Below are 144179 nucleotides of genomic sequence, written 5' to 3' on the forward strand. Positions count from 1 at the left end.
TATGTTAGCAACAACCATAACCTTATGGCCTCCTAGCCACGCTGGAGTAAATAGATAATTGCTCATGCATAAACATAAGGGTTTAGGTCTCAGTAAATAAAGGATTAAATTTTGAGAACATCCACAAACAATAGGACAAAATAAAAAGATGATAGACACCTCTTTGGAAGCAAGTATGTATAACCATGCTCTGACCTTCTACACTTACAGCCCAGTTCTGTGAAGCCTCTATGGTTGAAAGCTGAAGATCCACCTGGCTTTCTCTCTCAGTCGGAATTTAAAACACGGGGAAAGTAATTGGTAAAATAGAAACGTCCAAACTAATAATCTCTTCTTGAGGCTCATGTGTGCAGCAAAACCTGTGTGACCAGGGCTGCTGCATGGGAGATGCTTCTTCAATTAAAAATAAACACTTGCCATTTATGGACTCCGCTAAACCCCTTCTGTATGAAATTTCTGTGAATCTTTGCTTTTAAAATCTTTTAGGCATGGATGGATTTCCCTGCCTTCAGAACCTGTTAATGTAAAAGAGAATCCAATCAAAGTGAGGTCTGCTGGGTGCCATTAACAATGTCTTCAGGAACAGAAGTAAGGTTTTGCCACTGTAGTTTTTCTTGTAACTTCTTTTGAAATATCCAGTATGGCCTAGACAGATGGAGTCTAAAAAAACCCACACTTTTATCCTCTTGGTACTCCAAATTATGGAATTACCTCCAAAAGCTGGACTCTAAACCCTGAGATAGGGTCTGGATCAGTTAATCCAATTCTGAATCAAACATATTTATTAGAACAAGATTGTTTGGGAGTTTGCCATAATCCAGGGCTGTGGTGCAAATATACAGCACAGTTGCCTTGTGTTTGATGGTGGGAAACACTGAGATCTGAAAGAAATGGCCAGGATGGCAGCCAGAGAAACCATATGATTGTTCTTATATGCACATACATGACTCTTAAAGTAAATGCTTTCAAACCTATGTCTAACTTCAGCCTTATTTTTCAATCCAAACATTAACCATTTCAATTATTGTGTACTTTCTGCAGATCTCAATAAACTTAATTTCTCACACATTCTGAGTACAAAACCCAAACGAGTTTCTAATCTGCTGGACTGGAATTGATTCAAATTACAGTGTAACAAATGCAACGAGGCTCGAATTCCTGCAGGACCTGGGGACAGACATCCTTTTACATTGGCTCTCAGCAAATACCCAAGCATTCCTTTTTTTAGCAGAAATACTTACAAGAAATTAGTTTCAAGGTCTCATGGGTGCATACTTGGGGCTCCAAAGACTATATCTGTACACACACAAGTATGTTATTCATGCCAGAACTGCTCATCCAATCAAGGAACGGAAACGCTATTATTGTTTGTGGTTCATTTACCCAAATGCTCCCGAATACCACAACGGAAATTTAGAATAGCTGGGACCACTACGACAGAGAAAATATTCAAAAAATGCATGATAAAAATTCTAACATTACACTAAAAAAGCCTGTGCTGCCCTATAAAAAAACCCTATATTAAATGGGTTCCAAAACACCTGGAACTGTTACTGTGAAAAAAACAACCAAACCAAACCAAAACCAACGAAAATCCCCCAACCAAGCAAACAAGAAACCAAACCCAAACCCAAACCCAACCAAACCAAAGAAACCAAAACTGAAAACAACAACAACAAACAGTATTTGGATGAGAAATACATCCAAATGTGTAAAAAAAAGAAATAGAATATTGTCAATTCATTATTGAAAATATTATTTAAGTCTTGTATTAAATGACACTTCAACCAGTGAGAAAAAATTGCTACAACAGGGAGTAAAAAGCAACATTTTGTTTAAAGTTTCTCTTTTATTTATCATTAGGAAAACATAAGGAGGCTGGAAAAAAGAAACCATGAATCATGAGCTCACCCTAGTGTTTTAAAGCAAGATTGCAGTGAGGAACTAAAAAATCCTTCAAGTTACACTTCGCATTTTCATACATTTTCCTTATCTGCCTTTTCCATATTAAAGCAAAAAACTACTTGCCTAAGCTCTGATTTCATTTGTTAGTATTTAACGAAGACTTACTCATCCGAATCTCCAAAAACAAACTGAATGTACTCAAATATTCTGATGTGCATTTTGAAGCCAATTAACCAATTAAGGTCGAAGTAGTAAGTTACTGTTTCTTTTGCAGACTATAAGCATTGCATTATTTATCAGGGAGAATCTCTAGGAACTTATTAGTTAAGAATTTACTCTATAGTTTCAGCATAAGACAAAAGACAGAAAAAAAAAGGGATAAAAAGCACGCACAAGCAAAAAATCCGAAGTATTTCACATGGGATTTATAAGAAGTTCCCAATTCATTCATGACCTGGTTTTCAGGAACTAGTCCATTTACATAAATAAAGGCTGCATGCAGCTACATGCTGTCTTTCTAATTTTTTCTCATCTTCCTGCCTTTTTAAATTTTCATTCCCAATAAAATAATGCATTTCAAGCATACAGTTTGACGCCACTAATGATGATGCACTTCAAGGAGGGATACAAAACCTTCTGCAGTTTGCTCAGGGCTGAAAAAAGCAAAGACAAACAAAAAAACCCAACAAACCAGCAAGAGCATGTTGCCCACAGCAGGTGAATTCCTTAATAGTTAGAAACTGGTTGCACATTTTAAGGGAAGAAAAGAGTGTTTTGCAGCATGCAGAGCACTATTCTCAAATAGCCACCTTGCAGAGATGGGGGGGGGCAACACTGATTTCCCTGAGACAGAACTGTGCTCCAAAGACATGCAGTTATTCATTATTTATACATTTTCCCTTAGGAAAAGCGATAATAGGATGACACGAAGAAGAAAAACTGCTTGACTGTGCCGATGTGACAGTGTCACTGTGTATAAAAGAAGCAGAACAGCAATGATTTGGTATGAGATGATGGTGATTAATTCATACCTGAAGTTAAAAACCACTGCAAACACACAGCAGGAGGAGAAGCTTGAGATGGAGTGAGAAATTCGAGGGCAAAACTAAAGGAAGTAGAGTACTCCTGTTTGCTGTTAACAGTTTTAAAGATGTCTGAAAAGATGCTACGGTGTCCTTCTGGTTGCTCCATCTTCTTAAACCGTTCCTCAAATCCTATCCTAAAGGAAAACAAAACAAAACAAAACAACAACAACAGCAAAAGGAAGGGAATCTCAATCCCAACTCAAAATCCCTTATTTCAATCTCAATCACAGCAACTGGGTTCTGTAAGTAGTGACCACTTGAAGGCAAAGGTTTCAGAGAGGAGATATAAGTAAGACCAAGGTTGGTCTGGAGGGCAAGCCCTACAGATTCCATAAAAGCAAAAAAAAGCGTGATAGGGTCAAGGCAATTATTTATTTTGCTGACAACAATATGCACAGAAAAATGAATCATCTCCTGTATTCTTTTGATTCATGTGCTTGCATTAAACACATGTTGTATCTGAAGGGGAAAAAATCTTTGAAATTTATGTTTGAAAACTGACTTGACAGTCAGAGCATGTATTTTGTTGCTGTAATTTTATTCTGCATTTTGTTTATTTCTCAGCCTATGTGCCAAAGCATGCTATTGTTTACTACTGGTCTTGAGTTAATTATTTTCCAGACAATAGCGCCAATTCCTGTTTAAATAACAAAATATACTCATGATTCCCCACACAGTCATATTGCTGTCACTAGACATAATTCAGAAGCAGTGAAATATTCCCACAAAGCTTATCAGTTTCTCCGAATCTTTGAAAGGCAGAACTTTGTAGAAAAAGAAATAAAATATGTGCGGCACCAAATTTACAGTGCTTCTGTTAAGGTCTGCAAGTTGACAATTGAGTGCTGGCTTGAGGTTTAGTTAACTGAATAGACCATGAAAAAGTACTGGACATCAATTAGAAACTTCTGAATGTAACAGAGTGAAAAGCTGAAGAAACTTATAGATAGTGCTGTGAAGGATGGCTGAATGGAGGGGGTTGGAGGGGAAGGTTTGTGAGAGATGGCCAAACTCCACAGGTAATCAGAGGGGCCATTTGGGGACCAGGATCTTACAAGGCAAACAGCACCCAGGTAATGTCACACCACTCTACTGGGCACTGGGGAGGTCAACCCTTGAATCCTGGGGTCAGTTTTGGGCCCCCCATGGCAAGAAAGCCCTTGAGGTGCTGGAGCCATTTCAGAGAAGGGAATGGAGCTAGGGAAGGGTCTTGAGGGTAGAGAGAGCACAGAGAGGTTTGCAAAGGGGTTGGAAATATGAATTTACTGAGAATGCAGCAGCAACCTACATGAATATCCCCTCCTATGGACAAGAGGAATTGCTGTCTTTATATGTGTTGTTTCCATGGCCAAGAAAAATGGGCAATGTTTTAACATAATGCACTTCTTAATGGGCACTTGCAAACACCATGCAAGAGCTTCATACTTTCAAGATCCTAAGCAAGCCATCTAGGTTACTTCAGTATCAAACCAATGGAGCTTGTTTCCATGGTAGTATGGGCTCAGGAGTGCTTTTATGCCCACACAAGTGCTCCAGCAAACAAAGAATGCACATCACAAAAAAGAAAAGAGTTTAGTCAAAGTACAGTCATCTAAAATAGTGCAGTGAAGAGAGGTTGGTTGATGAAACGCAACCTGTGGCCTCTGTCTTCTCTCTCTTCTCCTGGTTTATAAGTTGTACAACAACAAGGTTCTGTACGAATCTCAGCAGACATCAGGACAGTTATCCAGCAAAACAAGATGAAATGAAAAGGGGAGAATACAAAAAAAATTGGCTATCAGTCACCACATAAACGTCGCACAAAGAATGAGCAACAAAGCCTACTGTTATCAAATGCTGCATGAATGTTCCAAGTACAGTCCCACTGTTAAGTTGTATTGCTTCCACATTTCCAACAGGATAATGACAAACATTCGTTTATAACTATTTTTCAAGAATTAAGGTAAGACTACTGTCTCTGACTCCTGCTGCTTAACATTTTGCATTAGTAAACAGTCCCAAAGCCTTTGACTAAATTCATTTTTAACTATTTAAAATGCAATATTCGCAGGAGTATGACAACCTGATATTAGGAAACTAATAGCAGAATTGTACCCAAAAGATACGCATGTCATTACACACACACATATAGTTAACAGTGAAGTATGCTTCAGGATTTCCAGCAGTCTCTTAACAACAGGGCTGGTGAAGAACATGGCATCCATCACACTCCTACATGAAATATTACAACACTAAAAATTACACAGCTGCTTACTCTAAAGGCCTCAGATGCAATTATAAAACTCAGTGGTAGAAAAGTACATATTGTTTGCTGTCATTAGTGTGCTTCTAAGAAATTTAATTCTTGCCTGTGTAGTTCATGCCTTTTCCATAACAGAAAGCTGAGGTTCCCATTAAACCAGTATTCCTTTTTCAGAGAAGTAAGACAAAAAGATGGATGAAGTTCCAAATTGAAACAATGCCATAACTCACACTTCATGAGTTATACAAAGGATTACATGACAGTATTTCAAACTGTGTCTGGCATCTCTGTGATTACTTGCTCTATGTTTGTAACTCTGAAATACACAGAAATGTACAAACCTTTACAGAAACAGCAAAGCTACCATGCAGTACAGAAATTAAGGCTTTTTGAAGCCCTACCCTTTGTTCCAGTTCCTCCTTAAACCGATGGGGAGTGAAGAATGATGAAAAAAAAAACCATGGTCCCATTCTTTTCCTTTTATAAAATGAAACAGCTTTTCAATCCCACAACAAAAAAGTTCTTAAGAAAATATTAGCAAAACCACAATGGAGGAATCCAAACCATCTCCAACAAGACAGTTATTAAATCTTTGATTTTATATGATTATTAAACAGTACATAACAAGATAAACTTGTGGACCAAGCAGATTCCGCTGGTTTCATTCAACAAAACAGCAGAAAGCTACCTTGGTGCTGAAGTATTCAGAGAGTGGTAATTTTGTGTGTTGTTTTTTTTTCCTAAGAGTGTATTCTTCATCCATAATTTTTGACAGGCTAATTTCTGCAACACTGATTTACAGCAGCAGTCCTGAGCAGAAAAGCAGCATAACAGCTTTTGAGCATCAGAGTTTAGCATCTCGCCCTTGAAAAGCTTTTCAAAATTTCTTGTACTTATTGTTTTTCAGTCATTTCTACTTTTGATTTCTAACAGATAAACGTTCTGATAAACACCGGCAACAAGAAGATATTTGTTTCAAGTCTCTAAATGACAGATACTCAGGTGTCTAGAGGGAGATGACACTAACAGTCTCCCACCAGACTTGTTACTTACCCACAAACACAAAGGTGTACAAACAGGGACTAACTGATCAGCATAGTAAGAGGACCAGAGGTGCAGCCCAAGAAGGTAAATCAGTGCAATGGTGATGTTCTGTGTGAATGGAAGAGGTCTTGAATTAGACAGGAGCCCATGAAGAAAGATGTGGCTGCATGGAGTGCTGGGTCCCCCTTCCCGAGTCCAGGGCTGGGACTGCAGCATCCTCGATAAGGTAGATGTGCTCTGGTCAAATTATTGAATCTGGAGACCTGGTTGGGGGTCAAAAGAAATGCTTGACCTCTAATGACTACCCTAATAGCAAGAGACATCCCAAAGACCCAGTGAAAACAGGGTCTTTCCACAATAGGAGTAAGTTATCAATTTTGCAAGAGTATCAGAGCCACATGTATGGTGGATGTCTTCCAATATATTTTTTAAGAATGTATATGTTTTTAGTGTAACAGCATTGTCACGGAGGCACCCTGAGGTTAGTTTAAGGGACAAGAGGGTTCAAAACAACTTTTATTAAATCGGTGAGAAACAGGGTTTTAGCACTCCAAAAGTGACTTAAATACAGGTTCAGATATCAGCTGAGGAAATTAAGGGGCAGCAACTAATACAACAGGTGGTCCACAGAGTGCATGCACATGGCTTCACCCAAAACAATGCTGGGGCCGTCCCTGAGTCCCAGAGAAGTACACACTTGCCTGAACACGGTGTGGGATTATTTTAAAGGGATACACATACTCGTAGTGAGTACAGAAAGTGTGCACTCACAATTCTGTGAGGGTAAATTTATAATACACTCGCAATCCTGCGAGGCTTAATTTACTTACATGTGCAAATGTGCATGGAATATTACACGTGCTCATGTGGAAGCACGGGAGGAAAATACACTCGCGATTGTGCGAGGAAATAATTTATACACGTGCTCGTATTGAGCACGGAAATTTATGTGTGCAAATGTGCACGGAAAGTTACACGTGCTTATGTGGAAGCACGGAAGGAAAATACACCTGCGATTATGCGAGGATTAATTTTACACGTGCTCATATTGAGCACGGAAAGTTACACGTGCAAATGTGCACGGAAAGTATAAATACACTCGCAATCCTGCGAGAAGTTTTACTCACACCGTGGCGGCACGGCAAGCGGAGTCTCCATCCCGGGGGGGCTCTCGGCGGCAGCGTCTCCCTCGTGCTCCGAGAGACCCACAACAATGGGCGGAGTCTCGATGAGAATCCCGTTTTTATCTTGGCTGATCAGATCTGACTGTAGGCATTCCAGAAGCTTCTCTGCACCCCCACAGTGGCTGTGGGTGCCCCTGAAGCCTCCAAACATCCCCCACAGTGGCCGCAGGTGCCCAGCGGCTCAGTGGCGCCTCGGCACTCCTTTCTCCTAACGGCCCTGGCCAGGGGGCTCTGGGGCCAAACAAAAGAAGCTGTCAGCCTCAAACAGCAGAGAGAGAGGGAGATGTGCCTACTCCTTCCATACTGAAGGAGGGAGGGGGAGAGAGGGGGGTTTGCATCCTGCCACAAGCATGAAGATGTTACAGGAAAAGAGAAGCATGGAGGAATCCTTGAGGTTAGGAATCCAATAAGCTAATTCCAGTTTAGCACTGGAACTGGATACTACTGAACCCCATCAGGGAAATGACGGTGATCATGAAATGCTGAGCACACAAAAGGTACATTTTGGACCGGTAGCAATAGGACAAGTTAAATTACCGGCACACAGAATCGGTCGGTGATCCATCAGGAGATGCAGGAAGAAAACTCCTTGAAGAACCTGTATAAGAATCCACAGGAGAGACGCTATTTTGGGTTTAGGCTCAAGTGGTGCTTGGGAACCAGTTCAAGTGGAATCACTGAAAGAGCTGCTCTTTAGTGGTGATCACAACACAATTAGGTTACTACAGATAAGAGCAGGTGAGAGAAGAAAACACTAGATAAAATATAGGAAGAAATGGAACAAGGCTTTTAGTCAAGAAAAAGATGAAAATAACATCCCCAAAAGCAAGAAAAATTAAATCTACAAGCAATACAGAAGCTATACAGAATACTGCGTTAGAAGCCCAGATAAAATATGGATGAAAAGGGCAAAAAAGGAAAAAACAAAATGAAATTACTTCTTGCTTGGCTCCACAGGGAGTTAAGAAGGTTGTCAGAAGGAAAAGGTCAGAATTTAAAGAAATGGAAAGCTTGACCACATTCAGAGAACAGAAAAGCCATACAGCATGGCAGGTTGAATGTAAACAAGAAATTAAGAGGATGGAAATTAATTCAACCAGCACCTTACAATGGATACTCAACTTCATAGTAAAAAGTTCTTTAAAAACATAGTAACTTCTCATTAATAAGCTACGTTGCCTCAGGGTTGGAAAGAAGATAATCAGGACTTGCCAACGAGCATGTTTTCTACTATGCATTTCAATACTTTTCCAGATATCAGCAGTTATTTCCTATATTCCTTTTCACAGCCCCTCTAGAATAGAATACAGTCAACACAAGCTACTTTACATTTTTAAATAAAATGTACAGTTGTAGATATGAAATGAAATTATTTCTAACAAATATCTGCACTAATGAGGCAAGTTCAAGCTAAATGCATCGTTTTGCTCAAACCCAAATTCTATAAATTGAAGTGGGTGTCGCAGCATTCAAGAGCTTAAGTGCTGCTTTGAAAGAATCTGTCAATTATTTAATAGAAATTCCTTCCTAGTACAATGTGGCTGATATATGTCTCACATCCAAGGTTAATTTAATGCTTTAAAAGTAGCATTTCAAGTACTGTTGCATGAAACAATTTGTCGTGGAAAAAATGTAGAGAACAAGGAAAGACAATTATTCATGTGAATAAAAGAACATGAATCACAAAAGAGAGAAAATTATACCTATATAATGCAGACATGCAAAGATCAATCCATTATGTTAGGTGACACAAAGAAAGGAGATTTAAATTGTAGGGTAAAATCGTAGTTACGTACAGCGCTTTTTTTTCTTTAAGTAGAAAGGAACCTGGTTTACCACTGGCAGGTGAAGGTAGGGATCAGGGTCATTTGGGAAAGATTAGATATGTGAAAATAGAAAGGTAAGGAGTTAGAAAGGTCTGGATGCGTGTTTGCTGGTCAGTACCTTTATCTTTCTGCACTTCTCCAGCACAGTTTGTCTTGTCTCCTCATTAAACTTTATTTCTAATTAAAGTCCTGGGTAAGTGTCTCTCTTATCTGCAGCTATGTGTGTACACAGACTTCTGAGTCATCTGTTTCCTTCTCATGCTTTTAACTCATTTTTCCCCACACCTCTGGTTCAATTAAAGGCTGGGAAAAAAGAAAAAGACAACAGAAAATGAAACAACAGTGGAGCTAAAAATGCTTCGGCAACAAGGAGCTCAACCAGCTTTCTTGTTTAGCACCCCAAAAACCAGTCAGGTCCTTTCCTGTACAAAATAATCACTCTGCAAAAACCTTATTTAAAAGATGCCTTTTGTTCACAAAAAGTTTATGCATTTCACACTCAGAAAATCTTTATGCATCTGACTTTCTCCTTTAATAGACAACAAAAGGTTTTACATTTTTACAAAAGAAACACAGGAGCATGAACTAGACAAATAAAGATCATTTTGAACAGCATATAAGACATCAGGCTTAAGTGCAGTTATGTTCTCCACAGCGCAGAGCAGAGAACAAAGGGAGTCAACAAACTGCAGCACATACATAATTGTGTGCAATTGTACAAGTAATACATGACCTGTTCTAATCACTTTGTGCTGATATCAGACTCTTATTATATTCCAAATTCTGTACCAAAAAGATATCAACTAACTCCAGGTGCCTTTTAAAAGCCAGATCTCATTGTGCATTACTCAGTTTGGACAATAATGGTATTTTTCAGACACCACGATGCTCAAAGAATATTTTAAGAACCCTTTCCAGACCTCACGTTTGATGGATTGCTGAACCTGTCACTCACATTACTGTCAGTATTTCCCTTAGCCCCCAACCAGAAAAATGTTTCTAGACCGCATACAATCAGTAGCTACTGGTGCTGAACCAGCCAAATTAAACTACACACCAGGCTACCCCAGCTGCTGTGTGAACAGTCGGTGAGCTCAACGTCCCTACTATGACTGTCACCAACTGGGATCCTGAAGCCGGGATAGTGATATTTGTGAGTCTGATGACTAATTAAAACCAGAAACCTGTAAGGCAGCCCCAGTTACTGTTGATTAACAGACGCGTACAGACAGGAGCATCATTTCCCCGGAGTGTGACCGCTCAGCAGCCCTTTGTTCAGACAGAGATGAAGGATATGTGGGAAATTTGCAGTTAACAGCCTCAGGAACCCCTCTGCAGCAGCTGTGGAGATGCTGGGAAACTGGAGCAGGTGGGATGCATCTGATGGCTTAGGAAAAAAGTAGTTAAGTGCACAGGAGGAAAGGTCAGAACTCAGTTAAACCATTGGGAGCTCTTGCCCCATCTGTAGGTTACACAACTCCCTGCTGCCAAATCGGATTTGCTGCATTAGGAGGGGCTGCAGGTGATACTGATAATCATGTTTATGTGACTATGCAGATGAGGTGACCAGGCACCCCTGTGCCTCAACAGCATCCCACCCTGGCAGACAGTGTCACACAATGCAACCAAAAATCATTCTGAACTCCTTTTGGGAAAAGAAATCTGCCACTATTATTGTCTACAGCTACCTGAAAGGAGCTTGGAGCATGGAGGGGGTTGGTCTCTTCTCCCAAGTAACAAGTGGCAGGACAAGGGGAAATGGCCTCAAGTTGCACCAGGGGAGGTTTAGATTGGATATTAAGAAAAATTCTTCACGAAAGGTTAGTCAGTTATTGGTTGGAACAGGCTGCCCTGGGCAGTGGTTGAGTCACCATCCCTGGTGGTATTTAAAAGACATATAGATGTGGCACAGAGGTACATGGTTTAGTGGTGGACTTGGCAGTGTAGGGTTTATGATTGGACTTGATGATCTTAAATGTCTTTTTGAAACTAATTGATTCTGTTTTAGGATAATCTCTACAACCTACTCCTCAGTATGTAATTAACATTAGGAGGGATGGAGTTTGCAGTGTTGTAGGCTGTAAGAAGGAACAGGCCACAATAGTGACCTCTGAGAAAGGACATCACAAACCACTGTGTCTCAGGAAAAATTACTCCCAGGCTGCCCTAAAACAAATCAAACAACAGTGGAAAAATCCATTGTGTGCTCAAACTTAATCAAATTAGGGAAGTACTTGAGCATAAAGATATTTAACAGAACATCTGGAAGTCTTTAGGGAACTCTCAAGAGGAAAGAATACACCATGGCAGGTCAGATATGCTACTGAGAGAGCTCCAGCCTGTGGCTGGCACCATGGTGGAGCAAGAACCACTATACTTATTGCCTCAAACTTCCATATGGTCCATATTCATCACAGAAATTTTGATGGACTGAATGCATCATTTGGCAAAAATAAGGTAATATGAGACTGGAAAATAGGAAGAAAAAAGTGTTTCTTTAATTGTTTTCTCTTCTCCTCACCCCGCGTCCCCAAATTGTGGTCAAAGAGTGGTGAACAACAAACGAGCTAAAGTAAAACATCCCAATTGATATCCACACCACGACCCATGTGTATGTAATGATTGTGTAACCCATGTGTATGTAAGCCATGTGTATGTAACAATTACCTTGCCAATATAATAGGCCCAGGCAGGATAACTCAGCAAAGCATATTTATTAACAATTTTGCAAAACCGGGTGTTCTGCCTGAAGATAGACACACAGAAGCAGGCAAAAAGCCCCTACTTATCACCCCAAATCCCAGCTGCAAATTCCTTCCCCTGTTCCCCATGGGTTGGTACTGCAGGTTTACAGACTGCCCGACCCCTGCCTCAGTTTACTTGTCTCATTCATCTAATTCTAAGAACCGTCTCCCCTCATCAAATTATTTACAGTACGGATTCCTGTCTCTTTCACTACCCTTCCCCCAGTTTAACTTTTTAAATGCAGTAATCAGTTTGCATTCTGGGATTAGTTCAAAGAGACTTTTACATTAAGGATTCATAGTCTTATGTCTCTCAGTCCTTTCCCCACAACGGGGTCAGGTACCAAGTCTCCAGTTTTGTAAAAATAACATCCCTCCTTCGATGGCTCCTTACAGGTGGAGAACGCTGTGCTGGAGCAGGGAAAGGTGTGAAGGGTGAGGAGCAGCAGAGAAGCTGCTATGGACTGACTGCAACCCCCATTCCCCATCCGCACTGTGCCACTAGATGAAGAGGACTTATAAAGGGGTCAGGAGTGAAGGAGCTGAGTCTGGGAAGAAGGAGGGGCAGGGGAAACATTTCTATTTCTCACCATCGTGCTCTATTTTTTAAATTGAAAATAAATTACATTAAATTTCCCCAAGTTGAATGCGTTTTGTCCGTGACAGTAGTTGGTGTGTGATCTCTCTGTCTTTAATCTAGACCTACCCACCTTTACTTCTCAATTGTTGTTAGCAAAACCATGTTCCACTTTCACTTTGCACTATAGTCTCCTGGAACGAAGGAGGAGACAGAGGCATGTATACCATAACAAGCATTCTTTCACAGGCCCCATCATGTTCTAGGAACACATAAAATGCCACTGAGTTAATGTGTGGCAGTCAACAAATACTGACAACAGTAAGGAACAGTCAGACGCTTTGCATGTCCAATTTTTTGAATGGATGGCAAATTACCTCCCTTGATATCCTGAAGGCACATGATAGTTAAAAACCACCACAAGGTTACTTTCTTTTCACCAGATATCCCCAAAAGACTTGGAGAAACTAACCAAAACTTCTTCAAAATAACATTTCCTCAAGCACTCCAAGAGTCCGTCACAGCTCAAAACCTTCTGACCAGGTTCTTTGAGATACTCCACACGCGGAGGGTATAATGTTTAATACCAAATGTACTTATTTGAATATATTTGGTGTTACATGAGATTTCTGATTTAGCAGAATGATATACTAACACCACGTTACAAACGTAAGCAATTGCAATATGCAGTTCAATCACAATACCAGTATGATCCCCATTACAGGTCTGTATATGTTCATAGTTATGTACTGGGCATCCCCTGTAACTGAGAAAAAATAAGGGTGTTGAAGCCAGGTCAAGCCCGTTGCTCTCTTCAAAATCCTTTTGCTAAGTCGTTTAGTTTTTATAGTCCCTGTTGGGCTGATCCATGTATACATTCCCCTCCATGCTGGTCTGGGTAACTCAGGGAGACATTCACACTCTTTTCATGAACTCAGGGAGGAACACTCACACCACCAGTTGATCCACTCAGCTGTTGATAGCTCTTTATCTAAAACAAAGACCACCCGCCCGGTCCCCTTTGTGTTGAGATAAAGGCCACATCTGCCTTACCCATCTCCACCCACCATTCTTCCATTGTAGAGGTTCATTCAGTGAGTCACATTCCACCCTTTGTCAGTCACAGAGCTGACATGCACGTGTGGCAGATTTAAACCTGAGATTTCAGCTGATGCCCTACCAAATAAAATTATACAAAAACCTGCTAGTTGTTCTTGCAGTTATTATACTATATGTTACCTCTGGACATGAAGCTAACCCATAAGCAAGCAAAACACATGGTCTGGAAGTAGCTAAAAAGAGCTTACCTGAATGGATGGATACAGGTTTTCAAGCAAAGAGACACAGGGAAGAGGGGGAACTGTGCTGGATGCAAAGCAGGGGCCTGAATACACACAGACCTACTATGCAAAAAACCGATGAGCTTATGGGTCACGACCAAAAGGAAGGTCAACAAAAGAGCCATTGCTATGGGGATCTGCCATGGTCTGCCCCATAGAGGAGGAATGACAACTTCTTCAGGGAACTGGAAGAAGCACCACCATCACCAGGTTCTGCTTCTTATGGAGGAATTTAAGCACCTCAGCATCTCACAGAATAGAAATATGGCCTGGCACAAGCAAACAAAGAGAATTCTGGAGTGCGTTGACAATAATGTGTTGAAGTCGTGTAGGCAAATCTGTGCATAGGGTTGCTCTGTTTGATCTGCATAAGGAAAAAACAATGGGTGACGTGAAGGTCAAATGCAAAGTTTTGCAATAAGAATGAAATAAACCTCCACAATAGCACAGCCTAAGTGTGTTGGTTCTGAGGCAGCTCTGCAGGAAAGGATTGTGGAGAGCAGGTAGACAAGCTGAAAACGAGTCAGTAGGATGCACTTGCAGCAAAGGCATCTAGCCACATACTGGGCTGCACTAGTAAAAGCACAAAACCAGCACATCAAAAGAAGGGTTTATGCCCCTCTGTGAAGTACTCCGGAGGCTACATACAGAAAAAAAAAGTGTTTTATTTTGCTTCCCCTACTACTCAGTTCAAGAGAGAGATTAATAAAGTGGACCAAGTACAGCAAGGCACCAGTGAGGCAATTAAGGGGTTGAAGCACATGAGACAAGGGGAAACTGAGAGGGTAATGTATGATCAGATTTAAGATGAAAGGACCAGGTGAGGGTCTAGATGCTACACATACAATTATTGAAGGGGGTTTAAAGAAAAGATAGAACCAGACTCGTCTCAGAAGGCACATTAAAGTGGTAAGAGTAAACAATCAGGAGCTGTAGCAGGGGAAGTTTTAACTAGTTAAGAAAAATAGGTAACCCACCTAAAAGTGGTCAGACAATGGAAAAGGTTACCCAAGTTGTGGAATGTCCATCCTTGGACAATATTCGGCTTTGAGCAGGGTGCTCTGCTACATGACCTCTCCAACCTAAATCAGATCCCCAAACCCGAAGTGTCACCACAATCCCTCCCGTTAGCATATTGTGTAACTGGCTAATGTAGGTGCAATCTGAAAGGGAAGATTCAGTTGATGAATACTTCCACTCCAGACGCTGCTAGTGTGAGAGATCACGCTTAATTTAGCAGCTTAATTTGTTGTTTGTTTGTCTTATAAAAGAGTGCAATTTTACTAAAGAAACATATAGGGTTAAAAGCTGCATGATATCACAGGAGTAATAGGTTGCAAATGTAAAGGGCCATTGAAGGAGGAATGTTGTTTTTACAAAACTGGAGACCTGGCACCTGACCCCAGAGTCAGGGGGGGAAGGGCCGAGAGACATCAGACTGAGAATCCTTAATGTAAAACAAAGTCTCTTTGAACTAATCCTGGAATGCTAACTGATTATTTAAAACATTAAGCTATGGGGAAGGGTGATGAAAGTGTCAGGAATCCATACTTTAAATAAATCAATGAGGGGAGGTAGTTGTTAGTATTAGATGAATGAGACAGGTAAACTGAGGCACGCCTCGGGTAGTTTTTAAACCCTGCCGTACCAACCCATGGGGAACAGGGGAGGGAATTTGCGGCTGGGATTTGGGGGGATATAAGCAGGGGCTCTTTGCCCTGTTTCGTGGGTAGAACACCCGGTTTTGCAAAATTGTTAATAAAATATGCTTTACAGAGAGATTCTGGCTGGGCCTATTGTATTGGGAAGGTAACTGTTTCCTACAACGTGACCTCTCCAACCTAAATCAGATCCCCAAGCCCAAAGTGTTACCACAATCCTTCCCATTAGCATGTTGTGTAACTGGCTAATGTAGGTGCAATCTGAAAGGGAAGGTGCAGTTGATGGATGCTCCCACCCTAGATACTGCCAGTGTCAGAGATTAAGCCTAATTTAGCAGCTGCATTTTTTGTTTGTTTTATACAAGAGTGTAGTTTTAGTAAAGAAACATCTAGTTTTAAAAGCTGCGTTATACTACAGGTGTAACAGGTTGCAAATGCAAGAAGCCATTGAAGGAGGAATGATGTTTTTACAGAACTGGGGACCTGGCACCTGACCCCAGAGTGGGGTGGAAGGACCAAGAGACATCAGACTGAGAATCCTCAATGTGAAACAAAGTCTGTTCGAACTAACCCCGGAATGCTAACTGATTATTTAAAACCTTAAGCTAAGGGGAAGGGCGATGAAAGAGTCAGGAATCCATATTTAAAAAAAATCAGTGAGGGGAGGGGGTGGTTAGTATTAGATGAATGAGACAGGTAAACTGAGGCAGGTTCGGTTGTCTGTAAACCTGCAGTGCCAACCCATAGGGAACAGGGGAAGGAATTTGTGGCCGTGATTTGGGAGGATATAAGCAGGGGCTGTTTGCCCTATTCCATGTGTCTACTTTCAGGTAGAACACCTGGTCTTGCAAAATTGTTAATAAATATGCTTTGCTGAGAGATCCTGCCTGAGCCTATTATATTGGAAAGATGATTGTCTTGTACAAAGTAAAAGTTGCATTATACCACAGGAGTAATAGCTTGTGAATAACTACGCTTCTTGAAAAAAAAATATAAGAAAATTGTCCCCTGTCTCAGATTTGGACATTGCTTTCTCAAAAATGTTCTCATTTTAAAGCAACTCCCGACTTGCTTGCGGCAGCGTTGCACCATGAGCTTCCTTCCCAGGGGGAGGAGTTCTCTCCGTTTCCGATGACATGGTCTCCACAGCAACATTCCTCCCGCAACTGGACTGCACACAACCGCTCCGCCACCGTCCAGCTGCCGCCGCTTCAGGCCCGTGGTGCTCCAAAGCCGCCCCGAAGAGCTGAAATGTCTGATTTGAATGATTTATTAGGTGAAGCAGAGAATAACACCCCTAAGCACGCTTTGGGCTAAAAAAAAAATGGACAACTCCTTTGTGGAAGAAGTGGCTGCATCACTGGTGAGGGAATTTCTCAGTAGAAAGGTAATTTGTCTTGATTTTCTCCAGCTAGTGCAAATGAGAATGACACGTGAAAAATGTAAAGCGCTGTAATGTTGAGGAATGCTGGGAGGGGGGGACTTATTCCAGCTTTAAAGCAGCGAGAATTGAAGTGTGACGAGCCTGGTGGGTAAGTGTCTGCACTACATTTCCCACAATGCTTTTTTATTGCTGAATATAAACCCAGCTTCCTCCTCCTGTGAGAAATCCTGATTCTTACCCACACACCCCTGCAAAAACCAAGATTAAATGCAGTTTCTTTTTTTTTAATCTCATTAGCTACATGTCTTACTATTATCCTTGTTTTTACAAGAGGCACGCACAACTTCCCAGGAAAAACACCTAAAACAATTTCTTTTTAAATTGTTTTTTTTTCTGGTTTTCTGTAACAGCAGATTTATCTGGGGGGAAGAATTCAAGGAGAAGGGGAAGAAAGAGGTTATTGTACTTTTCACAAGCTTAATGCTGTAAAGGAAACTTTGTCCCATGCGTAGGTGTGGGGAGCGTGAGATTGAACAGTAGAAAAGGCACTTTCATGTTTCCAGGTGAAAGTACCTACCACTTTGTATTTACATTCAGTCCTAAGGAAATATTGCTGATGTCCAGCCCAGTCAGTCCCCAAGTGTCAGGAATGAGCTTGTATCAGAAATTACACAGCCACTATCTTACGAAGTGCTACACAAACCTCAATTGTATTCATCTGTTTTGCATCCAGTCTCCAAATGCACATTTTCAATGTTTGTGAACAAAGCTGAAACATTTGCCAACAGAATTTCAGATGCAGAATTTATTATTTGCCGTTTACTGCCAGAAGTATGAGAGGCTCAAGTCTGTCAGTTCAACTGACTGCAAAGATTTTTCAAATTGAAGACATTTACATTTCTGGTTTAGGTATCTATAAAGGTAAAACTGAATAAAAGCATAGAAAGAAAGGAAATGCCCTGCTGGGAAAACAGACCATACAGCTCATAATAGTAACTTATACTTGAATTGCCACATCTGTTTCATACTCTATACTCAGGAGTTGAAACAAGGGGCACTGATAGTCCCTCATGCTTCTGTCCAAGTGTCCCCTGCTTCCCCCAAATCTTTAATACACATCAGAGCCAACTGTGATAAAGACCTATTATTTACTATGACTTGTCTCTAGTTCCCTAAATCTGAGCCAGACAATCCACCTGCAGACGTGACAATAACTCTTCATAGCAGGAAATGGGACTTTCTCCAAATGGTGGTTTGGTGTTGTACCACTTAAATTAGTTGTGGGAAACTGCAGCGGGTCTGTGGAATCCTTGACAGAAAGTATGGGAATAGAGATCAGCCTTGAAGATATTAAGGTTTACCCTTGAGAAGGATGGGAGTAAAGGAGTATTCGGAGATATCAAGTTGTACCCGTGAGAGAGAAGGGATGTACCCGTGAGAGAGAAGAGAGTAGAAGAATAACATGGATTATAGCAAAATTAGCCAATGAGATGTTAGTGCTGTAACTTCTAACTAATAGTGAAAAGACACATGAACTGGTAGAATTGTATAAAAATGCACTTGTAGCAATAAATGGCATCTACTACTTTCATCCTGGAAGAATTTGGTCCATGTCGTTTGCCCGTCTCAACCGCGACAATTAGTTTGGGATCTGATTCTGACATTTCACAATGAATCAGTCTCTCCCTCCAAAAAGTGAGATGCTCACACATTTTGTCTCTGAAGTGCTAGAGTTAGGTTTTAGTTTAGTCAGTGCTAGAGTTAGGTTTTAGTGCTAGAGTTAAGCTATGGTTTAATGCTAGAGTTAGGTTATGTTACAGTTCGACTCGATGATCCTGAGGGTATCTTCCAGCCAAAACAATTCTATGATTCTGTGAATTACCCATGTATGCTGACTACAGATACCAAGTAGTTGAGAAAGTCTGAAGACCCCAAACCAGCTGATGCCATGGAGATCTGACTGATTTCCAACCGGAGATTGTTGACAATAACTTCGGCCCATGATAAGGGTTCTGAAATCTGCTCTGAACCCTCTGAGAGCTAGAATACATCTGACAATCAGCCTTTGCAATCACCCAAGTCAGAATCACATTTATGAAAAGTTGTATCACATCTTAATGGAATAAGCAAACAGTGTTTCTGGAACTGTTTGAACCAGAAGCCTCAGTATTACCATGGCCCTTCATACAGACCAGTCAGTCTTATGAGGCTGTTTAGCAGCTGAAGTCACCTGCATGAATGTCTTTTTTTTTTTTAAAGTTCAATAATTTCAACCTCACAGGCAACATTGCCACCTTAATTACTTCCACATCTGTGGGCTTTAGTAATGCAAGGTTACACCATTAAAGTACAGGTTCTGAGAGTTAGCTTGTCATGAATTATGGTCATTTGAACATATCCAGACATTTCATATTACATTCAAGAAGTCAAAAATAAAAGCTTTGGTAAGTTGTACTGTCTCAGGTATTCTGAATTCTGACACTTTTCCTTCTCAGGGTTTGAAGAAAACCATCACTACCATGGACCGAGAGCACCCACGTTCTGCACATAGCATCAATAACAGGAATGAACTTCGAAATGTCCTACATCTGCACTCCTTGTACAAACAGAATAAGGTAAGGAAATGGATTGTGCTTCCCAAAATGTGCTATCAGATCCTATGAAACCAGATCAAGACTGTGGTACATGTAAAAGGGCAGAGAACTCTGCCCTTTGTCTGGTTCTGCATTGCTGTGGACACCTTGACACTTCTCTGAGGAACAGAGAGCTTGAAATTTAGGTGGCATTGCAGCTCATGGGACAAAGCTGAGAACCTGGCAGTTCATCTTGTTACAAACCGCAACCTCCTCCAATAAACCAGGAGCAGTTATTCACTTTAACACCTTTTCCATCATTATGGCTAGATTATTCCATTTTGGGAGTGCTCCTGCATCCCTTTTTCTACTTGCAACTTTATATGAGACTTGGTAGATAAAATTACACTTTTAGCATTTATTCTTTGAAACACAATATAGACCACAATATTTAATGTCAGGGAGATCAATGGATAATTTTGATTTAGTCCTTAGACCCCGTCTTGTCCACTCATGACTTAAGACACTGCAAATTTTTTGGTAAGCAGCATAAGACTGTCCAGTAATAAGTAACTTGTAAAACATGTCCCAGTGCAGTTACATCACAATAGCGGACATTGTAGAATTTTCTTCTTAAGCTCTAAACTTTTATGGTGTTTGGTTTGATTTGGTGTGTGGGGTTCTGCTTGTTTGTTTGTTCGGTTTTGTTTTGTTTTGTTTTGGTTTGTTTTTTTTTTTTTTTCCAATTGAATGCTTATATACACAGGACACATTTTCCACCATACTGTTGAAAAACAGAAAAACAAGTGGTATGGAGTATTGCCCTATAAAGAGCTGTCTCATGCACATGACTAGAGTTCCAGACTCAATGCTTTTCACCAAGTTTTGATAAAACACAAGTACTGAAGTCACGTACTAAAAATACTTGCAGTTCAGTCTACATTCTTCAGAAGTGACCAGGTTAACAGTAGAAAAGGTGTATTCTAGCACAGTTATGATACTTTGCAATGCTTATCTGAAACAAGAATAAGGAATGAGCAAAACAGGTTGTTTCTTCTGTATCAATGGCTACTTCATTTAACACACCTTTGAGCTCTTGACGCTCCTTAGCTGACATCTTTGACCTTCCTATATTGTTTATGCAGTCACACTTAGGGTAAACCCTCAAGCTGCTACCTCTAGAAAGCAATTATCCTGTTCAGCTACTCCACAGAGTAAAATGAATATCCTATTTTAGGCTGCAGCAAGACTAACAAAGAGTTTCAATAGTCACCAAGAATGTTTTATTTTTGGATAGGCAAAGGAGAACCCACTGAAAACACTCCTTGAAATTATTACTAATTACTTCCTTGAGCACCGTGGGACTTCCAGAAGCATCAGTTCAAGTTCTTCTCTGTCAGCTCCTCAAAGTAAGAGCTCAACATCTCACCCACCCGACTTGGATGAAGATCATGTCCGTGGGAGTTCCATTGTGCCTAACGAGAGCGAAACTCAAGTTTACAGGTACAGTCCTATTTCCTTCTCTTTGCCCTGTCTAGTCACTACTTTTTAATTATAAAATAAGGGTACTAGTGTTAAAGTTTTATCATTTATGCCATCATGTACACCACCTTTTATTAGTTACCCTAGTAACACAAAGCTTACATCTCCAGATTATTAAAACAAACTATGCAAGCTACCAAAAATGCTTTTATGCTCCCTGCCAATTACAAAGTTTGATAATCTCAGTTGTCTCTTTCAGTCACTGAAGCACATAGAAATCTGAGTTTTATGCCTTGTAAATTGGAAAATAGTCAAATGGAAGTGTGTTCTGATGAGAAACTAACACCTGCACTCAAACTACAAGGATATTCATGCTTTACATAGCCAAAAGCAAGGCCTACTATCTTAAATTCACTATTGTTACAAACACTATAGGTTCAATTATTTCCATGCTGCAAAATGTCTGAAAGCAGCATGTAGCCAAGACTTTCAATTGCATTTATTAGTGCCTCAAGGTGGAGTAACAGCCCTGTGCTTCAACAGAAAGCCTTTAAAATGAACACAGAAGAGTAATTCACCTTCCCAGCTTTGACTCTTGGGGAATTAATCAATTTTTATTCCTCATCCTAAACACAGCATGCTTACAGTAGCTAAGTCTGAGAATCAGTGCTTGCAGCCCCAGAAACTCCTTCTTAATAGGAGAAGAAAACCAAGATTTTTGATGCTACCAACTGAGAAGCAACACTTGAAAAGGAGGCAGCGCAAAAGAAGAGTTATTTGCTTCTCTTTTTCAGATACAGGATTTTTTAGCATGTTGTCAGTGATCTCTCCCCCTGACACTATCCCACCTGACGCTGCTGCCTCAGACCTGCCTCATTTTCTCTGTCTGCCCTACAAGACACTGCAAGTTGTCCCATTCCACCTTACAAACCCTTCTGGTGCCTGCAGACCTTTCTCACTACAGCAAAAAGCATTTTCCCAACAGAGGAATCCACTAACACCCCCCTCTGACACCGAATACTGTTGTCCCAAAAGGTGGGATCATTACCCAATGTGCAGATACCAATTCATACACAGGGTTGAGGCATTTGCTTTATTTGCACTTCTACACAGGAAAAGGTGCTAGGCAATCTTTCACAAAGCTAGAGGCAAACTGAGTTACATATTCATACATTTTAACTCTTATCCACTCCTAACATCTTAGACACATTTATGCCTACTCAAAGTTTGTTGGTCTAAACGTTTTTCGCCTTGGCTTAAAAAATACAGTAAACATAAAATATTCTACACACGCTCACTGAGTAAGGGCCTTCTCCTGAAAGCAGGTAGCCTTTGATGTGTAGGTGTGTTTTTGTATTAAAATGAGTGCATAATGACCATAGTTCACTAAGTTCACAATATACCACTAGTCCTTGCCAAATTTCATGGTTTGTTACTCTGCATATTCTTTTGCTTTGTCTCTGGGTTTGTCCTTCAAGTTCCTCTCATAAGTAACAAATTCCTATTCTGTTTGAATCATATTATTTGTTTTATGGCCTGCTTTGACCTTCTGCAAAATTCCATTAAACTTAATAGAACCATCAATACCATCACCCAGCAATGTTAACCCGCCTTCGCACTCCCCCTGCTGACCTCCAACAAAATGGAGGCCCTGCTCACCTCCTGCAGTTCACAACAACCCCATGAGTGCTACAGGCTCGGGGGAAGAGCGGCTGGAAAGCTGCCTGGGGTAAAAAGACCTGGGGGTGTTGATTGACAGCGGCTGAACATGAGCCAGTGTGTGCCCAGCTGGTCAAGATGGCCACCAGCATCCTGGCTGGTACCAGCACTGGTGTGGCCGGTAGGACCAGGGCAGTGACCGTCCCCTGGACTGGGCACTGGTGAGGATGCAACTTGAATCCTGGGTTCAGTTTTCGGCCTCTCACTACCGGAAAGACCTTGAGGTACTGGAGCGAGTTGAGAGAAGGGAACGGAGCTGGTGAGGGGCTGGAGCACAAGTGTGATGGGAGCGGCTGAGGGACCTGGGGGTACAGCTGGAGAACAGGAGCTGAGGAGAGACCTTCTGATCTCTGAGCTGCCTGAAAGGAGCTTGGACCATGGAGGGGGTTGATCCCTTCTCCTGAGTAGCAATAGGGTGAGAGGAAACGGCCTTAAATTGCACCAGGGGAGGTTTAGATTGGATATTAGGAAAAATTTCTTCATGGAAAGGGTTGTCAGGCATTGGAACAGGCTGCCCAGGGCAGTGGTAGAGTCACCATCCCTGGAGAGGTTTAAAAGATGCATAGACTAGGTTCTCAGGAACATGGCTGTCAAGGGTTAAGATTGTGAGGTGACAATAAAACCCTGGCAGATGTATTGTTAACCTCCTCTCCTCCCCACTTCCCCCTTTTGCCCCTCCCTCTCCTCTTGTCCCACTAAGGACAGGTGATTGGGAGGGAAAGAAGGACAGGGAGAAGAGAGTTGGAAAAATTAAAAATGTTTTACTAATGCTACTAATAAGAATATAGAAAATAATACAAAATATACAAAACCAATCTTGAAAGTCTCAGCAACTGCAGAGCTGGCACCCGGAGTCCTGGATTAGACTCTGCAGCCAACCGGAGCTGGATTCAGTCTGTCACTGGCCTCAGTTCACAGGGACGACTAGCAAGATCCTCTCCTAATGTTGGCCATAAGCAGAAGGGGAAAGGGACGAGATCCTCATGATCTCCCACTTTTATATGAAGTATTCACGTGAATAGAATATTATACAGAGTTGGTCAGTTTCTTGGTCACTTGTTTCTCGTCGCCCCTCTCGCGAGATGTCCATCCATGCTTATCAATAAGTTTGCATTCCATTGCTAGGTTTACCAAAACATGTGTCTGGTTCTCCAGAAAAATGCAGCTAATATGAAGCTTTAGCTGACAGGCAAAATCACTAAAAGATAAACTTGTTTTTAACAAAACCAGGACAATGGCTTAGTGCTAGTGTTGAGTTAATGGTTGGACTAGATCTTGAGGGTCTTTTCCAAACAAAATGATTCTATGATTTTACACCTGCATACATACACACCCTCATTATATACACATGCATGTACACACATGAGGCAAAATAAAGCCCCACACATGGAAACAACACGTATCGGTGACGGGAGAGGGTGGGTGCTGGTGTGGTGCTGTGAGGAAGAGCCCCTCACCAACATGGTGCAGGCACTGTCCCTAAGGGGGTGAAGTTTTCCCCTTTGCTGCCCCAGCCAGTGGGGCAAGAGGGAGCCGAAAATGGCAGATTAAAGGAAAATCAGAAAACAAAACCCAGAAGTGCCCAAATTTTTGTGTATATGAGCTTGGAGATGTTACTCAGCCACACACTGAAAGCTGCCAGCTCTGGAGAGGGTAAAGTCCTGTACTGCCTTGCAGGTTTCCATTTAAATCCTGTGTGATTTTGTAGTAATTTTCATGCCTTTATATGCATCAAACTCACTGCTTACATACTACTTCAAAAACAATTTTTACCTAGTTAAATAAGGGAATGTTTTTATGATTCAAGATGCTTCAAGTCACAGAATTGCTTCACTATGAAATAGGTTGGAGAAAAACAAGTTCAAGGACAGTTATCCTAAAGAAGGCCGGCATTTGCAGGTTACACAGGATATAGATTTATCAACTGACACAAGAGGTATCAGTGAAGTGCGAACTACTCAATAAAACTTCAATTTAACAGTGATCTAATATTGTGCAGAGAGTGAAGCAGATCCTGATGAAGAAAATTGGACTTGTCATGATTTCTTATTGGCACAAATTGTGACTTTTTTTAAGAAAAAAATGCACATTGTGGTGTACAAATGGAGTCACAGATCCAGGTGAATCTCACTTCCATTTCAGAAAAGCTTGTTTATAGCATTATATATGTGTAGAAAACAGATGCAATTAACTACACCTTGTGTTGCTACCCGGAGGACCACGCTCAAGAGGTCCAATGACAGCAATGTAGAAATGTATTATCAATGAAAAGCCCAAATACAAAAGTACCTTCCATTTTGAACTAAAATAAGTGTCCTACATTTGAAGAAAGAGTGAAAGGGGTCAGTAGAGTCGATCTAAGTTACACAATAACAGAGGATGTTGGCTAAAATGTTAACAAATTTTCAAACTGCTAACCAAGCAGATGGAGAAGGAATGGGAACTGCTGGTGGTAGCTTAGGATCTGTCTGGTATGATACATGTAGTACATATCAAAATAAGTAAGCATAAGATTAAAGTGTAACACATTATATAACCCATTGTGATACATAATAATAATATTGAAATAATGTCCTGAAGACCTGCACATAGATGTTTAAATGAATAGTGATTATATTTTATTGCCATAATTGACAGCAGTGCTTTAATTAGTCAAGCAGATGTTTTCATTAATTTGATTGTGCATTACTTTGCTGTTTGAACTTTTACCTCTTTCTTTCTTGTAGATATGATGTTGAGAATCCACCAGATAAAATCCTTCCATCCAGAAAACATCAGCACAAAAGTGAAAAAGGCCACACAGGGACGATACACAACAGTCACGTACCCTCTGATGGGGATAAGAAGTTAAAAGATAGTCGAGAAGATTTAAAAACAGCAATGACTTCTGAGGAGCTGAAATCCACAGTGAAGGAGAAGACCAAGCCCAGGTCTGGTCTTGTTGTCAGAGGAATGATGGCTGGACCAGTAGCAAGTTCACCAGAGGTGATTTCCAACACTTACAAAATATTTGGCTTGGCTGTGGATTTTATATCTAACCTTCTGCAATAAAGTCATTTGCAAATAATATTTAAATGACTCCTGCATGCTAACCCATTAAATCTGCAGTCTGAAAAGATGTGGTAAGTTAGGGAAGTCGTTCTGGTTAATTCAGAAATTCACATTTTTTCAGTTATAACCACTAGGTGAAATTTCCACTGCATGTCTGTTATCGCAGAATTTCTTTATAAATCTTGTCCATTCTTCATATCTCTTGACAGATGAGATTTTCCATTTTCCTAGGAAAATTGTTTTTTATTTTAGCACTATCTACAGCTTTCAAAGTTTCCTTAACCATGGGTATATATTTTACTCAGGTTTTCCCAAAACCTCATATTTAATCATGAGTAGTTTGGAACTGAAAATCACTTTCAGTTAAAAATATGTTTCTCAGTTGATCTAATCAGACTATATTCCATGAGTAAATGTTTTCAAAATGCAGTTCTGGAATTATTTCCTCTTTTTTTTTCTTTTCCCTTCATGCTGCTTTTATGTAGTCAGGAATTTTCCCTGTGTAAAATTAAGCTTGTAATAATGAGATATTAAAATATTTTATATGTATAATTTAGATAATACTAAAGAGAATATGGAAGTTAAATGAATTAGCTGGATTTTTCTAAATATCTCTTATTTGGAAATAAAGACCAAATACGTGTAGTAGGCCGCAGTCTTTCCAGTAGAAGGTCTTATATGTTTTGGTTTCCTGAGTTGGGTACAACCCAAAATGAAGCTTTTAGGAGATATTTTGTTGATGTTCTTGAAAGCAAGCAAGCAGTTTTTAACCATATAGAGCATCTTTAATACTGTTCAAATTATAAGGAAATGTATATGTCTGTGTTATTTATTATCAATTAAAAAAAAAACCCCTGATTTACTATATAACGTGATTACTAATAATGAACAAATTGCTTAGCTCGGAAACCAGTGACAGAGCTGTCCTTTGCTTTTCATGTTTATTTAAAGATGCTCAAATTTTAATCTATGGTTTTAATGGCCCTTATTTCTAGGATCTTCAAAAAAGGAGGCTTTCAAAACGATCCACTAGCACATGCAGCACTGCACAGTTCAGGGGTGAAGAACATGAAGAAAATGACCTAAGTGTCCCTAGTGCTGATATTCAAGAAAACAAAGAATCTTCAACACAAGTAAATACGGAATTTGCACCAAAGACTATGCCCAGCTCACGCACAAGTTCGGCCTCTGAAAAACTAAGAAACATGCCCAAGGATACAGGTGACTCTTTTGCCAAACTGCTGTCTGAAAGAGAGAGGACCAGGACAGAAGAAAGAAAATCAGTTCCAAGCTTTGGTACAGACAGCAATGAAAAAAGCCTTAAAGTCAGCACCTCCCACAGGCACTCAGGGGCTGGAAGAGAGAAGAGAGAAAGATCTCTCAGGAAAAATGAGAGCCGGTTGTCAGGTCACAGGTAAGAATATTTTAAAGAATATTATGCTAAACATTGAGAAAGTCTCATGCAGGACTAGGGGTGACTGAGATAACGCCTTCTGATTTTGTTGAGGGCAGATAGCTGGAAGAGATGAAGATACAGAGAGAAGTTTTAAGCTTTAACTTGCTAACTTTTAACATCCCAATCTTCTCTAGACTCCTTTCTTGGTCATTAGAGAGACCCTACAGGTGTTGGTTTCTCTTTGCTGCTTCAAAAGTTACTATTAATAGTTCAGATTTAGACCACTTAGACATCTAAGCAGCACAAGTGACTCCTACTTGTGGAGGTTATCTGCAGTGTTCCATGGAGACATTGCTTGCTCCTTCAGAAATATTCTCTCAATATTGCAGTAGTACATCCAGAAAACCTCACAGAATAACAATTAAAGAACACCAGCTGCATGCATACATATCTCCATGTGGTTCAGTGTAGTGCTGGGTCGAGATATCCAAGTCATATCCAAACAGGCTGGTTTAGTTACCAGCACAGGGCTGTGCCATGTGGAAATGCTGTGGTGTGTCTTTGAGGCAGGATGACCCCTCTCATTGCAGTATTTAGACTAAGTGTAATTAGTGTTCTGTGCACCATGATGCTTCAGCCACACAGCTCTTGTATATCAAAGTATTTCACTCAAATTTAGCTCAGATTTATTTTTTTTTTTTTTTTAAGTTGTGCTCCATTGCTTCACATCAATATAAAACAATAGAAGAGCCTCCTTCTGTGAACTCCAAATATGAATTTTTGGCTTTTCTCTGACTTATCCTCTTAATTGATTATTTTTTGTTGTTGTTTTTTCTGTGCAGAATTTGATACGAGTAGAAGGCAGGGAATTTTGTTTATTTGGGGGGTTGGAATTCTGAACCACTAAAAATGCCCTAGGTTTGAGCAGTGCAGTACAACTGTGCGCCCCATTTTAAGGATAAGGAATAGCTGGAGGGAGTCCAGCAGCAGGCTACAAAAATGATGAGGGGTCTGGAGCATCTTTCTTATGAGGAGATACTGAGAGAGCTGGGGCTGTTCAGCCTGGAGAAGAGAAGCTGAGAGGGGATCTCGTCAGTGTTTATAAATATCTCCAGGGTGGGTGTCAGAGGATGGACCAGACTCTGTTCAGTGGTGCCCAATGACAGGATGAGGGGCAACGGGCACAGACTGAAACACAGGAGGTTCCATCTGAATATGAGGAGAAACTTCTTTCCTTTGAGGTGCCAGAGCCTGGACCAGGCTTCCCAGAGAGTTTGTGGAGTCTCCTTCTCTGGAGACATTCAAACCCACCTGGACACCTTCCTGTGTGATCTGCTCTGGTGATCCTGCGTGAGCAGGTGGGTTGGACTGGATGATCTCCAGAGGTCCTTTCCAGCCCCTACCAGTCTGTGATTCTTTGATTCTGTGGTTCTGTCCATTCATATACAAAATCTGCATAATAAAAACTACTGCCTCATTATCTAGCACTTCTCATCAGCGGCTCTCGAACGACTTTAAGCAAGGGGTGAGTATCACTCTGCCCATGCCCCAGATTGGAAAACTGAAGCGGGTAGAGAGAAACCTGCATGCTACAGGTCACACAGCATGTTAATCATAAAGTCATGCGCAAGGCTCAGCACCCTGAGTGTTGGTCTTGTGGTGCACCCCCCAGTGCCAGAGGTGAGCATGTGTCATAATTGGTGGAAACATTTTCAAGTTTGTATCACCTGCTAGTCCATAAACTAAGGTACATGCCCTTATCCCTTTCTGTGGGCCATGTGGTATTTTTGTTTTACTAAATTTAACAGCAGCCAGGTTTGTACTTCTTTTAAATTGCGGAAAAACCTCATTAATATGCTCAAACTGTAACCACAGATTTTTCTTTTGATTATTATTATTTTGTTTTCCTGTTTAATTTCTTCTAAATCTTGAGCCACAGTGTGTTGCAGCCCCATTGATATCATGAGGAAGCAATGTTATATTAGGTCTCTCCGCACTGATTTTAGGGCCGTGGCAGTTAACAAACTGGGCATTTACTGGAGTTGCAGGTGGGCCAAGAGTGGCACTTGATTCCTGTCTGGAACCAGAAAGCAGCTGAAAATAGCCATCAGCATTATGCAGTTATTTACCTGTGTTTTCTAACTTCATTTGTAGATTATTGAGTAACAGGGCAAAGTGCTGCAGTCTTAAATCTTAAAATCCACAAGAAATCAGTTCTCCGTTACATATTGTACTGGAAAGCTGAGCTATGTCAGATAATGGGTGAACCCAGGTAATGCAGGTTCAGTTGTTGCTGAACTGGTGCCTTCAGGGCCACCTTTGATATTCTGCTTCCAGAAGGATTTATTAAGTCTTGCGTGACTCTGTGAATGCAGACCCAGCTCATAAGTCATTTTGGAAGAAGAAGCAACTTCATAAAACTCCTTTTCCTATATCTCGACAGAGCGTGTAAGACAGTGCTAACCCAGCACTTCATCCTTTCCAGTTTCAGGATTGAGTTAGAAAATACAGCTTCAGTGGGCTTTTGACAGCTCCCCAAATAAGCTGAGAAGAGTAAGTGTATTCCTGGTGTTTGATAATCAGTGAATATACATCATTTATGAGTGTCAAAGGCATATTGGACTGGATAAAATTCTTTGGGAAGACTGTTTGACCAAGACATCTCTTGTACCTACTTCACTCAGCTGGACGTGGTGACACTTCACAACCTTATGCAGTAATCGTGGAGTAAGAAGAAAAGGAGATGCTGGATTGAAAGGGGGCTGTCCCAGACCACCATTTAACACAATGTACTGTGCTCCAGTGCTGTAGCAGGTGGTTTGAAATAGTTTCCTTCCTTCAGAGGTCTGGTTTTATTCTAGCAAGAACAGAAGAGGGAGCTATTTCCTAAGCTTAGTCCATGTAATCTGTTTCCAAAGCAAAACGGGGACATTCCTGCCAGATGATTTGAGTTAAAGCCAGTAGAGCATTCGAATTCACGCTGAGCTTTGAGCTCCTGAAAACTCTCACTGAAATCAGCAGGACTGGTGATACTCCTGAAGTTAAGTGGAAGTAACAGACAGTGTGAGACTCCAAATAAACATCCACCATTCCAATATAAGGCCTGGCTCTTGCGAGACTGTTCTATCCCTTTGGCCAAACCCTGTGGCGTTTCAGAGTCTTTCAGCATTTGGCCAGAGTGCTCGAGCATTTTGAGGCATGAAAAATTACAAAGTAGGAGCAGAGATTTGTCTGGATCCTCTTCCATTCTCTGTTATTGCTACCTAACGGCTCTAAGTATTTAGATGAGTATCTGAAAAGCTGTTTAACCACAGCTAATTCATCCACAGGCATCTGCAATTCTGCTTTTGTTTCCCATGGAAAACTAAAGACATAAAAATCTTATTTTCCCTTCCCTTTGCTGTACTTTTTCATTCTTTTTTCTCATATTAGAAAAATGCTGTTGTTGAATACCAGCTTCAGGCATCCATTGTCTACATACGAGAAAAAAATATGAAACAAAACCACTGCCACGCTTCAAAAGGCGAGCTGAATGTTATCGAATAAATGCTTACAAACTGAGTGGGCAGAAATACCTAGATATAAAAATATCCTGGGGAAATATAGATCAGCAGCATTTTGACTCACACATTTTAAGAAAGAAAGTGTCATGCTTTTTTTTTCATCAATTAATTCTTAGCTACTGCATGCAGTGTGTGCAGCAGGAAAACTCTGTTGAGAGGCCAGGTTTGTGACTTGCTATTTCAATCTTACAGTATCAACATGAAGTTAGATCTCCAAGTCCCATATTTCCCCATAAAAGTTTGTCCTCATTAGGAATTGACAGTTCTGTCTTTGCTTAAATAGGTACCATTTTGCTATCTTGACAGTGAGGAAGCATTTGGATTTCTGTGCTGATCCAAATTAAATGTTTACCTGCAAAAAGGGCTTTGTAATTCCAAAGGGAGCACTAAGTTTTCCAAAATGATAGACCAATGCACCCACCACAGATAGGAGAAAAAAAAATGCAAATTCATTTATTTGCTATGCTATTGCTGCAATTCCTTGTTTGTTTTTAGAAAAATTGAATCAAGTTAGCTAATCAATCAGTTGGAGACTAATGATGCAGATGTAGTCTTTGCTTGTTTATGGAACTGCTAGTGCTGAAGTAACTAGCAATGGTTTAAAAGGCCAGTGCTTAACTGCAGTTATCACTTAATTGCTCATAACTGTAATAAAATACTGACTTTTAATAGAAAACCACTTTTTTTTTTCTGCATCCTCCAGGGTTAATATTTATCCCCTTACAGGCATAATGAGTGCACCACATTCCTTTAATCACAGAAAGGTAGAGGTGAAGAACAATTTGTTCACCTGCATCTTCATATATCTGCACAGTCCCTGGCATTATGATGTCTGAATTCTGCCACAGAAAAGGGAGAATAATGATCACAAAGAATTAGAACAAAAGGATTGTCTTCTTCCTTGTATTACAGGGAGAATAGGAATTTTTGTTCTGTTGGGTCAATGACAGCTCCCTGTGTCATGATTGTATTCTGCTCCATGTCACTAGGAGTTATTCCATAAAGAAAGTATATGTTGCACACTTTGCATACCTACTCGAATGTAATTGTGACTGCAATCTATATGCCTTTTTTTTAATTCCTGTATTTTTAGTCGATCAAAAAAAAATCAAAACAAAACAATATGTAGGTGGCAGCAAATCTTCATTTATCCTCAGCTGTAAACAAACAGCAGCTAACTAAATTTCTTGATTAATCTTGGTTCTTTTATTGTACAGTATATATTCTGTTAGTAATGATAACCGTGCTGGTTGCTGGAAGCCCTAGGTACAGGAGGTTACTATCAGGACAGTATTTCAATCTGAGGTTTAAATTTAATTTTCTCAGGAGTTTGACATCTGACTTTCATATTCCATGGCTTTAGGGTGTAACAGTTTAGATATAATTCTTCAGTGGCCACAGTACATTTCTTCTTTTCTACTTAAGCTATAGAATAGTAGTTCAGTCATTGATATATCAAGTAAATAAGGAAAAGTAAAGGTTTACTTAGAAAGAGAAGTCATGCAGCAGAAGTAATTAAGAGTGAATCTGTTTGTGGTACTCTCCTATGTGACTTTACCATGCAAAGATTGTTGATGAATTTTCTTATTGTATAAACTCATACAATGTAGACAGCACTCCTATTATTTTACTATAGAACTTTCCATTTTAAGGAAATGAAAAATATTTATCCAAGAACATATGGAGACAAGTACATAATCCAGTATTTGTATATTGATACCAAACTACTCACACACGTGTATACAGCATTATGTCAGTAATTCCTCCTTGCCCCTTCATAGCAAATGTATTTAACTGAACAAATTCAAGAAGACACTTATGTCTCAGTGCCACTTGGAGAATTTGAAACCCCATCTGTCCTTTCAGGTCATTTTGTTGCTGCTGTTTATAGCTCATTTTCAAAGGTGTATTTCTCACTATTCTCCTTGTTGAGTCCTTGTTCCTCTCAGCAGTGTTGGTTGAGTGCAAGGCACAAGCAAAATGTGGATGACTCACTACTTTCTTTTTTTTTTTTTGAATTTTGAGATTTACAATGGAATCTGAAATTATGTTTAAAAATACACAACCCAAGATTACAACTAAAAGGTTGGTGTATCTGTAATTATGATTTTGTTAAAATGCTTCAAGTTCCACTGGAACTTGGGAGAGACTATGTTGAAGGAACATACTCAGATCAAAGGTAGTAAAATGTTGATGACTTTCCTAAGACTTTTAGCCTGGTCAGAGCCTTGAATGGTGCTGATGAAAGGTTCTCTTCCACCTTTAATACCTTGGGGTAAGGCCAACCATCCCTTGAGCAGGGGGGTTGGACCAGAGGACCTTCAGAGGTCCCTTCCAACCTCAGCCATTCTGTGATTCTGTGATTGTCCTTTATGCTGAATCTTGTACAAGAAGGAAGTATTTATCACCAAACTGAACACACAGGATAAAGAATGAGGGTCTATAGTGGAATGGAATTCATGATCTTTAGGAACTGTAAAAAATAAATAGCTGTTGAAGTTGATGCCTGACCTTGATTACAATCTTTCTATTGCTTTTCCAGAAAAAACTTCGCAAATAATGAGTTATTTGGGAAGGTGTATTTGACAGTAGAAGGTCAAGATTTCACGATATTTCATGGTTTGAGCAAACAAAATTGGGGAAAGGCAAGCAAAACCACTTCACAGCAGTTGAGAAACAGTTCATCTCGCCTGCAGAGACGTACTAAAGTGGTTGCTTATGCAGCTTCTGAAGTTGAAGTGCTCTCCTAGTTTTCCATGCCCCTTAATTCTATCAGTGTAAGGTGTGGTACTGATGTGGAAACCCTTCAGTTCTCAGCTGAATAGTTTCTAAATGAGTAAATTTGAGCTGGCCACCTGGTTCTAACTGGGTGGTTCTGAAGTGTAGTGGAACCACCTTCTGCTGAGTGAGATGGGCAGATGTTGTCTACAGACCTCAGTTTCACTTCTGGTAGTTAAGAAAAAAAACATATTAAGATTTTTGAACTTGTCGTTTACTAGTATAAAACCAACCATGCTGTCCACGCCCCAAAAAAATAAATCCAAGAAAAATAGCATAGAAACTAAAATCAGAGAAGCAAAAGAAGAAAAAAGTGCAAAACTGGAATCAAAGACCCAAGGGAACAAAAGGATTTGGCATGCAGAACCTGAAGTTAAGGATATTATATCTTTCCTATTTCATAGAAACTGAAAGGGAATGACTATCAGGCAAAAAGAAATGGTAATATCATTACATCAGAACAAAAATTTCTTCCTGCCATTAGTGAGCACAAGGATACAGCAGTGGATCCCATTGTCCAAAGGCAGAGATCTATATTACAGTTCCAGGAGCAAGGAAGATAATTGATTCTCCACTCGTTCTTTCATGGTGAACAATCACCCTAATTATCCCGTTCTTCTAATTGTGTCTGCCGTACCCTCCCTTGCCTTGCCATCAGTCTTGGCTTCAAACTGAATGTGAGCTAGTGGTTTCCTCTCAGAAGTCTGCCAGTACAGATGGATATTTCAGACAGCAAGGACTGTTTTATGAGTGTGTACCTTGGCTTCAGATGCCTTTTCCAACCAAACCCTCAGTATCTCTGCTGCACTTCATCTCCACCACCAGGAAAGCAAGTGCCAGTGAGTTTGGAGCCAGAATTTCTCTTCCTGCAATAGCCTCTCTGCTGAGTTTGCCTTAGCTGGGCACTCTTTAGTGGTTTCCCAAAATATCACTCATTATTTGGTAATAAGCCTTTCTCTAGCAGTGCTCTGCATTCTAACACAAACAGGGTAGGGTTAGTGAATTGCCATAGATACCAAGTTCCTTAGTGGAACATTACTCATATTTCATAGAATCTTAGAAATTACACATGGAAAAGACTTTTTAAGGTCACTTGCTTCTATGGAAGATTATTTGTTACTATATATACATATTTGCTGCAACACTTTTTCCAGGGTTTTGTCTAGTCCAGTCTTAAATGACTCAACCAACACCTCTCCCCTGAGAATATATTCCAGTGTCTAACAGTCCTCACTCTTAGGAATTTTTGCCTTATGTTCTCCTTACATTTGCCTTTTTTCTGCCTTTTTATCCATAGCTGAAGTTTGTTTTGCTGATCTTTCTGTTCCTTGCTACATATTCGCCTCTATTAAAATACTTCTAAATATTTCTTGTGCTCCTTTAGGCATTTTTTCATCTAAAGCTTGTATTGTCTGCTCGTGTTTTTATCTTTCTCGCTCTGAAATTTTGCTGTTGTTTTTCTGTTAGGTTTCATTGATTTGTTTTATATTCCTTCCATGTGTCTAAGGACTGCTCTAACTTTGTCGCACTGAGACTCTTACTAATACAGGGTAAGAACAGTCACCTGCTGCTCATGGCATGATTCTCAGCATTATAAAATCACATTAGCCCATTTGTCACTGCAGTGCATCACTGGCATATGGCTTAGTTTCAGTTTCAAGCACATAGAACGTAGAATATTTCCTCAGTGGTTTAGTGTGTTTTCCTCCAAAATGATCTTTATAATATAATTATAAGCTCAGTCTAATCTTCTCTGGTAAGGCAATATGTGTCCCTATGTACTGATAGAAAAAATGCCTCCTTTTAGCTCCCTGCATTTCTGTGTAAGACTGACAAAGAGTGAATGGCTTTCCTTTGCTTTCTGAGCCACCCATGGTGTTCTTCATCATGAACAGAGACCAATACAGGTGAATCTATTGTGTTACTGAAAATTCCTGCCTTTTCCCTTTCACGTGTTCCAATAAAAGACCCCTGAAAATGCACTTTTAAGGAGCTAGGGCATCCTTAGATGAAAACAAAATACTAATCTTATTCAATAAATCCTTTAATTCCTGCAAAAATATATGTAGGGCTTTTTATATTCCTTTAGATATCTGAGACTTTCAAAATAATAAGAAAGTGCAGTGGTCCTTAAAGGATTAGTACTCATGCTTTCTGTTATTAACAGGAATAAACCATCTTATTACCTATATGAGGACCAAGCCCACACCTGTCAGTTATATGTGACTGAATGCTTAAAACTGCCAAGAACCTCTCAACACATTTTTCCTCTGCATCATTCCTGGCTACAAGCTGTGCTGATTTACATTAGAACTTTGGCAGAGAACGTTGGCCACGAGTTTCTGAGCAAGTTCAGAGTGGGATTTGACATTCCCCAAATCAGTATAAATAATAGAGGAAAAGGAGAAGGAGAAGGAGAAGGAGAAGGAGAAGGAGGAGAAGGAGAAGGAGAAGGAGAAGGAGAAGGAGAAGGAGGAGAAGGAGAAGGAGAAGGAGAAGGAGAAGGAGAAGGAGAAGGAGAAGGAGAAGGAGAAGGAGAAGGAGAAGGAGAAGGAGAAGGAGAAGGAGAAGGAGAAGGAGAAGGAGAAGGAGAAGGAGAAGGAGAAGGAGGAGAGAAGAGGCAGGGCAACTCCCCTATTTAAATATGGGCTGTCACTGAAATAGGATAATACAGTGCCTAATGAAGGTTAATAGATGACTGTCAGATTTCATAAAGAATGCTTATCAACATTATAGTTTTAATTCTATTTTTTAAATAAAATTGAATTTCCAACTCAAATGAAAAATAGTTCCAGCAAAGTTATTTAACATACCTAATTTACCCAACAGTTATGATTGGCTTCAGTCTTCTCTGCTGTGCATTTTGGTGTAAAAATTGGTTTTCTAGGAGTATTTTTAAGTCTGTACTGCTTGCCCAGTGGGCTATAATACTTCACTGTTATATACAAATTTGGCGTGTCAGATGAAATTGCTTTCTCTAAAATAATATCTGGCATTCTGGTAAGTAATAAAGTTTTGCTCCTATGAGATGTTGAGCAGTTCCTAAAAGTACTCATCACCTATTCTGTGTAATGAGGTCTGAGCTCAGATGGCCATGTTGTTATAAAGTAGAGCCTGTGTAAAATCAGTCAGAAAATCCCAACTGATTTCCGTATATGCAGCATACTCAGTGACAAGCAGCGTGAATGAGCAACGTCTGAAGAATTCATTAAATTTTTCCCACTATGAGAGGAAGAGGATGCATTGGGCAATAGTGCCATTTTTAGGAAATAGGAGTTAGTCAGAGTGCAACATTTCAGATAATGGGAAGGAATGCAGAGTTGGAGCAGCCTTATGGTAAATTGCCTTTGCATGTTTCCTCCCATCTTTGTGATCTGTGCGTAGCATCAGGCGTTGTCCTTAAAAGCCACACGAAGATACACATGGCGTCATCTCAAGTTTTCGTCAAAGCTTCGCTGTGTCTTTGTAGACAGGAAGAACAGTAAGAATAGTGCAGTCGGTACCATCCCTGAGAGACCAACCAAACCTTCCTGGAGTGTGTTCGGCAGCCAGCCAGGGAATAACTCTTTATTTGACTCTTGCAATTGGCAATCAGAAGAATGGCTGTCAAAAAAAATGGGGCCATCTTTGGGGAATATGAATTTAGCTAGCCCATATACAAAAAAGAGAGATTGTAGATGCCAAATCACTCAGCAGTGAAAAACTTCAAGTATCTAGGGTTGCATAACACCTTTTCTAACATAATGGTTGGACCGGAAAAAAGAACCTAAAATAAAAGTAACTGTTGAGACTTTTGTTTTGTGCCAATGGATTTATGGCATCAGAGCCTTCGACATAACATCTGTGTGTGCTGCCATTTGCCCTTTTAGTATTTTACCAGCACTCCATAGGAAGAAGCACTTTGCAATTACTGGAAATGGCAAATGGCATCTGTATCATCTCTTTATTTTTGGAAAGGACGCAAAACTGGAAATGTCCAGCTCATTGCGTAAAACACATTCAGTCAACTGAGACTTTGCCTTGTTCATGCGAACATAGAGGGACTCCAGATCTTCTCAAATGTCAAACAAGAACAGACAGCATACATCCTATTTTGCTGGTAGAGTTTCCCACCATTTCCTTACACCGTGTCTACATATGAATATCCGGGGGAGGATAAGAAACAGCATAAGAAATTACCTGGTCCTTAAAACCAATCCATTGTTTGCAGGTGGCACAAGGAATTTCTGTCCCCCTGTGTGTTACTCTCTCTATGATTACTTTAGCAGGAGTGGTAAATCTGTACCTGTGCTCACCAATAGGCTGTTATCTGTATTCTTCTTTTTTTTTTTTTAATAATAAAATAAGAGAACTACTCACTCCTCAGTGTAAGCTTTTGTCTTCTTCCAGTTTAACACTTGATATTAGCTTTCAGGAAGATAATCTATTTTGCTGAAATCTGTCAGGTAACAGTGATTTGGACTGTTGAAAATCTGAGCTTTCTGACAGGAAATGTAAGGCTGTGAATATTCCACATCCTTAAAAATAAATGGCCTGAACATTGAAGGCCAAAACCAGACAGAGTGGGTACTTTACGTATGAAAAACAGAAAGGAGGGTTGTATTCACTGATGTGAATTGATGGAATGTTGACATCTGGGAACCCTTCTCAGTGCTTTATGTAGTGTCTTTTAGCTGGTGTCGTGTAAGCATCTTTATTTAATGGAATATTAGCTCCCTGTTTTATTTTACTGACATTTGTTTTGCTGGCAACTGTTTTGAGTTGCTGAATGTAATGGTCAGTTCACACAAGAGATACTGTGCTCCTCGAAAATGCCAGCATGGGGGTGTTGCACCAAAAAACCTTTGATAGAGTACAATATGACTAAAGGGGCTACAGTTTTGTTATAGTAGGTTTGGTTTTATAGCCGGAGATAACCATTTATTACTTATGAGGCAGCATTCTGTTCAGATGAGCCCAACTCATCATGCAGTTCAAACCATCTTGTAGCTCAACCTGTGATAAACATATATTTTTCATATACAAACCTTCCCAACAAAGATGTAGTTTTCTCCTGAATTGTCACTACAGTTATTATAAATCAGCAGGGCAAAAGCAGATTGATCTGTGAGCTTATTAGAAATAACCATTTCAATGGCAATTTATTTTATATATATATATATATCGGTCAATGAGCCATATGTTTATGAATTAGTTTTTCATACTGCTAATGTGCCAATCAAATCCAATGCAGTGCTTAACTAAAAAGGAAGTTTGGAGAAAGTAAGTGCATGAGCTCTGTTACCTTTATCAACCAGGCTTGCAAACATGGCAGAATTTATATTAAATCTTCTTGACAAGGTCTTTTTCCCATATAAATATATTGCCTGGTATTGATTATGATAATTTCCTTCACATCTTTACAACAGCTTTTAATAATTCTGTTTTTTTAATTTTGCCCCAAAACAGTGGCAAACGGCATCACATACACCGGCCTTGTTTACTCTTTTGCAAATAGTAACTTTCCTACTCACCAGTTCTTACTCACTATACCAAGAATATCATATATATCACTATATGGCATAACAGCACAATTGCATTTTGGCTTCTAGGCATCCTTCTGACACTAAGTTGTTATACAGAAAAGATATATGTCCAGTAGAAAAGTTATTGCAGTCAGGCAGTGAAAATAAGTTTTACCAACGCAGTCACCTTAAAGCCACTGGTGATCAGTGTTTATTTTTTCATCCCCTTTGTTTATTTGACCTGTTGTATATGGTAGTATAAATAGGAAACAGTGGAATGTACATGCGTTGTTGTGCTGAGAAATGCTTTCTCTGCGAGTTCAGCTATTCTGCGTAAATTCAGTTTTCTGCAATGCATGAAGAGCAGATAGGAATATTCAAATATTTAGAGAAAGTACTGTATAGTATGTTTATAATGAAAAATATTTTCTTCCTGTCCTGTTTTTCTGCCATGATGGATGCCTTCCCCCTTCCTAAGTGTTCTTACCGTATGGTTTTACATGTACAATAAATTTTCCTGGAACAGTAACCATCTGCTGAAATGGAAATTGCAATAAATGTCCTGACAGTGTTTTGAGAAACACAAATTCCCCTTAAGGAGGGAACTGACACCTGCGAAAATACCCCACTTAATGAGAAAACACCTACATCAATCTTTGATGTCAGCACTTTCCTCAGCTTGATGGGAATTTCCTTGTGCATTGAGAATTCAAAGCACTTTGCATCCCAGGCTTCGTTTTTCCTGGAGTGGGTGTAGAACCAAGATCTTTTAGACTTTCCAGGAAGCAATAATGTTACAAAAACTGGCTCCAGGTGAGCTATGTATGAATTGCACCATAGTTAACTTTATTTTCATGTGTAGATCTTTCAGATGAAACACTACTAAGGAGACTATGTGTTTGGGACAATAATGAGTCAAGGGTACTAATTTGATGTAGGGAGAAATCTGCATGCCTATACAGGGGCATATAGTGCTATTTGAGAGTCTAAGATATCCAAGACATCTCATAAAGCTGGGAGATATGATATGGTACGTATAGGAGATCCAAGCCTTCCTGAAGCAGCAACTAAGGGTGATGTTGTAACCCATGGTGCTGCATTCATAACAGCTCTGTTTTTGCAAAACTAGATCAAAATGAGTTGACCTAGGAAGAAACACATTATCCTCTAGGAAACAAGAGACAATAGGGTGCAATCTCAGGCAAAACAAAAATGTGGATTGGGATTAAGTCTAAATGCAGTTAAGTGACATGAGTACTTGGCTGGAAAACATTTTATTGGGAAATTCAATATCATTGAGACCCTTTCCCTGAGCAAGAGGGATGAAAAATACTAGAAATCAGCTAGCTGAAAGAAATCTCAGCAGAAATTCAGTATCAGCAAAAAGCAAGGGGAGATCTGTTTGTATTTTAAAATATACCACAGTCAACTATATTAAACTCTCTATCACAATAAAAGTACTGTTATATTGGGAGCTCAGTACTACTTATGTCACTATACAAATTTGATCTTGCTTCTCTTATTTATATTGACCTGCTGGGCATATGACTTATTTTTACATCAAGTTCCTAGTAACGTGGGTGATTCATTTCCATTCTGTTTTTTCTGAATTGTGGCCATCCACATTTCATTGCATAAATCCTTTAAATTGTTTATAGAGAAAAAGGGAAGCATTTCTTTTCTCATAATATCAAATACGGTCGGTGAGAAAGACACCAAAATGCTTTTAAACTGTAAGTCTTGAGCATGATATGTCTGTGTTCTGTTTTTATTCAACTTTCACACACTGAAAAAGGAAATTAAGTTAATGGAAAGTATGTGATATGACAGTAGTTGTTGCTATAATAATATCGTGCATACAAAGAGTGTTGCTGAGGAAATTATTCCCTACTATTTTTGAAAGGACTGTCAGTGCAATCCTTTTTTTCCTGCCCAATTCTGCAGTATTACTCTTTTGAAAAAAAAAAAAAAAAGAAAAAAAAAGAAAAAAAAAGAAAAAATATCATATTTTTACAGTAGTTATTTGAAACTTTTCCTTGGTTCTGAATTTATTTTGGTGTGAATTCAACAGGAAGAATAAACTCATCTCTGAAAATCTAACATTCTATTTAAGTTCTGAGTCAATTGCAGTGCATTGCTCTGTGCTGGCTGCTTTTCCTGGTGAATTCCTGAAGTTCAGCTTTCTTCCACTGAAATGTTTTTGCTCTAACATCAATTATTTCTTTATACAAAGATGTTAGTGAGACTGAGTTTCTGAGTACAGAACATTTTAAAAGCTAAAGGTGAAAGCCATTGAATATGGTTTTTATCTATTTGCACCTTTTATTGTCTGTCTCTTACACACTCATTCCCTCCCGTATACATATATGTACAATTATATATATACATACATAAAAAAATATATGTTTGTGGCCATATACCATATTTCTTCTTGTTTATTCAAAAAAACTTTTCTCATTAAAAGTGAACATTTGGTCATTCATTTTTTGATTAATGTTTAATGCAGGAAGTCTCCAACATCCACTTGCTGTAAAGAAGACCAGATGAAAGATGCCCTAGAATTACGTAAGTTATTTCAAGCTTCAGTTTGTTTTTTGCCATCATGGTCTTCAGAGCAGCTGTAACCAAATACGAGTTGCTTCTTTTGTAGCTCTTAGTTGATTTAGACCAATTGCATTTGCTATTAGCTTTTTGGGTAACACTGTCTAAAGCAGTCATTAAGAAGCAATCAAACAATGGGTGACTTGTGTATTATCTGTCATTTCTGGCCAAAACTACATTTTCTTTTTTATAAAGATGGATGATAAGTGTTAATTGTCATACTTATGACCCCCTGGCACTGAGCCTGGGGGAAGCAATTTTTTACATCCAACACATTATATGGTTTTCTTTTGTCCTTCAGTTGATATTGAGGATGAAGAAACAACTGGAGAAGTTAGAAGAAACCCAGATCTTTCAACACTGTGTATGCTTCAAGTCGAATCAAAAGCAATTGATTTTTCTCTTGCAAAAGTAAGACTGACTGTGATGCTAAATACCAATAGATGTGTGAGAATGTTATTTCAGATAAGTTACCCAAAGCTGCAATGGATTGCTCTGTGTTGCGTGTGGTTTAAAATGTGCCAAATTCATTTCTGAGTATATTCCCTATTAGGTAATCAGGTGAAAAAGTAATGTAGGGATGCCTGTCCAAAATTGCAAAAAATACCAGAAGAGTATGTTAGAATGCATCAGACCATTTAAAGCATTAATAATGTTTTTCATTTACGAAGCTTGTGTTGTTTTAATAATGCTTCTAGTCAGTTATCCATGTGCTTATTCTCCATTGCTTTAAACTGACCATGGTTCAGAACAAGTTTATTATTCCGCTATCACTGTTTCTAGACCAAAGAAGTCCAAGTAACTATACAAACACTGAGCAATCTGTTCTTATTTGCTCAGCTTTACTTTAGCATGAATGCGATTTCTTTACTTTAGCTATTCCTGAATAGTAGTGGTCTGCAGTTGTTCAAGGTCAAAATCTGAATTTGGCATATGCTGATATTCCATCCGACACACAGCAGTGAAACATTTGAGTAACATTCGTCTCATAGCAGCAACTTTGATAGGCAAATCAGGCTGCCTTTTCTCCATATGGTGACCAGCAAAGTCCTTTTCTCCCTAATGTAACCATTAGTAGGCATTCCTCTTCTAGTTGTTAAATTTACGGCAATATTCTGTAATGATTTCGTGGGAAAGTGTGCCCCAGACAATCTGCATAAAGAGTTTCCTACGCTGAGGAGGACACAGCATTATGAGTTCAAGGAATATTGCAGGAAAAGGAAAAAATTGCTCCTTTTCATTTGAGTGTTGCTATTTACAGTATGTATAAAACAGAAAAGGGTAGTTACAGTGAGTTAGTCATTACTCTTCCACACTCCTCCTTTCCTTTCTACAAATTACTGCAAGAAAACATACCCATGTTTTGGTTTTGTTGTTAAAATGAGAACGTCTTTCTTTCTTTCTCTTTTTTTTTTTTAATAGGAATTAAAGAACCTTTTGTTTGGCTCTAGTCTATGTTGCTTCAGTGAAGAATGGAAAATACAGAGTTTTACATTTAATAGCATACCACAGTTAAAATATGGCATTGTGCAAAAAAAGGTACTGTAAATGACTTCCTTAAAGTGATCTTTGCTTTTTACTGGGTTTACAGAGACTGTGTATTTCAGTAGAAAAAAAAAGAGAAAAGTCTTCTAAAGACTCTTCTCTTTAACTTCTCTGGTTACCACTAAGTGATGTCACCTTGTCAAGTCTTCTAACAAGACTTGAGATGGACGGATTATTTCTGAGGGAAAATTAAAGTAGCTACAGAAAGTGTGCATAATGTGTGTGTGATGGGGAGTTACAGGGAGGAACACAAGCCACTTCAGCCAAAAGCTAGTCATGGTAAAAGAATCAAAGGACATAAATCAAGGGTGGAGTTTAAGAGGAAAAGAATATGTGAGGACAATGTTTAACAAGTTTAAGATGGAGCTTGATCTGTCTCAAAATGGGGGTAAATAGCAAGAATTGCCTGTAGTACCAGGGAAATCACAAGGAGACTTTTGCCTTTTAAAGATACAGAGGTCGGAGGGTGGGGCTCCTTCCTAAATTAAAAGGGATCACATGCACCTGCATTGTTTCTTAGATGGCTGATGCATAGACTCAGACCAAGGACAACATGCAAGGCACAGGATATGTAGCTTTCTGCAAAATCAAACAGATCAACTATAAAAATGCACCCTCCTCAGATGCACCTTAATGCTTTTGTCCCTGACCTGTGACGTGCTTCTGGGATATCCATGCATCCGTCTCTTCTAAAAGCACAGATCTGAAGACACCCTCACAATATCTTTCTCTTTAAATTGGAGAGATATGGATTTGATGGATGGACTGTTCAATGGATGAGGGATTGGCTTGATGGTTATGTCCAGAGTGGATGGACACCGATGACAAGTGATATCCCTCAGCAGTCCATAGTGGGACCAGTACAGTTTAGTATCTTCATCAATGACGTAGTGGGATTGAGTGTGCCCTCGGCAAGTTTGCAGATGACACCAAGCTGAGTGGTGCAGTTGACATGCCTGAGGGACAGGATGCCATCCAGAGGGACCTGGGCAAGCTCAAGAAGTGGGCCCATGTGAACCTCATGGGGTTCAACAAGTCCAGGTGCCAGGTCCTGCACCTGGGTGAGGGCAACCCCCTGTATCAGTCCAGGCTGGGGATGAAGGGATGGAGAACAGCCCTCTGAAGAAGAAATTAGGGGTACCGGTGGATGAAAGACTGGACATGAGCCAGCAATGTGCACTTGCAGCCCAGAAGCCAATGGTGTCTTGGGCCGCATCACAAGGACCAAGACCAGCAGGTCAAAGGAGGTGATTTTGCCCCTCTGCTCCACTCTGGTGAGACGCCTTTGCAATGCTGGTCCAGCTCTTGTTCCTCAGCACAGGACACACATGGACCTGCTGGAGAGGGGCCAGAGGAGCCACAGGAATTATCTGAGGCTGGAACAGCTCTGCTGGGAGGACAGGCTGAGAGAGCTGGGGTGTTCAGCTGGAGAAGGCTCCAGGGAGACCTTATTGCAGCCTTTCTGTACTTAAAAGGGGCCGATGAGAAAGATGGGGACAGACTTTTTAGCAAATCCTGTTGCAATAGGATAAGGGGTGATTGTTTTAAACTAAAAGAGGGAAGATTCGTGTAGATGTGGGGAAGAAATTCTTCACCATGAGGATGATGAGGCCCTGGCCCAGGTTGGCCAGAGAGGTGGTGGATGCCCCATCCCTGGAGACATCCCAGGCCAGGCTGGACGGGGCTCTGAGCAACCTGAGCTGGTGAAGATGTCCCTGCTCATGGCAGGGGGGTTGGACTGGATGACCTTGAAGGTCTCTTCTAAGCCAAATTATGCTATGATTCTATGACTTCAGTAAAGAGTAGGGAGGAGTAAATTCCTCTTAACAGAACACTCATCAAGCTCATCAAGCTTCTGCACTGATGCAGAAAATCTTTATATTGCCCAAGAGAAGCAGACCATTATGTACTATACAGAAATGAGAGGAAGAGAGACTTTGGGGCAAGGACAATGGCTAATAAACATATCATCAAGATGTTTAATCAACTTACCTTGTCTTGTTAAATATTTTGTCTAATGATCTCAGAAGAAAGCCGCTTATGGTTAAATAAAACTTAGCAGAAAAAAAGATAATTAATTTTAAAAGTTAATTTAAACTTCAAAGGGAACCATGGCAGTAATGTTCACTGGTCCACAGTAAATGTTACTTTGGTGTTTCCAGACCCTGCTGCTAGAAAGAGAGTGTCTGATCACTTCTAGCAACTCACTGGCCATTAAATTCCCTATCATAAATTACACAACAGAAATAGTAAACCAGAATGTTTTGTTTAGATGTGTTTATTTCAGATAGTTAATATATTCCTCCTCACTCCCAAAATTAATTTGATCTGAACAATTGTTTGGTTCTTTCCTATGTTAAATTTCTCTGCTGCTATAAGAAGATAGTTAGAATGATTCCTATAACTTTTTTTTGTCTGGGAGGCTTTCCCTGGTGGACCGAAATAAACCTGTTTTTTTTCTTAGTACATTTCAGGCTATTCACTCATTAGTTATGTAAGTAATTATAGAGAGGTAGTATGTGTGTAATATAAATGAGAAGATGGAAGGTATCAATATCTGTTTTCTGACTACAGGACCTTTATTTTCAAGGCTGCATCCTCTGCACACTTCGTGTGCCTGCAGGTCCCATTCCTTTAGGTGTGATGCTGCACTTAGGACAAATTGAGAATTGAACTGATCACATTGCTATTTGAAAATAGCAATGCTGGCTGCACTTTTCATTCTCCTCTAGGGTTTTGACAGGTCCTGAACTGGTTCACCACAGCCTGGTTGTGATTTACAGAGGAAATCAGGGGTGCAACTGTAGCAGGTGACAGCAGTGTTATTCTGGGTTAATCTCATTCTGTGGAGAGTAAGAACAGCGTATATTTGGCATGGGTTAAAATCAGGACACACGCTCTCCAGAAAACCAGCTGAGTGGTCCATATTTTCTTACCCTCAGTGTTTTCTTACTTTACCTGGGTAGAAAAAGCTAGCACTCATACATCAACCTCTATTGGATGCTGTTTTAGGTATGACCTATGTTAAAGTAATGGATTTCCCAATGTTAAGAATGAACCCGTTTCTGAGAATGGCAGCAGGAGCTGACAGACACATGGGACAGCATCTGTGGGATTTAATATGCTGAATCCTCTGTTTAGTTGCAGTAATTCCCAGTACTACCGATGTGACGTGTTGTATCTGTAATGTTAGTCCTGTGTTCTGCATAGCCTGCTGCATTCATGCATAAATATTCCAAAGAAATGAAAGCTTTTCTCTGTCTCTTCAGCAAGCTACTTGAGTAAATAATATAATATGAGCCACCTGGGGGAGAATCGAGTGATAAGGGTAGGAGACTTATGCTGGATTAAGTTTTCTTAACAAGAAGAGGGTGTATGTTTTGCTTCTCAGGACAACTTGTGCAGCTATCTCTGCCATATAATTAACCCATAGCAACAGGTTTTGGTCATGCAATGGGGTCAGGGGGCTAGCTGGCTGGGAATAAGCAAGGAGAAGCAAGTACACTGCTACCCCATCCCATGGTCTTTCAAAACAGCTGTAAATCTATTTTCCATGAAATTTAAAGTTAGCAAGGTATTTGTTGGTATTGCAATTTTTTTTCCAACATTAACATAATGTGAGACAGCTGCCTAGTACAGAGGGCTATACATAAAACTGAAATCTTTGTTTAGTGATGGGAGTGGGAACATCAGGGGACACATAGTGCTCAGAGGAGGTAAAAGAGGACAGCTTATTTTCACCCTTTGGAAAACAGTCAGATTTGACTTCTCTCTGGAAGTTGAGGTAGACTATGGGTTGGTAGGGATCAGGAGATATTTCATTTGTTTGCATGATCACAGAACAGAACAGAACTTTCCTTGGATGTTATAGATGTCTAGGCATTTTCAGGAAAAAATGGGTGGGAAGCACAATAGCAGTTGGTTTTCATTGGCTTACAAAAAAAATAGCAACACAGAGCACTACAAAGTCATGGATGGAAAGAAAGAGATGAAAGAATGGATTAAGCCTGAATGGAAACACATGACTTGCGAAAGTTTTCACCAGCATCAAACAGTGCAAATTGTATTGCTCATGGAGTGTCTCATTGTTCCCCTCAGGGTGGCCCATGTGGAGTTCTGGCTGCAGTTCAAGCTTGTGTTCTACAGCAGCTTATCTTTGCAGACAGTAACAGGAATAAAGACGCTCGGTAAGTCAGCAATTGACATCAGAAATCAATTCCATACAGAAGTAAAAATTTGTTTTCTCTGATGCAGCCACTCAGGAGCCTTTTGAGTTTAAAGTTATGGAACTTCTCTTTGTCTCTGAGAGAGAAAAAAAGTAGCATTTGATTTACTTGTATTTACTTCCCTTTCAACTGTAGGAATTTAGAGTTTGGTGTTTTATTTGTATAGTTACTTGCTTGTGAATAATCCAAGAACTTCTAAAAAAATACAACAGCTGAATTGAAGCCAATGAAAATTACTTAACCTTGAGATCCCATGGAGATACGATTTAAAAGAAAATGCAATCAAGGTTTGAAAGACCATGAAATTCATGCAGGTTTTGACACTAACCATCTCAGGAAAAATGAAACATTTAAGTTACAGCTATAATGGTTTGGGGTTTTTTGTTTGTTGGAGTTTTATTGTCTTGTGTGTGTTTGTTCGTTTTTGGTTTTGTTTTGTTGTGGGTTTTTTTTGCTGCTGTGTTTGATCTTTCAGACTTAAACTCCATAATAGAATTGGAATTTAAATTCTGTGCGTATATTTTCTCCTTACTTTAAAGGAATATTTTATAATATCGCTAGTGTAAAGGAAAATTGCTTGGACTGCTATAATATTAATGTACTTGTCATTATGCTAAAGAAAGAGCTTATTCAATGAAATACTGGAAAATAATGTCTAAAAAAATCATTTTCTATTCACCTTAAGTTTCCAATAAGTAATTAAGTTCATTACAAAAGAATAATTTCAGAAATTTCCCTAGGCTTTATAGATATAGTTCATTGAATAGGGATAACAGTATTTTACTGCTTTATGCTGCCATCAACTTGTATTATTTGTGGGTGAAACATTCACTCCAGTTTAGTGAGAAGAAAAGCTTTTGTGCTGAGATTTTTCTTGAACTTCATTACCTTACAATGTAAAAATGTTCATAATGTATAAAAATTTGGCTTTAAATACACACTTTTCTGCTTGTGACTGTTTATGAAAATGACAGAGTCTCTGCTGATTTTCCTTAGTTTTGGCTACTGGCACTTAATGAAAATTCATTGTTTGGGCTATTTTCATCAACAAAGGAAAGTAAAAAGCACCAGTAGAACATCATTATTTGTCTTTAGCACCCAAGATGGGATGTGACAGTTAATCAAAGGATTACCAGGCCCTAGATGGTCCACACAGGTGCTCAGGTCCAGTACATATTTAGGTTGTATGACCAGGAATCTCTACAGAATTCACTGAAGAATTATTTCTGGTTGTGAAAACCAATAATTCACTTCAGCTTGGAGAGCAGGCTTTGATCTTCTGCTCTTCGTTGCCTTTGAGTCTCAGCTCATCCTTAGTAAAAAACAGAGATGTTAACCTTTTCCTATTTCAACATGGTTCAGTGATCATTAATGTCATAAAATTATGTGACACACAAATAAATGGATTGCAGCCAGATTGTTTAAACTGTAAGTGTCCCAACTCATGCCAACTACAACCTGTCCTGCTCACTGGGCAATATTTGCCTCTCTTATTTTTCCCCTCCTATTATCCACGTGATCTTAAAAGATTTTGGTTTTATGTATTTATGTATATATGACAAATGCTGCTGAAGTCTCCAAGGAATTTCAGGTTAGCAGGTGAGCTCTTTATATTTATGCACAGAAATGCCAAGAGCCGTCAGGCTCCTAAAAATGAATAGCAAGATGGGCTATTTTATTCATAAGATAAATACATTTTTCTCATGATGTGTTTGCCATGGGCAGGAACTCTTAGTCAGGCAGAAGGGAAGGGAAGTCTTGGAGCTTGAAATGAGAGGATTAATATTTCTTTCTAATTCTAACCTGATTTTTCACCTTATTAGCCACTTCACAGTAAGCGTTTGACTTCAGGCTTCAACATTCAAGAAATAATATCATGTCTCCTTGCTCTGCTGCCTCTCTCAGGCACATAAAGTGGTTGCTATTCTTCCCATAAATTTTGGAGTATCTGTATTAGAACAGAGGCAGAGATAAGAGAAAGTTGTGATTATATTTTTTTTTACTTGAGAACTCTCACCAATTATTTCCCATATCTCACATCCTTCAGAGATGGAAACATTTGCTACATGAACATTATATTCAAGGCAGACATTGAACTTGAAAGTCTGTTTAATTTTTTGATGTTTGGTGTTTCTTGTTTAGTCTTTTGCATTATTAGATCTTTTACTCAAATGCTGGGAACAGGTTCTGGCATCACCTCCCATGCTGGTAACACTCTAAAACTGATAAGATCTGAATTTCAAAGACTGCCATTCTTGAAGCCACTAGACGAAATTCCAGTTCTGTGCTTCCCAGGGGCATAGAGCTGTTGTCCATTTCTTCAGGCTCATGGATGTGGGGTTTTAGTCTTAAATTTACCAGCTTTCCAGGATGTGACTTTTGGCCTCACATTCCATTTTTTCTCAATTCACATCTTGGAAGTTAGAGGAACAGGAGGTATTAGAAGACTTCACAAAACACAATTTGTAGGAAATGTGTTGCCAGCATTGATGACATGTTTGGGATCAATAGATTCATGTAAACACTTCATAGTTTTGCACATCATTGTGTAAGTTCCAAGCCAAACTTTTAAGTGAATTTTTTTCAGAAACAGTGGGGCTCCACAGACCATGTGAGTTACCATAATGTTTTATGTCACCACTTTGGGGCTCACCTTTTAAAAAGACTGCAAGCATAGTATTTATTGCAGATGATACTTTAGACAAAGCTCAGTAGTAGGTAAGAACATTGGGGTGTAGATTTGTAAGTTAAGAAAAAATAAGTATGAGGGTCTTTATAAACTGAAAATCATGTTCAATATAGAAAGCAATCCTATTACAGAATCTCAAAACAATTTTGTTACAGATTTAAGGAGGAATTAGTTTATCATGTCCATTATTAAGCAATACAGTATTGTTTCCTAAAGTACATCTACCTGATTTTTGCTCAGTCAATTATACATTTGTATTCTGAGAGAACATCCACTATTTCTTTTAGAAGATTAGTTTTCAGTGATCAGTTTCTGTTGTTGATCATACCTCATTTAGTCCTCTCATGATTTTCATCCATTTTCACAATGAGAATAATGGTTTTAATTGTTCTCTTTTAATCAGACACCATCTTTAGTATTAATCTTCTAGGAGTAGAGATTGTGCATGTCATCTCTTAAATTAATCTGTAGTACAAGGGTATTGCCATAGAACATACAGACATAGGCTAGCAAGATTAAAATTGCTCAGCTTATGTACCCATCACAACAGTCCAACCATCACTGTGAGCAACATAAGCTCATCCAGATCCCCCAAATGCAACACACTGCTGTTAACACTTGACCTAGATGAATTTAAATTCCTGAAAATTTCCATGTTTCTTCTGATTGGAGAAGAGACCTACCCACTGTGCCCAGAGTTTGTTTTACTAGCAATCTAAAGGGGAAATTGTTCTAGATACAGCTCTATTGACTGGATCTGATTATCCTCAATAAGATCCAAGACCACCTTAAATGCCTACTACAATGATATTTAAGGTGGTTCACCTCAAAGAATGGTTCCAGAAAGCCCAAATTCCAGTGGTGACTTCAGTTGCTTCTCCCTCTTAGACCTCTTTTGGTGCTCAATAGCAGCACCATGTCCTCTTACCATGCCTTCAGTCCAGTGCTGAGAACTCTTCATCCTGCCTGCCCAGTCAGTGTTCCCATGGCATTTCATCCAGATGCTTCATCCTCAGAGAAAGGTCAGATTCCTCTGTATCTTTATACCTGGTATGTCTTCTTGGTCACAATACTAGCTCCTTCTTCAACTCACAGTATATTTTTGAGATGGCCATCCAAGTTGTGTCTTTTTTGACTACAGAAGGAACCGAGATACCTAAATTATAATTTTCTGAGGCAACTTGCTGGAGCCTTGCTATTAGGCATTACGATATCTAAATTGTCTTTAAAAATATGCTTTTGTTCTTTTAGATACAAACCTGCTATGAATCTGTGCATGATATCTAATGAATATCATATCTAATGAATAAACTCCCCAATACTCATTTTGGTACTTCTCTGTTTCTTGCATTTCCCACACTGCAGTTGCCTTCAGCCTTCGGAAGCTCACAGGACCAAATGCCTCACCATGGCTATTGCAGACATATTGTGGCGTGCAGGAGGCAATGAAAAAGCAATTGTGGCACTGTAAGTAGAAGGAGCAGTTTTAGTTATTGTACAGTGCTCCTATACTTGTGTCTGTTACATGTGTATCTATTTTATAAAATGAAAGTTTTGTAAGGTGCATTTATGCAATCTGAAATGTCTTAGGGAGAAACGCAAAACTGCCTGTACACAAGACGTCTAAATTTTAAATTGCTGACTTTGGCTGTACTGGTTCCTGCATATTTTTGAGTGAGTCGGGTTTTGTGAGAATAGGTCATTTCTTTTATTAAATCAACTAAGATAGCTGAAAAATAACACAGAAGCCTTTGGGTGCAGAAGTCTTTCTTTGAACCTGAAATAGAAGCAGCAAATTCAAAGACATTTGAGTGATATTTTACATCCATAAAATGTTTCCTGTGATGATATGGTACATATGTTCTTCTACTTGTTTTAATGTCATTGCTCTAATATTATTTTCCATTAAAAGTTGTCATTAACATCCTAAAAATATATTTATCCTCTTTCTGTATAGAGAAACTTGAAGTTCATATTAAATACTCTGCAATAGCAGAGCTAAAATATAAACTTAATTGATAAAAGTTTGTTTAATATGTAATATAAGCCTATTGTGCAAGAGGTCCTTTTTTTAAAAAAAGTAGTTAAAAAAATAATACAAAGTCTTTGGCTCATCATTCAGTTAATATAACATGTTGATTTCTCTTTAATGCCATGATTTCTCTTTTTGTCCTTTTAACAAGATCTTTGGTTTTGTCTGAATCTCGTTTCCAGGCCGTCAGGAAGGCAACAGTTCACTCCCCTGGGAAAATACAAGGCAGATGGAATCTTAGAAACTGTAAGGCTCTGTGGGACTCACAGTAACGTTCTCCATATATCCTCTTTCTACCTTTTCTTATTTTGGTGCAATTAATTTGATTTCCGTTGCTCTCTGAGTGTTATAAAATCTTTTATATCGAATTCGTTAGTTGTGGTCCAAAAACCAATAGGAAATAACAAAATCCCATAGTCTGACTGGCTCTGACTCGTCCAAGTGTCTGTGGGCAATTGGGCTCTCTGAAGTTAATTTTTGTTCCATCTACCTTTCAAGCTTATAAACTGTATCGGCTTTTATGGATATGCAGTAAAAGTGAATGTGGATCTTTTCAAGTTAACCATCATGGCCTTGAGCATCAAAAGAAACTGTTTTCTTCTTGTCCTACACAGAATTCTTTCCCTTTTTTTTTTTTCTTCCTCTAGAAGCTCCAGATGGCAAAATACTTTCCAGTTATGCCTTTATTTCCATCTCAAACGGCTTTGCAAACAGTGATGCCATAAGCCAGGCTTTACTGGTTTAAGGAAATATTACCGGCCACTAAATAGAGGAATAGATGTGTCAAAAACTTTTCAGAACCAGACAGTTTTGAAACCTGTATAAATACGGTAAACGCAGCATAAAGCCTTGGTTATAATATACTTGGCTATAGACAGATTATTTAATTAATATGTTAACATAATTCTGAGCTGCTGGCTAGTTCAGAGTGCAACTAAAACCATTGTGCTGCTTCTAATCATCGCTTGTCAAAGATCATGCGGATGTGGCCACAGTGAAAATATGATGGAAAGGAATACAATCCAGACTGCTTGATCTTTCCTTATATGGTATCCGCAAGACAATAATTTCTGTCAAAATCTGAAGATAGAAAAATTAAAAAAAGAATGTTGAAGTCAAGGCCTGGATCTGTGAACTCTCCTGTAATTCATGTTAAATAGGAGTATTCAGGGGATAATTTCTGAGTATGATAAGAAGTGCTCTGATACATGCCTGCTATAGATTCCTCACCACATTGGTACAAACTCCTGAGCTTCCTGCCCATTCTGTGTCCTTTAAAGCTACAGAATTCACGTGTTTGTTCTAGGAATTGTTTTTCATTGCATAAACAATGCTTAAAATTGAGCCACACTGTCTGTTCTATGAACTTAAAACCAAGAAGCAGTATTTAAAAGTTCAGAATATATGAGGTTCTGAGATGAAATACTATACTATACTGTAGCATGTAAGAACAGTAAGAGGTAGATTTTGTTAAATCTTTACTCAATTTGTTACTTGAAATCTTTCCTATCAGATCTAAAGCTTTGGCTGCATTAGTTCAGATTTCAGGTTATAAAAATTAGTTGTTATTGTTTCAGTTACTTATTTTCCTTCTTACTTTTCTCCCCAGCTAATACTACATAGTGTCACAAGATACGAAGATCTGATTGTATTTCTTCAGCAGAATATTCACCAGGTACTGTGTATAGACAATGTACTAAACCTGTTGCAGTTCAGCTGTCAGTCTTTCTGTGTTTATCAGTCTCATATTATGTCTTCCGAGCATTGTTTCAAATACTTTGTGAACATGTCTCGCATTTTAACAAGCAAAGCAACAAAATCAGTGTTTAAGTAAATAAGAACAGTTCTTTCTGCTTCAGTTTCATTTGCTTTTCATTAGATTTGGGCAAAAAATGTACAGGACAAGCAAAATAAAACCAATCTTTTCCTTTTCCAGTTTGAAATTGGACCCTGTGGGTGCATCCTTCTGACTGTGTCTGTCATCTTATCAAGATCTATCAATCTGTGAGTGTCTTTGTATTCCCTTTTCATAAACTGCAAAGCAAACAAGCTCTGCAAAGTGAGGAAACAAGCATGATGTACTTAAGTCTCTGTCCTTTTTAATCTATTTTGATGTTTACTCTGATAAGTATACAGAAGTTATGCAGATTTACTTACCTAATCTTGGCGCTTTTTTTGTTGTATACACATACACACACGCACACACATATATATATATTCTGTTAAATTGACAGTGGTCAGTCTGCCATTTCTGATATAAATGACTCAATCTAAACATTAGGTATTGCTTATGCTCCCTGTCTTGATAGTGGAAAGCAAGACTTATTTAGAGGGTTATTTATTTCACATACTTCAGGTATCTGTCTTAAGTAGGGATGAATAACTTGTTTGTGATTCTCCAATCTCTCCATCAATGATAATGATAAAAAAAGCCTAGTATAAAAAGGATTAGACAGCTAATTTTAGATGTTTAAAAGTAAGGTGTGACAAATCTGGTCTCAGTTAATTGGTGTAATAAATATGCTGAGTTCTGGCATATTTAAAACTCACCAAGGCTTGCCCAAGGACAGTCGTGGTTAATTGTGCTTTTATACAGCTTAAATATATTCCCGTGGTACTGTGAATAAGTGGGTTGGAATAGAAAAGCTTTCTTCATTTGTCAAACTCCACTTTTATAAAAATCTCCTAGAGTTATCTGCAAGTGAAAAGAACTGTTCCCTGACAACGTGCAATAACAACTGACATGAACAGAGCAGCTGCACTTGAAAGCAGCATGGGGTTGATTTGTGTAAGCTTTTATTTCTTACATCTCTGCATTGTCTTGAAAATAAGTAGCAACTTAGTCTGAAATTGTGATATGCATTTAGTAACCCACTGAGATTCCTATAAATGTGTACAGATTGGGTTTTTTTTGTTTGTTTTGTTGTCATTTCTTCCTTTCTTTTGCTTACAGTAACACTACAGGCTGCTGGCTTCACTCCACTTCTGCACTCTAACAAGAATGATCTGATAATTTTATAACATGTCGTTTATTCTCATTTTGCTGAGTTAGTTACAGTGGAGAGGTCCAGATTAGTAAAGGTATTTGAGCAAGTAACGACAGGTTTGGCATTTGGTAGGATCACCCAAAGCAGCAATGTTCCTAATTGCTATTGATTGCATTGCTTTGCTTGCTGTCAAATGGTAAACATTCCTTAATAAGATAAGCAAGGAGCTTGTTTTTTCCATCACCTCTCAGTTCTTAACAGATGGATTAAGACAAGGCAAATCAATCATCTCTGTTTGTATTTGAGGGAGCAAAGTGTCTAAAGTGAACATGAACATTCCTTGTGGTGCCTATTTGCATTTTTATGTCTCTAAATATTTTTACAATTCTGCTCTACAGTGTAAGAATTGTTTATAAAATGAAGCTCTATTTTGAGGAAGATTGATGACTTACTCACAGAACTTCATTTTAAAGTAGAGTTACTCTTCTTGACTAGTGCTGTATAATACACTGCATCGGTACCTATCTTTTGTTTATAAGAAACAGGAATTTTTCTCTATCACTAGATACAGTGGAATGTGTTTCCAGACCTTTGCATAAATTTTTTTAGAAGTGCCAACTAAATTTCTTTTATGCAATTTTCAGTAACAGATTTGAATGTCTCTGCCATAGTACTTCTCTTAGGTTATTACAAATATCAAGACAAATAACTCACTGTTCACATTATCAAGAAATATGTACCATCTAGTGGGTGTTACAAGCATTGTAAGCAATTATTTACATAACTGGCATAGTTTTGGATGAATAGTTGAAGACAAATAAGAGTCCTTTTTAGGTAATGGAATTTTCATCCAGTAATAGATCTCCCTGGGACCTTTTTTTTTTCCTAGTTTCTAAGTTTTTATGCAGAAAATCAGTGGCTGTTTTGTGGTTTTGTTTTGTTTTGGTTTGTGGTTGTTGTGGTTTTTTGTTGTTGTTGTTGGTTTTTTTGTTGTTGTTGGTTGTTTGTTATAATATATAAATATACACGCAAAGGAAAAATCCATAGAAGTTTCAATTGTCCTCATTTTTGTGTGCATACTCTACTGAAAAATCTAGATAATTTAATTTTACTTGAGAATTTGACATATTTTAGTTACTGAAATCATGTCGAAATGCTTCTGTTTGGATCAGCTTTTCACCATATGCCCACAGTGCTGACTCTCTGGGTTCCCTCGGTAAATATCTCTTCTATAAATAATTGACATTTCTTGGAAGGAAGTTGAAGACTAAGGATGGAATAGTTTTGAACTGTGGTTATCAAAAACCAGCATTGTGTAAGGTGCAGAGGTATGTCCAATGGAAGCAAATAAAAAAATTTACATTGGGTTAAACAAAGAGAAGACTGATATGTTAGAATCATAGAATCATAGAATCATTTTGGTTGGAAGAGACCCTCAGGATCATCTAGTCCAACCATGACCTAACCTAACTCTAGCACTAAACCATGTCCCTAAGAATCTCATCTAAATACCTTTTAAACCCTCCCACGGATGGTGACTCCACCATTGCCCTGGACAGCCTGTTCCAATGCCTGACAACCCTTTCCAGGTTGATTGTTGATTAATGAATACTGAAATATTTTTTTTCAAGCAAAAATATTCTTCCCAGTGTTCTCTGTTCCATAAATAATTCCACTGTTTACTGAAGCTTTCACTGCAGCATATAATTAGAAGACAATAATTATACCTTATTTATATGGTGGGGGAAGCATTAATTATAAGTTAAAAGACTTTGAATGAGGACTAAATGATGAAGTTAATTAATTAATTGAAGGAGAAGTACCACTGTACTAAGACCAGTGCAGTTCAACCCATCCAGAACTGATCTAGAAGGAGCGCAGGATAATGAGACCATGAGGCTTAGAGACTTCCTCAGAGCAGTCCCAGCTGCGGACAGATGCTGCTCATGTCTGTCTTGATGGAAGATGCGGTTGTGAGCACAACTCAGGAATTATAGCTGCTGTAGTTGATGTGGTTCAGAATGATCATGACCTGTTAGAACCTTCTTAAATCTCTGACTAAGTTCTAGCAGTTTGGAAGCATCTCGTAGTGCCAAAAATGGAATAATCTCATCTGAGTTTTGCCTTCTAAAAATTACACCAAGTCTCAGCCCTCTCAGCTCTATAATCAGTGAAAAGAGAGAAGCCATCCCATTTGAAAACAAGTGTCAAGAAAGGTGAGGAGAATTGCTGTGGGCAGTACCTATCATTTTTCTTTGATTTTGGAGAGAGAACTACTAGCTAAGACTCCTATTTCTTAGATGTTCACTACTTTGAGAGTGCTGATCTACCTTATTTATCTTTATTTACTTTCTATGGAAATATTTGTATCTAGGCTTCGTTTGTGCTCAAAAAAAAAGAGAAAAACGTCATGATTCATTTGACTTATTTTGAATATCTACATTCTGAAGCACCTCCTGAAATGGTTACTTATCTCCCCTATATAAAAAGAAAATTTAAATGACCTACTAATTTAGACTATTTACACTGTAAACATCGAGTGGTGAAATGAATTCTTATAGTGGTTGGTCAATAAATGGGAAATGAAATGTTAATAATGTGAAACATAATTCGTGATTCATGATTCTGCTATACTTAATGTAGTGATGAGCTTTAAATAGGCTACTATAAAAAAGGAGACAAATTCTGGCACCACTACTAGTAATTTAATTATCTGAACATATCAGTTCAAGTTTCTATGGCAGACAAAAAAGAAATAATATGTTGGAAGTTGTGGTGATAAGAAATCAGAACAGAATAAAAACATGGTAATGTCTTTGTATATATATATATATATATGTATATGTATGATCTTCTCGTGTCTTTATCTTGCATGTAGTCTTGTCCTGCAGGTCAGTAAAGAGACATTAGAACAAGAACACACTGTTTCCCTTTAGTGTGGACTTGCTTCTGCATGAGCACAGATGAAATCTTTCTTCTTCAGCACTGAAGAGGAATAATTTGGATGTGACAAGAATTTAGACATCCGTGATAACATTGAATAAGGAGTGATTATACATTTTTTGTCTAAACACTTGGGAGCTGTCATGGAAATGCTCAGACTTTGGTTTTAAAACAAACGCCAGTACTTTTTTTCCACAGCATAAATAGCTTTCAGTGCTGGGAGACGACGAGGCCAGAAGAATTAAGAGGTTCAAATAAATTTAGACAAATTACTGGAACATACATTCTTCAGTACCGTTAAACACACCTGTCTAGATGTAATCTCCATGTGCCCTGTTTTTGTGTTCTGCTTTGATGTCTGCTGATGCTGTTGCTGACTGGATGCTGGGACAGGCTGACTTTTGATCTATTTGGCAGTTGTTCTAAACCACTGACCATCTGAGTATTTTTATTTAATGGGAATGCGTGCGAGGAAATGCAGGGGTTTGCACTGCTTTGTAGATTTTGGTAATGAGTTTATCATACTCCACGCACTAATGATCATCACTGGTAGAACTGATAACAAATGGCCAAAGAGGAGTGAGAATTCCTGAGGAAGTTGCTGAGAACGTGTTGTTGCTTCTGGTACAGGAAGGAGTGCTGGTCACTAACCATTGTAATATCTTTTTTTTTTTTATTTTTTACAACCAGTGTAAAATTAAAAAAATAGTGGGCGTATTGTACTAGCTCAGGGGACTAATCTTCCTGAATGTGTACTAAAATCTTCATGTTGTTAAGAGCTACCAGATATTTTCCACGTACCTGGGAGAGACTGAACTTAAAGGTGGGCTGCAGGTCCCCATGTGGGTCTCACCATTGCATGCGAGAATGGCACATTGCATGTAGGAAAGTTGTGAATGCTCAGGAGTTTACACTAACTCAGTAATGTCAGATTCAGTAAACCCCCCAGTCTTGCCTAAGTTACAACACATACTGGAACTGCAGCACAAACTTTCTCTGCTAGACGCTGTTTCATCACCTCCAACACTTTGCACCTTCCTCACTGTGCTTGCTCATGAAAACCGTTGCTATACTGGGATGTAGCTGATTCTGATCCATTCATTGAAAAGCTGCCTTTAAATTCCAGCTTCTTACCAACCACTCACGCTGTCTCTTTTCATTGCCATATTTTTCACAATCAGTGCAATAATTTTATTGCCTAAAACCAGAACCTCTTGTAGCAAAGAACATGTTGAATAAGAAAATTCCTTAGGTCAAATTTGTGAAAAACCAGTGTACTGCTATTTTCAAACTACCCAGAGAACATAAATAGAGCCTCCTCCCAAAAACAGACTCATTGTGTAACTCACAAATTAGAATAGAACTGATAGAATTAAAACACCAGCATCTGCAATCTCTTTTGTCAACCTAGGGACACTTTATCACTCACTGATAACAGAGCACAAATGTAATTCTGCAGCCAATGTTGGTCATTTGGGTATCTTTTCAATTTATTCCCTGAGGTGTTCTTGTGAGAATAAAGGAAACAATGGCTCTATATGTGGGGAAAAAAAAAAAAAAAAAGAAAAAAAGGAGAGTGATTTTTTATTTCCAAAAGCCATTGCCTTTTTATTAAAGGGAATAAATCACATTTTGATTCCTTATCAGTCTAGGACTTCTCACACCAAATAAGTCTGCCATTAGTTACAAGTAATTTGTTTAGTTCTCTGGAATCTTCATCAATTAACAATTGCTTACTAAGTGGAATAATATGATTAAAACAATGTTGTTCTGTGCCATGGAGGACTTATTCTTCATTTGTGAGGCACCATTTCACTGCACTAGGGCAGTTAACTTTCCTTCATCTTTCATTCTAATCCATCCTTGAAATAAACACACACAAGCATCAAATCATGTTAATACCTTTCTAGTATAGCTATTGCATCTCAAAAATTATCTTTCCGTAATAAATTAAGCTGAGCTACACTTGGCATATTATAGGGGAGAGAAGTTTTGACATGTTTGAACTTGGTGTTAAAGCCTGATCAGACAGGCTAAAGGACCAGTGGCTTCAATCCCTCTCTGGCTATGAAGAGCGTCTACCTTCAACATATATATCCACATGTCAACTTGGTTTTACTTCTGTAATTATTTGGTTGCAAGCCATATCGCAAGAATCTTCCTGCTTTGGTCCACTGGCAAACTATTTTTGTCAATTTTTAAAAATACATAACAGTTCTGTCTTTACTCATCTCCATAGGGCAGCATTTCACTGTGAGACATACTGTTATACATGTACATTGTCTATTTATAGTGCAGTAATACCTATGGACTGTAATAAAAATCAGAAGTTCTCCTTGCCAAAGAGTCAGAAGGAGTAAAGCCCCATCCAGAGACACCTCAGCCTGCCACTGGCTGCTCCCCAATAGCTCTGACCATATGTGCATTGACGTATGGGGCAAAGAGATGTGTTCATCCTTGTTTCACACAGGAAAAAGTTATCTCTAATTTACTGCAGGGTAAGATAATGTATATATTCAATTACTGTGGGTCAGACTCTACCTGACCTCAAGATCACCTGTTTGCCTATGCCACTCAACTCCTGCTCTACAGAGTTTTCATAGAACAGGGGGGACATGTGACAAATAGGAAGCAGAAGCCTGTGGGAATTGATTTATCAAGGAGCTTCCAGATATGTATAATTTGTTGGGCATGTGCTATAAACACGTGAGCACATTGTTTTACTGTGGCTAGAATGAGGTGCCACAAACCAGGGAAGAGACTGTAAGCTGAATACTGTACTCCGGCATCTCTAACCATGATGTTACCTGCCTTTCAGACATGATTTGCTGGTCCATTTTCATCTGGATTATTTTATACTGCTGCAAGGACAGAATAAGCACTCTTAATTCACCATACAATTCATTACAATTGATAATCTTAAATAATCTCAAATAACAATATTAAAATGGTAAAATACTAGTGCAGTTAAAACATACTGGGAGGACTACCTTTACTCAATATAAGATTTTATTGAGATGTGTAAGATAATCATCATTTTAGTAACCTGTATCAAGTCATTTTCTTCTGTGTCCTTTTCTGTCTCATTTCTGTGTCCTTTTCTTTATCATTTACTGTGAAATAACTGTGATTCTGATGTATGACTTGATTTTAAGCTCTCAGTCACGTAGAACATAGAAAAGGAAAGTGATGCTCTGTTGACATATGAATTGTGGGTGGAACAATGGGTCCTCCACCCTCAGTTCACGTTTCTTAACTGACATCCCTTCCTCTTTCAGAGCTAATCTCTAATTTAGAGTTCCCATAAAATGCACCTACTCTACTCATGCCATTTGGCTGGTGAAGAAAAGGTTTCTGTGGAATAGCCATTTGGCTTGTCCAGCAGTTCACATAAAAGATCCTATCACACGGAGCATACTCACTTCTTAATGGAAATATATTTTTCTATGAGCCAGTTTTCTGGGAAAACTTTTTCAGATGTAGTTCCCCGCACTTGAATACGCCTGGGAGACCAACAGCAAAGGGAAATTACGTGTTTGAGCAGGTTTCACTCAGTGTTTACAGTTATGCAATATAAATACACGTCATCATGTATTTTACGGCTTAGTCTTTTGGTGTTTGAAAAAGATAGGGAAGCAGCTATTTTTAAGGGGAAACAGCTGTCAACTACGTTACAGTGCTAAAAAATGGTCAGCTTGACCTAACTGAAAAATCCACATTTGAGTCTCAAACCTCTCCAAGACCCATTTGTGATTTTACAACATGGAGGAAGCACAAGATTAGATTTACCCAAAACAGTGGGAGGAGAGCAAATAGGAGAGTTGTGTGGGATCCAGTGCTTGGTAGGGAAGAACTGAGTCCTTGTATGTTTAGGTAAGTGAATTTCTGTGGCTCCTGTTTGATAGGTTGCATGCGATTCATAACCTTCAGGATCTTTGTCTTTGAGGCTCTGTTGTGTGAATTATGCAGAGGCCCTTCTAGCTGGAGTGTTCACTGGGCAAAAATTGCTTGCTACATTGATAATTATATGAATAAACATAGAACCTTAATGAAGCACAGATTGCAGCTTCAGCTGCTAAGAGGCAATAAAGAAGAGAATTTGCCTGAAATAAGTGAATGGTTTTCCTTCAAAGAAAGACAAGAAGACAAGAATAATCAGACAGTCTTAGCAATATTTGGAGGAGGATGTGAAAACAAGGTTTGAAACTATGAGGTTTATATTCTTTCAAAAGTGGATATGCAGTGGAATATATTGATATATGAAACATCAGCTTATAACACTTGAGAAAGAGGGGACCCAGGGACAGAAGATTAAAGCTAGAGATGATGGTAGAATGGGATTTTGAAGACAAGATACAGGAAAGGAGAGTAGGGTCTGACACAACACAAATATGTAGGCATCTGATGAATAAGATATGAAGATAAGGAAGCTACATAGCCTGCTAGATAAGGAATGTGACCCAAGTGGAAACATAACCACAAAGGCAAGGAAGAGGAAGAGCTGAATTAGGTTTGAAGAAATTACTGCACGGAAGAACAAGAAATAAAGTTTAGTCATAAAGGAAACAAAAACAACAACAACAAAAAAGAAACCAAACTCTGCAAAAAAGAAAGAATCAAGAAGACGAAGAGGTTGTCACAGTGATTCTGTTTAACATCTTGCTAGGTAAGGGATTGGTATATTGGGAAATAATGAAAAAAAAAGTGGGAGAGGGGAGAAAAACTGGTATTTGCACAAATAATAGAGAGAGATGTGTCACCATTGTCTCTCTGTTGAGAGAATTCAGGAAGCCTGTTACTGGCAGACAAGTGGATTATATTCTGGGTGATAGCAAATTTCTTGTGGGTATGTACCAGAAAGATTTCTTATGACAATGGGAAAAAATCCAGATTGTTCTCCTGGCACATCCAGTTCCTTCTAGAACAGATCTGGATAAATCATAATGCTGGGGAACATGCCTGAAATTAAGGAAGGCTATTAGCTCATTCTCTGGAGAATTTTCTGATCTCCAAAGACAGAGTGCAAAGGAATGGGAAAAGTGTGGTGGGGAATGAAGAGCTCTAGCACTAGTAGTCTGAAGCTTGGTGTTGGAAAACAAAGAAAAAATGTGATTCAGATGAGGTCAGACCCAGACCTTGAGTCACAGAAATAAATAACAAGCAATTTCCTTATCATATCAATAAAAAGATATCAGGAAAAGCTGTGAAGTGGATGTGGGTGATATGAGGAATAATGTAAATATTGTTTTAAATCTAAATTCTGCCTTATATTTCAAATAAGGAGAACAATGTGGTGCGAAGTCATTATGGATAATTGGAAACTATGCATAGAAATGGAATTAATTTTGTAGGAGGTAGAACTGAACCTGAAAAAGTGGTGGCTACACAATATGAAGGAAAAAATAAACCAGGTATCATTTTGCCTAGATCTCATTCCTGAAATTATGCAAGACTTTCTGAGCTCTCTTTTGCTTTGTCAGACTTTATGGACTTGATCCTAAAAGCTTACATGCTTTGTCATACTATACCACTTGCCCCATTAAAACATATAATAACCTTGCATCTCTGATGCAGTAAGTCTGGAAAAATGGATGCTCTCCATCTCCAAATACTGAAATAACTAACATCACAGATATAATGACAATGATGCTTAATACTTCTTCACGATAGAAGGCATCATATAACAGTTTAATAGCAAACAATATTTACATCTAAGAGAGATGGAAAAGCAGACCAAACAGCCTTTAATCTCAGCAGGTTGAAAAGCCGTAGGCAAACTTCTGAAAAGTGAGTAACTAACTACAGAGGTAAATGGAGAACGGCAGGGAATGCACTCTGGTTCTAGAGAAGTTATGCAAGACTGAACTAATATTCTTCTTCGAGAGGAGAACAGCTTTTTCAAATTGGGAAATGAAATAGATGAATGCTATCTAAACTTCACTAAAGCATGTAATTATAGCAGTGAATAGACAATTGCTAGCTGAACTGAAAAAAAACAAACCCCTTAGAATAAAATTAGTTAATGGAGAGGTAATAACAGGTTTTTGTAATTGATATCATGTGAAATGAGAAGTCATTTGCTAATGTGAAAATAAGAGATCTTTTAAGAATTTTAAAGGTGATAAAGGAAAGGGAAAAGCATTATCACTGTGGCGAAGGTTACTGATAGAGTTCCTCAGTGATCAGCCTGGGATTAAACTTAGTTTTTATTCCCTCCAGTAATGCTGGAAAAAGGGAGTGGTGTGCTAATGAAATGTACTGATGAGTCGAAAGTTGAAAGGCACCGTCAATACAGAGTATAAATCATGTTGTACAAAGAGAATTGGCTCAGCTCCAGGATGAGGGTGATTAAAAAAGGAATTTATTTTAACTGCAGAAACTACAAGGTCATGCATAGACTACTCACTAGTGTACTGTGAGTACAACTAGTAAGTTGTAAATGGCAGGATGAAGAGATGAGTAGTGGAGCACACAGTGATTCTGAGCCAGCTTTATAAAATAGCATTGGACCTGTTCTTAGTGTGTATCAGCATATATATTTTTAAGAGGTGAAGAAATATTAATAGATTGTGCAAGGCACTAAGGTGTCCTCATTGAAATGCCATGTCAAATTGAGTTTGCCCATTAAAACTGGAGAAGTGTAGGGAAAGAGAAGACCAAAGGAAAGAGAAATCTGTCTTATAAAAGAATAGCAGAAGTTTTTATCTTTCCTAGACTAAAAAAACAATTTCTGAGAAGGCGCATAACTATTTTCTAAAAAATTGGAGGGTAGCGGTTGTAATTAAACAAGAAGGACTGAGAAGAGCTACTTAATTTAAAGGACAATATTAATACAAAATGAAAGTGTGTTAGTAAACTTACCCTGTGACTCAATAAACACACCCAAGTTATGGCTAGATTTCAGGTTCTACCACTGTGAAAGGTACGGAGAGCCAAAAAAACAATGGAGAAATATAGTTTTCTATGAAGAGCAACTGGGATGGCTGGATTTCACCTGCCAGATGCAGAGAACATTATCTTCCTTTCTTCTATCTCTCCACAACTCAGCTTTATCCCAGTATGGGATGTGTCCACACCATGGCTAATATAAATTCAGAGTTTTGTTCCGAGAAGTATCTGAGATACATGGATTTAATTGCCCCTCTGTTCTTTAAGACTGTCTGTATAGGATCAAAGGAAAGGGCCATCTAACCTATTGGCCTGTCTTTGGTAGTTGAAAGCTGTGGCTGCTGAAGGAAACTGCTTAAGAAATAGGGTGAATATAGAGCAATTTTTGGCTGGTATATTCTCCATGTTTCCGATAGTCAGTAATTAAGAGACTTCCTAAGCTGGCAGTTGTATCCGGACCATCGAGTTCATGAGCCCTTGATGAACCTATCCTCCATGAATTTTTCTAAAACCTTTTAGAACCCTTTAATTCTTTTGTCTTTCACAACATCCTGTGGCAATGGGTTCCCCAGTGCCCTTATGTGTTTTGCCAAGGAGTTTTTCCTTTTGTTTGCTTGAACTTTTTGCCCAATAAGTCTATCGAGTGTTGCCTGGTATACGTTATGAAACGCAGTGAGTAAATCCTCTCCTTACCAATGAGGAGTTTTTGAACTTTGGTTGCAGTCCATCAGGCGTGCTCTTTTGCAGTGAAATGGTCCTTGTCTTTGTAGTTTCTTCTCATAGGAGAGGTGCTCCACCTCTTGACTGTGGCTTCTTCTGACCACCTGAGCTTCCTCTGATCCAACTACATCTAAATGCTCAAATCCTGTTACTTTTGAACTAAAACTTATAACAAAATGACTGTTTGAAACTGGTATTCATGCATTGTTTTGAATTGCCTTGTGCAATTGAGGAGTCTTTTTTGTCAAGGGTGGCTACAAGGTGTTATCATTTCTATAGCAACCTTATTTCTCAGCTTGTAATCTACAAATATATATATGTATATTCTGCCTACCTGAAGTCCCCGCATATTTGTGAGTGTGATTTATCTGTCCAGTCCCTGGTATATAGCAAATACATTACCATGCCTGAGTCAGGGCAGACTCCCTTTGCCTCATGTTCTTCAGATGGAGAAAAGGCACTTTCCAGTAGTTTCTTCCTCTGCTCTGCAAATTATCTAAACAAAGTCATATAAATTACCTTCAGGATATACCACTTTCTCTCCATATACAAAAATGTAAAGAAGCCCAAAGTGGTTAGCTGATGTTTATATGGCCATCTTTAGACATAAGAAATATTGATGTGAAACCCGAAACCCATCCCTAAGTGATTGATTAGCTTTGTTTATTTCTTCCCAGTCTTGTTTTTTTTGTTTGTTGTTGTTTTATTTTGTTTGGTTTTGTTTCTTTGTTTGTTTTGTTTCAATTTGTTGTTTTTGTTGTTGTTTTCTGTTTAGTTGGGTTTTGGTTTGGTTTTGGTTTTTTTTCCCTTTCTGTCAGAAAATCAAAGCATTTCAGAAATGTCCTCTTTAGATTTTAGGGATATAAAGTATATTTATTAAAAAGACTCCAAAGATGTGAAAGAAGTGTCATTCTACTACAAAATAGAGCAGTAGCAAAAATGCTGTCATATTTTTGCCAATTTTCAGCCAGTGTACTACAATACTATATACTATTCAGCTGTTTGCTGAATGTAAGGCCAACATGTTTAGGCAGATCCTGGATTAGTGTCTTTGCTTAATGTGTTGAGCTCAGGAAGACATATTGCATTCAATGAGAAAGATAATTTATTTCAAAAAATGAAACAGTGGATTGAATGTGCTCATAGATTAATCCCTTTTCACATCAGAACTGTCCTCCTGAAATATAAATACTTTCTAAAGTATGTTAGCACTCTGTAGAAACAGAGCTGGTATATTAAATGTGCATTATTACCTCAGTACATGTACATTTTAAGATCTTTGTGAAATTAGCAGGTATGTGAAAGAAGTGATAAATGAAGAATGAAGCCACTTCCTTGCTTTCACTGGTTTGAATCCCAAAGAGTATTTTTTTAATATATTTTCTCTTTCAAAAGGGCTCTTCCCTTATTTTTTGAACATTCATTTGAAACCTTTGCAGTATGCCAGTATAAAAAAAAAAAAAAACAAAAAGAAAAATTATGGAACATTTACACAATAAGCCAGTCACCCATCCTGTCATTTTCCACATCCCCATTGTAATTATTTGAAATCCTTATGCTTGAAGACAAGTTTTTGTCCCTCCCAACCCAAATTCTATTTTTGGACTAGACTTGTAATTGTGTGTTTGTTAATATAGCTGTCTGTTGCCATGAACAAAATGAGGTCACCAATTTTTTATTACAGCCTTGCCACAGAGTTAAGAACTGTAAACCAGCTAGCACTTACTTGAATACACCACGTTTTGTTTTATATTGTTTTATTTTCTTCTGCTATCAATCCAAACAATATCTAGGGTAAATAACTGACATGAACTAACTCATATTTTGATAGTCTTGTGTCATTCCTAGCGCTACAGTTTGTATGTGATTTTTATATTTAATATTCAATGCTCAGATGTTTTCCATTTAAGACTTGGCAAGAATTTTCCTGGAAATAAATTGAGAAACTAACGTGTATGAAGCATTTTTTAAATGTCTTATTTATCTAGCTTAGCGTTATTTGCTAAGAAAAAGTTTGTCTGATTACAGATTATGCTATATTGTAGCATCCAGTGCTTAAAATACTTACATTTTTGTATTTACGCACTTTTAAAACTTTAGTAAAATCCATTCAGATCACTGTAGTTTATTTTGTCGATGCACCATCAGTGCTGAGGTTTATACTGCCATTACAGTTTCTTATAACTCTGGTATTTGTCCCTCTGTCTTAAACTCTCAGAATAGCTCAGGCTGCCCAGGGAGGGTGTGGAGTCTCCTTCTCTGCAGACATTCCAACCCGCCTGGACACCTTCCTGTGTAACCTCATCTGGGTGTTCCTGCTCCATGGGGGGATTGCACTGGATGAACTTTCCAGGTCCCTTCCAATCCCTGACATTCTGGGATTCTGTGTGATAATTTGTACATCCCAGAATGGATGAATGAATTGAAAACATGGGGCAGATCCCTAATAAGATCTGTCAAGGCTACCTTGAAGTCACCAGGTTATGTCAGGATGGCTGTGACAATTCAGAGCAGTCAAAGGTTTGGCTCAGGACATCAATACATCTTCAGTGTTTTACATCCTTAATGTTACATTATTTGTAACTTGAAACTAACAGTTTAAACAAGGCTGAAGATTAACACAGAATCACCAACAGGAGCATGGAGAGAAAATGAGATTTTAAATATGGAATGATACTTTTTTGGAAAGGCTATTTCAGGTGTTCTTGCCTTAAAACCAGCACCATTAGAAAACGTGAAAAAATATGTATAATTCACACCAGATGTATTTTGCTGATTTCTGTCATGACGAGATTTCTCCACTTCCTAAAAGTAAATATTTGCTCTGAAGCCACCTTACACATCTTTTAATTTTGCCACATAATTAAGTTCATTTTATGCAATAATAATATGCGAAAAAAATGTTAGATTGCATGCTGAAGGAACAGACAGGTGAGCTCTAGGATACAGGTACCTCACCCTGATCACCCTCTTATGCAAAAAATATAAATATTTTTTAAAAGAACAGTAGAAAAAATAATAATCTATATGGAGATGAGTTTTGCCATGTTATTTAGGTTCTGTGTGTGTATAAAAATACCTCCACATTTTCTCAAGATATCAGAAAACCTGGACTAAGCAATTCCAGCATAACTGAATGGAGAATTCATCAATTCAAGGGTCCCAGGGCAAAAACTGAAACACAGCAGAAGTAGAAACTTTATGCACATTAGGAACTATGTTAATCCGAAGGTACTTGCTGCTGAAGCCACGGCTTTACTCACTCCTTTCAGAATTCAAACTCTTTCCTCCCTGGTTTCAGTACAGACATAAGCAACATCACATTACACACAGTAAATCTAGAATTAAAATCAAGTTGGGACATCTTAGAGTGATCTGAAATTTAACACATCTCACTGCCAACTTCTTAATTATATCAACTCAGGAAATTATTCCTGTGGAACATTGTGCTTAAGTATATTTGAAAACATGCTTAATTTTAATATTTGTCCAGGAGATTTTAAGAACCAGTATCTTGCTCTCTGAATGAATTGTTTTGTTTTGTTTTTCACAGACTTTACGGTATTACTAGGTAAGGCAAAACCCACCATTCTCCAAGTGCACTCTCCAGTTAGAATTATGTACTACCATGACACTGAAAAATACCAATACTATAGGATGAGGAAGAAGTATTTACCGTTAAAACTGTTCTCTTTGGTCATGTCTTTTTATTGACCTGTGATGTTGTCAAAGCAGCATGCAGAAGTAGGGATTCAGTAAAGTCAAGTCTTTAATTCATTGTCTGATGATGACAGGGATACTTAAAAAGTCCCCTGGCTTAAATTTAATGGGGTTTTCTGTTTTAAAGTCATTTAAAGAGTATAAATGGAAAATTTCACGCAGGGACAAAGTATTTCAGTAGTAATGATTTATTCATTACGTCTGTTTTGACATCTGATAGCCAAGACACCAGAATGAACAAATGCTTCAGATTTGCTTGTCATCAATGAATGCCTTCACAGCCTGGCAAAAACCAAAACATATAGTGCTATCTTTATCTGATATTTTTGCATTAAGTGTACTTGCACTTAGAAGGAGATGCCTTTTATTATAACACAATAAATACACCTGCACAGAGGCTGCTAAGTCTTTGGCAGGTATGAATAATAATCTTAAAACCATTTAGAATAGGTGTAAACCTCTTAACTATATACCTAATGTTTATTTCCTCATTAGCAGAGGTGATTTGAATGGCAGATGTTCCTCTTGAAAATCTGAGATACACCTCTGAACTCCCATATTGTTTGTACCTACAGATGAAATTAGAACTTCCTCCTATTGTCTTTGTCGTACGTCCCATTGTCCCTAACTGACGCATATTGTATAGTCTACTCATTTCAAACAAGGCTATGGTGTTTTCAAGATGAAACTGTTTCTAAAACTGAAAAATGGCCAAAATCCAAAGATTATTATCACCTCATCCATTCCTTGCAATGTTGCATGAGAGAATTTTCCATATCGCAGGCACATTTTCCGTGGTCTTTTCTTTGATTTCACACTAGCAAGAGATGTTATTGTGGCCATTCGTTATGACTGAGACTAAATTATCTTTAAAATAAAGTTTTAAATAAGGGAATTGTGATTCAATAGTAGTGACTTGATTTAAATGATTATTACTTTCTTATTTTCGTATTCAAAGAAAACCCATGAGAAACTAGTTATGTAAAGTTTGGGATGAAAACTGGTAATGTCCCAACTTTTTACTTAAGAAATAAATTTTGAACATAGCATATATAGCGGTGTTGAAGGGAAATTTCTAGCCAGTTGTACCCTAACCACACCAATTCAATTCTTATTTGTCATGAACAAATCTTTATGGGTTTTGTTTGCTTATTTGTTTAATAATTGTGCTAATTGCAAGGAAACATGAACATTTCAGTGTGTTGAAGATATTACAAGTCAAATGGGAATGAGAAGGCTAGGTATATGTAGAATAACTATTAATAATTCTTAATTGATGATCAATCAGGCATTGTCTCTCCCTTTGGAACAATGCCCAGATAAGCATATAGCCAAAACAATTTAGATGAACTTATTTTATACTGAAGGGAAATAGCTTTTTATGAACCATAGAATGAATCTGTGAGGTTTACTGCCATAGCTGTCCCAAATTATACTACACTATTTTTTCACAAAAAAATAGATTAGACATTTTTTTACGTATAAAATAATGTTTGCAATTTCATTATATCTGCAGGATAAAAATGATTACAGTTACAACCTTTATTTTTGAGGTCATCGACCGATTACTAATTAAATAGTTCCAGGAGTATGGGAGAGGGAACTTAGTTTGGGGATATATTACTCCATATTCATCAATAATGCAATTTCACAGACTTTTCTCTTTGATGTCATAAAATAGAAGAGGGGACGACACAGCAGTATTGTAAATGTGTACACATAGTCTTTTTATATATATATATATATATATATATATATTTTTTTTTTCTTCTTTGTTTCATGGACAAGTAGTCCAGTAGTTCTAATTTCTAAAGTTCTAACTAGTAGTGACAATGACTTCTTGTCTCCTTTAGAGCTATTTTCGTTACTCTAGCTCTAACAAACTTTTGCTTGGCACAGGTTTAGTTGATATATACACTTCCATTTTGCCATGCAAATAATGACCTTGAAAGAACTGAAAGAACTGTATTTATGGTTGGAAAACACTTTAACTGTATTCTCCACTCTTAATTTAATTGTATTCTCTACTCCTTTTCAGGGTGCGCAATGATTTTGATGTACTTACAAACCGATTGATTGGCAGCCACGGCTACTGTACTCAGGTAAGTTGAGTGTGCGATCTTGGGGATGTTCTGCAAGCAGAGCTGCAAACTGATCTCTGGGAAGAGATGGCGTATCTTATTTTAAGTTCCTTATTTTTCTTTTTCCCCTGTAATGTAAAACACCTTCATCCTTTTCTCTTTATCCTTGTATTTCAGTATGTTGTTGCTTCTGCTTTTTGGCTTGGTTTTCTGGTCCGCATGTGTCTGTTCCTGTTTGACACTTAGGACCATAACTTTATGTAGTCTAAATTTAATCTCGTTTTCTGTACCAAACATCTCCCACTGGCTCTAGGACTGCAGAAGCAACCACGCAGTTGGAAACCCTTTGCCTTGGGTACATAGGTGGAATGTAGATCCCAAAATTCTGGGATTCCCCCAAATCTGGGACATGGGCAGTTTTGTGTTCTGAATATGGTCCACAGCTATTAAATATACTGCTATTTTGGCTGCAAAACACAAGCTTCATGTTACCACAGTATTGCAGTATGTTTGGGATTGGAAGGGACCTCAAAAGATCATCTAGTCCAATCCCCCTGCTGGAGCAGGAACGCCTAGGTGAGGTCGCACAGGAACATGTCCAGGCGGGTTTTGAATGTCTCCAGAGAAGGAGACTCCACAACCCCCCTGGGCAGCCTGGGCCAGTGCTCTGTCACCCTCACTGAGAAGAAGTTTTTTCTCAAATTTAAGTGGAACCTCTTGTGTTCCAGCTTGATCCCATTACCCCTTGTCCTATCATTGTTTGCCACCGAGAAGAGCCTGGCTTCGTCCTTGTGGCACTCACCGCTTTATATATTTACAAGCATTAATAAGGTCACCCCTCAGTCTCCTCCAAACTAAAGAGACCCAGCTCCCTCAGCCTTTCTTCATAAGGGAGGAGGTGCTCCACTCCCTTCAGCATCTTTGTTGCCCTAAACAAATGTTCTTCTCTTTTATACTGTGGTTACATGTTGATTCCCCAAGAAGGTGGTGGAACATCACTGGTGGATTAGAAGTGCTAAAACACCCGTATGAACCTATAAACTCCAGAGAATCCAGAAGAAACACGTGGCTATAAATGTGCACAGTCATACATTACATACATCATACATTAAGTCCAAACTGGCAATAACAGTGTTATTCATGTCTTCAGGCATGGTAGTTTGGACTCTTTTTTTCCTGGAAACTTTCTTATTATTATTTCACCTCAAATTTCTTGACACATGTTGTTCATTAGTAGCTAGCTGGTTCATTGCTGTAGCGCAGTCTGCTGCTAGATATTGTTATGCGCTCTTACATCCTAGCTGGCCCTTGGAAGATCTTATGCCAAGCAAAATGTCTGACGTCTCTGCTCCTCTAACTTTAGCCACACTCACATGTGCACATGCAAACACACCCACTCTCTCACATGTATTTACCCTCTGACATATCCATGTTCTAGTTCAATTGGAGAGGAAATAATCAACAATCTGCTGCGGCAAGTATATTAGTGATATGGACCAGATGTGAAGCCATATGGTTGAATGTCTTACTGAATGAGACTTAAGTTCATCCAGAAATAATCAGTGAGAAAATAAAAAATCTTGTAACAACTCTTGTCCAACACTCAAAATACATCATCCAGCACATGCAGAAATATCATATACTACTGTACAGGCTTTTAATTTCTATCATTAATGCTGTAACGTTCATTGTAGAGAAAAAGAGCTACCAAAATGTTTTAATTAAAAAACCACACAGCAACACTAAGGTTGAGAGAACATTGATTATCAGCAGTTTGTCTCTGGATAAATGAACATTGAAAACCCTGCTAGTAATTCTTCAATTTACTTTGGGAGTAGACTTTCCCCAAAATATCCGGAGTTTTGTAAGCAATCCTAATCTTAACCCTAAAGTCACCCCATCAGTTTAGGATCTCATGTATGTGTAACATTATCAATCCTTAATCAATCTTGTACTGACATCTTTAGAGACAAGTTGTTTAACTACGTGGTTTGTGTTTTGTTTTGTTTTGTTTTGTTTTTTTAAAACGTCACAAACAGGAACTGGTGAACTTGTTTTTGACTGGCAAAGCTGTGTCCAATGTTTTCAACAATGTGATTGAGCTGGACTCTGGAAATGGCAATATCACGATTTTGAAAGGTATCACAAGCCGCAGTGACATTGGTTTACTATCCCTCTTCGAGCACTATGATGTTTGTCAGGTATGCTTTCCATTCTTCTGATTTAAATTAAAAAGGAAACAAGCAAATTTAAATTTGGCTTGGAGTGAGTATAGCAGCTAGTAAATTATGGGCTTGATTGAGTTGCATATTTGGAGGCATCTAGTGCTGGTGGGACACCCCAAGGCAGAGTATTGTCTCCCTTTTGGATGCAGGTTCTGGGTCACCACTGCCACTCCTTGGTAAATGACTTGGGTAGTCTACAGCATCTCAGATCTCATGTGCCTGTTTCATTTACTAAGTGACCTCCTGAAGCAAAAGTCAGTTTACAGACTAACAAACTTCTGTCTAAGTGACTACTGCATAGGTCTGTGTATATGAACTGGGACCTGCACACTGCAATCTGTTGAGCTGAAAGCTGTTTGTCTGACTAAACATAATTGTCTACTCCAGGCTGAGCTGAACAAGTTCCCCTGACTGTATTCACTAGATCTCCACTGATTATAGTGGAGTTGAGACACCCAGCTCATATGTGGACACCTATATTTTAATTATGTATATATAAACAACTGAAGCTGGAGCTGAAACTCACTCTAAGTATTCAGTTTTCCATGGTTCCTATGTGGTCGAGAGCCAGACTGACTGAATCTTGTACTCCCTGCTGTAGTGGTGGTCATATTTTATTAGCAGTAAAGAAAATAATAGACAACTAAAAAGCTTTCAATATAATGGGAATGTTCCCTTTAACATCTTTGAAAATAGTATTTTAATTGTAGTCATCATGAAAATTAAAAGATAGATTAAAAATGTCAAAGGAGTGACAACCATTAATTTACCTCTGGAAAAACTTGTGTAAGGATTTCACTGGTTCTCCATCAACAGACATTGTTGTCAAGCGGACATCTTTCCTGAAGGCATGTACTATCTTAAACAGACAATCCGGTTTGATGCCAAGATATTATTTGAAATTCTCTTGCTTGTGTTAGATGCAAGTGATAGCACAAGAGGAAACGGCCTTAAGTTGTGCCAGGGGAGGCTTACATCGGATATTAGGAACAAATTCTTCATGGAAAGGGCTGTTGGGCATTGGAACAGGCTGCCCAGGGCAGTGGTGGAGTCACCATCCCTGGAGGGGTTTAAAAGGTGTTTAGATGAGGTTCTTCGGGACTTGGCTTAGTGCCAGAGTTAGGTTAGGTTATGGTTGGACTCGATGATCCTGAGGGTCTCTTCCAACTGAAATGATTCTATGATTCTGTGCTAGATTAGATAACTGTAACAGTCCCATGTAGATTCTCAGTCAGTGCCTCTGTAAAAATTTGAAAGTGATTTGCAACGTATTCCTGTGTATGGATCTAATATAAATGTGTCACTGGAAACAAAGCTTGATTTTAACAGTTTCCCATATGGCTAAAGTCAGTTACATTTTCCTACTGCTGAAAAATTCTAATTTTTGTTATTTTTAATTAACACAACTCTATACATTAGTCACAAGATAATAATAAGGCTTAAATTCAGTCAAGACAACACATCAGTGTATCCAAACCAGATTAATTTAGAACAAGCTGGGCTAAAAGTAAATTAGCTTCTGTGGCTAGTTCAACTCCTTGTCCTTTTCTATAAAAAATATAGCACTTAAAACCTCAAAAATGACTGTGCATCACTGTGGCATTTTTTTCCATTCTCTAGTAAGGAAAATTACTTTTAAGTAACAAAATGGCAAGCGAGGTCAGTGCAGGTAGCAGATATATTTCTTTCCCATCTGCCGTCTAAAGGGAAAATACAAAATTACCCAGAGAATCAGACACTGCCTTCCACTTATTCTGCAAATTATTCAGTGGAGGGGATCTGTTTGTTCTACTACTGTGCTCTCGCATGGGATCTGTTTTCCAAGCCAATGAGTTAATCAGTTACAGAAACTCCAGGAGATGTAGTTTCCTTTTTTTCAGTCTACACTAGTTAGGCGTCTGATGCAAATTGTCTTGTTTTTTATTAAGAACATCTGTGAGTGCTCCGCATTCCAGTGCGTACGTCTTGATGCATTCTGCAATGCCTTAGGGCAAAAGTCAGATTCTGGTGGTCTTTGGGCTCACATCTGGGGAGTCTCCACTGTGGTTTCAGCATGAGGGGCCAGATTCTGCTTTCTGTTAGCAAAGGTACAAGTTTAGAACAATTCAGAAAAAGTAAAGGTCACGGGTAGTCTGCAGTAGTGGAACGGAGAATAGCATTTGCCTCTAAGTCTTTCAAAGTGACTCTTTTCTTCCTCTCAGTGTTTTGGTAAGTGGATGCAGCATCCAATTATATTGTGGCTATGAGGATGGCAACTACAACCAGTAATGGAAAAGGACTGTCATTTTTGATCATGTGGGTTGTTTTTTTTTGTTTCCAGGAGTAAGAAAATCCTGAGCGTGACATACGGTGAATCATAGACATTTGAGTTGGAAAACTCCTTTTAGGTCATATCCAGGCAATTTCTCAGGGGATAATTCAGGATATTTTTATATCCTGTTATATAGTAGTCTTTCTTTTAAAAATCCGTATCCATAAAGTTTCTGGCTTTTTGTTCTGATGGCCATTTATTAGTTAACTGTAGTGATCTTACCTTTTTTCTCAAATGTCTCAACTTTAAAATGTGAGGAATTGCAAATATAGATTGGTAGATACCTCAAATGTGTAGATTTTAATATCTAATACACAGCTTGTGCTTTGGATATGCTAATATTAAATCTGACTGCTCATTTACTCAGTTTCCTCTAATTATCATTCTTACTTCTAATCCAACCCACCCCCTAAACAATTCATCCTCATCCGCTAGACATTTGCAAGCTGATGTAAGAGTTCCTCCCTTTTTCATCAGAATATCCTGTCCAAAGCTTATTATTGTTGCTCTGCTCTAAACTTCTTCCAAGTTACCAATATGTCTTTAGGAAGCTATATGCAAGATATCAGGCTAGACGAAGTAAATCCACATGGAGAAAGGTTTCTAGACCATTTTACCTCCCTTGTCTAATATGTGGTGTGTTTGTATATAATCCACAATTTCCTTGGCATGTCTTCTGAGTTGAAAATATCATGAGGGCATGAGAACTAAATTAATCCACCAGACTTCAACAGGAGCAAATCAAAACAAAATGATCAGTCCCATTTTCTTCAGTGGTTGCCTGAAGAATCCCTCTGTCACTGATCCATTGATTTCTTTCAGTGGGTCATGTGTTATTTTTACTGATTAGAAAAATGTGTGCTTCATGTAATTGGCCTGGAACTGTTAATATCTAAGCATCACTTGTAGTCCTAACATATAACCACACTCAGTATATTTTTTGTAGTGTAATTACTTGTCACAAATTGTTTCACTATGACAAATGGATTAATTCAATCAATTTCATATGCAAATATTTAGTTTCATTGTGAGAGTCTGTAATGCAAAGCAAAAAAGCTAAAAGTCCAATTCTGTTACTTTTCAGTAGGCAAGTTAAGCATCTTTGGATTTCTTTGTGCTAAACCCATATTTAAGCTATATTCCATTTGATCTCACACATTTAACTAAGAAGCCTGAGTTATGATTTTAGGTTTCCTGGGATTTCTTTAGAGCTCTTAAACAACAGAAAAATTTCCAAAAGCTGATCAGTCCACATAAAATTGATACAGGTTTTCCTCTGTTTGTCAGGCTGCAGCATACAGCAGTTTAGCAGCAATCTCAGGGAAGCCAAATCATTTCTGCAGCAGGGACAAGACCTCAGAGTAAGGGCTGAGGAACAGAAGCGGGCAGGGCCATTTATAGCAGTCGTGAGTGAGAAATTCCCTGCATTTGAGTCAGAGTCTTTGGCCTAAATGCCACACTAAAATTACAAGGCAAAAAGCTTTGAATGATGAAATACTCTTTTCAAAACTTATTGCACGTTAAAAGCAGGAACAGATGGAAACAGATGTTCCTCATATTTATACCAGATCACTTAAGAGACTAACAGTGGCAAAAGGGAAAAATAATCTGCCTTGTCATCTGAAAAATTGAAAAGATGCTACTATTACCATGATTATCATCAAAAATTATAATAACAATAGCAATCATAATATATAATATTGATATGTCGTTTCCTACTAATCAATCTGTGCTTTGCAATAGAAGCAAGTGTCATTTTGATTTTACAGGCCGGGGGGGTAACGGATGAACAAAAGTCCAAGTGCTTATCCCAGTAAGTCATCCAGTAAGCTGGTATCTGTACTGGGAAGAGAGAACAGATCTTCTGAATCTCTCCTTCTGTGTTAGTATGATACTTACTGGCTGGTGAATTTGGACATCCTTCAGAAATGCTTTTTGAAACCACTTTGGGTATGTGCTGTTGTACACGAATTAATGGAAGTATTCAAGGTTACTTGTTTCTTTTGAACCCTGACTCTGATTCTTTGCCTTCACTGATTCTCTCCTGCTTTTAACCTCTCCTGCTACAGTAGTTAAACCTCCAAACATCTGACCTCCCAAACTCACCCTACTCTTGATTCTTGTCAATGTCCAAGTCTCTGCCCAAGCTGTCAGCATTTCAAGATACCAATGTTCTTTAGTTTTTACATTTCTGAAAATGAAAAAAGAACATGGCATTGACAAAGAAGTTACACTCATTTTTCCTGTTTCCTTTCAAAAAGAGAGAGAAACATAAATAAACAGAATTTATTCATTAAAATTCCACAGATGGGAAATATTATCTTTGGTCATTTTGATAAAACCAGCATGCTCTGTGCTATAACAAGACCTACTTGAATTATTAAATTCAGCACACGTACTCCATCTTCTGGCACCTCACCTGTTTATTTGCCTTGTGGAAAGTCCTTCCTGTAACCTTCTTCGCTGGGAAATATGTCTGTTAAACAGGCGCCTTCCCCAGATAGGCTGGATTTGAGCCAAGTCATTGGTGGGGTTGCAGAGGGGGAGGTTTAGAATGAGGTTTTTTAACCATCTCATTTAAGAAAACAACAAGAAAAATACACGTGTAAAATGAAAACTGGTGGTTGGTTTTAATTTCCCACTTATTTTCCAGTAATGGTCGTGCAGTAGATATCGCGTCATGTAGATGTAAGCGCCACTGTGGGCAAAAAAATGTGATACATACAGGATTGACTGAAATAAGGCTGACAAAGCATTGGCCATTTAAAAAGATCTGTTTTTCATTCCTTGTTTTTACATCTCCCTTTCTAGCCTGGAATTGAAATATTCTTTAATGAAGTCCTATTGTCCTCTTACTTATCCATGGACAGTTATTTTCCCAGAGGCCAGTCACTGTTGCTGGATATTGGCATTGCTTTCTTGTCAACGTCCTTCCAAATAAAATAGAATCACAGAGTTTTTATTTAAGACAATAAGAATAACAAACCCCACATGTTTAAAAGAAATCTGCATGCTTTGCAAGCACACAAACCAGAAAATGGTAAGTCAATTATTTTCCACGTGTCTCTCTAGATTATAAATACCTGCATTTGGATCTGGATTTTTCCCATCTGACTTTAGGTCCTTCACAGGCTGAAAATCCTTCGTATAAGAGTCCAGCACTTTATAGCTAATGAACAGGGATCTAAATTTCTGACCTGTCAATACCCATCTCTGCCTTCTTTGATTTTATAGACAGTCAAAGCCCAGGGGCCAACCTAAGTAAGAGGGCCTAGAAATAGATGCTGAGGAGTTAAGTGGACTGAATCTTGACTTTTGCCAGCAAAGTAACACACTGAAATGAATTATAAACTCCTTCATGTGTATTGAGGGAATGGTAAAGTGCTGAAGTCTGAGTGAGGGTCTGAATCTCCCTCCACATTTCTTCAGTTGATGGGACATAACAGAAAAGCAGCAGAATGGAACAAAGATAGAGATCTTGAGGGTATCTTGTGCTCTGATATCTATTTACTGCTATCTTCTTTTATCTTGTGGCACCCTCAGAGAACTTTAGTCAAAAGCCAGTGCTTTCCAGGAGTCCTTTCTTTGGTTTGATAGTTCTGGGATTGAACACACATCTCTTTCTATTCTTCTTCACTAATGTTGCTCCTTTTTTCACCCAAATTCATAATCAGAAAGACTTCCTTTTCTGCAACAAATAGTATTCAAAGCTTCAGAGAAATTATCTAGGGTTCCCGCGTAACAGTAGTGTTTTCTATGACAATTTATAAATATCTGGCTAAAACCTCTTCGATTTCTGCCTAACCTGGCATAGTCATGAAATTCTTCATACTCTGAATGTCAGATCTTGTGAGCATTAATTTTCTTTTTCATAATCTGAAATCAAGTACAGACCAATGGCAATAACTTTGCCCACACAGTGTCCCTTAATTATATGCAAATATAATAATAATGAGGCTGACCTGCTGTTTTAATGGTGCTGGTGGAATTGGTGAACTGAGTCACCCAAGGGCTATTGCAAGGGTATCTGTTTTTACACCACTGACACATCAGTTTTAACACTGTTGGAACATTGTTTAATTTTAATTCAGTAAAGGTCATTGCAATTGCAGGGGGAAAACATTGACAGAAAAAACAATAGGCTGTGGGCTGTAACTGTGAAAGCTTTGTGTAATTATCCTTTTTTTCTATCAATCCTATTGGATTCAGTGCAAGCAGCAGTTACTCAGTTTGACAGAACCCAGACCTCTCTGGAATCGCATGGGTCTCAGTTCTGCACTCTATGATTACTTTAGAAAATAAGCATCTGTAACAGTTGTATTCAGCCAAACAAACGTAAAGCAAGAAATGTGTGAATACAATTTTAATTTTTAAAAAATGAAGTCCAACAAGCAAGGAAGTGAAATTATATTAAGTGATAACAAAACTCCTGAAGGTAGATGTCATCACATTAGCTATATCCAATGATCCCCTTGGTTTTGATATCATCTTTTCTTCTTTGAATCATGGTCACTGCATAGGAGTGATAATATAATGTTTGTTTCTGTTCAAGGTAAATTGTGTGATGGAGTCCAAGAAACAGCGAATTTTGGTTATAATTCTTGCTTTTTTCTTTTAGTATACATGTGGCAAAAGACAGCCTTGTCCAATGGGCAAATAAAATCTCAGTAGTGAAGTGCCATACACTCATTCTGGCAGATATATTGGAATAATTCTCCAGTAATAAATATTTGTCTGTAGATTTGATTTCACCATTGTGCGAATACACACTAAAGTCAAATGTGGAAAAAGACCACCCGTAGTATTGAAAATGCACCCTTTGAAGGTGCTTGTTTTTGAAAGGGCGACATTTTCCAAAGATGAGAATTGTGTCCCTGAAATTTATGAGCATTCTTAAGGGATTTCTAAGGGAGAGGATTAGGTTAGTGAAGTCTCCATAGAAATAGAAAACATGCAGCATGAAAAGATGCCTAATTCATTCCCTCCTTACCTTTTTTTTTTTCCTGAAGATTAATGAGCATGTTTGAAAACAAATATTTGAATAGTAATGCACTATTTTTAATGCATTATGATAGTGCAAGCAGAAAAGAAAAAAAAAGAAAAAAATATTCTTTTTATGTTCTGAAAAGTAGAAATACAACTGTTGAGTCCTTAACAAAAATAATAATATTATTTAATAATATAGGTTCAAGTCACATACCCCTGATTTACTTTTGGAAGTCAGAGCCAGCATTACATTCATAGGGCACCAAACAACAGCTGGAAAGAAGGGCCTCATTCTTTGGCAAGCACTTTTTGGATGACACACACTCTGAAGGACTTTGAAGGGTTTCCTGAGGAGTCAGAACACTGGGTGTTCATGCTTGTTCTTCTCTGTCCTGCTTCAAGGTCCTGTTATATTCCAGGGTCACTACCAGTGACCAGCCTGGCCAGGCAATGGAAGAAGCACTCAGCAGGTGGACCAGTTAAATCAGGACATCCTTTTAGTCCACTCAACAATTGATGGTTGAAGAAGTGAGCAAAGGAATCCTCACAATGAGGATTGTCCTTACTTTGCTAGTAGCGTAGATACTTATTTTATTTTGCAGAAAAACTCTAGACATATTTTGTGGAACGCTATTGGAAAGGGAAGTTTCTTATAGGAAGTCTAGACAAAGTAATATGTTTAGGGAGAGGAAAGAATTTTAGCTTTGTAGATAAAAAACATTCCAGGCTGCTTGAACTTAAAACTGGAGTGTCGGAATAACCTGAGGTATCAGGAGAACCAGAAGCCTCTGGAAGGTGATAATAGTGGGATGGAGTCAGCAGTAGTTTTGGGGAGAAACAAACCTGCAGTGATCAACCAACAGCTGGAACGCAACTTGAAATTAGAGGCAGCAGCTAATCTTCAACCACTATAACTGATGCAACTGAAATGAACATTTTTTCCATTTTATGGGAGATGAGGATTTGACCTGCAATGTTTTTATACTCTTCTTATTGTCTTAAAGTTCATGCCCTCACCTTCTTACCTTCTTCAGCAAGCATTGTAATTAAAAACTATGCGTAACTGGAAAATGTTCCTACAGACCTTGATCATCTGAACAATTTGTCCTAACTTCAATAGAACTGTTCATGTGAGTAAGAATGGGAGTGAATGTGTGCTTTGAAACATCTTTCTATCTCTCTAATCTTGTTTTGCCAAATGTTGTTTGATGAAGCTTGGATGTTACTTTAGCAGACATATGTGGGAAAACCACATTTTTAGGAGAAGACTAGCTGTTCCTTTTTGGCTTTGATCAATCTGCAGATTAAAATATGCATGTCTGTGAGAACAAATCTTTTCATCCATATCCTTCTAATTTGCCGTCTTTTGTTGCATCTGCGTATTTCCCTTTTGATAACTCTGTTATGAGTATTTTTGTAAGCTTGTAACAAAATTTCTTTACTTCTAAGCCAAGAATTTACATAAAAAGCAAAACTGTTGTACAAAAGACCTGTCTTAAATAGATATTAGCAAAGTAATGAGTCAGGGAACAGTTACTTAATAGCTAGAGACTTGTTATCTAACATCAGAAGTAATTCTCATTGGGGAAGATAATTGATTTTGCGCTCATATAACACTTCAAATATAAATTCTAAATCTCAATAATAATAAAAAAAAAAACACAACACACTCTCCTTATCATTTAGGATACTGTTTAGATTTTTAATTACAACAGCATGTATTATATGTTGGTTTCTGCCTTTTATCAGTGTATTAAGTGACATTTGCACCAGTGTGCCCAAGGTGGAGAACTGAGGACTGCACTGTAGAATCTGTGTCTGTCAATCTATACCTGGAAAACATGTATAAGAATTTTTCTGTTAAAAGTCTTCCAGTTTCCACTAGCACCTACCACACATGCTGAAGCATCATTTAAATCTGATAGTGGTAAAGGTAGCAATAGGTAGCGATGATTTCTGTAGATTATTTGCATATTACTACACAAACCTCTTCAGAACTACTTGAGCCCCTAAATCAGCAAAATTTCTTTGATCCATGTGTCTATATTATGGAGACAGAAACTAATAAGTATACCTATGGACACATATTTGCACACTTGGCTGTCATTCCTTGTTTTGCAGATTGATAGCACACCAGCAGTGCATCATCTCTTTAGCAAAGGATACATAAACCCGGGGATAAAATAAAGATGGTTATATATAACATCCTGCATAATAGTGATTGTGTCTACTAGAAGAATAATAAGCATAGCTGTAGGCAGAAACATTCCACTGAAAACAGAAAGTTCTATTTTGGTTTTTAATTTACCAAAAATACAAAACCCAACAATTCAATGTGGGGAAAAAAAAAACAGTATTATTTTGAACTTAAAACACAGCTTTCAATGACAGCAATATAGCTAATACAAATATCTGTTGTAGCTGAATATTAAAATCTTAGCTGAAAGAAATAAGATATCTTGCTACATTAAGCAACCTAATCACTATTTTTACTCTGTTATTTACTACTCAAGTGGCTTTAAAGTAGATGCAGGCAATAGGAGGATGGGATCTGTCTCAGAACACATTAGGGTGAGGTGAAGAAAATACTACAAGATATTCACTGACATCAGGACATGCAGGAAACTTCCAGGACTCATTTTGTATCAGCATCTATTACATTTCAAAACCATAGAGACACTCTCCCAGGTATTAAAGCATACGTATGTCTGCCTTAAAACATAAATTTCGTGAGAAATACTATATATGTGCTTAAATATACCTAAACCTGGCCTCAATCTATTGCTGAACTTGAACCTTAAAGACTATGGGGTGAAGCAGCAGAAAAAAAGTTATAAAAATGATCAAAACAAGTGCTTCTGTTATTGCTTTCTTCCAGTAGATGAAAATATTTTATATATCTGGACTATGAAGCTAGAAGAAGATGCTAAAGTGAAGGGAATGTATTATATACTTAAGCCAAGAAAATATTTTTGGCTCAGTTTAGTTGCCCACACGGGGGTGTCTCATGTCATCTGAGATCCTATGAAGTCTCTTGCTTGGCTCCCAGGCACTGTTGCATAAGAGCACAGTCTCCTATTGACCTAGTGTAGGATTCCTGACCTGCACCTACTGTGGTTTGATAGCTATTGCAGAGGAGAGAGTTCCTTTTGTTTCAGATCATCTGGGATATGATCTTTTTACTCTAAGGATACTACAGCTGGATTTCATTACCTGTCTATAACTCAAGGACAGATACTTGCTTTATATGTTCTGTGATTTACCAGAGCTATCCTGGTCTGTTTCATCAGCAGTATACAATGAGCCATCATTAATGTTTGCAGACTGTAATAAATAGGTGATCTTATACATCTCATGTTTTCCATAATGAGTCGTTTCTCCCTCTACCCCTCATGATGTCCTAATGTTTTGTATCTTTCTTTTAGGTTGGCTGTTACTTGAAGACCCCTAAATATCCAATTTGGTTGGTATGCAGTGAAAGCCACTTCAGTGTGCTGTTTTGTTTGGAGAAGGATTTACTAGGTGACTGGAAAACAGAGCGGAGATTTGATCTGTATTATTATGATGGCTTGGCCAACCAGGAAGAAGAAATACGGTTAACGGTTGGTACGTATGACTCAGTAACTCTGCGTTTTGTCTCTGGTGGTGGCAACAGCATCACATCAGAAAGAATAATCCAATAATACGAGCAACGATGATCTCAGCCATTAAATAGGATATGTGTGTCTGTTTCCTAATTTCCATAATTAATTTTGGTGATTCATTGGGAAATTAGATTTCACAAGGAAATTCTGAGGATAAGCTCTTGAAAGTGTTAAAAGTATGTTCTACTTCATACAGACTAGTAGATGTTTCAGTAACACTGATTTCCAGGGAGCGGATTGTGATCTGGCCGATTCATGCTCCCAAGACTATAAATCATATTTAACTACTCCCACCCTCCTTCACATCTCACATCTTTTCTACAGACAGATAGTGCAAGTCTCTTGTTCCACAACCCTGCATGCTTGTAGTAAAATGAGCAGAGAGTGTGAGGAAGCACGAAATCCTTGCCTACAAAACCAGCTACTTCAGAAGACAGCAGGAATCTGCTAACAAAATCTAGTCCCTTTATGTGCTTGTCAGCATACCTGGAAACACAGGCATGCAAAAGATCTGACTTGTTAAACTCATTCTTTCAGGAAACCATGCCAAGTTATGTGCCTGCTTTTACAGTAATTACGTATTTCTCCAACTCGAGGGCATGTAGACAAGAAGTATTCTGGTGCTTAGAGTGCTCTACTTATTGCCATATTAAGATACTCTTGACCACTAAACTCTTATTTGCTAATAATATACTACTTATCTTTTGTTTTCTTTCATTCAGTGTATTTATACAATCTAATCAAATTCCTTTTCAATCTTAAGGAGCCACAGTACTGTTATCCACTCCTTAAAAATAAGCGGTCTATATTCTTGTTTGAACCTACATTCTGGTTCTTGAACAGGATGAGTTATACACAGGTATTGTATGTTCTAATTGAGTCAATGTGGTAAAGCTGTTTGTATGGTAGGAGTGCTGGGGCCTTTAGCATCTCACAAGGTTTGGTAGTGAGTTCAATTGTCTTTCTGCCTGTTATTTATCCTCTTATTTTAATTGAAATCCCTGTCATTCTATTGAAGTGATCACATTATATATTATCTCAAAAAACTGCTTAACCTTTACAGGACTGTAGTTGCCAACTGATTCCCACATGGTCTGTCCCAGATAGAAGATAATTTGTAAGTGACAGATGATGTAGTTCAGCATAGGACTAGAGAGATCATGACACATCTTTTCTGTTGTGTTGTACCATGTAACATACAGTCCAAACCAGGTGTCCTTATCTATCTTTTCAACATTAATAAATCAGGAATCTTTCCAAAATCCAGAGCTACCAAGCACTCTGAGAACCCTGGATGAGAAAGTTCTCAGAGTCTGTATAAATATCTCTGTTTACTGTTCAACCTGTCATGGCATATCTCTATATTTCTTCTTAAAGACTAAACTTGCATTGAACGGTAAATACCTTTTTCTTGTGGCTATACCCTCTTCCAGGCATATGTCCTAGTAAATCTTTTGTTATCTGTGAAATTCTGAAAAAGGCTGAGAAATGCAAATAATTTCAACATTCCAAGCAAACACTTTCCTACTCCTGGCTGTACAGTAATCCTTTGTTAGGTCAGGAGAAAAACTGGAATTACTTTATGTCCAAAAGGTAACATTGATCATGCATCTAAACCATGTATACAGTACCAGATGGAAATCTCAGAAGGATAAGTATTACTGGTATTTCCATTATGGAAAAACGAAGAAGCTGTGATGGTTAGGCACTGTTATCTAGGGATACAATAGGAGCTTCTGCGTACTGCACAGACACATCTCACTGGTGCTGGTTAGCAAAGTTTGCTTTTCACTAGTAACAAGGTAAATTCCTTGAAGTGGGAATCTTGTTTATAGTTAGGAAGAGTACAATCAAGTTCAGATTTCAGAAAATCTTGAAGAAATTATACTGGGCAAGGAAGACAAAAAAGACAGAAAGAAATTACATTTTAGAGGTACTAGCAATGGGCACTTTATATTGAGAATTTGCCCTTCCTCTCATGCTCATAACTATGTACTAAAATGTAGACAAGAAATACAGAGTCTCTTTGTAAAGGGAGGCAATGCCTGCTAGTGAATACAACACAGAACACTATCCTGAATACATGAAGGTTCTTCAATCCTTTCCATTGGGGTAGGAATTTCTGATAGGCAGGAAAGGAAACAAGGTTGTGTATCTAAATTAATAACCTTCTCCAATTTGCTCTTCTTTTGTCAACTCTTTAGGGAGTGAGTGGAGATTCTGGGATTTTTTGGTAGTTTTCACAGGGAGCACTTGTATGAAAGAGTGTGTTGTAGTGCTCAGAGAGACAATGCTCCTTCTTTCTAATATATACAGTTAACACCTTAATATTTACCATATATATTCTCCAACTGAAGATACAGGGAATTTTTGTACAATCTGTTTTAATAAATCATTCTCATATCTTCAACCCAATATCCTTTTAAAAATGTTTTCAAAAAGCAGCTGAATAATTGCTGAGAAGAATATAACTGAATTTCTCAGAAGATTCTGCCAGTCATATGAACCATCCTCAGCCCCTTTGCAGAGGCCACAAAAGGCAGGGCAAAAAGTGGAATTAGCAGAGATCCAGATCGTGGAGGCAGCTTCTAGGGAAGGCTGGTATATTGATTATGACTTTCATAACAGTTTTTTTCTTGCACAGTTAAGATGAGATTGTGCCACTGTACAAAAGTCTTCTGGAAAATTAATTAATAAAGCATCACTTCCTAAGGTTGCCATTTAAATTATGAGTACTATCACTTCTGTGAGTGATTGTCTGTACAGATTCCACTTTTCTGAACCTGTACTGATCATATCTCCGGAACAGAAAGTTTTCTGTAACTGTGGTGGCACTCAGTTTCTCCCTACGTTTAGCTTAGGATATAAGGGAAGATATAAGAGATCATATCCACATCCTTTTTGTTGGTGATGACTCCAGGATGGAAGAGCATAACTTCAATATTTCTTGCTCCACATGAGTTGTATGAAACACTTTAACACAGTTTGTTAACTAACTTAGCTAAATGTTCCTTGCCTACTCCTGTAGGATACACCTTTAGTCATACTTTTTTTTTTTTTTTTGTATGAAAAACCTCCATTCAAACCTTCTTGTTGGAAGAACACAAGCCTAAAAATGACTACATTCAGCAAACTGACAATGACTGGGAAAGGCAGCCAAGCCATATGTCTGTCCTGCTACCAGTACTACCACCAGGACAGTGGTTGGTTGTTCTTGCTATGAGAAGATCCAGAACATCGATATCAGGATTTCCTAGAGGGATCGAAATACTGTAGGACACCTCTAATGAACTGTTATAAACTCTTCAATATTAGGATAAAAGAGACCCTTTGAAACTTCAAAGATTCCTGTGTACCTCTAAGTTTCCAAGGATATAAGAGAAAACCACCAATATTTTATGCACTTGTAAATACTGTCCAATTCCTACTGCTCCAGCCCTTACAGTCATTTAGAGTTTTCTCCATGTATTTATACTGACTAGATCAACAGCTAGGGAGAGCCAGGTTCTCTCTATGACACAAGGAAGCCAGATATCTCTAGAGACTGGCAGCTGTGAATTTAAGAGCAATTGCCTCCCATCCTGTCTGCACCAGTCTCACTGAAGCAGATCCGTATCCTACACCCCATCTTGGCATCGTTTGTTGCTCACAACCTGCCTGTTGGCTGGATGACAGACAGAAAAGAAGAAAAAGAATAAACCCCCTGATCTACTGTGGTTTAAAGTATTTTACTCCAAAACAGGAAGCAGCTGAGCAGACTGACATCCAAGCTGGTCGCAGGATGTTTTTTCCCTGGGAAGTTCAGTGACTACTTTCGCTGTTGACAGATCCCGTGTCTGAGACACCGATCTCTCTGTTTGCCCCGGAACAGTGCAATTGCCTCTCTGTCCCAAAGGAATGCTCAGAGCCTATGGCAGCTTTCTTATATCCAACACCACTCAGTCTTCCCTGTCTGTGTGCTACTTTCTTGACAGTCAAGGGACAATCTTCTTTTCCAGGGTGAAGGAATCTTAACCCAGTTTGGACTGGGCTTGGGCTTTTATACTCAACTACTGCTGTCCTTATTATTTGAGGGATGAAAATTGCTTTATTGATAGTTGTGACATCAATTGCACAAGAAAAACTTCATGACAGGCCTCCAGTATATTCTCTCACCTTCTCATCCATGTTTTGCTTGAAACTGTCTAAATTTTAGTAAACTGACATAGGTCAGGGCATGAGTCTGCACACTGCCCACAATCATTCTTACTGTTAAGTAGTCAGCACAATTCTGGGCAAGCTTCTGACCCAGAGTATCTAATACTGGGCACTGTCTGGGGATCATTTCCAATAACAAGTTTGCATTCAATCACTTTCTTTCAACCTTTAGCTTGCCATCACATGAACAGGCAGTAGAGCACGAGCTAAAAGAGTTTAAGAGATGGCAGAGCGGTGAGTGCCAGACTGTCCACTCTAAGGTCAGCCATAAGGCCCATGACAACCAATGGTAGGACAAAGGGTAATGGGTACAAACTGAAACACAAGAGGTTCCACTTAAATTTGAGAAGAAACTTCTTCTCAGTAAGGGTAACAGAACACTGGCCCAGGCTGCCCAGGGAGGTTGTGGAGTCTCCTTCTCTGCAGACATTCAAACCCGCCTGGACACCTTCCTGTGTAACCTCATCTGGGTGTTCCTGCTCCATGGGGGGATTGCACTGGATGAGCTTTCCAGGTCCCTTCCAACCCCTGGCATTCTGTGATTCCATGATTCTGTGATATTTTCAAAGAGTTGTAGTTGTGGTATCTACTCTGGGCATTCCTGGTCCTGTCTGGGGCCACTTGGTTCCAGTGTGGGAATGAGATGTTGTTCAAGTGTCAGTGATGCTCATCTTCCAGGGTATTTCAATCACAAGTGGATATGTGCCTAATGCAGTATAGAAGATTCACAATATGAGTGTTCATCCATTGCTTTCATGGGTGGAGTTCCTACAAGCTACTGTGGCATTCTATATGAACAGAGATGTAACCCAGCCACTAATTATTATATCTGATATGTCTCTGCAGACACGGCTCAGATGTGCACTGAAGATAAAGAAAATGATCTTACTCCTCCACTTGAGCACTGTATTAGGACTAAGTAAGTGAAACTACAGTTTTTGATCCAGATATATACAGTTATTGACATAAATGATATATGTAAAGCTGGAATGTGGTAAAAAATATTGCAGTAAGTAATCTTGCAAAATTACTGTTTAAAAATCAGAAAGGATCTGAATAAGCCAAGCTGTGGTACTTTGTATTACACATTTAAGTGTGTGTTATTGTAGTTAACATCAAACTGGCTAAGATGTTCACTTCATTCTTAAAGGAACCTTCATTACATGATGAAGAGCTGATTGAGCCAAATTCAGTTTGAGAGCACAACTTGATTTCGATAGATATAAATTTAAATTTCCAAAAGTGATTGATTCATATTGCAGAGGTATGGTGAGAAAAGGAAAAGATTTCTTCCATTTTCATCAGTGTTCTCTGAAAAATATGTTTGGACTGAGGTACTTGGATACCGTCCTCGATGCATGAAGGCCTGTCATCAATGGTCTTAGTTTTCTCAAACGTGCCATGTGTCTATGGGCAGCACAGAGTTGCTTAAGATCACAGAACAGTGTGTTTTGTGAAATCATTCTTTACAGTTCTAGGGTCATGTTCTCTCCTTAAATACAAGGCCAGTTCCTGCCATGTTAGGATTTTCACGACCATTTTGAGGTCTTTATGTTATTAAATGATGAGCTTCTAAGCAATTTATCCAAGTCATACTGAACTTAAGGAGAACATTTTCAATTTAGTGATACATGAAAGAAGCAAAATGGAGAAATTTACTTGGGCAGAAAAATCAACTTTATATCAACTCCATCAGCATGACTTCTAAAGCTGTTTTCTGAATATCTTTGGAGCAAGAAGTAAAAGCCTTATTGTCAAAGACCGTAGCATTTGTTAAATCAGCCAGCCAAGCAGCTTCAGATTTCTCTTGTAATTTTCCTCCTATTATTGCCACAATTTGTCCTGTAAAAAAACACCAAAAAAAAAAAATAAGGCAAATGGCTGCCAAACAGTGTGTTCATGCAGGGCTGCCATTATAAAGTTACAGAAAACTAGAAGAGGCATCCTGTAACATGACAGCAGTGACATTAGTCCAGGCTTCCCGCACATGTAGACTGTATTGATTCTTTTGATTCCTCTGCTCCACTGACACATAAGCATGGCTAAATACTAAAATAAACAATACGTAGCCTCAGAAACCCACACACTGTGGGTAAATAATGCATGCAACTACTTAAAATTGCTCTTAGAACATCTTGCATTCCTGGCATTTTATCAAAGTAATAGTTTTTTTTGTGATTGTGAGGTTTGTTTATTTTAAATTCCCTGCTTTGATCTACTGGAGAAGTAAATTACCAGCAAATTCCAGTGTCAATTTATTTTGTTTGTACCCTTCTCAGGCCTGTCTGATTTACTCTGATCAGTCTGGTTCCTTGTTTTCAGCATTCTCCATTTGTTTTGAGCGTATTTATTTAAGCATGGCCTTGCTGCTAAAGGTGTTTTGTGTTATATTTTTCCTTTTTGTTATAAGAACCTTTTCTTTCAACTATGAAACAGTATGTAAGGAAAAGTAAAACCAAACCAAACTAACCAGTATTTTAACAAATTGGGAGATAAAAAAATAAATGTTTTCTATCGTACATGCATAGAAAACAGTCCTAAACTAATTTTTAGTGAAGCAAGCAAGCTAGCAAAGAGCTGTGACTTATTTTGACAAAACATGCATGATGAGGCTTCTTATCAAACCTTTCTCATCAAAAAATGCAGGAGAATTGCTTAGGCAGTGTGGAGAATTTCACAGTCTGAACAATCAGAACTGCTAAGTGTTGTTTCCAAATGTTGGTGGGAGTTTTTCCTTTCATTCACATGATTCAGTTCTGTTTTAATCCCTGAAAAGCCTCACCCATTGTTTACCCCAGTACCTGAACACCACCATCCTGTGATGCATTGCATTATATGCCTAACATCTGTCTGCTGTTTGTTCCCTTATCCTCTCCCAAAGGGAAAACTGCATATGTAATAGACTGCTTCTGTATTTAGGTTTTTTCATTATTATTATTATTATCAGAGGAGAAGGGTTGTTTTGTTTCTGCAGGACAAGGAAACTCATGTTCTTAGTCCCTATTCTACAAAATGTCAGAAGAGCAAAATTTGAGGTTAGAGCAGGTAACAGCTCAGACGGGTAGAACCTGCAGGGTCCCAGCCACAGAGTCAGTACAAGTACATGTGATTTTATCGTGGCTTTCAGCCCTAGACATCTGTAGAAGCAGCCAGATTCTGACCAAGAGATGTCTGGAATGTGCATCCCTGGGTTGTTTGGGAGATGCCGTGCAGACGTCTTGTCCCATTCTCCCATGAAGAATACTCTTATATCACAGTCACGATCCTCAGCATCTCTCTACACCGGTGGAAATAACTTCTATTAGCTCTGCCTGAGGGCAATAAAACTTTGATCTGATATTTTAATCCAAATTCAGCGGTATATTTTGTTAACCCTCTAGCATCAGCTTTCCTCTGTGGTAGTGGGGCTGTGTGACACATTAGTTCGTCTGTTTGGCTTTGAAGTGAGTCGTCCAGTGGAAATTTAGTGACTAAGAGGAGAGGATGGGCATTTCATCCTGAGTTATTGGTGCACTCTAAAACAATACCAAACGACTATTACAGCAGACAGATACACTCTGAATGTTATTCCAGACTGAGCATTGTTCAGGGTTTTAACTAGTTCCTCTTGGGTTCCCATTAAATCCATGACCCTTGGGTGAGGTTGCAGTTGAACCAAATGCATGAAATGTGTTTGCTAATCTGATAAATTATAATTGAATCAGCAGTTACCATCTGGGTTCCATTTGAATTTCACTGTGGTGGGATAGTTTAGGGAAATGATCACACTGAATTGTCTAGAAAGTTTTATTTCTGTCTGCAAAGAAAAGGCTTGTTCAGCAAGATAAGGGATGATTTGATGGCATCACCTGAAAAATCTGGAAAAAAAATAAAATCAGAAGGTGGCAATTTTGCTTCTTACTTTCAATGGTTTGTTCTGGGGCTGGCATTCTGAATCTCTGGCTCTCACCATTGCAGATTAGGTCAAGTATCCCCAGCTAGAACATATTCTGTTTTTAGCTTAAGATGCGAGGCATCACAGTTGTGTACCCCTACTAAGTCCTGGGATGGGGAAAGTCTTTCTGCAATTTGGTGTTTGTTTGTTTGTTTTAATTTTTATTTTCCAATAAAATAAAATAAAATAAGAAGGAAATATTTCACAGCAGGCCTCAGATGGTCACTTCCTTTGAGACTTTGCGCTGAATACAGCATGAATTCAACTTTTGGTTTTGTTTTACATTTAATTGACTTGCTCAGCAAAAGGGCTGAGCTGCCATACCCTTGCTGACACATTCTTTCCTCGGTGACAGGAAGAATGTGGCACTCTGGCAACTCACCATTGTCTCCACCTCCTCACCAACATCTTACTCCTGTGCACATGCACTCTGAGACAGATTTTCAAACTGAATGGAAATACTTGACACTGGGAATGCAATAGCTTAGTTCTCAGAAGATATGGACCATGAACTTCTGAACATGAGCAATACCACAGACAAGGGTGCAATTCATGCAGTGAATGACTCTGACTGTACATTAAGTTGACTCACTTCAACCCAGTGGGCTCACTGGAGAGTATCATCCTGCTTTACCAACTCTTGGTTCAGATCTTTGTCTTGTGCCGTGATTTGAAGACACATTTTGATGCCAAATGCAGGACTGACTCCTTCTTTGCATTCAGGGTTGGTCACATTCCTGCAGTGGGCAGCTGCAGCCAATACAGAACCAGGAATTAAAAGCATAGAAGGTTTTTGTGTGTCTCATTTGGAAACACTGTTCTCAGTAGACATCGCATGTGTTATTCTGAAGAAGGAATGAGGGCAGAGAAAAAAGAAAAACCTTTGCATAAGAAAAGCAAAACATTGCCATTAAAGTGAACCCCTGAATACTTCAAAGGCACCAACGTCAGGAGCAAAAATTGCTCCTAAATGAAATGATCCAGTCTCAGGGTGAGTCACAGAGTTCCTAATCAGAGGCCTACCTATACAGGAGTGTGCAGATTGTCTAGTACCAGCTGAGACCGAGCATTCTGGTTATTTAGGATTAATTCTGTACCCATCTTGGGGCTTCCCTACAGCCTTTGCAACACAAAAGTACTTGTTCTACATCAGCTGCTGCTGAGGACTCTGTATTGCCTTGAAGAAACTGGAGGAAGGGTAAGGAGGCTGGCCTCCAAACTTGGGCATCTAAAATTAGGGAGCAAATGTACCTCACTTCCATTCCTTTCTGTTTGAGATGTGATTTGTTACCTGAAATGAGTCCATCCTACTTTCCATGAAGTTTGCCTGGTAGTTGGGTGGTGTTGGGTTACCTTTCCAATGACACGATTACCTGATGGATGTAAAATGATTGCTTTCATTTCTAGGTGGCAAGGAGCTGCTATTGACTGGAATGGCACAGAACCAATCTTGTGACTGACCTGACCTGCACTGACTGAATTAGCACATTCCTATTCCCACCAATACAGGAAACAGGGCAAGAGTTCTGCAGTCTATGATGAGGAAGAACGACATGTTTTGCAGGCTGGAAGAGTTTCACCTCAATCACCTCGTGCTTCAGATATTTGCTTATAATATATACAACACTTACGTAAATTCCTTGTCACTGACTTTAACATACAGCTTCTGAGAGCAAACTGAGTTCCCACCACCAAACCAAGGTTACAGATGAATCAGCGAAGTTGTCAACGTCCCCTTGAGGTCTCTTTCTGGATCCACTCTGTATCCTGCAATTGTTTCAAAAAATCTGATAAAAGACGCTGAACCCAGATTTCTGTCCCTGTTCATGCCTTCTCCATGCTGCAAAACTCAAGTGCCAGTATAAGATATCATCCAATAAATCTGTGTTCACTACTTTACCTGATATTAGTAAATCTCATTTTGCACTGAACAGATTGGTAACCATACGGCCTTTCGGATAAAGTCTGACCTATACAAGTTTTTTGTTGTGTCATAATATTTGCAGTAAGTATTGTGGTTTTGTGTTACCAGAATAATAACACTAGTACATTCCTTATACTGAGTGCAATTGGTGTGTGACAGTGCCTCACACTAATGTAGCTCATTTTTCTTTCTGGATGGGAGACAGCTGTATCAGTATCTTTACATTTATACTATGGTAACTACTTATGTACTAGGGTTTATTTACACCAAAGTGATAGATAGGATCTGTGGTTTGCTTCTTCATAATTACCACAAAACAGAAGAGCTGTTAGGTTTGAAATTTAAATGGTGCCTATCTGTGACAGATACCATTTTTCATTATTAAATAAAATGCATGTACTGAAATGATGCACTGTGAAGATGTATCACAAGGTACTGAAACAGCAGTTTGTGTTCTGAAATGAATTCTTTAAGGGACATATTTTGGCAACGCTTTACCCTAATTGGAACAAGTTACTGAACTGAAGATTGGAAAAAATGGCTTGGAAAAAAAGGCAGATAAATGGTGTTTCTAGAATTATTTCTCTCTCTTGAGAGTGAGTATTTCATGAGAATTTAATAAAGAACTTCTACTTTCTGATATTTTTCATAGCACATTCTTCCTAGTCAGTACTCAAACTCCTCCGAGTCCTGATAAACTAGTTGCTCTTTCCAAAATCAGTTTCCAACAAAAATGCAATGTCCTAATGTGTGTGTAGTGTGGACATACCAAGCTCACTATGCAAATGCAAATCTCGGGGATTTAGCACTTGAGCTACGTTTGGAAACCAACATGAATATAAGCCATAACGGAGTACCAGAAAGGTTTAGATAGTCTTCGAATGAACATTCGTCTCCCCCTTTGCTTTCCATTCACATCGAACTGTCTGTATGCAGTGAAGCATCTCAGAGTTGCAGCTATTTTAATTTTAGTTAGTTCAGTGTAATGTAATTTGGTTCAGATCAGATAGGCAAAGTTCTTTAAATTTTGTGAGATTAAGATCTCCCATTCAGCCTCTGAGGTAGAGACCACATCAGATTTGAGGTCATTCCTGACTCTACTGCAGGGATGTTACACGGCCTTTGGCAAACCCTTTAATCCCTGTGTATATAGGGATATGTTTGCACTGTCAGTTATAGGTGGACTCAACACTGCCTTTAAGATACTCTCATCATCAATTCTTCAAGCACTGCAGATTCCCCTGGGAGAGCTTGGCTCAGCGTGAGCTTCAGTGTTTCTGGGAGTGGGCGATTCCACTCAAAGATCCCAGATCCGAAACCTTTGTTCCTCTTGAAGTTTCTATAACCTACAGTCTACGCTTTATTTCATGAAGCAAATATAGTTTGATTTCCCCACTTACCTCACAGGGCATCTATAACATAAGACTTTTTGCGGAATGCATTTGAACAGAAAATAGTGTAGAGATGAAAAATGGGGGAAGATTTTTGGAACCAGGTTTAAGAAAAAAATTCCTTTCTAAATTTTCCAGTCAGGCAAATGTGCACCATATACTTTAAAGTATTGCTTTTACTTTAAATCACTGCTTTAAAGTATGTCAGTTTGGAGATAACCTTCCACACCCTGATAGAAGGGCAGCAGAGATAAGTGTTCATGTAGGGAAGGAGGGAGCTGCTTTGTGACAGGCGAGATTTCATCTGGCTAAAATATGGATATCTACAGTGCAGATGTGTTCAAAGGAACTGTTCTCCTCTGTTCAGAGAGGAGATATCAGGGTGTGATGTATCTTTGCTTTAGGATGAGAAGAACTATGCTCCAGACTGTGGGATAGTAAGTATAAAGGGAGCCCAAGAGGATCACATCAAATGGGTTTCACCCGTGAAGATGGGTGAAGGATTTTTCAGGGTATAAGAAAGAGTATAGATTAGTGCACGTGGCTTGGAAATGGATTGTGGTTTATGGTTTATTTTAGAGGATAAATGACATTAAGGATTGGCCCTGAACTCTGACCTTCTTTTTAAAATAGGCTCCAAAGAACTTTGAGGCTTCTTCCTCACTGGTTATGTAGAGTATTTTTGTTGAAACTTAGTTTCGGTGACAATAGTATCTCAGAGAGACAGATCTTTCTTACCCATTATCTGTAATTACGTTTACGAGCATTTGTTCTGCAAAGCCCACCTGTTGCCTATTTAAGATTAAACAACTCCAGATTCACCTGTGTTCTCACCCACAAATGAAATAAAGCACTTGGATCACTTCAACAAGCAACCACCTGTGTAGGGTAATTCCACCAAGCCTGGTGGAGCCTAAAACCAGCGTGTTGAATGGCAATGCCCTTACTCAGCAAGAGAGGTGGCTGCTGAGATTTGCTAGCACGTTCTTCCGTAAGAAGGAAATGTGCAACCAAAACATTCATTAAGATCTCATTCTTCTGCAGAAAAATGACAGAGCATTACCTTGGTCACTGTCTCCATCAAGAAGACTTGCATATTTTCATTTGACATAAAGCACCAGAATTTATTTCGCTTAAGACTTTAAAGGGATTTTTAAGTCAATCAGATAAGGCAATGCAAAATGTTATACAGCAATGCAAAAACATTTGCACAGATCAGTGTAGAATCGTATCCTGTTCCAGCAGCATACATGTATTTTTTTAATTATGTTTTCCTCTTCATTGTTTCTCATTTTCACTGCCCAATGAATGTGACTTCCTGAGATAAACAAAGCAGCAACTGTTTGATTACCAAGCGTGAAAAGACACCAGTGACATTGGCACTTGGTCTGCATGATGTCTTAATTTAATTCTCTTTTCCTCTGTGGCATAAATAAATGTACTGTCTGCTGAAAATTGACCCCATAGCTAACAACAGACATGGCATATTGTGTAAGTAGATTAATATCTAAGCAGAGGCACTGTTTTGGTAAGGTGTCATATGTCACCTTTGTACAAAATGTATGTATATTTAACTTTGTCTTGTACAGAATGTCCCTTAAAAATAAAACATTTAAAGTAATGTTAATAGCAACACCTCTCATTTTTTAAATAATTCATTTGTTAGTGTAAATTATTCCGGGATATTAGAATGTATATGTTTCATGGGCCTCATCAGGTCAGTGGAATAATAACAACAGGTAATCCTTCTCTTCTTTGAGAGGAACCATAGTGGTGTTTGTTTTTCTACATATCTGCCCTTATAATGCTGGTCAAATCTGGGAAAACTTTGAGATATGAAGACTATCATGAATGAATCTCTGCTATCACTATGTGTTTTGTTCCGAGGTAGAGTAAATACAACAGCTTGAGTCTGTTGATTTTCAAGTCTTCTCTTTTCAGAGGCAGTTTTATTTCTGTTTTTGTTCCTGATCTATCTAATGGGCTCATTTGAAATGACAGGAAATGGTCACTTCAGAAATCAGAGAAAAGCTGAAGAGCTTGGAAAGATGACACAGCCAAAACCTGATTTTTAAGAAGTGATGAGTGGCTTGGGGGCTCTAAATATTCAGTTGCTGAGAAGTACTTGAAGAAGGCACAATTTTCTGGGGGTGGTTGGGACCTTCATTAAACCACGAGGACCTCAAATCACTGAAAATGCTGGTACCAATCTTTTGAAGGCTTAAAATAGTCAGTTCTTCGAAGTGCTACATGAATTTGGGTATGTTTACAAAAATGTAATGTGACACAAAATATAGATTTATATTATTTTGGCAACTCTGTTTTATTCTCCTGTCCCAGGGTAAATTTACTATGGAGGAAACTGCCCTGAATTATTTGACATTGACCACACCTGGTATATGAACAGTTATTGTGGAGTAGGTGATAAAAAGTTAACCCACACCAAAGTTTATCTTGTATTTTTTTTTTTCAGTTCATATTTGTAGAAACATAAAACTTAAGAATCAAACACCAAAGCCTTTATCACTGATGTGCATTATTTTATTTTTCTGTTCATCGATAAGATAATGTAGGAAATAGAGAGGTTTCTTCATGGAAAGAAAATGATTCCTCCTGCATGTCTGTACTATCCAGGGCCCAGTCTGCTGCATAAGCTAAGGAACACTCATCCTATTAAAAACACTTTGTATATACTAGCGCTCTTCATTTATTTGTTTTCATTGGCTAAAAGATAGTAAATCCAACATTAGCTCTGAAATAAGGAAGCAGTTTCTCCTTAGGAGCTTTGTTTATAAAACCAGAGAAGGAAAAAGGGCACTTTCAATGACATTTTATTTGTCATTTCAACCAAGGTGGGGGGGGGATTATTGTTACAGTGAAAAACAACCTATTTTTATGATGTCCCTCATTAACAATAGCTGTTGGCTATATCAACATGGAAACAAGCACAGATTTTAAAAAGAAAAACCCTCTCAAGAACGCAAAGTGACTTTTTTCTAAGATAAATATTTATAAGTAGTCCAAGATTTCAAATTTCATCTGCTGTAGTTCTTTTTTGTTGTTGTTTTGGTTTTGTTTGCTCAAAGGAATTATGCTAAATTGCAAAATTTTAACAGCTGACATTTCATGGAAGTTGTGCTTAAAGCCACAACTCTTAGGTATTCACAAGAATGATAACATCAAGACTTTCGCTAGACCCCCAAACCAGAGAACTGTTTTGTTGGTCTCTGGCTCTTGGCATCAGGGTTTCATCTTGTGATCTTGAGATGTGCAGAGAATATGGATTCAGATACTCAGAGATAGTAAACCCGGAAGCAAGAGCTTGATATTAATATGGGTCTGAAGCTGAACTTGTAAACCCTTATTCTTTTATGGAGGCTAATTGGGTGAGATGCAGCAAGGCTAATGAGTTCTGATGCTACATAGTTCATTTTCACAGCTGGTCCATGCATCACTTACTAGAAGATGTTTGTAACATGATTTGTTTGGTTGATGTACCATTGCCTATAAGGGCATGGGAAAGTCGTGAGCATCCACAAATCTCAAAACAAATGTCTTTCTTGTGTCTGAAAATGGTCATCCCAACCCAAAAGCTTCCAGCATTGTCAATCAGTCTTGGCAAGAGCAATTCTGCTCAGGTAGCTTCCTGCTGCAGGAAGTTCAATCTCATCTGCGAATCTCAGGCAGGATCCATCTGATCTAGTCAGAGGTGTCTACAGGGTAGATAAATCCATGCAAAGCAGGGATCCAGGACTATCTTTAAAGCTACCGCTGAGAAATAGGCACAATATGGGCAAGAACCGCCTGGCCTGTTTTAGGTGTCTACTAAGTGAATTGCATTTTTCAGTTTCCAGCCTGCTGCTGGCTGTATCTCCACTGATTACACTGACTATCGGGGCCCTGGGATGACTTGTTCAAATTAATCCCACTGTGTATGAATGGTGAAGTCAGAAAAGAGGAAGAATGTGTTTATAGACCCATATCCTCGGCAAAACAAGGGAATGAGATGATTAGTTTAGAGATTCCTCCTGGCTCCTGCACCATTCTTACCTCTGTCTTCCACTTCACAGCTGTCAGATAGAGAAACATCTTCTTTTGAAAGAAATCACAGGGTTGAGCAGCAGGAATTTACCAGTGTTTGGAGAAAGAGCTGCTGATAAAATTTGGTTGCTCATGTGGGTACCCAGGAGGTATATCAGAGTTGAGACCTGGAAGGTGTCCTGCACATGAGACTTTTCAAGCATAAATGTCTTGGATAACAGCACTATGACTGTGTCACAATCCTAAATCCTGGTAAAACACACAAGATATCTGCACCTTGTGGGGGTGTTCTGCTTATTTTCTTATCATTATCTTATCATTTGGCAAAGGACTTCCAAATTAATCTAAGAAAAATTCTGGGCATTTGTAAAAATACTTCATGCACTGGAATTCAGCAAATATTTATTAATTGAAAAAAACACTAGCAAAGAACGTGTAACCACAAAAAGTATAAAATTGTTCACCTCTTCTCTGTACAATACACAAAGACTACAAGGTTAAAAGTTACATTCCGCAAACATACCTTCTGCTGAAATGTACTTAGTTTGTTAAGCATTGTGGATATGAGCCAAGGTCTCCAGACCTCGAATTCTGGATCATTGCTGCAAGGAACATGGAAAAATATAAGTTCTGGCTAAGAGAAGGGAGTGGTCCATGGTCTCCACCTGTGCAGATCTGTGTGGCGTATTTCCCTGAGGATGTCTGGGTTTCTTCAAGGTTATTTCCAAAGAGAAGTTAAAACCCCAACTGAAAATCACAGTTACTGAGTTGCCACTCAGTCAGCTGTGCATATGACATGGGCCACGTTAGTGTAGTTTTGATAGGGATTAAATCCTAAACATTAGAAAGGCATCATTATAAGTGGACGTGCAAGGTGCAATAGTAAATGAATTTAAGTAACACAAGTAAAAAGGAAAAATCCATCTCAAGAATTGAACATGGAAGGGGCTACTAATAGTTTTAATCTGGAAGTATAGGACATCATGAATCACTGATTTTTGTGTTACTAAGATTTTTTTTCTTCTTTGTGATGCACTTCTAGGCCTATGCTTAATTTGCTTTATTGACTGTTAGATTCAGGAGAAAAACATAGTAAGGGCCAAAGTCATGCCAAGTGCGAATCAGCTAAATACTGTTTTCATTGTGCTCCATATTTCCATTTATCTCACACAGAAGATAACTGTCTTGCACGCTATTACATTTTGGCTGAGAAAAAGGTTCACAGTTTGTGTCTTTATGTCTTATTGTCTATGATACATCTCCGTATTCCTGTTTTTAAGTGGCTGTAATACATTGTTGATACGATTTCAAATCTGCTGTCATATGTTGTTTGCGCTTGGTTAATGGAAGTAAAAGGGGAAAATATGACAATAGCAAATTGCGGCTGGTAAATGTCAGTCCTAGATAGTGTGACAAATGAATAATGCTTTACAATGGCGTGTGAAGAAAGCCTTTCTTTTACGAGCACTTCAATACAGAACAGATTTATTATTACTGACATCCTTCTCAGGGCTGAATTCCTATCATGCACAATATCCTTCCTGAGTCACTCTTGGTCAAGTCAGTTCTGCAAGAAACACTCCAGTTTTATTAATATTATGATTCTAGTTTGCAAACCTGACAAATACAACACGCATTAGAATCTGCCCTGCTTTTATGGTATTATTTTTCAGGCATCATAGATGAACATAGTAGGTGAAAGTCTGAAAATCAGGCCTTTTTTTTCTTTACAGTATGAAACATAGCCATGGGTATGCAAACATTTAGTTATCTAGGAGAGAAAATAGGTGTCCAATGGCTGCATGTCATACGCTTTGAGAAATACCTGTGCGTGTGAGTAGCAGAGGACACAGAAAGATGAATTAGAATGATAATTATTATATTTCTTTTAATTTTGCGCGGAATTTGTTAGGCTTTATGCAACAGTGCTGAGGCATCCACTAATTTTTAGCAAAACAGAGGGTTAAAAATACAGGGCAGCATCCTGAAGAGTGAGAGACTGAATAGCCATTAGACCATGTTAAGGGCTCTTAGAATCTTGTTTAATTGCACCAGCTTGGATCTAATTTCTTCTAAGAACTTGTGCTCTCCAAAAGCACATTGCTGCTGTGCTTGCTCCTTTTGAACTTTCTCAACTGCTAAGAGCAATGAAAGGCACCTATAACTTACAGTATAAAGGCAGCATTAATTTTTACTCTTTCCTTGCTCATTTTGTCCACTTTACATATCCTATGTCTAATGTGTAGCTGAATTAGGAAGTCTCGTTCTTTTGTGGACTCTGACAGCAAAATGTCTGTGTGGTCTGAGAGGAGAAGGGTGATTTACGAGGTTTCCAGGATGCAGGGAACAGGTGACTTTTGCTTAAAGGAAAAATTATGTTCCTTGCTTAAAAAAATAATCAAGTAAAAGTAAAGCCATGCAGAGAATATGTTATCTACAATCATTCCAGAAAGAGTTTCCTACAGAACAACCATTACAAGTCATTGTAAGTCTCTTGGGAACAGCAGTCAAAAACATCAGCAGTTAATTACTAGAACTTCCTAAATCAACCTTCTTTGGCATGACATGAAGTGAACGAAAGCAATAAAAGCGAGGAAGTGCATTGTGCTTTGTCCTGTCCGACTCCTGTTCGGACAGGCGTAGGTCACAAGCACAAATGTAACCAGGCATGAATTGTTGTTTTTTATTTTAATTCCTGGCCTTGGGTTAAATTAAATCAGCACGTTGGAAAGGCCAAGGTGAAATGTAGGGCCAGGTCTGCGTAAATCCTCTGACTTCAGTTGAGTTGTACCATTGCCACACCTCAGAGCATAGTTCCTGCTTAAGCAAGGATTCTAAGAGTATGGAAAAAGTGTGCCCTACAATGGCTGGTAAAATAAAGAGTGAAACTGAACAATTTGTTCTTATTGGGGTCTTCAAAGTATTAGCTTTGGAGAAGGTATGTTGGGGTGCTGCTAAATTTTATGATACATGACCCTGGAGGTAGACCTTTTTCTTTGCCTTGCCCCAATTGCGGTTGGTCTTGGGGGCAGAAGAAGCGTTGTGCAGATTCTGTGGCTTCTGGAACAAGTCTGGAAGGAAAAGAGAATGTACCTTCATGTTCGTTACCAGGTTTGGGAAAGGGAAAATGATTCATGTGGACCCTGCTTCAAAACTGATTTCTTTGCCTTAAAACCAATCTGTGAAATCTAGAAAACCTGCTTGATCTAGTTTTCACTGATCTACTCATTCTTGCCCTTATATCTCACAGTGCGGGGCGAGAAGATGTTTCACTAGCTGATTTGGTGAGTCTTCCAGGGAAATTGTGTTTTGAGTAGGGATGTGAACGAGGCAGAGTTCTAGGAGTCACACATTTTTGAGCAAATGAGAAGGAAACCCAGAGGAAAGACTAGTGTCTCGATTGGAGGAAAGGAGACAAAGGGAAAGGCACAAAACAACAAATGAGACAGAATTTGTATACCAGAATCTCAAAACTTTCACAGAAGTGGGTGAGGAGAAACTGATGATTAACACAGAGTGGCTGAAAGGAAGAAAGCACAGTGAGATGGTGACCAGACAGGGTTCCCCAGACCTTGGGAGCTCAAAGGAGCCTGGACAATGGGAGGGGGCAGAACGTGATATTTTTGGAGCAGCAGGTGGGCAAATCATGCCAGGCGCCATGCAAGGACTGGCCAGAAGAGCAATAACTTCATCAGCAGGCAGGATGTTTCCCTAATCCATTAGCATCTGTGATTAAGAGCTAATCACCATAAACACAAAGGCTCATCAAGGAGTTGAGGAACTATAATAAGTAGAGAAACCCCAATAACATAACTCATGCCAATGGAGTTCTCTGGCTCAGTCACTCCTGGGGCTGCCCACGGAGGATGATCAGCCCATGGGCAGGGCTGAGCCCCACCTAGATGGCTTGGCTTGGCCAAAGAGACGTTTCCCAACTGACCTCGAAAGCCACATGCTTTACTGACTTCATCCGAACAGGACGTATGGTGGGATGCAGGGGAGGACCATTTGAAGACTGTGTAAAACTTATTGTGGGATGTTTCTACAGGAATTGTGTGAGTGTGTGAGGCTTATCATAGCATGTTTTGGGGAAGGACCAATCAATGTGGCTTGGGGAGGAGCAAGTGTGGGAAAACAGAGGGATAAGGGGATAAAAGCAGCTGAACATGTATAAACCAGGGCTGGCCATGCTCTGTGCTTGCTCACCTCAGTCTGTCCTTTTTCCTTGTTAAACTCTATTTCCCAATATTTTCCCGGGTGAAGGGTTCCCTGTGCCCTGTGTACATGTGTGTATGGGGTCTGGGTGCCAGAAGCTGGAGAAGGGGCCGTAGCTCACAGGGCTCACGTGTCTGTGGGCCCAGGAACTGGAGAGACCAGGGTGGGTGAGTGTTTCCCTAAGGAACCGCAGTCCTGTGTGTGTGCATGTGGGTATGCCCAATATTTTAGCAAGCTTCAAGCCAGAACAGGCTGCCTAGTGAGGTGGTAGATGTCTCATCCCTGGAGACATCCCAGGCCAGGTTGGACAGGGCTCTGAGCAACCTGATCTGGGTGAAGATGTCCCTGCTCATGGCAGGGGTTGGAGTAGATTGGCTTTGAAGGTCCCTTCCAACCCAAACCATTCTGTGATTCTATGAAACCAGAATAGCTGGAGAGCAAGGTTAAAGGCTTGGGAACTGGGCATGGGAGACACCGTGGCCATGGAGACCAGCAAGTTGGCTACTGGAGGGTGCTTTTTAATGGCATATAATATAAAATATTCTCCTTACCAGAAAACTTTCAACATCTAGGCAGAGTCAAGCAAAGAGAATTTATGTCAGGGCTAACTTTAGCCTATGATCAAAATCCAAAGTTAAACCACTGCCCACGGTCTTACAGTAAATGCACATTTGCTTTCTTCTTCTGTTCTTCACGTTTAGAAATATTTTATGCTTAGATGTGCTTATCTGTTGTTTACCAGTGCATGACCTTTATTTCATCTGTGGTTTCTGCTTTCCAGTTTATTTCTAAGGATTTTGAATGAACAAACTCAGAAATACATCTCAATCATAGTTTCTCAGGAAGGCTCTTGTGGTCAGTTGTTCTGCTGTATAAGTCTGTGAATCATATAAAAACGTTAGGTGTGAAAACAGAGAACGACTGGAGAAACAAACCATGCCAAGAGGGAAAGTGATAATTAATGCAGAAGATTTTAACAATTTCTGAGCCAAAACCATGTCTATCACATTCTTGTAATCACTGCTATGCTTGAAAATAAGTGTCCCTTCAAGTTAAAATTACATTTTTTTTTACTACAGCACTAGTCTACTTCCTGTTGTATACCAAAAAGGGAGCAAAAGGAGGGAAAAAGCTTTACTTTTTCATCCCCTTATGAAAGACATATGGTTATCTTGGGCTGTGAGTGTGTGTGAAGTGACGGTCTGGTCTGGAGCACCCCTAACAGTGACTGACACACGAATAACATAATTTTGTTAAATGCTATTTTCTTCTTGAGGTGGAAGCTGTCAATCTCAATTTTATCCTTGAAATGTCATATCTGAACTCATCACCTTAAACATCTTTTAGGGCCAGATGAATGGATCCCTCCTCCTGACCTGCCATTTACAGCTACTTTAGCAAAACATAAATACATTTTTGAAAGTGAAGCACATCATACAAGACAAATCGTTACTTCAGAGGATGTTTCAAGGGACCCTCTGCTTGCAACTATAATGCCTATAGAAGACTTTTTCTAAATCTTCTCCCTTTCTGTCCAGGGATCATAGCAAGTGGCATCTGTGTGCAGAAAATAGTCGGGTGAAAAAAAAATATATATATTACAAAATCGAGTGTAATTTTCTGGGCTTTTTCTCCGTGCTCTTTCTGAGCTTGGAAAGGGTTTAACTCCTTGTTCCAGCATCAGGATCAGCCTCATTTACACACGAGAAGCCCTTTATGATCTCAGGCCTCAGCGGGCTGTTTTCCAGCTGAGATTTTTGAGCAATCCCAGTGCCTGGTGTAGGAAACGGCCTCTGGTGACATTATTCTGCTTTCAGTGGTAGTGCCAGCATGTGCCAAAATGATTGCTACTATAACAAATAAACTAAACCATGCTGCAGTTGCCCTTTGTGCAAATTAGGAGTGAGAACCGTAAACGCCTGTAACATTCCCCAGAGCTGAAGTATAAAACTGTTGCTTTATCCAAAATTAACAACTTGTGGCATCCCCACTTAAGAAGGTACACGTGTTTCTGAATGCACCCGTGTTGTAGATGACACTACAATTTATTATTAACTTGTTAATGCTTGACAGTTTATTATTAACTTGTTAATAGTTTATTAAGCTTGGGGAAGCAAGCAAGAGAAAAGACATCTGAAATTAACAGCTTCAATACAAAGACCTAAGTAGATAACAGCAAGCAGTTGTGCTAGGATAGTCACAGTACACAAAATTAATCATTTTGTCCATCTAGCCCTCTGTACCTGAGAAATTCAGGGAGAAGAAACTCTTAATGATCCCTGAGCACAGCAGGTCACAAAGCAGAACAGCTCCAAGCAAACACCGTTTGCTTAGAGCACTGGAGCTCTAAGCTGCTGGTGAGAAAAGGAATAAATCTCAGAAATTTTTAAGCAGTTCCATACTACCAATTCGGAATCCCATTTAAAATGAACAGATGAACAAACTGTGATGTTTTAATGGTTTTCACTCCAAAACTCACAGTAAATGTGCAAAAGGAAAACCAAGGAAAATATTGCTATATGGAAAATAAAAAAGCAAAATTGTAAGCGAATAACTAAAACTTCCTGGTTGCATTTCTGTACTTTGAAAAATACAAGAAAAAAATATAATGACAATAACAATACATATGATTCCAGTAAGGTGAAGGGTAATTGAGAGAAGAGCCTAACTTCAATTCAAGGACTTATAGAGTACTATTGTTCAATTATCTTATGTTCATTTCTGTCCTGATACACTTAAGGATATCCAGGAAAACCCTTTTTGGCTGAGTTTGTTTTTTCCTTTCTTATTTCTTGACAACATGGAGTTTGAGAATAAAACTAACAACTTTGTACTCTAACAAGAAGGATCTCATTGCAAAATAAAAAAAAAAAATCCTGTGTGAATTTGAGTAGATAGTGTAAAATTTGAAATTGAACAATTCTATAAGAATTAATCAGAGAACTTCGGACTTGTGTTTAAGTACTTTCCAGTGTTCATCAGTATCATGATGTCTTAAATACCTCCTGTCAATATTGGCATAAGATGTGTAGAGTAATTCATAATAGAGCCTTACAGGCCTACACATTTTAATGACCAGCTAGTGAGGCTGACTGCATCTCTACCCATATGCTTCTTTGATGAAAAAACCCCAAGTTATGACAAGGAATGAAGGAAACTAACTCCATTTAAATGTTGAATGTTGCATTAAATGGCTTTTAAGGTGAAATTCCATTCCTGTATGATTTGATTTAAAAATTAATGGGATGTCACAAAAAAAAAGAATCAGCTATGAGGTACATGGAATCAAATACAAGTATGTAACTGTGAGTAGGTTCTTAATTTGGAAGCTCCTGAAGCATGAAATAAATAAAATATTGTGTAAGCCAACTGAAGTCAAAGATCTGTGTGTTAGTCTGTTGGTCTAGTCTAGTTCAGATGAATTCAGTTTTATGGACATGGTGCACTGTCAGTGCTGAGCTGAGGATCCTGATCAATGATGTATGGTTCCCCACACAAATGGCCATATGGCCACTTTCAGATGGATTAATTGGGTGAGCGAGCAGTTACAGATTCCTAGACAATATATAATCTTGATTTAAATGGAAAATTCTGTTCATTTGATGTAAAAAGCTCTGTCCATTTGACTAAAGAAAAAGCTACACCAAGATATTTTTTTTATCCTTTAATTAGAATGAAAACTTTTGCAACAGAGAACACATTGCTACCTCTGTGCATTTTTTACCAAAGAAGGAAAAAAAGCAGAGTCATCAGCCAGGTGAAAATAATCAGCCATGACTTGACAAATGAAGGATTGTTTACCAAGGTTCACAGGAAAAGAAAAAAAACATTAAGAAAACTTGGAACTGAAACAACCAAATCACTGATTCAACAGAAAATAGGGATGTGAAAAAAGGCAGTGCTGCTACCAAGGCAAATGTGCTGAAAAATTAGTCTGGGCCAGAGCAAACGGGACCCTTCCCTGGCCAAGGAGGCACGAGAGAATCATTACTACCTAAACACTCACTTAATGTTCCATGGGAAGCAATTTATAGAGAGCAATGCATGTTGTACTCCTCTCCTTTTAGGGAAGCTGTGTGGAGTGGATGATCCTGAAGCTCTCTCATGGCAAGGAGCAAAAAGAATCATTACTCTGTATCTGCTGCATTTAATCAGCCTCTCCCTGGGTTTATTCTGTAAGAATAAGAACTGAGAACAGAAATCTGTCACACATGATTCACTTTAATACCAGAATCCCCAAGACAACCCAGTTCCCTCCTTTTTAAAGACGTTTCTGGACAAATTAATGACTTTTAAAAACTGTTTTCAGAACTTTAGACCTGTCAAGATTATGGGAGCTATAGGGGCTGTTGTTAAAATGACAGGATTCCCTCGCTTTCCACCTTTGTGCTGAGAAACAATGGACCAAATTGATCCCATTTCCATTTAAACATCTATTTGAGCTATATAAGTTACGGTATAGTTGCCTTATGCTTCCAGTATTATGTCAAAAAAATGATTCAAATATCACATTCAAATATCACATTCAAATATCACATTCTCAATAAGATTGTTGGCAGATAATGGAGTCCAAGTGATCAGCTTCCATGCTTTGAATCACAATGTCATGGGTTTTCCTCTAATAAAAACATAAGTAAGCAAAACGTTTCACAGAATTCCCTTATTTCTGTCACCTGCAGCAAATTGGGTCAGTGGTATCTGAACAATTTTCTTAAAATACACTAATAGCTTAGGAAATGCCACAAGATACATTTTGTAAACAATTGATTGAAAATTGTAAGGGAAAACATGCATGACAAATATCAGAAAACACTCCATGCCAGCGTTAAATTGCCATCAGGAAAAACAAACAACAAACAATAAAACCCCACCCACAAACAAACCCCAAACCAACCAATAATGAAAAAACCAAAAACACTGACCAAAATTTGACTTCTTGAGTTGGATGCTTTATTCCAAACTCAAACCTCTCAAGAAAAGTGATATGACTTTCAGAAAAGCCTTTCTTCCTGAACATTTACCTACCCATATCTATAAGGCTCTTACTTGACATATTTGATAATGAAAATGTGGTAACCTGCTTTGTAATTTTGAACCATTAAGACTGGGTAGGTAAATAAGAGTTAAATTCATAATGCTTATAAAAAATCTTCTGGAAACTCAGAGTACAGCAAGCCCAGAAGATGCCTTGTAATTATTCCTTCTCCATGTCTTTCTGCTGATATTATATAATAACCAACATTCCGTAACCACAATATAAACTGTACATCACAGTATCTGGCACAAACCATTCTTGTTCCTTACAAGCTCCACAACAGCTTGGAAATTAGATAAAAATAATGATCTCCTTTCTCTTCTCATAAATCTATGGTAACTTCTCATCAGGTTTTATGCTACATGTCAGAATAAAACATAGATGGGTCTCCAGGGTGCACATAGTCCTAGGCAACAGTTTAGTTTTATTAAAATTACTTGCATCTGTTAAGAGCCGTATGGAGCTTACTTGATTTTTTTTCCTTTCCAAAATCCCTGGCACTACACCAAAGTGATGGAATTGAGAGTTCCGACCCTTAAGACTCCTGTCAGCAAACTGAGGATGTAATTTTCTTTGTGGTTATTATAGCTCTGAAAAGGCTGAGTTAGATTTAACCAGATACTGTTTGAATGAGTTTAAAATCGAATAAAAAAACATAGAGTAATTACTCATATTTTTTAATGCGGGCAACTGAGATTTTTTTTTTACATCAGTGTACATCATCTTTCATTTGCCTAAGAAGCTTGGTCGCAGTTGTTGAAGCTTTTTTCTCTATATTTCTCGTAGAGAATCTAGATAATGCTGAAAGTTTTAATTTTGCAGTGATGGAAGAAGATCTTACAGGGAGGCCTGAAGCTCAACAGAACTCTGTGTGCAGAGAACATCTGTTCTCAACAGGTAAGTCTTGTCAAAGACCTGGAGGTTCAGCTCAGATGATTCCTCAGAGGTTCTTATTTGTGTTTGAAACTTAAATGTTCTGGACATCAGCCTGGAACTAGCATGGTTTAAGAACAAAACAAAACAAAGCAAAACAAAACAAAACTTTCTGGAAGTTGATGGACATGTTCTCTGAATTTAAAATAGAACAAAGCTTGCTTAATTGTGTTGACTGGATCTGAAATACCATGAATCCTACGCCTTCCGCATAATTCTGGCAGATTGATGTTCTGTCCTAGCCAAATCTCAGTTGTACCAAAGAAAGAAAACATGTAAGAGAAAACATTATTTCATGGAATGTGTCAATTTTTCACTTGTCAGGAAAGGTACAGATGAAAACTTAAGTGGTTTTTAATTTGTTCAAAGGAGTTTATCATCAAAAGGATGGAGCAGAAAGGAAAGTCTATTTTTCTCTAGGACTGAATCTATACCTTGTGAACAAACTGTTGACAATGTTTCAGTTTATGTTAAAGTGATTCAAATTCTATGCTCAAATTTTGTGCAATATTTGGCTTCCAGAAAGAGACAGAGTGAAAGTGAGAGAAACATTGACAGACAAACCACAGACTGCACCTAGAATTGCAGGTTTCTTGTTGCGATTTCTGTCAAGTTTGTGAAATTTCCTGCTATCAAGACCATGTTACCTGTGGGCAGTTAGAAGAATTTGCTGATGAACTAAATTAAGATTTTGAAAATTTCTTCTGGGTTTGGGGAAGAGTACTCTTTTAGGCAGATTAAAAGGAATAATAGAAGACAACAATACAGCAAAAGCAGAGTAGACTGTAAATGAGAAATATAGCCCAACAGAGCTCCAGCAAACAGTGTTATAGGCAAGTCTTCAGCCAGACTGGCTCTGACAAAACACTTTCCCAACTGTTCAGCAGCTATGTGCTTTTCTGCCAAGGCACATGAAACAGTTCATTACAAATAAATGCCTTTATCTATTGGCAAAGCTATTGAGAATGTAGGTGGGGTTATGGAACTATGTCCTACCAGTCAGAAGCCCCCACGAGAGGTGAGTTTGAGGTTGTGTGGATGGTCCTTACTGTGCTCTCCATCCTGAAACCCACCACCTTGACCTCTCCTGTCCCTTTTCCCTCTGGAAGTCACCTCCAGCTACATGAGGAGGTAATCTGATCTGCTTTTCTGGTTACACAGCTCACACTACATAGCAACATTTCATCAAAACACATTTCTAATTAATACGTCCTGGCTCTGATTCCACCTTAGAGAAAAAGTCCAACTTATTTGAGTAGGAGGAGGATCAATCTTTGTTGTGTTCTTTTCAGTTAAGAATGTACCAAGATCTTGTGAAGCATAATCAAATAAAGCAATTTGTCTCTGACAGTCTCTCTGTCTCTCATGAGCTTTTGAGAGGCTGTTCAGTTCATTAAAAACACCTTGGAAAATGTTGCTCTTGGCGACAACAAAAGGTGCAAACACGATTAGCTGCAGATGAACAATTTATTTTTAAAAATGAGGATATTAGAATCAGGATTTGGACATATTTTTTGCTCTGTGGCACTAGCAGTTCCTTCTCACTACACTTGGGAAGGATTATCTGAGTGATGCGAGAGCATCTCACAGTCCCAAGTTTCAAAGGCATCAATGGAATGCACTATAGCCAAGCCAAGCAATACACACCTCTACCTCTCTGTCAAGAGAGCCATGTGCTTAATGGCATTTTCCTCTCATACACTGGTGTAACATATCGTGCTGATTTTACAGAACTGGAAAACTAGCAGAGAATTGCTGGGAATGGCCAAGAACATTTGCTAGAGGAGTGATTATGTAGAAATTTCATATTGCCTTCAAGTTAGTATTTTCCTTCAGGGAAGTGCTCATGACTAGTGATTTGAACTAATAGAAGTCAAATCAAAAGGTAACTTTGAAAACTACTGGTGTTTCTTGTTTTATGGTAGTACCTACAGGCCCCCAATCACCCTTGTGGCCCTTTGTCTTGGGTATTGTACACTTAAATTGTGTCTAGGCTGTTAAAGACCAGGGCTGAACCTGCACTCTTCCATAGTGATCAACGATTATCTCCCTCCCCAAAACAGTTTTGCTCCATGCAATTTTCTTCTTTTCCAGGAAATGCTCAGTGATGGTTCAAGTAATATTACGGGTCAGAGACTGTTCCCAACGGGCGGTATGGGTGAGGCCATGCTTTTTTCACATGGAGGAAAGTTCAGCCATACAGCCATGAGATGAATCACACCATTCGCCTTCAAGGCCAAAGAAGAGGTCTTGGCCTGTTTGTCCTACTTGTTTTCATGTATCCTTGTGTAACAAGAGAAAGAGCTTGACTTTTAATACTTGTAATCTCAACAGAAAAGAAAATCGAAAGGGAAAAATCAAAGAAATATTATTATCCAGATGGTACAGAGAGATTAAATAGATGTTTACTTAGTGCAATGGAGCATTATACAGACACACTCAAGCTAGTGCTGACCTATGGCTAAAACATGTTTACCACAATAATGGATAGAATATCTTTGTTGGCCCACTGAACCTTAGAAGTTGGCTCAAATTACACATTACCCGAAGACCACTGAAAAAACAGTCAATAAGAGTAGCAAAAGGACAGCTGACAAGGACATAAAGGAGAGGAATTTACTGTAATCTTTGTATCAAATCTGGAGTGTGACTGTATTAGATGTGTTTCCATGCAAAACATCTACTGAGTAGCTGCTAGTGTCATTTTTTGATGACATCTTGCCTCAGAGCTACAAGTCTCTTCAAGCTTTGATAGAAGAACCATCAGACTCTAGCAGCACCTGTGAAATTCATTCATCAGTTTTTGTCTCCCTGAATAATGAATTTCTTCACCTTTTTAGAGATTTGAAAGAGTTTGAGTCTTGATAAAACTGGAACATGAACTCTTTCATATGATAGAGGACGCCTCTTAGGCTCTTTAAAGATTACACATTTATGCTTATCATGTGCCAGTCCACACCTTCTACAGAAGACCATTTCCAATCAAAATATATCAAGGCATCCCAATTTAGCTTTCCTTTTCCATGGGTGAATGAGTTGGCTTCCAGCTTTTCAGGAGACACACAATGAAAGTATGCCATTAGTATGCCATTGCTCAGGAAGCAAATCTAATCATTTACGGTACCAGTTTTCAGGTCTCGTGTTTTAGTCTATATTAATTAGTTAGAAACTTGGACTATGAATTGGAAAGTAACAGGCATATTCAAACTCCCCAACGAATTCCTTGATTAAATCCTCCAACCTTTTCTTTTCTTTTAGGGTACAATAAGCATCTTGAGACCTGAGTGCAACTTCTCATTAATATAATGATAATTTCAGCAAGGTCATAGTTGTTCATACATTGGTCCTGGCCATCTTCATGTTAATAGTATTATGTTATGAGTGGAGAACCAAGCCACAGAAAAGATGCAGTGAATTTGTCAAAGAGGAAGTCTTGACTGGACCAGGAGACCTGGGTGGAATGCATAAGTTAAATTCCATTGTGTTAACTACTACACCGTCTTTTCTCTGAAGGGATTTATGACCTGGTTCTATTGTAGTTTTAATATCAACCTGATTTCCTTGATTTTTGCCCCTTGCTTTGACCACAGGTAGTTTTTCCTAAAAACATGGCTGAAGACTTGTTCTATATCTTGGTTGTCCACCCAGCAGAATACTTGTGACTAAATTTATCTGCCTTTTAAGTTGTTTTTAAATTGCCTTTAGTGTGTGATGTTTCCTTATCTTGGACAAGAGAAAGGAAAAAGGAAGGAGTCTATTTCTGCCATCTCTTTCCTCCTGCAATCCCCCTCCCCCTTCCCTTCTCCCTGCCTTCCAAAGCTTTTGTTAATTTAAAATTAGCCCTTTGAGGTGTTCTTGGGAAAATCAGGCTCCACACAGTAGAGCAAGTCCCTGTGGAGAAAGCTCTTGAAGTAAACATGGGGCAGAATCTCAGTGAGTCACCTGGCTGGCGTTCCACCACTGCGTGAGGGAGAGCAGCGTAGGAAGCCCATGAAGAAACATGCCACCACCACCAGAGAATCCACATGGGATACTTCAGCCAAATCATTTCCCATCCTATCCGGGCCGCCTACCAGCTATTCACTGCAAGCGTCAGTCCAGATAGTAATTAGCGGGCACTAGATGCCTGGCTCTGATCTCACTGCCATTGTTTGACCAAAGGAAGGATTCAAAACAAGGCTTGGGGCCAAAAATAAGTTCGGAAATGCTTTTTTAATATTCAAGTTCTCTTGCCCCCCATGCTTTTTTTTTTTTTTTTAATTTCCCTTACAGCTAATTTTTGGTGACACCCACTGGCCAAGGCTCAAATGTAATAAATCCATGTTAGCCCTGGTTGGCTTGTAGAGAAGGTGTTGGCTTGCACTGCATCAGAACAGTTCAATATATGTATCTCCACACACATGGTGTTCAGGCCAGCCACCGAGAAATGCTCAGGAGCACTGCTGCTTCCAAAAACGCCACTCACAGTAGTGACATCGCAAGAGGGATGTGACAGACAAGCCATTCTTTGTCAGTCTTTGGATGAAAAAGAGAAAGCACATGGGATGCTTTATTCAAACCACCTGTCATGTGTTTTCACAGAAGCTGTGTAAAATGGGAAGAAAAAGAAATTCAGAAAATAATGTTTCTTGGCATCTTTACTATCTGTTTTGTTGATGTACAGTGGAACAGATGGATGGAGTTTGTTTTTTTTTTTTTTCCAGGAGGAGAATAACAAATGATAGCAGCCTGTTTCAGGGGCTTTGCTAGGTGGAAGGTTTATAGGAGCTTCTGGCATTTCATTGAGGATGGAGGGAAAAGTCTTTGCGCCCATGAACAGGAAGGGCAAGTCAAGGATGATATGTGGGCAGCTTGGAAAATAAACTTCTTTCACATTTTCTTTTCCCACTTTCCACTATATGTAGATCAAACTTGAGATTTTAGGAATCCCAAACCTCCCCTTTCTGATGTTGCAATAATGTAGATCTTCAGTTCCTACTGTGAAATGTTGGTTGCTTAAATCTCCTTCCAAACAGCTTCCTTACATTAGTAAACCCCCGTTTGCAATGCATAAATGGAAATTTGACTCTAAAGTCTTCCTGTGCACTGTAAATGAGACACATCTGGTGTCACAGCACATATTTATACCCTATACACTTAGTGTAGCTCACACCTTCAACCAAGCCAGCTCTCATTTTGGAGGTGAAGCAGCCATGAGCCCAGCATAGGGTAATTATTCTGCCAAGGGATGTTCTGAACTGATACACCACACACCGATGCTGCTATGCTGGCATTCACTGCTCATAGAATCATAGAATTGTTTCAGTTGAAAGAGACCGTCAGGATCATTGTGTCCCACCATAACCTAACTCTAGCATTAAACCACGTCCCTAAGAACCTCACCTAAACACCTTTTAAACCCCTTCAGGGATGGTGACTGCACCACTTGCCTGGGCAGCCTGTTCCAATGCCCAACAGCCGTTTCCATGAAGAATTTTTTTTCCTAATATCCAATCTAAACCTCCTCTGGTGCAACTTGAGGCCATTTCCTCTTGTCCTATCACTTGCTGCTTGGGAGAAGAGACTAACACGCTCCATGCTGCAACAGGACATTGCTTTTATAGGCTGTAATAAATGTGTGGACTGTTTCAAGCAAGTGCCCGTTGCTGTGACACTGGAAGCTTACAGCTCATGTTAGAAATACATAAATGTTTTCTTCTCCCCCTGTACATCACTAAACAGGAAACTTTTCTTCAGTAGAGGTTGGATATTTTCTTGATGTTTTAGAATTGTGTGTGTTTATGGCTTAGACAGTTATCATGAAGTAAAAGAAACACAAAGTCAATGGTAGGTCTGATATTTTATCCAGAAGAGCATAATTGCATAGAAACAGGACATTTCATATTACATTTTCATCTTATGTTTTCATAGACATCTTTTACATTTACATTCTTAAAGCATCCTTAAGTTCATTTAAAGAAAGAATCCTAAAACAAACAAACAGGGCATATGTCACCTGTCAGAACTATAATGATGAACAGTCTTTTCAAATAAAAAAAACAGTCTTTTATCAAAATGAATGAATAACAGTGCTCAGAAGTGTAGCATATGTATGCCACCAGGACAGTATTTTTTTCTTTTTATTCTTTCATTTCTAAATCAATTTTCATTTAAAAAAAAAAATAGAATAATGCAGAACTCAACTGACTATGGCTGATTTACACCATGTTTCCATTGTGATGACTAACAGAATGTGGACTTTTATTCAAAATGAAAATGTCACTCTACCCTAAAATAATTCTCCTTCTCCTTCCCATATCTGGCAGAAAGAGGACAAATATTATCTCTCTGTTTCTTTTCCCTGAAGATATTTTACATGGAAGAGCAGTTTGCAGCTATTATTCTGATGATCTTGACATTGTGCATGGCAAATATTAAGACTGTTTAGGAATTTTAAAGGGGAATTTTCACCCCCTTTTAAAGATAAGATTTACTGAGCATTGAAATTGAGTGTCACTAGCTTTCGTTGCCCAGAATTGTACAACCCTGTATAAGCCAACAGGGAATTCCCTTTATTTTACATTTTAAAACAAACAAACAAACAGAAAAACAACTTTTACCTCCTTTCAAATTTTGCTTAGGGTAGAGTTTCCATAACCTTTTCAAGATGCCAAGGCCCAAGACAGACCGGTAGATAAAACTTTTTCCTTTAAGTCCCTTAGGTGCTGTATTCTGGTCTCTCTAAGAGTCATGGCCTTGTATGGGGTAATTTGATATGATGAACCTTGTACTTTTGAGGTTCAAGACAAAACAGAGATGGGTTGCTGTTGTTATCTGCATAGGAAAGATCGAGCTGTGAGCCACGATTAGATTCCTAATAGCATCACCTAATGCCAGCAAAAGTCATTGGTGGCTTTTAAAGTTGCTGTTCATAGATGGTCTCTGGCCCCAGCTCATCGATCTCAATGTGAGCACTTTTCTCAGGTCACTCTCTTGCCTTTGGTCATGCCTGGGTCTTGACAGCAATGTAAGCAGCTCCAGTGAGCTCTCTGACACCTTCTTGCTCTGTCCTGTCTCTCTGGTTTGTATCTCTTGGAAATCTTTCCAGCAAATGTGTGATAATTCGATGAACTGTAAGCCACCCACTTAGATTACCTTCAGTATGCTCCAAAATGTATTCAGGACTTGTCTAACAACTTAATTTCAGTGTTTTTCTAAGGAGAACAAGGAGTTTAACTAGCTTTTAGAGGATAACACCTTACCCAGCAATGTCCAGCACAGACTTCATTTTGAAGTTAAGTAAACACAGGTGCATGCTGGAAGCTGGTTGTAATGATACATCATGTTGGTGTCCTTCCAAAAACACTTAGGCAAGATGAACTCAATGTACTAGAGGGATCTTACATATACCATCCCCATGCATGCCTCTGATGTCATGTATAACATACTGTGAGTACACAGTTAAAACAAGCAAGCAGGTGACACCTCCATTCCTTGTCTGTCATGATTCCTCAGGATGCTTTGTTGTACATGAAGGAAGGAGTGGAGAGAATCTTGAGGACTGTCAGGAAAAATCAGACAGGACAAGAAAACAAGCCCTCTAGGTACAAATAAGTTATTGCTTTATTTTTGGAAAATCATGATAGATGTTCAACCAAATTGAAGAAACCTCAGCAGCAGCTTGTGGAATGAAATAATGTATTCCATTAGTGAAGTTTGTTTGCTTTTTTTTCAGCCCCAGAGAGCATTTAAAAATGCTTTAAATTGTTTACCTTGACTTAAGTCAAGATTAATTAAGTTTTCCTTGGCTAGAACTGGTCATGTCCAGAAACTACGGGATGAGCATTAGATGAAAGTTTATACGGTAGGTAAGTAGGTTAACTTTTCATATCACTCATAAATCCTGAGGCATATCCCTACAGATTGTAACATTGACTTGAAAATTATTAAAGGAAAAGGGAATCTTTTGTTCTCTTTATGCTTTTAGGCTTTTCTTTGCAAACACTTTTCTGAAAATAAGGTATAACCTGACATTGTCCCATGAATTCCAGAGACGGAGTCAGCAAGTCCAATAGCTGCAAAGATATGTGGATTTTAAAGCTAAAAGAGACTGTTTTAATCATGTGGCTTGAATGTTTCTTAACACAGGCCAGCATATCTAAGCCAGTAATTCCTGTGGTGAGTTTAATAACATCTGGTTGAGATAACCCAAGTGTTTCTTAACTGGGTTTCATAAGAGGCCTCTTCATCTCAACCTTTGTGTCTTATCAGTATATGTTATTACATGAAATATTCCTGTTTTATCAATAGAATAATGGAAAGAATTTTCAGGGATATCTCTGAAAGGGAAGCCCCTGAATTTCAGCAAACAGAGAGTTTGATCTTTAGAAACATGAAGAGCTTTAATGTATATTTATCAGAGAGTGTCTCCACAATCATAGAGATGAGGAGGTGGATAACGAGGAAAATCTCCTCTCGAGCCTTTCAAACTCGTCCGTGGTGCCCATTTTCCATCCATTTGAAAACCTAATGCGTGGTGAGAATAGCAGCCTGGCTTGCAAAACAGGAACAGTTTGTTCCGAGCCGTTCAACACTCGGCTCCCTCTGTTTGCTTCACGTTATCAGCACACTGGCTTTGGTTTCAAGATGCTCAAAAATTAATCACTTTGCAGGCAAACAGGCTGGCTGTAGAGGTTTGCAGTGTTTTCTTCAGAGGGTGGGTTTGCTTTGGAGGCCAAGTCAAGAGTTGCCAAGCAGCTGCCAGAGCTGATGGATCGAAGGCAATTGCAGGAATGTCCAGAAATGTTTCATTGTTCTTTGGTTGTTTAAACAAATGGACACAGGATGAACTCCAGGTTGTGCTGGGTGTGGTCAGTGGCCAAAACGGAGGAGTTTGCAAATCTACATGCTTTTTTTTTGAAGTAATTTTGTTATTATTTCCTGTGTTTCTGCGTTACCGATTGTTAGAGAATGCCCAGAATATTATAACGTTACTTATTGTTGTTTTTGAAAGAAAAGATTCATTCAGAAATCAGTTTGAGAAAGGATTTGTATGAAATTGAGACATAGTGGGCATAAATTACTTCACTTTGTTATTGTGATTGCTGAACATGCCGCTTATACCACACACACACACACGACTATTACTGTGACAAAACAGTAACCACACATATAGTGGTGTCTTTTAAGTTCAAAAATTAAATGGGCCAACACATAAGGACACACGATGTGAGCACTTCGTATAGATATCAGTATTTTCCATTCACAGCCTATGAGTTGAATAAGTTTCATATCAGACTGGTTTGTGGAACAAATGCCCATCCAGTAGGAGAAATGAATTGGGAAAGAAGGAAAAGTTGTAAACCTGGAGTTTCTCATGTACATAAACTGCATGTGAATCAAGTAGTTTATATGACCATTGTGCCCTGGCAATTAATTATTTCATGAATATTAATATACAAAATTAAGAAAAATAATGATGATACAGGATGTTTGGAGTGCCAGGTATTTAAACATTACAGATATTACAAAAAAATTTGTTGTCAGCTCAAGAAATTAGACTTCCAATTCTGTTTAGAAACCAGCTAACTGGCTGTGCAATTGAAATGAATGGTGTTGCCCATCTGGAAAATCAGACAGTGTTCAAGTGACCAAAAATGGCAATTAGGTTATGTTTTAGCTTTAAATAAATGGGAAAACATTCCTTTACCCCACTGAGACAGCACCAGACCATTAGACAGATTAATTAAATGTTGGCAGTGGCACTGGCAGATTAAGGGATAACTTGGCTATGGAGTATTTGTTACTAATATTGATAGCTGGTACCAGTTATTACAATTTTAGTGAGGCTGAGTATTACCTAAATAAGACAGTGAGGTCCTATGTAAGACAACTCATTCCCTGATTCCCTGCTATCTTAAATGCTATTTGCAAACTTTCTCATGTGGTTCTGGTGTAGCTGAAAAGGAATGCAATGACTCCACAACCTACAGTATGAAATATTCTTCATTCTGACCTTTTGAGAAGGTTTTGGGACGGTTTTTTTGGTCTGGCTTATTCTATGAAAAACAAAAAAAAAAAAAAAAAAAGACTAAAATATCAAAGAAGGAAATGTTGAGCATGAAAAATGAAGTTCTCCAAAATATTTGCTTTGTTAGAGACAAGAGTCCCTTTTCTACCTCACATTTTGTGCTTCTGGGCCAGATTGTTTTCTTGGTCTCAAGATGCTTTGATCACATTAAGTAGGCACAGAAAATCACCCAAATAAGGCAGAATCAAGACTTTCCACGGGAAAAATGCTTCTTTGAGTGTCTTGCTTTTCTCTCATTGTGTTTGTAGAACAAGGACCATCCCTCAGTAGCCTGCATAATACAGGGGAAGAGAATTTGTACTCCTTGAAGTCTGGGTTAGAATTTTCCGTCTTCTATCAATATTAGAGTGTGCTGCCAATGTTTCAAGTATTCCATACAGCTGTGTCACCTGGACCACCATTTTCTTGATGGAAACACTCTCTTCCACGTCTGTGGTTAAGGATCTCAGATTTTCTGGGTCCTTATGAAAACTGATTGTAACAGAGACACTGTGGAGAGGGAGATATTCATATCACTTGATTTTCAAAGTCTGGCACAAAAGTCAGCAGTTTAGGTTCCATGTATTTCTCCCTGTGCGAAGGAGAGGGATGAGTATTTGGTGACAACCTCTGGAGGAACTTCTCTTTTCACCAACCATCTAGGAGACAAGTCCAACTAGTGTCCTCTTCCCATAATAATTAGTCCCTAGGGACTATGGTATAGAGATTTCCAGGCCAGTCAAGGGAAATGTCGAGGAACAGATTTAGTCTCTGCAAAGATTATAACTTCCCAGAGAGGATGATTTTTCTTCTGCTGACATCAGAATGGACCCAGTCTTGCTGAATCAAACATTTCACAGATCAGGGAAGTGTAGGTTAAAAATGCTTTTGAACAGGTTTCTCATAGAATCATAGGATGGTTGGGGTGGGAAGGGACGTCTGGAGATCATCCAGTCCAACCCACCTGCTCAAGCAGGGTCACCAGAGCAGATCACACAGGAACATGTCCAGGGGGGGTTGAATGTCTCCAGAGAAGGAGACTCCACAACCTCTCTGGGCAGCCTGTTCCAGGGCTCTGGCACCTCAAAGGAAAGAAGGTTCTCCTCAATTGGAAAGACGTTTCTCCTACATTACAGGAGCTTGGGTTATAAGTACAGTCTTGTGGAGGATTTCTGACCTAAGTAAACAAAATGCCAGACCTCTTTGTGTCTGGAGTAAATCCTTGTGTTTGATACACAAAGGCTGTTTATTCAGGATGTGGTATTGTGAGTAGATTGTGTGCACTGTGAAACCTGGATATTAGGTTGTAGAGTGAAAGACATTTTAGTGAGCAAAAACTTACCTTCCCCTAGTCTATACTTAATGCAGCCGATCCTGTGCCTGTGGCGTCCTAAGAGCCCCAATACCTTCCCTTCTTTCTCCTTCCTCGGGTAAAAATATTTTGTCTCTCAGGTAACTTGCCTATCTCTAGTAATCCAGTAAAAGTGGCTTCCTTTGAGATTTATTCCCCTCCACATCTGCCTCAGTGACCATTGCGGTCCCACATGGCCAGGAGACTTGTTGAACTTCCAGTGAAGCCAGCAGGATCCATGTCATGACCTCCAGTGGTCAGCTTTGATTAGCCTCTGAAGACCAAAAGACAAACATGAATAAAAATGCTAAGCTATCACCCCATTAGCAACACAGAGTGAAGCATAAGGAAGACATTTATTTCACATTAAGGATAAAACTGTCAGAGAAGCCAGAGTCATTAAATCTGACAGGACATTAACAGCTAGAAATTATTTGGAGGAGGTTGTCAGGGAAATCCCAAGACTGAAACATAAATTATGTTGAAACAGTGCCTATTCGGTGATAAGTTAATGCTTGGAAATCCAACATCTGTGCCGTTGCCTCAGACTGATAAGTCCTGAAGCAATTCCATATGAAATTACAGCTTTTTCTACCAAGCCATCTTTCATCTGATGTCCATCCCAGTCTTGGAATAGTTTTTAATCAATGCACAGAAAAGAACTGGAACAACATCAGAAGGTGATTCATAAACAAAACACACATGCAGTGGGCACACAGCTTATTTGTTGAGCAGAGCTACTGCCCTTGGCTATCTGGTTGCAGACCAAGGCCTGGAGATAGGGGGGTCAACAGAGATGCAATGGAAAGAAAGTTTGGGAAAAAAGTAAAAAATGTTGTTGCCATGCCTCATCAGTTTTTATTTTCTTCATCTTTGTTTAACTGAATTTTCCTTATCAAATTCATAAGGAATTAATGAATGTCTTTGTTAATGACAGGGCATAGGTCTTTATAGCAGACCAGGATGGATAGTACAGCCAGATATTACACGGTATTAATCGCTTCCACTCTAGGCTCAAGGTGACAGGTTGCTTAGTCTTGTTGGGAAGGTTTCCCATCCACCTTGATAATTTGTCCTAGATTTTCTCTTCCTAAGGATGTACATGTATATATATATAGCTATAGCTATCTCTAGCTATATATTTATATATTTATTTATATACATGTGTATATATACATTTTACTAGTTCTGTTGCTGTGTTTGTGGGTTTTTTTGTTTGTTTGTTTGGGTTTTTTTTAAGTGCAGGTCTACTTTTCAGCAGCACTGTTAATAGAAAATGTCCTAGATGAATAAACGAAATACTGTTTTCCAGTTTCTAAGTTTAAATAGTAGAAAGCTGTCAGCAAATTACAAATGGGTTCTATAGAATCTATCTTATGCCAATAGCAGAAAAGGAGGTCTAAAACACCCTGAATGCTAATGATACAGTTTATTTCTCACATATGCAACACACTTAGCAATTGGCTTCATATTCCTCACAGATTTCACTTGAATATAAATGTCAGAAACTGTGTCATAGTTGGGAATCTTAGATTAATGTACTTTCCTGTGTGACAATTTGCATGAATTACCAAAGGACTAATGGTGCAATGAGACTTTAATTTAAAGCAAAAAAGTACTTGTTCTATGAGCAGTAGAACAGATAAAGACTGGTTTGCACCCATCATGTTTGTATATGTTTTCTTATTTATTTTTCCCAATACATAGTTTTTATGAGGTCTAGAAAGATAGTTAAAGTTCACTAAGAGGACTTTTATACCCAGCTGCCTCTTTTAATAAGTGTTTTAGAAATTTACCATCTCCGAGTTTTCCACTTTTCTTTTAAATTTGGTTGAAACCACACAATGCATGTTTAGATGAACAAAACCACACGTACAGCAATTTATACACACTCTCATATGGCATCAAAACTACCCAAAGAAGAAATGGGTGAAATGGGCTTGAAGGATCTGTTTTGTCCACTTGGCATCACAGCATAGTACACAAAGCTGAAAAAAAAAAATCTGAAAAAGTTGTTTCAAAGAATAATCCCATGCAGTTTGTAATTAATCTTGTCTAACAGCAGTGGTGAAGGACATGATAAAAAACCTGAATTTGGTAAGTGACTGACAGGTGAGAGAGAAGTTGTGGTCAAACATGTGCATCTTCCAGCATCCTCTATCCACTCAGCAAAAGACATGCCCATAAGGGCTATTGCTGCTTATGATGAATTACTGAAGTGTCACCTTTATCGGTGTATATGCTGGTGCCCCTCAGTTTGGCACAGCTGGATGTCTACCCTATAAACTACACCTACATCATTGAGGTGTGGAGGGCTAGGAGAAGGACTCAGTAACTTTCTAAAAATTCTCCACACTGAGTAACTTTCCAGCAAAATCCCTAATTTTTTTTTGGTCTGGAATGAGAAGCATGGATACGCTTTGGGTGGGGAACACAAATCACAGGTTCACAAGGGGTGATAGGGATAAAGCCAGCTGGGGAGCAGAAGGACGATGAAGATTTTAGCTTTGGCCATATCTTGTCCTGAGAATGATCTCTAACCTCTCTGTTATTCACCAGTGTGGATGTGACCAGTGAAGACATGAAGATGATCCAGATAAATCAATGGGCTGAGTGCACATTTGCAGATTAGAGAGATGCATGCTGAGAAAGGTTTAAAATAATGTAAATGTTTCAAATGAAGTCCTGACTGTGTTTTTTTAACACATATCCCAAAGCCCTGCACAGCCTACAGCTTGAATAAGCAATTGAACCTTATGAGTCCCTTATTAATATTCATTAATTTCTCCAGCTTGCTTCCGGTAAGTCCCATGGCTACAGTAATAATGAGGCTTGGGAAGACCTAAATTCCTTGTTTTGCCAAATTCTTTCCATCAGACTCTGACAATTCATTTTTAGTTCTCTTTGTTTCTTGTCAGTGTTAATGTTTTGGATTCTTTTCTTTTCCCTGGTCATCTCAGCTTTATCTCTGTGTTATTTTCCTGTCTCTTTTCTTGTGCCTGTTTAGAGTAGGTCCTTCTTGAATTTACTTTGTGTGTGTGTGTCGGTAGCCTTTTCCACATTAGTTTCCCCCATACCTACATCTGCATTTAAAGGCTACCGTTCACATTTGTCTCTCTCACTTTCCAGACTGAAGTTTTTTGCACAGCAAACATTGACAGCTCTGGCCAACAAGTTCTCCTCTAGTGGGGAGTAAAACTTTCTTGTCTTTATTTGTGGCATGTTTTTGGTACAGGAAACACCCCACTCCCTTTCTTCCGAACTGATTCATCCAGTGGTTTCAATGAAAACAACAGCAGATGATTTGAAAGGAATGATGGCAATTTCTGCCTGATGTGCTCAAGAAATTTTGCAGTACCTTTACTTTTGATGAAAACTCTGAAGGTTTCTGTGTGGGGAGAGATTGGCAGGTTGTTTTTGTTGTTAAGCTGAGATAGCAGTGTGTGGGTGGAAGAAGGTTTTATTTGATTCAGTTCTGGGAGATGGGGGGGACTTCATCTGGACTCCAATATCCTGCTCCCCTGCTCAGTGGAAAACACTTGCTCCAACTGAACAGCTAAAAGTCTCTGAGACCAACAAAGTGCTTGACAGTCTTGGTAATCATCCAAGGACAATACCCAGAGCACATCTAAAAATTATATTCTACACGTGAGAGCCAAGGAGAAAAAAGGTCTGAAAGTTGTGGCTATGCAAAGTTATGCAAACAACACATAGATGGGGATATTTTATCCAGGGGAGCATTAATGGGTCATCACCTTCCAGTTTATTCTGCCCAGTGTGCTTAGACTGTGCAGGTCCCAAATCCATCATCTGGCTCAGATCATCCAGGAGGAATCTGCTCCAGCATCCCCCTTTCTTATTCGTATTAAAAATATGGAAGAAAATTTATTTATTCATCTCAATAAAAAGTAGTACCAGGTTAGGCCTGAAACAGGCCACCTAATTTTCTTAGTTTGGGGCTAGAAAAGGCATTTTGCTGATAATTTAGTTCAACTGTCTGAAAAACAAGAGAGAGAAATACATCTCTAACCTGCCAGCAAAGAGGTGCTTCTCTGGACACAGTGAACCCCTAATATCACCAGGAGCATGGGCAGTGGAAGGAAAAAAGGAAGAAAACATATTAACTAAGGAAAGTTTGTTTGCTTGTTTGTTTTCCCCAAGCATAATTTTTTTTTCATATAAAGTGTAATCCAAACTGTGTAAGTACATTGTCACACTCTTCACATGATACCAAAGGATGCCCTGTATGGAAGTAGCTTAGATTAGCCTGAGAAACCAGACTGACTGCTGAAGTTCAGTGCTAGAATACTTGGTAATCATAGGACTCGCAGAAATTATAGGCGGTTTGAATGGATATGTGAGCAAACAGGATGAACTTTAATAGAAATATAATTTAATTTGAGGCAAAGCTCATGTTTACAAATTTTTAAATCTTGCAAATTTAGAAAGCTCCTCTCCAGAGCATTTCTATGTCTGTTTTAAATTGATCATCTTGGCGTCAGAGTGGAGAGTATAAAACTTAGGTAAAAAAAATTACTGAGAAATGCTTTGGCTGTTTTTTGCAATTACTTTGAGGGAAGATGAAAGAGAGAAAGAGAAGAATTATTTAAGGTAAAGCATGGCACAGGAATAGTGGGGATTATCTGAAAAAAGTGTTATGTGTGTATTTTTAAATTAGATGCTCCTAGCCATACTTCCACTGAGATTCAAGAACAGCATTCTAATGGAAGAAACAAAGGAGGGAGAGAAAGAGCTAACTGCTTGTAAGATGGAGCTTTATGTATTTACCGAACCAAGAACATGGTATGGATTCTTTTCAACAGTGGCGAATTGAATTGATGATGGAAGAGGTCATGCAGCTCATTTTACTTCCAAGAAACAGATGCTGACAAAAGCACATGTTGTCTTTGCACATGGGCTAGCTGAGGTATTTTGAATACCTTTCACATCCAGGCAGAGGAAGCACATGGAATGAAAATGTATCTCCCTGTTTTTCTCTAATGTTTGTGCTTGAGGGTAGAGATGGTTTAGGAGATTAGGGACAGGATATGGAAGATTTCAGCAGAGGACAGCTTTTGAAATCAGGCTGCAGTTCTCAGCAAATGAAGAGGCTGTTTTATGTTCTGTAAAATCTCAGTCTAATTTATGTGGATGTATACCCTAGACTATTGCACCACGGCCCAATTTATTGCATTCAGCAATATCAGAGCCATTTTTTTCAATCAGCTCATGAATTTGAAATAGTAGAGTAAAAACTGGAAGCAGGTTATAAATTATCCCATTTTGAAATTACACTACTCTCTCCTCTGTGCTAGAGACCACTGGTCGGTGCCAAGGATGGTGGCTTTTAAGTCCAATTTAATACAGCTGTTCCTCTTAGAGTCTTCGGTGGACCTGAGGGATTTCAAGCTGCATTATACTTACATGACTTTCAAGGCCAGACTCTAGGATCATTTATTCCTATCTCCTGTACTGTACAAATCTTTTGCTGTCATCATGAACATTTTTCTAGTTCTTTTTAATTATATTTCTACTCTTCACAAGTAGGCTACTACTAGTATACTGCTAGTATATATACTGCTAGTATACTAGTACTGTTATATTAATCCTGTATTTCAGAAAAGTCAAAAGTAGAGAAATTTTATTTTCATTTTACAGTGTGGAGAGACTCTGTTGTTTCTTGCTTTTGAACACTGAATACAATACAAAGATAAAGAATCTGGAAATAATATCTCAGACTAATCTCTTCTCTACCCACCTCTTCCTTTAATGCTCCACTCTGACTATCTTAGTTAATAAACCTAAGTGACAGGCATCAAGCCACTTGATCTAACTACCTGATATTCTTGTTGCATAAAAGCAAATGAAAAAATGTAGAAGGCCTGTGGCCAACCCGACTAATGGAAATGGAAAAACACAGCAGCCTACTCAGAAGGATGAGAGATTATTACGGTGCGGTATAGCAGAGATCCTTCCCTCGAGGAGTTAGGAGCAAGCCTTTGGGACAGGAACTGCATAATCTACCCTCAACTGCAGAAGTAACAAGAATCCTCCACATCAAATGCCTGCCCTGAGGATGTTCATCCAGTATTTCTTTTGCTGCTGATGCTATCTTGGTTTTCTTGCTGTGGCACAGATGTTAGAATGGGGAATATTTCACATCATCCTACTGCCTGCTTAGGTGAATTAAAAGCTTGTCCTGCTGAAAGTCCATAGAGGAGTTCCAGCTACAAATCGCACCACCTCATCTCCTGTAACAGTACCTTCTGGATCCAGGCAACTGAAATTCCCTGCGTTTGTGCTGGCAAACTGAATAGGTCCAGGTCCTGGGTTATGCCTTCAACAGACAACCATTTATATAATTAAGTTACTACCATCATCTCCAGCATGATGCAGCTGAATTCCCAGACTCCCCACTGGAAGAGGAAGGCTAAAAACTGTTCAGAAACACCAGAGAAGGATTTCAACCTACCAAACTTCTTGGCTGAAACACTGAAGATGAGAACCTTGTTGTTGCAGGCCCTACCCATAGTTGTGAGAATGGGATGTGTAGTTCACTGGTTTCTCACCTGTATTGGTGGAAGACATCTAGCTAAGTTTCTAATGATATCTCGGTCTTGGTTTCTCCACTTAACATACAGAGAAATTGAGCCTACAAGATTGTGGTTCATGTATTATTCTCTTGAACAGCTCATGCTGTATACACTTGTATAGGTACATGATTTTAGTGTGACACTATACTCTCAAAGTTACTTTTGAATACAGAAGAGAATGCAGAAAAGTAAGGAGCAGAAAGTTAAAAATATGCTTTTTTTCATCACATGGGGTCATGATCAGTTGAACACTCACTACTTCTAATGTGTAGTACGGCCCCAATAATACACGTTTCCCAGCAGCAATGAATTAAAATAATAGAAAGTGACAATAGATTATCTATCATGTTTTTCTTTTCATGTGGACAATTAGTGTATTAAAAATTGATCTGTATGATTATTAGCATATATCAGTGCATTCTATCTGTCCCTTGACACTGACAACTCAACCAAAATCGATATCTGCATCATCTACCTTCATGTCTTTTTTGGCTTTTTTTAAATACTTTAAACGATTTTCTTTTGAAGAATAATTTTCAGGGTTTAATTCTCTATACTGAATAGAAGTATTTAGTAATCCTAGAAAACAGTGTTTGAATTCTTATCATTTAAGCATGTCTGTCTTGTGCATTTATTATTTAGCATGCTCAAAATGTAAACAGAAATTCTGAATGCCTTTATAGAAAGTGGATGTGCAGAGCAGTAAGACTGAGCCCTGGGTATTGCATCATGCAGGGAATACTCTGAGCTCTGTGGTCCCTATGTCCTTTACATACCCAGACTTGCTTTTACAAGAAAAGTCTGACGTAAGGCAAAGACTGGTGCACTTTAACAACCCAAAGAGAGTTAGGAATGCGCCTCTGCCCCCTTCTTTACCCCTTGCCCCTCTTTTCCTTGGCTACCCAAATTCCTAGTGGTTTGTCAAGCCATTTGTATTTTATTTTAAAGCACGAGGCTCAATCAGTCAGTGACCACTGGAAGTCTTCCAAATACCAGTTAAACCCTAGCCTGAAATATGCTTTTTTTTTTTTTCTTCCCTTCTTTGAAACCTTCAAAACAATGCAAGAAATCTGCTTTCACTCTGTGTGCTCAACAAGGCCATGTGTCACTGATTAATTTCTGTTTCTCATCTTCTAGCAGTCTCTTTTGTCTCTTTTCTCCAATTCTACTTCCATGCATTGGCATAACAGAAATTGCTATTGACACTATTTCAGAAATTGTGATTGAGACTACTTTGCTGTAACAACATTTTATGGGTACTTCGTAAAAAGTGCAGCAAAATCAAAAAGAGTTTTTCAACCCTGAAAATCAAAGGTTACCTTCCTAAGCATGTTTTCTTGTGACCATAGACAAGAGGAGTTCTACTCTGCTAGGAAACATAAATCAGAGGATGGATTTGCCACATAGCAAGGAAGGCCTTAGTATATTATTTGCATGGTGTAGTGTTGCCCTAAAGAAAGCCCTAAATGTTATTTAATCTCTCTGAATATAGGCTTTGCTGTAGACCATGACCTTCTGTGGTCAGTAGCAGAATAACTAACCATGAATCTGAAATTTGTAGTGTATGTGAGAATCGCGCTGGGACGGAGCGTTTTGAGGAGTACTTTTAGGTTTGAATCAGGGGCCCCAGGCCAACACACACCGTAGGCAGGGTGACACTGACAATCACTTGGAAAAGAACCAGGCCTTGGAGTAAGTTGCTGTATAATAGCCCATTCATTAACGCTCTGTTTTTTAGAGAATTGATTACAGCATCACAAATACATTGCGAGAAGGGCAGCCTTACAACTACAGCTGCTTTCTCCAACAACAATGCTCTTTCTCTGTTATTCTTTCATAGTACACCACCATAGATAGCTTCATTGTTTTCTTCTCTTGGATCATTTCCATTTATTGTACTGGAAAAATATGTTGGCAAATAATATCACTTAGGGGTCCCAACTTACTATTCTTACATTCCATATGTTCTGTTTCAATGCTGTTATTGCTTATTTACATCTGGGTAAACAGATTCAAAAGCAGACCCAGGGCAGTTAGCTTCACATTTTCAGGTGGTAAAGGAAAAATGCAGCTGGAAACTGTAAGTTCACCAAGTTTATATCTAGCCGATTATTTTATTCTAATTTTAACCTGTGGTAAGAAAAAAAAAATAGGCTGGATATTTTGAGTTCACTGTGTTTTTGTTCTTATGAATAACTGGCATATTACTTTGCCAAATGGTACTGTAAATCCATGATGGAAAACCTCTCATTTCTCTTCAGAATAGATACAGCTCCTTACAGAAGAGAACATTTGATGTAAAACTAATGCAACACAGAACTTAGGCACTTTGTTTGTCAAATAATGGAAGGCACTAGGTGTGCAGGAAGTAGCAACATCATAATCCTAAAATACAGACAGGTAATCCACAGAAAATGTTTAATACTTAATATTTATACATGACATACTATGGCTAGAAAAGCTGTTGTGAACTATGTTATTCTAAAAGTAAAACATGTAGACAGAGACAGACTGTAATGAATTCAGAGAAACAGCAAAGGCTCTGAAAGGGCTAAGATTTATGAAAAGAAAAAAAAGAAAAAGTGTTATAAATAACCTAATCCAACAATGGTTGAGGGGCCTGAGAGCAATCTTAAAGTAATGAGAGGGATAAATGCAGAAGCGGAAAAAGGATTCTTCTCTACTAATGCAGTAGAGGATGGAACAAAAAGGAAGGAAAAAGTAATTTAAATGTAGTCCAATTAACAACTTTATAATAGTGAGATCTTTCAGGTCCTGGAACAGTTTTAGTTTTCCAAGGCTAGTAAATACCTGTTCACATTTAAGAGGTCCAAATTCAGCTTGGACAGAGGAGTACAAAAATACTGTAATAAGCAAGTGTACAATTGATATATAAATCTTACAATTAAAGGAGACTCATAATAGTCTGAGTGAATGTTCTTAATTTTTGTATTCAGGTATTTTTTCTGAGGAGTTTCTTGGAACAAGAAATAAACTGACCCTTTCAATATGATTCTTTCAGTTTTGTTTATGATTGGAATAATCAGTAACTGTTGTTGAACTAAACCTAATATATACTGACTACAGTTTCCTTGGAAGATCTCCTTGGAAGGTCTCCAAACCTTCTAAAAAAACCCTGCAAAAGAATATGTGACAAATATAAAATATCTGATGTTTTTCTTCTACATGTGGGGTTTTTTAGCTGTTACTTGAACCTGTGCCTTCTCAAGAAATATAATGGGATGCAGACAGCACACTGAAGCAAGTTGTCCAGGAATATGTGTTGGGTTTCACCTCAGAGACTAAGACTCTTGTATTTAGATGTTTATTTCTACATGTCTGCATGGAACTGTGTCCCATCTCCCATCGTAACCTGTGGATGTCTCATCAATATAATCAGTGGAGTCTAGAGAATAGTTTGACTGCTCAAATGTATTAATTTTCTACCACATAAGCTTCAGAAGTCCCTAGGTAGGTTCCATTAGTTTTAGTAATTGATTCAGTTGCCTAAAAATAGGGTTTAGTGCCATTTGAGATGAATCTACAAAGGATAGTAATAACCAGTGGTTATTACAGAGTATCTACAAATTTATGGACTGGCAATTGGTTATCAGGTGGAAGAAGTAATCTCAAATGCCTTTGGAACAAAATTATGCCACCTTGATGCCTATATTAAGGTAACAATTAAATCCCAGATCTCAATGTAAGGGATTCATAGGCAACTAGTTTACATGTAGATGTGAGCTGAGTGCCACCAGAAACAGCCACTAATAAAAAATAAAGAAAAAAATCATGAGGTTCCTAACAACTGCACAAATTTTGACATAGGTAATACTTTTTTAAACATACAGATTTTTTTCTTTTGGCAGGTTTTTTGGGATGTTCAGTTTAAGATGTGAATCTCATTAATTCTTAGCTGATCTTGGAAGAGAAATTATAGGGCTACCAATAACAAAACAATGAATTCCTATGGGGGAAAAAAAGATAATCCATGGACATGTATTTCAATCACAATACTGCACTATTGGGTCTCTCCCCAAAATCCTAGCTGTGTATTATCTGAAGGGTACACCACATGAATCTTGGAAATTGTGTTCCCTGAGCTTGTGGTTGTTACTAACCCTTTGAAATGTGGAGTCAAATAAAATATTAAGACACATTTTGTTGATTTTATTGTTACAGAGATTTGAAGATTTGAACCATCCCTTATGGAGTGGGCTATATCTGTGAAAAGGACAAGGTGGCTTCTCTCTTACAGAGCAACACTGACTGGTTGACTCCCAGCCCATCAAAAGCTATCTGTTCTCATGCATTTTACAGGCTTCACAGTGAAAACTGGTTTTGAAGAGAAAGGTTTTGGAGTATCTGTCCTTGGAGATATTCAAAACCCATGTGGACACAGTCCTGGGCAACCAGCTCTAGGTGTCCTTGCTTGAGCAGAGGTGTTGGATCTCCAGAGGTCCCTTCCAACCTCAACCATTCTGAGATTCTGGGAAAAGGTGAGTAAAAAACAATGAAAATGTTTTGAGTGTACATACAAATAATTTTTTGGTGTGTAAAACATAACCTGGAAAAAAGTCTAAGATGAGATCACTTGAAAATGAAACAGATAAAGAGGTTTGTCCTCACTGCCTGCTTACAGGCTTGTATTGGCTCATTAATACTGAAAGTGAAGAAGATAAATATCCTCCATGAAACACTCCTAGACTGAAAACAAGCAGTTTGTTTCATATGATAGAAAAGGAGCGAGACGAGGAATCAGAGGAGATATATCAATACTCCCAGTAAGGGAAAGGTGGAGGAAAATTCAGGATGTGTAGTAGCAAAGTAAGGTTGCATAGATTAAGATCTGAGACAAAAGATACAAGATGATAAGAGCCCAAATGACAACTGACCTTCTCTGGATGGACAGAAAAAATAATTTCCAATAATATAGTTACTGGGGCAAGATGAGACAGCTAATTACATGAGAGTCTTTCCCAATAACATGGGAATTTTGAAAACTGTGAAACTTCACAGTCTATCTCTAGTTCCCCAAAGTGAAGTGAAGTGAAGTGAAGTGAAGTGAAGTGAAGTGAAGTGAAGTGAAGACACACTGATCAGGATGAGGATTCAGAGTGGACAGATCCGTATGCCACCTGCACAGGGGTGGCAGCTGGAAAATGAGAGTATGCACAGTTAAGATGTAGAAGGGGAAACATGAGGTAAGTGATGATGTGAGTCATTCTGACACACCATTAATTATGTTTCCAACCCTGGAATGAGATTGTGTCAGTCCTGTATGTTTGTCAGGGTGGAAAGTGCTAACACAAGCCTGTGTGTGTGCCAAAGAGGCTTCCAAAGGAATTAGGTGAGGCTGAAGTGGTTCCTTATGGCTGACTTGCATTTCATCCTCTCCTGGTAAGTGCAACATTATTGGACAAATGTTCACTGAGTGTGATGTAAAGCTTCGGATCCATCTCACCTTTATCCATCTGAAATGAAGGAGCAGATTTCTCTCTAGGGAGAAGCTGTTACTTCAGAGAACAGTTTGTGTCACTCTATTGGGACAGGGTGCATTACCATCTCACTGAGTTTATATTAGTTGTCAATAAAGGGGGCCCACACAACACCTGAGAACTAATTCTGAATTCCCACACATTGTTAGCTAGCCATTTGAGCTGGGAAACTCTTTGTCATTAGGTAGTGGGGATATCCACATAAGGCTGGCAGATATGACAGCAAGACAGCACAAGGAGACCTCATATTTCTGGCATAGCTGCTGGAGGCCAGGCTAGAGACTGCAATACTTAAAAAGGTGCCAGATAATTATATTTAGGCAGAAGAATTGCACCATGTACTGATCTGCTGACTGACTCCCCAGACTCCACTGACTGTGCTGTCTAAATTCATTGGGTAATATGAAGTTTCCATGCAGAGTGTTCCTGGTAAATATCTACTAATCCACCAGCATTCTTCTACCTCCATATCCACTTAAGCTGGGGTTACCTCACAGTGACTGATGTAGAGGGGTTCTGTTTTTTATGATGCAATAATATTGCAATGATAATGGTATTTAGTATTTTGTTTGACTCCTAACCTACAGAATTATCTAGTGTGGGAAGTGGTCCTAGAGCATGAAAGTCTTGCACAAGCTTCATGTTCTTTAACACATACACAACAATAGAGAAGCATGAGGCAGATCAGAACATTTTCAAACCAGAATCAAAGACAGTATTAGAAATCTTTCGGTTTTCTTCTTTTCATCTCTGTAAACTGCATATGCAAGTGCTCTCTGGTAAGACTTCACTGTCTGCTACTGATGGGAAACATATGTGCAAAAAATACACTGGAGAAACAGTTCAAGAACATGTTATTCTAGGGGAAATATTATTTATGCTATCCTGCCAAAGATATCAAGACTTTAGTTAATTGGCAGTGTATATGCTCTCTGGGCAATTCAGTACCTAGCACTACGCAAGCAAAAACTCTTGTAATTATAAAAGACCTTCATCATTTAGGACTCTGTATTATGTGTTATTCTCCCCTTCTTTCATAGATTTTATGCTTAGAGTGAGCCACTCCGAGCATTTATCCTGGAAAAGTCAATGCAAATGTACATTTAGAAGGTCAACAGGTTCAGCTGGGCCTCAACGACATTGTGAGACCCTGAGGTCCCACCTCTCAAGTGCCTGATTTCTGTCCTTACCACGAGTGAAACCCATAACACTGGAATTGCTGGAGAGTTTTGGAGTATTGCTGAGCTCATGGAAGGAGAGGAGTGTGAGACTTGAACCCCAGCCATTCCTCACCCACCCTCCAGACCCAGTGCACACAGTGCAGGAAGCCAGAGATGTAATTTCACCTATTACTTGTTCTGCGGGTCTGATTTAGCACAAGATCCTGCCTATTTGTAACTATAGCTTCCAACATAAAGATTCACACAGAAAATCCTGGAAACCTCTGTGAGAGTCAAACCTTGCAAAGAATATGAAGGAATGACTTGGATATATATATATATAGTTAATTTTCCTAATACTGCTGAAGATTGTACATGAGAGCAAAAGAGTAAAGACATAAGGGGAGACTGTGGAACATGCAAATATTAGGAACATAAGACTTGGAAAAAACAAAGTATATCTTCAAAACCAGAAGCACTAAATAAAGCATTTGTAGAAAACAGTCTGAGGAACCTGCCATAGGAAAAGTTACAGACATGGATACGAATGAGACAACTGAAAAACTGTTTAGCTTAAACTCAGTACCATTAGGCAGAACTAAAAAGCCTTCCAGAACAAGGTATGAAATACAAATTCTCCTTGTGGTAAAATAATAAAGATTATATATAAAAAATGAAAGTCTGGGCAGAATGTTACTAAATAAGCCAACAGCAGTACAGTTATCTGCTCCCTTGATAAGAAAATGAAGAACTCTGTGTCAAGAACAAACAAGATCCTGTAGCCGACAGAACTGTATTGAAGGTGATTTATCATGTCAACCAATGGTTTTACATCATCCAGTTTTCCAGAAACCTTTCAAGTTCTCAGAGCTTCAGGAAAGCACCTAAGGGAAAAAAGGAAAGCTGAAGATAATCTTGGTCCAATGCAACACCCCATGAGAATATAATATCTTTGTGAGATCAGTTTGCTGGCATCATAACTAAGGTAGATTAATAAATATTCAATAGGACAGGAATGTCTAAATATTCACAGTCCAGACAAATTTATTTTAATAAATAAAGACAAGACTGCAGGTTCTATGTGTGGGAGGGGAGACATTTATCTGGCAAGTGGCAAATGAAGCATCAATAACTGTCTTGACATCAACTGTTACTAAGAAAGAGTCCAGCTTTTTGATGTACATGGAGAATATTCAGTAGAAGATGGGAAATCACATTACCTCTATAAACAACACTATTTAAAACATTTGTAAAATGATGTACCCAGCTCTGGAGTACATGGTTCAGAAAAGACTTCTAAACAATGGAGAGAGTTCAAAGGAGAACTGCAAAGACAGTCCAGGAAACCAAATCTTTCACTATGAAGCCTAAAAAGCTTGATTTTTTTCAACTTGTTGCAAGGAAGGCTAAAGCACAATTCCATCTGATGTTAAAAACTCTTGGCTTGCAACCTTAAGCTGTCCCAATAGCCCAATAGACCTGGAACTACCATCCCCATCTCTTTGAGCAAGCTGGAGAAATACTGTAGCAGGCTTAATATGTGGTTCTCCAGTAGATGAAAATACAAAATGATAATGAACACTGGAGTGTTAACACCTTTAAGTAACCGAGTTCAACTGTATTTTGGGATAGGGTGAGGCACCAGCAGTTTCTATCCAAATCTTACCTCTTATTGGATGTTCAGGCTGTCCAGATGTCAGGGGTGTCATGGGGTGTCAGCCGGACAGAGAGAAATGCTCTTTCAGCCATTGCAATTCATCATCCATAGAGCCAAAATTATTATATCAATTTGATGACCTAGACATGGATTCAGAATAATGACGAGCCAAGCTGCAGTTGGTCTTATACCTCTGTAGCACTAAGAGGACTGTAGTCTGGAAGGCACACTTGGTATTCCCAGAGAGTCAGTGCATTCTTGATTTTGTGAGTAGCTATTTAGCGAGATCTCCTAAGATTCATCTAATGTTTACATCTCAATTTGTGCAACAAGATTACCAGCCAAAACTGCCTGCATATTCAAGAAACAGAGTCCAGCTGTTCCTTTTTTGCTTCCCTTGAGGTTCCCACTCTCAGATAAACTGACATTTTTCCTTCCACTATATTCATTCCTAAAATAATTCTAATATGAAACATTCACAGCTGAGCCCAACTTTACAATGCTCATTTGCTTGATTATTAGCTTTCCCTTCCTAGCTCTTCACTTGCCTGGATCTATGGTGGTGGATAACCAAAGAAAACAGGATCACACCCTAATCCAGATCTGCTTTTGCTTTGCTAATCTAACACAAATGCCACTACTTTGTGACAGTGGCAACTCTCCCTGACTTTCAAGGAGACCAGCTGTGCCTTAAAAACCTTAAGAGGCTTTGAATTCTAGAACAGTCAATATAAGAAGCCTCCATAGCTATGATATACATTCATGCTGTTCACCCACTGGTCCAGCCTATGTGCTTACCCAAACCTGCCAAATTCTATTATTTGTGTCATCTTTCAGAACAGAGAAAATCACCCAGTCTCATTCTTCTTTTCCTCCTGCCACTGCTCCAGTCACTATGAGAAAGCAAATTAACTACTGGGGAAGAATTATTTTATGGAACACTGCGTAGCCTCTGGTGCTCTCCTGTGTTGCAAATAACCACCCAAGCAGAGACATGTCCTTCCAGGACACACATCTTAGCAAAAATGCTGAAATCCCTGGTCATTCTCCATATTCCATCCCAGATGGCTCCTTCTTCCACCCAATGGAGCAGACTAGGGGGCAGAGGTCTATATGCTTGCTTCAGAAATCCCTTGGAAGCTGAATCTCAAACTCCGAATAGTAACACTGGATGCCACCAGACTAGGAGGCTTCTCCTCTTTCCTTCAGGCCAACCAAAGGGACTTGGTAGGACATTCCCATCTCTTCTCCTGCCCAGCAAAGGCACAAAGGAGATGCAGAGACACTACATGCAAAAAGAGTCAACATCCATGCAATTTTATGATGGTCTGATCCAACTGTCATGCAAGTCCATTGTTCCTCTCTTACATCAGTGGGAGATGAATGTTGACAAAGTCTTCTCCCTTTTCTCCCTGTCTTGGAACTTGTGGACATCCTATCCCATATTATTCTGGCAGAAATCTCATTGGAGTGAGACTTGTTTTGTGAGGGAAAGGACTGCTATTTCATACAATCATAGAATCATTTTGGCTGGAAGAAACCCTCAATATCATGGAGTCCAACTGTTAGATTTGAAATGAACAAGACAGCTGTCTGATTATTTCTTTTTTCTTCCTTGTTCAGAAAGTCTTAGTCATTGTGTGTCATTGTTCCTCCTATTTTTCCACTCTCCATGTGTTCCTGCCATGTGATCCACATGGCAAAGTGCGAATGCAGAGCAGGGATGAATCTCTAAAGCCTGCAAACTCCTGCAAATCACTCAAAAGCAGCTCATTTAAGCCACTCTTTCTATTGACACGTATTCAGATTTTAAATTTATATGCCTACTGCTGACTTGACTTTATTTAGGTTTTGCTTTACAAGCCTTATTTCTCAGAATCTCTTATTTCCTTTAAAGCAATCTTGTGGCATATGGCAATGTTTTTGTTTTTCTTCTTAATTAACTTTCTGGGAATTTAATAGATCCATTCAATACTTTTTTTTGGCTAAATGCTGAGGTTGGCTGAACAGTAATGAGCACATACAAATATGTCATTTGAACACCTCACACATATTCCGATAGTACCAATGGAAGAAAAAGCTCAGAAAATAGCATGATATAAACACACACACACACTTTCACAGCAGAATATAAATACTTAGTCTGGAATTACTGAGAGCTCTGCAAACCCTGGTTGGGGGTATAATTATCCCAACCTTCACTGAATGAAGGGAATGAATGCACAAATTAAGGGTGTGGCCCAGCTCCCTTCATGCCACATTAACCATAGTAGGATCCTCTCGAGCTGTCTTCTACCATTTGTTAAAGAAAAGTTTCTACCCAGGCAGCTGAGACTCACCACACAATGTGAACATTTGTCATCTATTTCTGCCCAAGGCAAAGGGTTTATTTGAAGTCGCTGCTTTGTGAGCATGTTTGAATGCCCTCTGAACACAGACCCTGAGTCCAATTTACCTGTGGGATTGGGAATGTCCAAAGCAGTGATGGCAACAGGCATGTCTTAAACCACTACAACAAGCTCTAGAAAAGCTCATCTTATGCCAAGATCACTGTTTTAATGTTTTGATGCAATGAATCAATGTGAGTGCATTCTTAAGCTATCTCGAAGTTAAGCACTGAGTTTGAGCTCATCATCTGAGGTCTCTCTATAGTTATTGAAGGAAGAAAGACACTTTAGGAAAGGGATTAATATTCATCTTGATGTATGACAGAGGAAATATTGGTCTTCTTCAGGGTGGAAGTCATTCCATTTCTTTTAAATCCACCCTCCTGATGAAAAGTAGCATTTAGAGTCCTCAGTTTTTCACAGGTAAATCACAAGGGGATTTTCAGGATACCAGATAGGTGACAAGTGTCTGTGCCCTCTTCTGCCATGGCTGTGCAAGCCCAAATGCTACTGAATGTGGTCAGTATGAGACTCAGTGTGAACAAGGATAAGTCTTAGCTAAAGACCTTGCAGTTATTTTACCTACATGTGCCTGTATACATAAATCTTCAGTCTGTAGTAGCTGCAGGACGAGATTCCTGAAGTTCAGTAGATTTACTGGTGTGTGTGCTAGGTAATCTTGTGGCTAAATATAGTGTATTCTGCTGAAATACAATCACCAAGAAAGCGATTCAGTCTATAATGGTTCATGTCCATAAGACTATAATCTATTCCCAGCTGTAACTTAAGGTTTTGTTACAACCAGAGTAGACAATGTTGACAATTCTTCTTACTGTCTCCCCAGCGTCAACATCTTCTATGTTCCTGAAAAAACATGGTAAAAATATTGCTAATAATTTGTGTCACAAACAAGCATAGTAGTTTTACATATCAAAGTTTACTTTGAATGAAGATCTGGTCAACATGTTCAATGGTGTCTCTGGTGTCATCCATCCAAAATGATTGTATGAACAGATTCAATGAGTCAAATGCCAAATGTGCTTGTTTCTTTCCAGTGGCTGTAAGGGAAACAAGTACAACTAATGTAATGGTCGGTCTCTGAAGTCAGAAGATAAGAATGCCAGTATTGCTAATGATTTTCTTTGTTTTAAAGGTTGCACACAGGTGAGTGGTAAAAGATATGTTTATCTCTTGACTTCAGTCAAACTTTGAGTTTTCTGTTCCTTTAAGCAAGGGACAACAATACCAGACAGTACTATGAACCTACAGTAAGTGCACAACCATTTAAAAACCACACCTAAGAGTGTTAGCAATGGTTCAGTGTCAAATTTGAGGATGTTATTGAGATAGTGGCTCTGCTAGGATCTTGTTCTGGTATGTTATTTTCAATTGTTTTATATCTTGAGTGATGGAATAGTGAACAGATGTTAAAGTTGTAAACATTATTTGGTCAGAAGCAGCAGCAGTACTCTGGAAGTGCAAGATTAGAATTTAAGATGAACCCAGTCTGAAGTACAAAGGAGATCATCCTATGGAGAAAATTCACAGTGTTATATAAACACCAGATAAAGAACTACCTTTACAGAAGTCAATAAGACTGAAGAGGAAAGTTTTAAAGAAACCAAATTGATTAGTCTAGAAAAAAATAAGACTAATAAAACTTTAACAAATTTCACACATTTTTGAGTGGACAGGAATGAATTGTTTCCCAAGATGCATGTTGGTGAGCTTCAATTGCAATGAGGGAGATTTGGGAAGTTTGGATGTTAGGAAACCTTTGTAATGGTAAGCACTGGAATTATCACCCAAAGGGTCCAAGAATCACAATCCTCAAGGAAGGTCTTTAAGACAGACTAGATAAACTGCTGTTAGGAGGGTTGTAAGTGTAATTGGAGATGCAGGAACCTCCCAAGATGATCCATTTACTCTGAAGTTCTGGCACAGCATTCAGTAAGACATTACAAGTGCCCTGCCCATGGTTACTATGTTTTACTGCTTTATTTCTGGAGCCTGTATTAAGATGCTGAGCTAGTTTACTGCTGCAATGTGATCTCATAGATTTGACAAGTCCAGCTGACACTCCACAGACTGTGGCTGTGCGATAAACTCGACAAAGTTCACCTCAGGGATTTTTCCTGCTTGGGAAATAGGTCACAAGTTTCACCTCAAGGTCTCCCCTTTATTTTCATATCAGCTCAACATCCAGTGCCCTATAACACTTGGCAGTTAAAAGAAAATCAGTATTATAAAGAAGTCTCTGATGTTGAATCAGCACCTCGGACTGTGCCAAAGACAAGCTGTGAGCCTGAGCCTGGTGAAAAAGAGCAGAGAGCTTACAGCAGTGATGAAATCTGGGTAACAAAATTCACAAGAATTAAATTTAAAAGCCTTCCTCAAAACAACCAAATAATCGGCATTGCTCCAGTGGAGCTTTGCAGCTTATGGCAGTAGAAAATTGGACCTGATTTCTCCTTGCACATTAAAAAAAACAAGCGAACTGTGATCCATACTGAAAACTTTCCTGCAGCAATATTAATGGTTTATTCACCTCCTGTGTTTATAATGAAATACCAAGGCTTTAATTAGCGCAGTCACTGATGTGTCATGCCCAGTATTCCTGGCAGACTTGTTATTTTATGTAACACAATGTGCAGGGCATAAAAAAATAATAATAATGAAAAAAAATTGGTCAACCTCCCAGTGATGCACTGGGCACAGGAAACTCAAAAGGACAATTGTTGCTAAATATACTCACTTAGAAAAAAACCTAATAATTGGAATTTAACCCTCAATGTGGTGACATTTTCTAGGATTGCCAGAGAAACCAACTATTCCACAAGAAAACTGTGTTTGAATATACATATATGAGAATTTTTATTTGAGAAAAACCTAAGATTTTCTCCCATTTAATGGTAAGCAATTCATAGCCACTTTCTCACACAAATGTCTAGCTCCTTAACTGCATTGAGGGTTGTTTGGTCCACATCCATTTCTATCACAAGAGGGACATTGCTTGGCGTATTGATGCTGCTGCAAGTTGCCTGCTGCGAAGTAACAGAGAGTGTGGTTTCTCTTTCCAGCACAAGTTTGGGGGAAAAATCACCTTTTTTGGAAGATGCCTTCAGACAAAAGATGACCCCGATGAAAGTCAAATTGTCAGTATCTTTTCTCTAGCCCTACATGCTGTGTGTCAGGAGAGGAAGCAGTGGTAAAGACCACAATGCCGCCTCCTTTGGAGGGATGCTGCTGTCAGCTTGGTGGTACAAAATAATCAGGCTGAAAGAAAAATCTGGTTCCTGATGTGCTGGCTGATTTAGCAGTTATTTGGGAAATTCTCTTTTCTGTCCCAGTTGGAAGACTTTACTATTTCGTGTCCCAGAAGTGTAAAAAAGTGTAATAACAGTCCTTTCACTGACAAGGTTGGCAGCTGTACAGCTCTCATGGCCATAGAATTAGGATTTTCAGAGAAAGGTAAGTGCTGACTCTGGAGACAGACCACCTAGGCAGCCTAAATAGTTGTGTAAATGGAGCCAGTGGAGTGTAGATGCCCAAAATCGAGGGCTGTGATCACATCCTGAAAATGCACACACTATGCGCTCACTATGAGTCAGACAAGGGACAGCAGCCCAGTTTGAGCCATTTTCATGGTAGATACCTACAATTAGGGGAGACAAATGCTACCTACATGGCTTTGTTTTCCTTGTGATAAAAAATTGTGCTGTGCTAACACATTTGTCACTGCATTGTGTATGTTTTCAGGAAGTGCAGTAGAGTCTTTTACTCTCAGAAAAGAGAACAACGTGAAGCAAGTTTAAAGGAAACTCTCCAAGGACATTAATGAGTGATTTTCTGTTCAGATGTTTTCAATACCTCCTTCATAAGAAAACAGTTTTTAAATAATCTTCTCCATCTATCTGGACTGAACTGGTCATTTATATAAATAAGTTTGCCTCTGCTGATACTGAATTTTATTCATTCAGTTGTACAATCACAGATTTTGTCCCATTGTATATACACTGATAAACTTTTCTTTTCTACTTTTTATTACGGCCTAAAGGAAAGAATAAAAGAAAAAGGAAAATGAAGAGCAGAAACAGGGAAGTGCTGTAGCAGGGAGACTCACATATCCATACGTAGTGATCTTTATGTTTTTTTTTAAGAGAATCTATCAAAATAGAATTATGATAACTAGATGAACATGGAGGAATGTACAGATATTTTTTGTTCCTGAGAAAAGGAAAAACTTGATTAGTTTTTAGAATCTGCTTTGATTTCACTGAATCATGAAATACCTAAATGAAAATTAATCATGTGAACTTTACGGCTTTGGATCTTTCTCATTAGAGGGTGACACATCATCTTGGTTCCTGGTGCAGCAGGTGATTCATGTGGCTGACGAATCACTGGTGATCCTCCCAGACAAGTTTTTGAGAATTCAGGTCCACTTTCACAAAGCAATTTAGGTGTCCAGCACAAAGTCACATAAGCAGCTAAGGAGGGAATTTTCAGCAGTGGGCATATGTAACAAGTGGGTGCTTAAACTGGCTGGATTTAGGAGTGTTAAGTAGGGGTTTGGTCTCAAACCCCTCCCAGTTCTTGGACACCTTACTCGTGCTGGCAGGTGTCAGTTGTGCTCAGGCACATCTCTTGCAGAGAAATTCCCAAGTGCATTTACATTGATTGAGTTTCCATCTCCTACTTGTTATATTACAGAATCACAGAATCACAGAATGGACTGGGTTGGAAAAGACCTCAGAGATCAAGTCCAACCCTTGGTCCAGCTCCAGTCCATTGACTAGATCATGGCACTAAGAGCTATGTCCAATCTCAGTTTAAAAACCTCCAGGGACAGTGAGTCCAGCACCTCCCTGGGCAGCCATTCCAATGCCTGACCACTCTCTCTGCAAACAATTGCTTTCTAATATCCAGCCTAAATTTCCCCTGGCAGAGTTGAACCCCATGACCCCTTGACCTATTGCTGACTGCCTGGGAGACCAATCCCCACCTGGTTACAACTGCCCTTCAGGTAGTTCTAGAGAGTGCTGAGCTCACCTCTAAGCCTCCTCTTCTCCAGACTAAACAAGCCCAGCTCCCTCAGCCTCTCCCCATAGGTCTTGTGTTCAAGTCCCTTCACCAGTCTTGTTGCAAAATGGGACAGG

General features: G+C 38.7%; 1 protein-coding gene across 1 annotated transcript; it reads left to right on the plus strand.

Moving 5' to 3' along the window:
- Nucleotides 1-16780: 16780 nt before the first annotated feature.
- Nucleotides 16781-97693, plus strand: MINDY4 (MINDY lysine 48 deubiquitinase 4). Its single transcript, XM_082046971.1, has 18 exons — nt 16781-16995; nt 19488-19607; nt 20863-21068; nt 25493-25751; nt 26813-27231; nt 41565-41623; nt 41961-42070; nt 43082-43198; nt 47303-47391; nt 51485-51586; nt 52334-52397; nt 53761-53826; nt 54088-54155; nt 71448-71511; nt 73530-73691; nt 84438-84618; nt 89700-89772; nt 94195-97693. Exons 1-18 carry the CDS (start codon nt 16933-16935, stop codon nt 94241-94243), a joined length of 2271 nt encoding a protein of 756 aa, XP_081903097.1. The 5' UTR covers nt 16781-16932; the 3' UTR covers nt 94244-97693.
- The last annotated feature ends 46486 nt before the right edge of the window (nt 97694-144179 follow it).

This window comes from Streptopelia decaocto (assembly GCF_964273445.1).
Source record: "Streptopelia decaocto genome assembly, chromosome: 2".
NCBI lineage: Eukaryota > Metazoa > Chordata > Aves > Columbiformes > Columbidae > Streptopelia > Streptopelia decaocto.

Coding starts and splice junctions, on each gene's coding strand:
- MINDY4 (XM_082046971.1), top strand. CDS start 16,933: ATGGACAACTCCTTTGTGGAAGAAGTGGCTGCATCACTGGTGAGGGAA. Junction 21,069..25,492: donor AGCGAAACTCAAGTTTACAG/GTACAGTCCTAT, acceptor TCTTTCTTGTAG/ATATGATGTTGAGAATCCAC. Junction 42,071..43,081: donor TTGATTTTTCTCTTGCAAAA/GTAAGACTGACT, acceptor TTTTTTTAATAG/GAATTAAAGAACCTTTTGTT.